This window comes from Marmota monax, unplaced genomic scaffold (genome assembly GCF_021218885.2).
Source record: "Marmota monax isolate L192 unplaced genomic scaffold, Marmota_monax_Labrador192_F-V1.1 WCK01_AAM20220418_F8-fsc00182, whole genome shotgun sequence".
Classification (NCBI taxonomy): Eukaryota; Metazoa; Chordata; class Mammalia; order Rodentia; family Sciuridae; genus Marmota; species Marmota monax.
The window spans coordinates 2,699,771-2,828,906 of record NW_026693043.1 but is presented as its reverse complement, the minus strand read 5'-3'; the positions used below and the strand labels follow the sequence as shown (position 1 = coordinate 2,828,906).

The window sequence follows — 129,136 nt, the reverse complement described above, 5'->3', positions numbered from 1 at the left end:
GAAAAAAAAAATCCCATAGGTTTCTCCATAAGAAAAAGCCAGTTCTCCAAATACCCTGGATCAGAAACTGTTTTTAATCTGTCTTTTCAACCTCCTTGTCTCCTGTGGTACCTGTGCCTTCAGAGTGTTTCCAACAAATAAATAAATAAATTCCTGAACTTTTCATTTTAATTCTGAATTGACAATTCTGCTGTACCTACCTAGCAAACAGAATACTTCCAAGGTCTCTTTTGCAGAAAACTATGATTTTTTTTCCGTATACTAATTTTGGGAGTATCATTGGCCTTATTGACTATATTGTAGTTGAGGCAGTACTAATAGCTGTACTAATAGTTGAGGCAGTACTAATAGTTTCCTTCTTGGGTAGATTGATGGATCTAAAACTGATTCTCAACTGGAGGTGCACATCAGATTGGGGGGCTTTGGAGAGACCATGTATTTTAAGTATTATAACAGGTTGGTAGGAGGATCACAACATCTTCACAGACCTTCTCTGTGAAGGTCTTAACCACAGGCTAAGATACAGGAAGTTTGAAGATACAGGAAGACTTGAAAATCTGGTGTTGAGCCTGTCACAGCTCTGCTGCTCTGTCCTCACCCTCTTTCAGCTGCCCAGCTATAGCCTAGTGGAAAGAAGATGCATAGAAAATGATTTGGAGTCAAAGGAAACAGTGTTGCTCTTTGAAATAACATTAAGCATTAATTCAACAAATTAAAGAGACGTTTCCTAGATCATAGGAACTGCTTGATTCCTGAGTCAAAACATTCTGTGGGTTGCCAGTGGTCCATAAGTTGGTGTGACTCCAAACCTTCCTGTGACAGTGGTGAAGACAAAGTGTATACAGGAGAGAGCAGGCAAAGTCACAGGAATGGGGGTAGGCTACCCCAAATCTCGAGGATTGATAGTAAAGTGTTTTGTGTATCACTCAACTTATTGAGACATCTCAACAGCAGTGACTAATGCTCTAGGGCATCATTAGATCTGACTGAACCACAGTAGAAATGATCTTTCTTACTTCTTTTTGCCTATGGTTTTTCTATGGAGGCATGTACCTAAAAAGAGACATCTTTACTCTGCTAACATTCACCTGCCCTCTTCTCTGCTTTCATTCAAACTTTAACTTTGCTTTTTCCCAATTTCTTAGTGCTGTATTATTACATACCCTTTAAGATCTTGTTTCCTGGACATCTATTTAAAATTATTTTACTTCCTTCTTAACTTTGGGTCCAAATTAAGTAAAATAGATCTTACATCAAAGTAGGGTATTTTTTTCTCAGTCTTCATTTCAATAATGGAGTTACCTTAGTAACCAAAGAATAGTCTAGGAGATTCTGCACTCAAGAGGAATGAGTAGACAACTTACTGAAATATATTAGTGGATTTTTGTTATTGCTTGTTTGTTTCCTGTTAACATTTTTTAAGAACCAAGGAGGACTCATTTCAATTAATTTTTTTTTCTAGTGACAGATCTTAATGATATTTCAGCTTGTGGACTCTAGAAACCAAGCTTCTGTATTAGAAATATCCTGCAATTACCCTAGACTGCTACTTTCTGATGTAATTGGTCTTGTCATTTCTACTGAGACCATGTGATGAGTCACTGACAAGTCATATACTACTCCATCAGGATGACATTTCAGCTTTTGAACCCTAACCCTTTGACCCCTTCTTTCACTTTTTTTTTAAGATCTTTAATCCCTAACATTTCTTCCTTAAGCATTCTGGTCCAATTTCTTCTCCTTAAAAATCCACTTCCCGGGCTGGGGCTGTAGCTCAATGGCAGAGAGCTTGCCTAGCATGTGTGAGGCACTGGGTTCTATCCTTAGCACTGCATAAAAAAAAAAAAAACTAAACAAATAAAGGCATGCTGTTAACCAACAACTATAAATTTTTTATTAAAAAAAATACACTTCCCTGCAAAGCAAAGTGCTGAGTGGAGTTTCACTATTGCTCTTGATTTGACACATCTGTGTCTTACTGCTAGGCTGTTTCATTGCATTATACTTTCTTTCCCCCAACCTTCTATCAGAAACCTTTTAAATACTAGAGTCACCCCAGGATTATAGAAAATCCAAGATAAAATTCTGGAGATTTTTGGTTTGTACAGAGAGGACCACCAGCTATTTTAGAAAAGAATAAGTGCTGCTTCAGACTTTAAGTCCCTAATCTCACCACTGAATCCCTTTTCTCTGGCTTTGTATTGTCTCCTACTTGATCTCCTTTTCTTTGCCTAGTGATACCAAATTCTTAGGTCTTAATTTCACTGGATAAGGCTGGCATTGAATACATAAAATTTATTCTGGAGCTAAGGGCTCCTTGGGGCTGTTGGCCCTTTGGCCTATGTATCCAGATATTTTGTGAGCATTCCAAGGACAAAATTGTCTTCAAATTAACATCTTTTAAAATATTCTCATTAAATGTTCAAACCAAGACATAAATTATGTGTCCTTAAGTATTATAGGCACCTCCTTGCCAAGTCCCTGCATCCTCTGTCCATGTATCTTGAGCCCCCTTCCTTTTAAGAGCTCCATGCTGCAGATACTGCTTAATCAAAGGACAATATAAAAGATGAAGCCTGCCATGGAAAGGAACAATATGGGAACAGGTTTCACAGAGGGAGGCTTGGGAGTTACAGGTCATTCCCATTGGCCATATGTTTTGGAGTCACAAGGTAAGACAGAATGTTGGGTAATCAACTTACTTGATCCACACATCTACCTCCTTCCTAATAGAATCTTTAATTTTTGTTCAGCTCTTCAACCACTACTATGCTTCAGGAAAGGTAGGCTGATCACATCCTCAGTCCAAAAAGGTGCCACTGGTTTAGTCTAAGACAATTGTGGTTAGTCTAAAAATAGCCAAGGGCAATTCCCTAGGGATCAAAAAATCAGTGCTAACATCCTGAAAGGTAAGGAGATAGATCTGAGTGGCATACCATGGTATCCACTGTACAGTTAGCCTTCCATATCCACAAGTTTCACATCCACAGATTCAACCAACTATGGATCAAAACTATTTGGAAAAAAATTGTACCTATACTGAACATATACAGATTTTTTCATTTCCTTTGTCATTGCCTGAGTTTGTTACAAAGTTCTGGTCAATAACCAGAGGGAGAAGTTTTCTTGGGAAGTGGACTGGTACTTGTGGGAAACGGTTTCTCACTTTTAAAAATAGATGAATTAAAATGTGCCATCTTATTCTTCCTGTGGATGTTACAGGCATCTGGACATGACACTTGTAATTGCTATAGCCATCTAACTTTCATATCAAGGATGCAGTCCACACACAGAAATGTCAAGTTCAAAAAAAGTCACGAAGAAACAGAACTGTAACCAAGATGTACTCTGCTTTTAGCAGACCTTCTTATAAAGACTGTCTTTAGATACTATATGCTCATTATTAATTACACGTGTGCTACACAATAACACTTTAGTAAACCACTGGTCATATATAGGATAGTGATCCCATAAGATTATATTACCTAGTAATATAGCCATCTTAGTTTGTATGAGTACACTCTAGGATGTTCACAACAACAAAATTACCTAATAATGCATTTCTCAGAATATATCCATTGTTAATCAACAAATAACTGTATTATCACTATTACCTTTTGTTCAATATGTTATTTATAAGATGTTGCACATAATCTCATTTTATCCTGACATCATTCCCATCACCTCCATTTTATGGATGAGGAGTCTGATTCTGGAAGACGTTGTGAGACAAAGGTCTCATAAATGTAGGAGATGGGCTTCAAAGTCGAATAGGAATTTCTGTAAGTCTGTGAGTATTCGCCTCACTGTCTCTACTCCCTAGGTCAGCCTTAGAAAATCACTTTGCAAAAAAAAAAAAAAAAAGAAAATCACTTTGCCAAATACTTACAACCAGACTTTTCTGAATAACTTGCTCCTACAAAGCTTAGATATTTTATTTTGGGGAGAGATTTTTATTGTTTTTACTCCTAAATCTAGCCCCAATATCTTCTGGATATTGCCTTTTGCCTATTCCATTACATGGCCTAAAAGTGATAGCCATTAAACAACAACTCACCAAATATGTATCGAATGACCACTCTATTTCAGGCATTTTTCTAGGTACTAGGAATATAGTTGTGAACAAAATTGAAGAAAAAATAAAACTCCCTTCCCTCATAGAACTTAAATTCTAATAGATAGTAAATAAGTAAATATACAGTATAATATATACTCTTAGGTGGAAAGAAGCATTAATAAGAAAAAGTAGATAAAGCAAAGGAATACAGAGTGGGATGGTGGGAAGGGATGCTACAGTAGATTGAGTGATCTGGTTAGGCCTTCTTGAAAAAGTGACTTTTAATTAATGGAGACCCAAGTAAAACAAGGAAATAAACCATGATTCTATTTGGAGTAAGAACATTCCAGGCAAAAGAAATAGCATGTGCAAAGCCCAGAGATGAGAGTATGATTGGATTGTTAAAGGGATAGTATTGTGGCTAGTGTGTCAAAAGCAATAGTAACAGAACATTAGTGACAGGAAATGAGATTGGAGACTAGACAGGGGTCAGATCATGCACAAAGTCTTAGGCCAACTGTAAAGGCTTTGGGTTTTTTTTTTTAAGTGCAAAGACAATTTATTGAAAGGGCTCTAGTAGAGCAGTAGGTGGTTTGTCAAATGTTTACAGGAATCACTCTGTAGTGGATACTGTAGTAAGCAGTCTGCATCTCCTTTTCAGAAATGATACAATCATTCTGCCAGCTGCTAGAAGTTGGGAGGCTGAGAGATCATAGAAGAATCAGAGACATGCCCCTTCCTAGGGGGAATTCACTTCTAATGACTGTGCAATGAGGGGTTACAAAGGACTATTCTAGCTTCAGAGCTACAGCTCCCCTATGGGATCAGTGGAAGCTTTTATTAAAATTACTTCAGAGTTCAACTTTACACTCTGCCTAATTTTGCTTCCCTCACTAGGAGTGTTGATCCCAAGAACACCCTCCCATTAACTTTTTGCAAGCATATCTCCATCTGAGTCCATTTCCTGGGAAATCCAGTGTGTGAAACACTATATCATGTGGAAAGCAGACTGTTGGGTGGTAAGTGAGGAAGCAAAAGACTAATTAGGAGGCCAATGCAGTTAGGTGTCCAGGCCAGAGACCCTGGTAGTTTGATGCAGAATAGACCTATTTATTAGATATTCATGGACACCCAGTGGAGATATCCAGTAGGCTATTGACTATGAATGTTGGTGTTCATAAAAAAAGATTGGGGCTGGTGGTAAGATTTGGGGAGCCATGGAATTGGTTATAAATATTGAACATCTTAGGATAAATCCTGAGAAACATTAGATGTGAAATGCCAATATATAGTTAGCTTTCTGTATCTATGGGTTCCATATCCACAGATTCAACGGATTAAAAATATTTTATTGATTGGGTTATTTGGGTTTTTTTTTGGTGCTTAGCTTTTTGAGTTCTTTATATACCCTAGAGAGTAGTGCTCTATCTGATATGTGAGGGGTGAAAATTTGCTCCCAGGATGTAGGCTCTCTGTTCACCTCACAGATTGTTTCTTTTGCTGAGAAGCAACTTTTTAGTTTGAATCCATCCCATTTATTGATTCTTGGTTTTAATTCTTGCACTATAGGAGTCTTGTTAAGGAAGTTGGGGCCTAATCTCACATGATGAAGATTAGGGCCTACTTTTTCTTCTATTAGACACAGAGTCTCTGGTTTAATTCCTAGGTCCTGGATCCATTTTGAGTTAAGTTTTGTGCATGGTGAGAGATAGGGGTTTAATTTCATTTTGTTGCATATGGATTTCCAGTTTTCCCAGCACCATTTGTTGAAGAGGCTATCTTTTCTCCAATGCATGTTTTTGGCGCCTTTGCCTAATATAAGATAATTGTAATTTTGTGGGTTAGTCTCTGTGTCCTCTATTCTGTACTGTTGGTCTACCACTCTGTTTTCGTGCCAATACCATGCTGTTTTTGTTACTATTGCTTGCGGAATGTTTTCTCTGATATAAGGAGGCTGATTCATAGTGGGGTAGGGAGAGGAAGCATTGGAGGAATAGACAAACTCTAGATAAGGCAGAGGGGTGGGAGGGAAAGGGAGGAGGCAGGGGAGTAGCAAGGATGGTGTAATGTGATGGACATCATTATCCAAAGTATATGTATGAAGACATGAATTGGTGTCAACATATTTTATATACAACTAGAGATATAAAACTTTTTGCTGTATATGTGCAATAAGAATTGTAATGCATTCCACTGTCATTTGTTTTTTCTAAATCAATAAAATAAAAAAGAAAAAATATTTTAAATGCATCTCTATTGAACATGCATAGACATTTTGTTCATCATTTTCTAAACAATAGTTATAACCACTATTCACATAGCATTTGCATTGTATCAGGTATTACAAGCAATCTAAAGATAATAGAAAATATACAGGAAGGTATGCATAGGAATATGCAAATACTATGCTATTTTATATAAGGGATTTGAACTTTCATAGATTTTGGTAACCATGGGGGTCCTGAAACTAATCCTCCATGGATACAAAGAGATGACTCCAAATGCTTAATTATAAACAACTAATCCTCAAAAGAAACAGAAATCTGAGAACTATCATCAATTATGTACTCAGACCATCATTCACTATTATTGTTTTTCAGTGATGATGATAGTCTAATGTTAAAAAGTGAGTACTTTTAAAAATATTTTTAAAACATTTCTGTTACATATTTATGGTGATTGAACTCCTGGTTAAACAATCTGCTGCTGTATTTATTTATGTATTTTTTTCTTGTCTGGTATTTCCCAGAGAGTTTGAGACAACATCTAGCAACACATGGGAATACAAAGTTAACAAAGCCAAAGGGGATGGTAGTTGAGCATTAAGTGGATGAGAAGGTGGACAAGCAGGTGGGTACAAAGACAGACAGTTGTTGTCTAGATCGGGAACCTGAGAGACTCCAGCAAGGATCCATTGATCAAGGGCTAAAATTTTCTTACTTCATTTTGTTGTATTCTCTGAAATACTACATCAGAAAGCCTCTTGGAAAGGAGAAGGAAGGGAGGGGAGCAGGTATAGAAATAGAAAAGATAGTAGAAGGAATAAGACATGAATACGTGACCAGTTAAACTCCACATCACGTACAGCCACAAGAATGAGATCCTAATTAGAATAAGTTATATTCCATGTATGTATCATATGTCAAAATACACTCTATTGTCATGTATATCTAAAAAGAACAAATAAAAAATTTAAGAAATGAATGGGTGTTTGTGTCAAATTCTTTTTCTGCATCCATTGAGATAGTCATCTAATTGTTGCCCTTAAGTCTATTTATGCAGTGAATTACATCCATTGATTTGCATGTACAGAACCAGCCTTGGAGTTAGTGTGTTCCACTTTTTCTATGGCTTTGAAGTGTAACATTAAATTATTTATTTGGTATCTATATTTTGATATAGGAGCCTCATGCTATAAATTTTCCTCTTGGAACTGCCTTCATATTGTCTCAGAGATTTTGATAAAAAATAATAAAAGAAAGCCTCTTGGAGTCTCTCCAAATATACATTGGGCTCACTAAGTGGCTTCCTGAAATGTGGCATGTTTCATCCTAGTATGAATGAACATCAAATTGGGGTCAGCCCAGGGAGAAATTCTACCCCAAAGATAGAATTCTGGGCAATGGCAACACAGGGTGATGGGAGGATATTGGGAGACACAGTGATTTCTCCTTCCACAACACCTTCTGGTCTCCTTTTTCTAAACAGTTCCTCAATGTCATCTTTTTCTCATGTCTCTCCTTGGCTTTCTGCTGGAGCACCCTTCTTCAGTGGGTGACCCTCCTTCTTAAGGTCCTGCCAACCTTTGGAAAGTGGATCTCAGATATGCCCAGTGCTTCCCAGGTTTAGCAAGGGCATGCTTAAAATAAAACCACACACATTTACTGGCTTGACTTCAGAAGGCTGGGTTCTCTATTTGCAAGGCTCTATGTGATATTGGATGAGTGAGAAAACTAGAATAAATATCAGAGAAATGGGAAGGCTGTGATGAATTCTATTGACCTTTTGTCCACCCAGAGACTGTGTCCCAAGAATCTTTCCCTGGGACTTGTACCTGCAGATCACGCTACTCCTTTTTATTGTGTATATTTAAGATATAAAATGTGATATATATATATATATATATATATATATATAGTGAAATAATTACTACAGTTAAGCAATTCACATAACCATCATTTTACTTATTTACCTTTTCTCTCTGCTTTTTTCAGTTTTTTATTTGTTCTTTTTGGATATACATGACAGTAGAATGTATTTTGACATATTATACACACACATGGAGTATCACTTCCCATTCTTGTGGTTGTACATGATGTGGAGTTTCACTGGTCGTGTATTCATATATGAACATAGGAAAGTTATGTCCGAGTCATTCTACTGTCTTTCCTATTTCTATCCCCCCTCCCTTCTGTTCATTCCCCTTTGTTTAATCCAATGAACTTGATTCTTCTCTCCACCTCCTTATTGTGTGTTAGTATCTGTATATCAGAGACAACACTTGGCCTTTGGCTTTTGGGGATTGGCTTATTTCACTTAGCATGATACTTTTACCTTGCGTATCCTCCCTGTTGTCAGTCTGAAGAATTTCTACATTTTGTATGTAGCAACTCGGTTCAAGAATTTCCTTCTTTAGGAAATCAAGGAGAGGAGGATCCACTGAGATTCTTCCCCCACCTCAGCCCATTGCAGTTGGCAATGTTAATTACATGTATGCCCATTTGACTTGGTATAGTGACCAGATGGGCAGGCAGGGCAAAGCAGCAGGGTCCACATGGGGTTGACAGGTACTTCCACTGAGAGTCTGCAGAGGTTAATGAGGGTGGATTCAGGAACCTAGCCCTCAGCTGGACTATAAATACTCATATTCAGCCGATGGGGAGAAGACTGGTCACACCTGTATGCTAACCATATCTCTGCCCCAGATGGGGGCTGCGGTGAGAACAGGGAAGTTAAGGTCCCCAGTGCCCATTTTCCCCCAGAGATGGGTCTCCTCAGGAGCAGGACTGAGGCTCCATGCCCAATAGCCTCAGCAGTCACCCCTCCCCCAGACTCTGTTCCTTGTGTGTAGGACTCTCCAGCCTGAGATTGCAAGTGTGTCTTGCCATAAATTTCCTCTTATAACCCTATGCCAATTCCTTGAGACAACCCAGATCTACATGCCTAAAACCCAGACTGAGGATGGCTGGGTCCTGATGTAGCAAGCCCACCTTCCTCCTGAACATACCTGACCACTGAGACTGTTATTTCCTGTTGCTTTCATTCAATCACCCTGGCTACCCCACCACGTTGTCTCTGACCTAGGAGAAGATATTGTGCCATCTATGGGTCCCTTTTCTCTGTCTCAGAGGGACTGTCTATGCAGAACTACTATTTTCCTGGATGCAAAGCCATGGAGGATATTATCTCTTGCATGCTCAAAAGCACCCACCTGATGCCAAACAACTCTCATGTCATTTCAGTATATCTTCTCTCTTTACCTAACCAGAATTTTCTATCATGAATTCATGTGTGTGGGTGGAGGTGAGGAGAAAGTGGGTACAGAAGAAGCCAGAGGCACCCTTTCTGGGTATGCTTAGTGTCAGGACTAGCCTTTGGAGTGAGCTGGAGTGAAACTGGATTTATTGTTTCCTCTCTGTGCTTGTTACTTTTAATTTGTTAACTTTATATTTCAGCCAGATACCCAGCTTCCCTTAGAGACTGGCCATGTCATAAATGATCGAATGAAATAAATAATAAATAAATGCTTCTCTCTTGGATTCCAATTTAAATCCAAGGAGCCCTGGTGAGATCTGAGGACTGGTCCTGTCAATTATTTCTTTCAGAATGACCTCCGGTTACTAATTGGCTCATTTAAATTCCTTCTTTTGAGGGCATGCTACAATGGAAGTAAAATAATTAAAGAGCAGCAAACTTGAATTTGTAGTTGGATATGTTTGAAGCTATGTCATTACCATTATGATACTGGGCACCATGTGAAATTGTGGTCCTGGGAAATGATAGTGTGTTTTAATTTTTCACATGCAAGTGATGTTTCGTAGTAAAACCTGAATATTAATGGTGATCCTTGATCTTTGCTTGCTCATATCTTTGTACCAAAAATACTGGCTTAAGGCAGTACTCACCAAAATATTTTGCATCCTATCACACAGAAAATAAATGATCGCATTTGTGTGGCACACTGGGTAAATGGATAAGATTACTGCATGTCTGAAAATGAGCATCCCAGGGTTGCAGCCACCTAAGACCCTGTGCCTCTGCCTGGAGGGTTGACAGACTCTAGGACTCTGCACACATATAAACTGTGTGTGGTGGGTCTTATCATTCGGGGGTATATTAAACAATCATTGCAACAAATTTGTAATTCCAAATCTTTATTGAGTAAGGGTAATAGCATTTGTAAGAGACCATGATGGAGAATTAATTATGGGGGTAGGGTTGTCATGAATGCATTTCTGAGGAAGTTTTATGTCATCAGTGACCTGAAATTTAGCTAAGTGAAGAATAAAGAAACTTCCAGAGAGGGAAAAAAGAGACAGAAAAGATTGGATATATCTGAAGGGTCCGAGGCAGAGGGGAGTGCCTCAAGGCAAATGTAGGGAAGCAGGTGGGGGATAAAGCATGTAAGACCTTGGTGGCCACAGAGTGCCATCTACAAAATGCTGGGAGGGGCTGGGGTTGTGGCTCAGTGGTAGAGTACTCGCCTACCATGTGCAAGGCCCTGGGTTCGATCCTCAGCACCACATAAAAAAATAAATAAAATAAAGGTACTGTGTCCAACTACAACTAAAAAAAATTAAAAATTTCAGGGAGTAATTATTGAAGAAACTTGAGCTGGACTGATAGGATCAAATCTGTGTTTTTAAAAAGACCACTTGGGCTGTTTGGGTGGCATGATACAAGTAAATCCAGGGCATTTTGTCAAGAAATGAGTCACCAAAGAGATAGTAGAGTGGAGAGAAGTAATTCAAAATGGTTTTTAAAAATAGGAGTGAACCACAAACCTCATTGTGTGTGTGTGTGTGTGTGTGTTGCCAACATTTATTGGCCCCAATAGCTTTACCTTCATTTTATTGAATGTTCAGAACAAATTAACAGCTCCATTTATCAATAAGAAAATGTGTGTTCAATATCAAGATTCAAACTCAGACCTAGCTGACTCTATAAATCTTAACTCTTAACAATTTTGCTGTTCCTCAAAGGAGGCTACTTAACAAAGAATCCCTTTCTAAAGAAACCTCTTTGAGCTAACAAATCAAATGTGCATTTAGGAATAATAAATATTCCCAGTTGTATGTTAAATGCAAGAAACACACCAACATCCTTTTGTTTTTGTTAGGGTCATTCTATCTGGAGCAAGTTGATATCTCATTGTGGATTTGATTTGTATTTACCTGAATGATTAGTGATGTGGAACTTTTTTTTTCATATACTTGTCAGCCATTTGTATGTCTTCTCTTGAGAAATGTGTTTAGGTCTGTTGCCTATTTTTTGAATCAGATTATTTATTCTGGTTTCGAGTTTGGGGAATTTGTTGCTATTGTTGTTATTGAGGTGAGTTTGTTATATAATTCCAATACGAACTCCCATCATATATATGGTTTGCAAATATATTCTTCCATTCTGTATGTTGTGTCTTCATTGATTATTTTCTTTTCCTGGGCAGCTTTTTTAGTTCAATGCAGTTCTGTTTGTCTGGTTTTGCTTTTACTTCCTATGCTTTTGGGGTTTTATCCAAAAAACTCTTGCTTATTCCAATGCCCTAAATAGTTTTATCTATGTTTTTTTCTTGGTTGTTTCATAGTTTCAGGTCTTACATTTAAGTCTCCTGTGTTTATTACATTATTATTCAAAATAACCTGAAAAATGGAAACAACCTAAGTGTCCATCAATTGCTGATGGATAAAGAAAATGTAGAACATACACATTATGGAATACTATTTACCATAAAATGATTCCATCGCTTGCAACAACATGGTTGGAACTGGAGATCATTATGGTTTTCTTTTGTTTTTCTGTTTAATTGACACATAAAATTGCATATATTTATGGGGTACCATGTAATAATTTGAGTACACACATATACATTGTGTAATGTTCAAATGAGGGTAAACATATCTATCTTTTCAAACATATATTGTTTCTTTGTGGTGAAAAGCTTCAAAACCCTTTCTTTTAGCATTTTGGAAATATATAGTACATTATCCTTACTCATAGTCACACTAGTGTGCCATAGCACACCAGAACTAATTTCTCCTATATAACTGTAACAGTACCCATCTATCAACTTTTCTCCATCCTTCCCCCTACTTTACTCTCTCCAGATACTGGAAACCGCTGTTCTAGTCTCAACTTGTACAAGATCAACTTTTTAAAATTCCTCATATGAGTGAAATCATGTGGTGCTTGTCTTTCTGTGCCTGGCTTATTTCACAAACAGCTTAATATAATGACCTCCAGTTCCATCCATGTTCTGTTTGCAGCCTGGGGATATGGCTTAGTATTAAAACAATTGCCAAGCATGTGTGAGGCCCTGGGTTTAATCCCCAGCACCACAAAACACCCAAAAGTTATACTGCTGCTCCACATCTGTGTGCCTGGAATAGTAGGGATTTGAAGGTAGGCCAATGCTAGCATTTAACTTTTGGATTTTACTAACATCAAGGTCCATATGGTAGGATGAATAATGACCATGTCAAAAATGTCCACATCCTAATCCTGGCACCAATGAACATGTTGCTTTATATGGCAAAAGGGACTTTGCAGATGTGATTAAGTTAAGGATATAAAATAGGGAGATTAAAGGGTTCCTACAGGGAGGCAGAAGGTTTTCAGTGAGGAGGGTTGAGACATCTGTGGAAACAAGAGATTGTAATGATGTTACCAGGAGCCAAAGAATTTTGGCAGCCTCAGAAGGATTGTCCCTGCTTACACCTTGATTTTAGTCCTGTAACACTGATTTTAAACATTTTTTTGGGGGGGAGGGATACCTGGGATTGAACCCAGGGGTGCTTAATCACTGAGCCACATCTCCCTAGCCCTTTTTATATTTTATTTTGAGACAGGGTCTCACTAAGTTGCTTAGGGCCTTACTAAATTGCTGAGGTTGGCTTTGAAATTGTGATCCTCCTGCCTCAGCCTCCCCAGCTGCTGGGACTATAGGCGTGCACCACTGTACCTGGCTTGATTTTAAATTTTCAATCTCCAGAACTGTAAGACAATAAGCTTGTGTTGTTTTAAGCCACTAGGTTTGTGGTAATTTGTTACAGAGGCAATAAGATACTAATAAAGCCCATAAAATTAAAGTGGCTACCATAGCAAAGACATTGCACACACTGGGCAAACAGGCCAACTTTGTTCATTTTCTTAATGTAAATCTACTGCACTATCAGACATATGTGTATGTCTGACTGGGGATACACAGTTTACCAGCTGGGATATTGATCTTCCTGAGGGCAAACCTGCTGAATTTCTTTCTATTCCACTGAGAGCTCTTAAATGGAACCCCTGGGATTCAGGCACTGCTCAAGATACCAAGCACCGTTAGCTGGATGCTCTGGGGACTTCTAAGATGGTCCCAGTATAATGCAGTGTCTAAAACAAACATAGTTTGGGCTCCCAAAGCTTGAAGGGTCATGTAGATCTCTATTAGGCCACACATTCCTAGCCAAACTTAGGAAGTGTGGCTTTCTCCTCTCCTGACTTTTCATCTCCCTAGGCTGTCAGTGGAACTCTTGAAAATTCCTTCTGCTCTCCAGGTGCACTTCTCCACAGCCCCAAGATGCCTTTCAGAAATGTTTTCTTCTCCCCAGTCTCCCTCTCTGGCTTTTCCCAGATTATGTTCCTGCCCTTTCTACTGTGAAAGCAATTCCACCTCTCTCAATCAATTTCTCCCGTCAATTTTTTTCTTCATTCGTTACCCAAATGGATACAACAGAGGTCAGGGAACCAAGTAACTCTAACAACAACAACAACAACAACAACAACAACAAAATCTTCTAGGGAGCATAGACCAGAAGAAATATTGTCAATATTAAATACTAATATTTTTGATCCATATCACCACTGACAAGAAAGTAAGTGATCACCAGCAGATGTATTTGGAAGAAATCCTGGGTGAAGGTTGACACCTTTGGCTTTTCACCAAGGACAAGACCGTCTCCAATATTTAGGATTTCCTTTGCGACGAAACAGCAGTGTTTGACCAGAAGATGGCGATCTTTTAAAACAAATTTAGGTGGTTGCCTAGCATGGGGACCTGGGATATAGTGAATCATAGTTGATAAAGATTTCCTGGTGCAGAGAAGGGCTGTGGAGACAGAGGAACAGAGAAAGACTGATGCAGTGAACTATGGTCAATAGGCAAATGAGACTTAACATTCATCACTTATTGATATTTGTTGTGATTTACCCTCTATCCATGCCATCTCTTTTTCCCCTTCCTCTGTTTTATGCAGGATCCTTACTGATTTGCCGTGTACACTGATGTTTATGAAGAACTGAGGCCATATTCTAGTAACCTCCCTTTAAGTCTCACTTTCCCTGTGTCCGTAGTATCCTATGTTCTTCTGTAATAGCATCAACCAGAGGCCCAATTAATATACTGCTTGGTATCTACAATCAACTGTGTGTTCTATGAGGTGGGCTCTGTTTTGTTCACTGCTGAATCACAGCATGGTATACCTTCCTAGCACATAGTAAGTGCTCAATAAGTATATGTTGAATGATTGTAAGAAATTCAAGGTTGTAACTGACTTGAATTTAAAAAGTGCTTTTTGTCTGCTTCCATTCTAAAAGGCCCATGGATGATAGCTGATTCTTACTGAGTGATTGCTGTATTAAACCTTAGCTACATTATCTCACTTTTCCCATGAACTCTATAAGGTTATTCTGAGACAGAGTAGCTAGCTATGGGTATATAAATAGTAAATGACACAAAGTTCAAGGGTACCCTTTTCACTTTGGTGGTACCAACCCACCAAGATTCTCATTAGTGTGCCACTCTGTGGACCTTAAAGCACCTCCTACATTCTCCTCCTCTTTCCTTGTTCTCACTTTACCCTCCCCAATTGACAGAAAATGCCCACACCATTACGCCCCATCCCATTTCAGTCAAGGACCTCAGTGGTTCATGGAAAATATCTGAAGTCTATTAATAGGAAAGCCAGGTTCTTAATGAGGTGATTATAAAGAAATGTAAATAAATAATAGCCTTCAATCAATTGATTACAAGTACATTAAGTGAGGTCTTGCTAGAAGATTCCATGGCCCATCTTGAAGCAATTGTAAGGTTTTTACATGAGGCCTCCAAAATCTACCTTCAGAAACCTGACTCTAGTCCTTACCAGCTGTCACTTTAAGACCTTCCTTCACCTTTGAACTCTGAAGAGAATGGCCTGCTCAAAGAGGGGAACAAAGTCCTGAGTTCTGATCGAAGAAAGACAACTGTAGTTATTAACTAGTATCTTCCTTTGTTTTTGTCCTCTTCTACAATTTCTCAGTTTTTGGACATATGACATGTCTTGTATTTTAAAGGCCACTTTGGTGGAAAGCAGAATATAGTTTTAAAAAGTTAACCCAATGCTGATGTCCTGCTTACTAGAATTATATCATAGTCAGCACAGATGAAATGTTTACAAAAGAGTGGTGATTTGTATCTCATTTTGAGGATTTTTTTCTCTAAAAAAGTCTAGCACTGCCCTCATTAATCATGACATTGATATAGCAGGAGATATGGACAGGGGAAGGGATATTTCTTGAGGGCTTGCCTAAGAGGATTCCCCCCAATTTTTTGTTTTCCTGTCTGTGCCCTTCCAAACCAGGCTTCTCTTACTCTAAATACTTTCATAAAATGGTTGCTGGAGATACTCATTTCTTGGAAAATCAAAGGCATCTGAAAATAATTTGTCATTCAAGTGATTCAAAACCCAACTTTATATTTATCAGGTACTTGAGGACAATTTGGATATGCAAGATAAGCCTTCAAATGTGTTTTGATTGGTCAGCAATCATTTAAAAGGATTTAAATACAAATGCTCTCCAAAGGGCAAATGCTTCCTGGGTCAGCCACAGTCCTCACCATTCCCTAATGTTCCCTGTCTATTTCTGTTCATTTTTAGTTGTCTGACTCAAGACATTGGATTTTGGACTGTTTTTTGTAAATGTATATTTTACCCTTTGATCTTTCTGTTAGTAATCAGTAGGTAAGGCTGCTTTATTGAGATAAAAATGGAATCATTTCCAGGGTTCCTATAATCCTGATATTTTTCTTTCATATAAAGAACAGTGCATCCAGGTGTGGTGGCATGTGCCTGTATCCCCAGCTACTCAAGAAGCCGAAGTGGGAGGATTAATTGCATACAGGAATTCGAGACCAGCCTGGACAACAGAGTCCTGTTTCCAGAAAATCCAATCTAAGAAAACGAGAGAACCAAGATATGCAAAGGCTAAATATCTTGCCCCTGCCATACAAACAGGAAAAAATAGAAATAGTACAAGCAACAAAATGCATAAATCACATTAATGCTGCCATGAAAAGAATCCTTAGAAGTGACGTAGGGCCAGACACAGTGGCACATGCTTGTAATCCCAGAGACTCGGGAGGCTGAGGCAGGAGGATTACAAGGTCAAGGCCAGACTAGGCAACTCAGCAAGACCTTGCTACAAAATAAAAATAAAAAGGGCTGTATATGTAGCTCGGTGGTAAAGCACCACCTGTTTAAATAAGACAAAAAGAAACCACTTAAGCAACTTACCCTTTCTCAAATGGAGAAATTGAGGCACAGAACCAAAGTGATTTGCTCGAGGTATCATAAACTATTAGGTGAGAATCCTTGCTTTAAAATCTATACCTGTGTTCCATTTGGGGAGACTACAGTATTCCAGACAACCTCAATATCACATAAGAGTCAAACCCAATGTTGAAAGTTACAGTCTCACATACCAAGTAGTTCTTTTTTAACTCTACTTTCAGTTAATTTTTTTAAAACAATTGTTCTTTTTAGGTATTTAAGTCTATCCTCCATGGACAACACCTCATCGTGACCTCCTGCTGCAAGAGGCCACCAAACTTTCTAAACAGCTCTTATCAACCAAACACAGGAGTCAGGTCTGAATTGGGGGGTAGTGCACTTTATTCACAAAAAACACAGTACCATACAGGCAAAATCTTACTTCATTGGCAAAACACAGACATATGCATACTCCCAAATGTAGCACTGGGGCAAACTTTAGACACAGAACATTATACACCAAGTTCACAATCAAACATGACATAGTTCACAATCCCTCAATATTTTTTTCTTCAGTGGAGTATGACACCTTATTTAACAGTTAACCATGACAAACAGATGAACTTCTTAAATCTAATTCTCGACCTAACTATGGAGTGAGGCCGACTCAGCCTTCAGAACTGTGTAGAGGATGCCTTAATGGAGCCAAGCTCTTGATTTATGGTATCTTCATGCTGGATGAGCTCATATATAGTAGGTGTTCTCAGCTCCTGTTTCAAATTTAGGCACAACCGGACTGGCATTGATTTTGATACCCAATCTGTAGTTTAACAGGGTTGATGTGATTAGGATAAATTAATTGGTTTTCTAAACCATGGGAGAAGAGGGTAAACTTCACACTCAGGAGGCCTTCGACATGCAAGATTTCAATATGTTAACAATCTGATTACTGTGAAAACTGTTACTGGTTCAGACATTTAAATCAACATTTCCCAAGGTGTGTCAGGACTGAGTTAATCAGTAAGTGAATAGAAACAACTGCAAGAGATTAGGGATGTGATTTCTCACTGCTATTTGATATAATATGCAGCATTTCCTTATGAACTGCAATATATCCAAGACATCAATGAAACTTTTAAGTTAGCAAAAAAAAATGCTTTTGAATTATAAAATAAAGAGTGGCAGAAAAATTTAGCTCTTTGCTCTTAGGATAGGCAAAGCTTTGGAAGACCTTAAGTCCTCATATCGGGATCCAGAAATGTAAGTTTGCTTTTAAGATAAGGTTAATGATGTAATAAACTCGAGTTGGATGAGTTCTTCAGGTATTCTTTAATTTTTCTTAAATAAAAATATATATTTTAACAAGAAGTATTTTATGGTTGAAATGTTTGGGAGGGGTTTCTAAAAACATGACAAGTCTTTCAAATGAGAAAGATAAGAGGCGGGCACTGTTCTGAGCCCACATTGCTCCTAAGATAGAGAACTCAGTCTTCATATGTAAAAATCACTCAATTTCATGTTTGTTATAAAACTTAATTAAAGCAAGGGAGGTTATCTTATAAAGCCCTTTCTGTATTTGACAGTCTCTATAAATAATAATCAGGGATTTTTTCATGTATATTCCAGTACTAGATAGAAATTGACATGCTAATATTTAACCATGTTTAAGACATGTAAGTGAAGGGATCTGTCTAATTCTATGGCCATAAAAACAAAAGGAAAATGTATATGACTCTAGGGGTCTTCAGGTAGTAAAGAACCACATGAAATAATACTGCTTTCCTAAAACTGGTATAGTATGTTATCACTAATAGGGATCAACTGATGTCTAACCATGTTCCAAAGGGAAAAGAAGGTGCCCTTTGTAGTTGGTTTCACATGAAGCTAGTCAGGGAGGCCTCTTGCTGTGATTTTATTCTGCTCATCAAGTTAAACATTTGAACTCGGTAAACACTCTCCTCTGTAAGATGTAAAAGAGAAAAATGTACAAAAAAACCTAGCACTGAGGCTAGATGTCTAGAAAATTCACAGAAATTAGAAGTGGCCAGGAGATTCCTGGGGCATCAGACTGCAAGATGTCCCCATCCTGGTCTGAAGGAACCACATATCCCTGCCCCCACCGGCTTATCTACTTCCTTATGTAAAGTAGGAGCCAGTCACCCCCGGAAGCTGTGAGGCTATGGGCTCTGTACCAACACTTCACCAGTGCCTAAGGACAATTACAGGCTAAGTCTTAACCTACTCCACTTTATTTCTGAAATCAGGTATTTTTTGTTAAAGGTAGGAAGAATGGGACACAAAAATTCTCATAAGCACATTACATTAACTTTTTGAAATTAAGAGAGCAATCACAAGGTTTTATTGTATCCATCAATACAAATTGGTCTACATAGACAAGATGAAGCTTGATCTTACTGAAATTAATTAGGTAATTATTTGGGTTGTTCTTACTTTAATGCAGACAGACTAAACTGAGGAGGGTTAAATCAAGTGCACTTAAATGGCCTAATGACACAGCCTTTAGTTCTTCCACATTTTCCTTTTGATGGTGATGGTGATGGTACTGAGAAGAAGGATACAGAAGGCCAGAAGTTGGAACTTCATGACCGTGGCAGCAGCTTGGATTTGTACAACACAATCCAGAGGGCAGTTACTGAGGTGGAAATCCCGATGAGCTTCAGCAGGCCAGATATGGAAGGCAGGTTTCTCTCTAGGAAGGTGGTGGTGATTTCAACTGATGGAACATCCTAGATAATAAACACAAATCATTAGTAGAAAACTCTTCCACTCATAAAGAGAAAAAATATCTGTAATATCATGCATGGGTATACCTGTGAGTTTTATGACTAGTCTATGGATATGGACTAGCCAAACTTACCTTAGATTCAGGTTCTTGTGCCCATATATCTTTCTTAGCCACCTTCCCCAGAGCATTCAAGACCTGAAAGAAAGTGACCATGGTATTATGAAATGAGGTTGTATAGGTGTGTCAGATTCAAAGTCCTATTTATAGGCTATTAGATAAGCCCTATAAGTGAGGGGCACAGAAATGAATATTTTCTATTAGCAACCCACTTGAATCAAAGTGTGAAATATGATATATCAAGAACTATGTAATGTTTTGAACAACCAACAATAAAAATTTAAAAAAAAAATAACTAGACAAATGAATGGCCAAAGGAAATGGGACACACACACACACACACACACACCATGGAATATTATTCAGTTTTAAAGAAAAATGAAATCCTGCCCTATGTGACAATATAAATGAGCTTAAAGGACATTTTGCTAAAGGATATAATCTAGGCACAGAAAAACAAACATGTTCTCACTCACATGCAGAAGCTGAAAAAGTTTATCTTAGAGAATATGTAACAACAAATCCCACTATTATGTATAATTATAGTACACCAATAAAAATAAAGAAGTAGAGAGTGATACAGAGGCCACCAGAGGCTGAGAAGGGTTGAGGATAGAAGGGATAGTGAGAGAATGGATAGTGGATAGCAAAATACAGTACAACAGGAGGACTAAATTCTAGTGTTTTATAGCACAGTTCGGTGAACATAATGATTTGCTATACATTCCAAAATAGCTAGATGAAAGGATTCTGAATGTTCCAAAGAAATGATGTCTGATGTGAAGGAAATGCTAATAACTCGAATTTGATCACTGCACACTGTATGCACACATAATATCTTACTACCCCCAAATATGTATAATTATGATGTCAATGAAAAAAATGGGCAAATATATAGTTTCATGAAAACATCATTAATCCATCTAAAAAATTTTAAAAGAAGAACCAGGAAGACCAGATGCCAAAAATGCTGCTGAGACTCAGGAGGGAACACTTCAGCTTCCTCCCTTACCTCTCTAGCTGCACGTTCTCCGGCCTCAACAGCTCCTTCCATGTAGCCACTCCAGTGTGTAGCGGTTTCTGTGCCAGCAAAGTAAATCCTGCCCACTGGCTGGCGAATCACCCTATGAGGAAACAAAGAGGCCACACAAAGTTACCTGGGATGCTACTGAGGGGAAATGAGCCAATGACTGCTCTCATTTACTTTGCAGAAGACAGGGAAACTCAAATTATTTACAAAACACAGCCCAAGGTAAAATGTTCCTTAAAGGCTACTCCTTATTTCCTAGGCCTATACATAAGGAGGCTGTCAGATCATCAATCTGTGAAGATGATGTTGACCTTTTTCAAGCTGGCCAGAATTGGAATGTGAGAACATGCATTCAGTCCACAATCGGATTTTTTTGGCTGTGTGTCTCCTATTTTGTAGTTCATTCTGCTTCCCACACTGTTTTTCCAAGGGGGAACATTCTTTTTGAGATCACACATGGCCAAAGTCCAGTCATGCAGGTAGTCCCAGTGTATTAGGAGGGACTGTTGCACCAAGTGGGAAGATAGAAATGGACTGTAAATTGACTAATTCTGATAGAGGAGAGACATGAGGGATTACATACATGAGTTTGTTTCTTTAAATTACAACTTCTGTAAAGTTTCTCTGGACTTTCCTAGGGAATAGCTGAAGGCAGGAAATGGCCCTCCTCTTATAAAGAGGTCCTGCCAATGAAAACCAAGGAAGGGCTAGACCAAATAGGTAACTGTCCCCTCCAGCCTTCTCAGGGTTGAATCCTGCCATTCATGCAGCCACTTTCATAAACACTCTGAAGCTGCACACCCCACCCCACCCCACCCCACCCCAAAGACTTTCATTTCAACCCACTGGCACTTTTTTTCCATTCAGGAACCCTGTGTTTCATCTCTTCCTGACCCTAGTCCCATCTTCTAGACTTCTACATCACAACAGAACTAATCCAATTTATAAACTCTGCTATCACAAACAAAGGCTGTTTGAACAGTTAACAAACAAGACAGGGCTGGGGGTGCAGTTCAGTGGTAGAGCACTTGCCCAGCATGTGTGAGGCCCTGGGTTTGATCCTTAGCACCACAAAAGGAAAAAGGCAAACAAACAAGCTTCCAAAAGGAAATGGTTAACAAATGCTTATTTCTTGTGGACAAACATGACCTAGTGTTAACTTTCTGGCTTTTTTGTCTGGAAACCAGATGAAGGTATAATGCTACATATGTGACCAGGGAATACTGCTTATGCTAAAAATGTTACCTTACCCATTCCCACATTGGTAAACTGCATTCAGGCTGAAAGGATTGGGAATGAACTGTAAATACCTGGAGGGAGACTGTCACTGTGGGCTTCCTTGAGTGTGGTGTCTCTTCTAACTGAGCAAGTGACCCTGGGCTCTATGCCTGTGACACATAGTGATAATGGCTTCTATGGATCAAGGGGCTTCTAAGTCAAAGTGGATCCCTGCACCTCCTGCCTCCACCCCAGTGAATCTCATCTCCTCATCACTTGCTATATACAGCAAGGATGTGTGATAGTCCTCTGTTGGCCAGACAGATATATTGGATTAATGCATTGAAAGTCCTTCTGTATAGACTGGTGTCAAGGAGCCTAGGGTGGTAGTGTGAGACTAAATGTTGATCTGAACTCAAGAAGGCCCCTTGAAGGACAGTGCAGTTTGCTTCATTCTCACAAATATTGCTGACTAATCCCAGCTACTCAGAGACTGGAGCAGAAGGATCACAAGTCTGAGGCCAGCCTGTGCAACTTAGGGTGACCCTGTCTCAAAAACAAAACAAAAAAGCCCAAACAGAAATAAACAAACAAACAAACAAACAAACAAGTACTGTTGACACCTGAAGTTCTTCCCTGTGCTCGGCTATTGTCTATTTGCTGATATCCTTGTTTTTCCAGAGACATTCAGAAAGATACAAACTATCTATCTAGGGCATTAGAAATAGGAATGACAGCTATTTCTAGAATTCTCATTGAATACTGCTTCTGTTAAATGTGATACAGGTCTTATAATAACTGGTGTAGTGCTTGGGCAGTACCTTCCATATTGAGTCATGATCCCAGGGGGGAAGTAGGCAGTGTAGCACCCTCCAGAGTACTGCTCCTCACACCAGTTCTTCTCTTCATAATGCACTGGCTGAAGTTGGTAGGGAGAAAATTCCAAAGAGAAAAATGAAGCTGAAATGCTATAAGTCACAATGAAGGCTCTTACATGTTTTACTTTATCAAAAATTTCACAGAGAAAAAGACAATAACCCTGTTTTTGTAACTTGCTGAAGAAGAAACATGATATTATCAAGTAATAGCCTTTTGTGAGGTACCAAGTTGCAAAACATGGACATTATGACTTTTTTCAATCTCTCAACTAGGGAAGACAAAGTATCTCAACATCTGGGAATGAGGGCATCTTCATGCTGATACTGAAGAATTTAGAGCTAAAACTTTAGGGAAATCCATCAATGATCAGCTTGTGGAAAGATCTGCTTCAATCTCTGGAGTTCAACAACAACAGACTTCACTTCCTTATCTACCCAGGTGTTTCTGCTGCAAAAAAAGTTGTGAGGGAGGAAGTAGAAGACAGTCATAGTATCTAAGAAAGGATTTGGTCAGAATCCCTTCCCAAAGCTAGAAAAATGAATGTTGGAATTCTTGCTAAAAAGGGGAACAATTAAGATGTAAAATGTTCCTAGAGGACATGAGAGAATCTTCTCTGAATTCCATAATACACTATGAAAATGTGTCATTTAATTAATTTACAGATAACCCCTCAAAAGTGCCCCCAGCTATCAGTGGGTTCTTCAAAAGTCATTTCCCTCTCCTGATTGCTTTCAGTGGTAGATTAAAAGCACTGAAATTTCTAAATGAGTTGTGAATTGAGTTGCACATGTAAAACTAAATTATTATGACTTTGACCTAGGCAGAAAGTTTACATTCACTGTTCTGTCTTGTATGTATTACTAATGTATTCACCAACAGAAGATGACATATTTGGGGTTTTCTTTCACATCTGGCAGTTGACACTGACTGACATGAGGGCAGGACCTCTGTTTTGAGAACCAATCTCTCCCATCCTTAACATAATTCCTGCCATGCCAGGCTGTCATCACACTTTGATGATAGTTATTCAGCAAACATTTAAACTGCACAAGAGGATTACAGCTTTGAAATTCCATGCACCTGACACCAATTTTAATGGCCTTTTTTTTTTTAACTGCTAAAGTTCATCTTTCAAGTTAAGAATAATTCTTCTTAACTCTCTTCATAAGACTGTCAGGAATCCAGAATCTGCTTTGCTTTACCAATTCCAGTGAGCAGAGCACAGCCTGTTAGGGACTAAACCTTGGGGTTTTCTTACTTGTAATGCTTCCTCAGATCCCAGCACTTTGGCATACAGCTCACAGATTTTCCTTTTCCTATTAAAAAAAAAAAAAAAAAAAGGAGCCAAAAAGGTTGTTAAGGAAGTAATAACCGATAGGTACAGAGTAAATACAGTGAGGTCCAGGGCATTCACCAATGAACCAGATTTATTACAGAAAAATGAAACTCAATGGCCTCCTGTTACTATACAAAGCAAACAGTTCAATGAATCTCTGTACTCAGATTAACTTTCTCTGCCTCGATAGTCATTTGAAAGAGTCAATAGAATATTCCTTCTTTTTTTTTTTTTACATTTCTGCCTCTTTTACTATCTATTACAATATCTGAGATAAAAATGGGTAAAATAAGATTAAATTTAACTTAATCTTAGGGATTAATTCCATATAACTTTTCTGGAATATATAGAATTCTAGAATGATCCTATTTGTAAATATGTAGTTCATATGATAGCAAGTCCTTTAACTCTCCTATTCTTGTTTTGTAAATATCTGAAAACAAATAATACTCATTTAGTATTTTAAGCATAAAGTATGCTATTCTGAGAGAGACTTACAGTCATTTCAGTCTAGTAATCTGTAACTTGGATAGAATGGTCTGTGGACTAGGACACTGTGTTAAAGGGTATCTGGGGGATGGACACAATACACTACATGATGGTACCTCAAAAAGTCTTTGGCTGGGCTGGAGCTGTAGCTCAGTGGAACAGTGCTTGCCTAGCATGTGTGAGGCACTGGGTTCGATTCTCAGCATCACATACAAATAAATAACATAAAGGTCCATCAACAACTAAAAAATATTTTTAAATGTTTTTAAAAAGTCTTTGGCTATCCTCATAATTCATGACATAGACGAAAAGTATAGAACATGAAATGTATTATGTCTGAAAAATCAGTAGCTATATTTACCTAAAGTTTTCTTAAAAGGAAAAAAAAAACATTTTAAACTCACTACTCCTGCTTAAAAAATTTTTAAAAAGGTCTAATTATTAAACTCACCATTTGTAGAAATTAATGGTTCTATTTCAGGATTTGTTTGAATAGGTTCACACTGAACCAATTACATACTATTTATGTTTCCTTTTTTACTTTTGTAATATAGTTTAAACATGTGAAACTGTCCTTAAAATATTTGTTGAAGACTAACAATCAACTGGAAAATATTCATTAAAAATGGGGCAAAAAGTTTAATTCAAATCTGTAAGATAAGCATAAAATGCATAACTAAAAATAACCAATAAAATCTGACAAGATGAATGGCCAAAAATATTCGGGGGGGGGGGGAGGTCAAGAATATTAGTAATAAAAGAAATAGATTTTAAAAACACTATTTTATCTTGCCAATTACATTAGAAAATATTATTAAAACATGCTCCCAATTTCTCTAAATAATCTGGGAAACAATGTCAACTTATAAATTTATATAAAGCCTTCTATACATTTATACAACTCTTAGAATATCCATCTCATAAGTATAGAGGATTAAATTAGGAGGAATAGATGGAATTCTAAATAGGACTTGCTATGCAGTTTTCCCATGGAAGGTTTTAAGGAAGAGACAAATGCCACTCCTGACATGATGTCACACAGCATGGGGTGAATATTTAAATTCCAGGACACATCGAAAATCATAAAGGTAAGAAGTCTCAAGACTACTGTCCACCTGTCTCTCTCAGTCTAATCTGTGCTATTCATTTCAGAGATTAGGAAGCTGAGACTCAGTGAGCTGCTGAGACTTATTCAGCATCATTCAGCTAATTAATGGCAGGGTGAGGCTCTACATTTCTGAGCATCCTGCTCATAGTAGATGCTCAATAAATGTGTGTGGAGAATCAAAGTCCATGCTTAGCCTAGTGTGAGACCCTCTCCTCAACTCTATGAAGAGATGAATGATTCTTATCTACTACAAAAGAGTGTTACAAGCAATGATTCAGATATTTTAAATCAACTAAAAATTAAGGATATTAATAGTCAGTATTCTAAAATGTTTAATGATGCTTAGCTTATTTTTTGGACACATAATAAAATCTTTATTAAAGCAGAGTGAAACCCAAAATTCAATCAACCTCCTTTCAGTTAATTTTTTAACCATGAATGATAAAACCAGTTATAATAGAAATACAAGCCATTTAGTGTGCTTTACATATATTATTAGATGAGCCAAGGACAGGTCACACAAATACATCAGGGAATTATCATTCTCTTCCCATCTTCCCATTAGAATTCAATTTTTATGGGGGGGAATATATGTAAGGCAAGGATATTAAAACAATGCATTTTTTCCTTTTTCAGTGCTGGGGATAAAACCCAGGGCCTTGCACATGCAGGGCACATGCTCTACCACTAGGCTACCACCCCAGCATGGAGCAATCCATTTATTCAATCAATGCATTTATTTGGCTTAGCTCTAAAATCAATAGAATGTATTTTAAATTAAAGCCTAAAGAAGTCACTGTGCAAATCATCTTGTTGAATTTATCCGCTGGCTTTTATATCTGGATACTCAATCAACTGAAAAGCTTGTTAAAAATACAAATACTCGGGTTCCTTGAACCTTGCACCTACTGGATCATAATCTTATAGGCCTCAGAAAAATATATCTTCTAAACATCTTTTGGAAGATTTTGAGGCAGTCAGTTCTGGAAGCCACTGTTCTCATCAATGATATATTCAGTAAGGTTTTTGCCTCACAAAAACTTTTGAGAAGTTGAGCCACTGTGTAGAATCAAAACCAAATGCCTACCTCCAGGCTGGTATTTATTTTATTATTAATAAGGAGGGAAAGCAGGAAATCCAAAAGAAAATGTCAAGCTCAGAATGATGTAATGAAAAAGAGTATGTGTTATCTGCTATTCCTGTTGCAAGTTAGCCGCTATGGTTTGAATACGTATATTCTCTAAAATTCATGCATGTTGGAACTTAACTTCCAAGGTGATGGGATTAAGAGGTGGGGCTTTTGGGGATGTGATTAAGTCACAAGGGCTTTGTCTAGGTTATAGTTTTTATAATTTTCCTTTATTCATCTTACAGAAAAACTCTACCTCTCAACCATTATAAATAAATACAAATGTGTAAAATTGAGTTAAAATACACATATGGGCAAAGGGGCCATAGCAAAATACAGAAAGGTTGATTTGTTGGGCTGAGAATATTTGTAAAATATTATGTTTTTCCTGATGAAATTCTACTTTGTTAGTGCAATGAACACAATATAAAGCTTGCCTTTTGTCTATTTTCAGATTGTTATGGTTTGGATGTGAGGTGTTCCCCAAAAGCTCATATGTGAGACAATGCAAGAAGGTTTGGAGGAGAAATGATTGGGTTGTGAGAGCCTTCACCCAATAAGTGAATTAATCCCTGATGGGATTAAATGAGTGGTAAACACAGGCAAGTGGGGTGTGGCCAGAGAAAGTGGCTCATTGGAGGCATGGCTTTGGGGTACATATTTTGTTTCTGGAGAGTACAGTCTCTTTCTCTACTTTCTGATCATCATGTGAGCTATTTCCCTCTGCCATACTCTTCTGCCATGATGTCCTGCCTCACCTCGAGACCCAAGGAATGAAGCTGTTCTTCTATGGACTAAGACCTCTGAAACCATGAGCCCTCAAATAAACATTTCCTCCTCGTTAATTGTTCTGGTGGAGACCTTTAGTCACAGAAGAAAAAAAAAAAACTGACTAAAACACAGATATAAATGCTTTACCTTATTTCTTTGTGGAGCTTAGCAAGTCGATCAGCTTTCCGGGCAAGGATGAAGCTGGAGAGAGAGAGGGCATACTTGAATATCAGGTTACAGTCTTTATGCATTGTCCCTTCTCAAGTCTTTTATTACTGCTATCTACTCAATATTAATGAACTTTCCCAGACCCTCCTATATTAGTGCAAATACCATGTTATCTTCAGTCTCCCTCTGTGTCCAAACCCAGATAGGCTTGTTATGGGCCAGGCTATATGGGCAATGACCAAACAGACTCCATTTTACCCTGAGACTCCATATCATGTAAGAAATGCTTCTCCCATGAAAAAGCCCCACCTCTGTACCCATAACAGTTGTTTAGCATAGCATGTTTGGAAACACAAAATGGCAATTCTTATACAATGGAAAATTATTCTCTTAAGTTTCCACTTTTTTTGGGCAATGTACCTTGTTAGAGATTGATTGTCTAGACATTAGTAACCATTCTCTAATGTGTACTGAATTAGGGTCATTTTGACCCACCTCCCTTCTGCTTGCTTACTGCTATGCCAACCTGGAAAGTCCTATGGGAAATACCAATGTACCCATTGCATTGTCTCCCTAACTGCCCAATTCATCTTCTATACCTGCTTGCTTGCAGCTACATCAACCCAGATGTGGTTTTTGCCTTTAAATATCCTAAAATTCTCAGGTTCAGGGCTGTTCCTTGCAGAGACAGTTACGGGTCCTGTGGGGAATAGTCACCAGCAGCCGACTAAATAAAAACTCTTCAATTTGGACAAAACTGGGACTTGTTGTGTTTTCTAAGTCCCACAACAGGCTGAGCTCCTAAATAAAAGGTCAATTCTTACTCAATATTTTGCTTGTAAAATTTATTACATTATTTGGTATACAGTAGGAAATCAAAGGTTGGACGAATTAATGTTGCACTAAATAATTACATTGACAATGATTATTGTCTTCTGTCAAATACTTGGTAAAAGCTGGACAAAGAAATGTTAATATGTGTCTGTAGTGGATTCCAGGAGGGGTATCCCAGGTTCCCCTTTCAGGACTTTTACTTGGTAACCTTAACTCACAGTGGAAACCTTCACCAACAATTATACTCAGCAGGAGAGAACTGCCTCAATCAAGTTTCTGCCCTTCCTCAATGGCCAGCTCTGGGATGGGGTGGGTACCAAGGATCATCCCCACACCTCATTTCGGAACAACTCTGAAGGGCCATCCCAGCTCCAGAATTTTCCATGAGATTGAGGACATCTTTGTTGAGATAAATCTAGAGCCCAACTTCTCCCTCTGCCTGATTCCAATTCCCTCTCTTCCCCCATAGGTAGTAACTCCTAGGGCACTTCCCAATAAATCTCCGGTACCCAAATTTCTATTTTCAAGTTGACTTCCTAAGAAACGGATCTAAAACAGTCCCCCAATAAAGGAACTCAGTAACACCCAGATATAATCTGTCTGCTTTCCTTTAATTGAACAGATTCTATTATACCAATATTACTGATTATATATATATATATAAAATAATTGAATGTGACATGAAATTCTTAATCCCAGTATTATTAGAAAGCTTTCAAAAATCCACATGAAGGCTGTGGATGTAGTTCAGTGGTAGAATGCATGCATAGCATACACAAGGCCCTGTATTTAATCCCAGGAACCACATACATGCACAAATCTAAATGAGCCATAGAGCAATGAAATTATTTCTCCATTTAAAAAAGATTTTATAGGGCTGGGAATGTAACTCAGTGACATAAGGCTTGTCTAGCATGTGAGAGACCCTGGGTTCCATCCTCGGCAGTGCAAAAAAAAAATCTTTAAAAATTATATTTCTTTGGTTCCAAATCTGCCAAAAAATAGATTAGAGCTAAAAACAGTATTTCTTCCTGTCCCCACCTCCAAGTTAAACTGTTCCTCAATTGGATTGGCAATTCCTTTAGGGTTGTGATTTGTGATCATTCTGGGAAGCAAAGACACAAAGTATGTTAACTCACAGAACAATATTTCTGAAGAAGCTGTGGACTATTTAAGAAATTTAAACTACTGAATTTTATGGGATATAGTCATAACTTTATTTGACTTAACCCTTAAGTTATGACTCACTAGCAAAGATTTTAGTTAAATTTTAGGTTTAAGAAAGAATCAGTAAGGTTGGGCCTATAAAATATTTAAAAGAAAACCACCACAAATATCAAATTAAAGTTTAAATGACTTATCTGAAAGCCCTTTAGTCAACTCATCATATGTTTTTATAATCCCTTTCCCAAAGAGCAATTAGTGTTGACTATTTCGATCAAATCTCAAGTCATGCATGAAATAATCTCTTATCTAACTATGCACAAATATTCTTCAACTTTCACTGGTACTTTATTGTGGAAATCATGCATGCTCTCTTTGTGTTGAGGACATTTCACAGTCTAAAGTACAAGTTTGTTTACAGTTTTCCAAAAGGTGATAATTATTTCAGACACAGTGCTAGGCAATTGTCACCTCTGTCTTTGAGGCTTTCTTGGCCAAGTGCAAAGAGCAAGGTGGAGGCAATATATCTTCAATGCTTTAATTATCAAGAACAAAGTTCTGGGTGGAGTAACTGTCCCGATAAGACAAGGGAGAAGCTGGTCAACAGGCATAAAAGAGAATAGACAATTTATCCTCAACCTTATAAATTCATAGTTGGGACAGACTTATGTAACAAAAGATAGATTAACAAGAGAAAAATAAGCAAGTTTATTAACCCTGAAGTACACATCACATGGATCAAGGTAGTGGTTTGAGTCTAGCTTATATAATTATACCTAATGAAGATCAACAAATTTTAGAGACAAAGGAAAGCTTCTAAAGGGAGCATGCCTACAATGGGAAGATAAATATATGGGAAGACACTAATAAAATAAAGTATACTTGCAGATTTCTCTGGTTCTGTCTCTGAATTGATGAAGGATTGTCTCCATTGAAGGATTTATGTCCTATCTATAGGGGGAGGACAGCGAGACCTTTTGTTTTTGTAAATCTCTACCTTGCTCTTAGGCAAACAGAGGAAAGGCAGAGAGCTCTCTTATATCTTAATTGTCTTCAGCTAATGACCCTTCATATTTGGGGGAGATGTATTCTGGTCTCCCACAGATATAAAGTTTCAGATAGACTGGAGGAATAAGGTCTGAATAGTAGGATAATTGTGATTCAGCAGGCTGAGGCAGGAGAATTGCAAGTTCAAGGCCAACCTTGGCAACTTAGACCCTGTCTCAAAATAAAAAATAAAAAGGGCTATGAGTATAGTTCAGTGGTAAAGCACCCTTGGTTGAAGCCCCACTATTACTACTACTACTACTGCTGCTGCTGCTACTACTACTACTACTGTACTACTACTACTACTACTACTACTACTACTACTACTGTATATTTCAAAACACCTGAAAGAGAGGATTTTAAATGTTCTTACCACACAGAAATGATATGTATGAGGTGATGAATATGCTAATTATTCTTTTTTGATAATCCCATATGTATTGAAATATCACATTATACCCTATATATAGCATTATTTTTTGTTAATAAATAAAACCAATAAATAAATAACAGATTAGAATACTACTTTTAAGGAACTGCTTAAATAACCCCATTAACATCTGGAAGGGTCCTGCCACTCATGTCTCAGTTATTACAGCTGAAGCAAACCCAGTAGGGCATGTGTCAGTATATCTAATGCCAAGGGCAAGAAAAATATCAATATTCTTCTATCCATAATTGGATAGGTCTTCAACTGATATTCTCCTGAAACCTGTCTACCAAACTTCTGCTTTCCTCTAGCCTAGCAAAGTGAATGTTAAACTGCCAAATATAACTGTACCCTTTCTTGCTCAATGGGGTTAGGCGATGAAGAGGATATGTTGTTCTTCTGGTCATTATGTTGTAAGTATCTGCCTTTCTCAGGGAATCTGGTGCTATTTTTTATATTTAACAAACAGGGAAGTGATTCCAAAATGTCTTGTTAGCAGCCCAGTAGTGTAGCCTGCCTTCTAAATCCTTCAGGACCTGGATCTGCTCCTTTCGACTCTGTAATTTTTCTAAAATGATCTGATATGCCTGAACTCACTTCTCCCCTCAGGCAGGAGGCATGCATTTCCCAGGAGCAAAGTGGGAAACCACTGGATCATGTCTAAAAGTCACTTGATTGCTACTAAAGCTGTGTTCTTTTGTTTTGGTGGGGTAAAATAATGAGTTTTTTTTTTATTAGTATAGTTTTTTGGAGGGCCAAATGGTAGGTAATCAGGAGTCTGTGGTCCTGCTTAGTGTTTCCTTTGTGGAGGTCCTACTTCTTTGGACCACTAGTCTCTAACAGGCAGGTGGTGCAGAAGAGAAGAGCTCTTTCAATCTCCTCCCAAATGTGCATATAGCTGTACTCTTCTGTGCATAGGACTATACCCTGCACCATCCATTTACTTCCAAGGGCAAGAGAAGTACCACAGGTGAAGGATAACTACAGAGTGACCAAGAAGAAAAAAGTGCCATGCCATTCACTCAAGGCCTGGCTCCACTGTGAACTGTTCCTCCTGATCAACCAGCTGTTTAGTATCCCAGGGAATAGCTTAATAATTGTTCTGTAGCAGGTGTTTGGAATGAATAAAAGGATAAAACCCAGAAACCCTGTATTTGGAAGACTTTATGGGATAAAGCAGTTGTATTTCCAGAATGGTTGTGGAAATTCTGCCTCTAGGCAAGATTGGTTACCATACTGCCTGTCTAGCTGCTTTTCCACTCCATCCTTAACATGCAAGTTTTATAAGAGAAATAAATATATGGGCATCAGTTCAAAATGGTGTCAGTTTTAGTAGTCTCTCAGTGTTCTTGTGCCACATGCAAAACATAACTATGAATATTTTAATACATAGAAACATGATATATTTTTGTTGGGTTTTTTATCATTGCTTGAATTTGATCCCAAAACAATATACTTGCCAGCATCTACATCAACACAATTTGAAAAATAAAGAACACCCAGTTCTAACTTACCCCATGATGGCAGGCAGTGATCCATCTGGTTTGGTGTCATCCAGAGTTATGGAAATTGGAGCTTCCTCATCTTCAATGATCATGCAGCCACAGTAATCTTATCCAGGAGAAAATCAATAAGAGATTGAGATCAACCCATATTACAGAATTAGAGGCACATAAACATAGCATATATGTATACACTTTTGCTAAGAGGAAGATAAATCTTAAAATTATTGGGGGTTTTTTTTGCCCCAACCCTAGAAGTCATTTCCTGTTAAATGCACACACTGACTATACAAGAATATCTCACACAGGGATAATGACACTTCATATAAAGGGCTTATGAGCAATGCATGAGAAAAATGGTAAGATGGCCCTGATGTCTGGAAAAGATGGGGAAAAGAGTTGAGTATATTAAAAGCAATTATCTCTATTAACCCTGGAAGAAGTTGTGAAAAGGCATCCTGTGAGTATGAGCAGAAAGCTAATCAACAGTAGGAACAATATATAGAGAGCTTTCTAAGTCCCTGATTCTGTCTCATTTAATCCTCACACCACCAGGGTAGTATGTATTTTTACAATTTTATGCTTAGAGACTGAGGCTAGTAAGTAACAAAGCCTAGGACTCTCCAACTTCAAAGGATCACTTCTTCCCCAGAGCTCCTGGTCTCACTTTGCCAATAAAGAATAAGTGGAAGGTCAAGTGCCAGGAGCCAGGGCAACCCCCAAGTGGTGTTCTCATGGTGGGCCCTCTTTTCCCCTCCCATTGCCAACAAGTGCTCTTGGGGTCATTTTGTGTTACAGGGCACTACGAAGAAATTGACAGAATTCTGATCCTTTCTCTACCAAATTGAAAACATTTATCTTTTTCTATTCAGTTCCTTCTGTTAAATATTACCAAAAGAATGGTTCCTTCACTTAATACAGTTTAAACATGAATAAGAGCAGCTTACCCTTTTTCTTCCAGAAGGCATCCTTGTAATACATCATGCACTTAATGATAGCCCCCATTGGAAGACGCTGAATTAGCTGGTTTCTCTCTGATGGAAGCTCAGGTTTGAAGTGGATTTTAGCAGTCAGGGTCGGAGGGATGGCACTAATTACGTATCTGCACTAAAATACACATATGCAAAACATCACCTCAAATACAAGCTGTACTCTTTGCAGAGGGTGTGAAACATCTCTAATATTTTGAATGATATTCAGCAGTGACAACATGCAAAATTAGACAATTTGGTGCAACAAAATAGAAGAAGTTGGGTCTACCAACCATGCTGGTAAATTGGGAGAGGAGGCAGAAACACACCAGTATTAACTATACCACAGCTTTGATTATATTTAGTTAGAAACTGCAGAAGACACAAGGCGTATTTACTATAGACTCCTTTTGACTAAAATTACCTCATAGCATTCATGATTCAGTGTCTCTATGGTGATGTTGGCACCAGACTGGTCAATATAGGTGACAGGATGGCTCAGTTTCACCCGGTCCCCAAGGAGTTCCATTATCCGCTCACTCACTTGACCAGAACCTCCTACAAATTTCCGTTCCTACAGACAGAGGTAGACAGGAAAGGAGATACTGTAAAAGCCTAATGGAGGGAAATCTTATTTTCCACTGATTAGGAAACCTCCAGAAAGTCACAGCCAGACCTCCACTCTCCAAACACTCTCCAAACACTAACCATTAGGATAGAGGCAAAGGAAAAACATCACCTCAAACACAATCATAGTCTTTGGAGAGGGTGTGATATATCATCTTTAACATTTTGAATGATACTGAGCACTGACAACATACAAAATAAATTGGATTCTCTGTACAGTTATCCTCTGTATAGTTTCTAGCACTAAAAAGCCATTACTAGTTCATAAAATTACAGGTCAGAAAAACTGTTCCGCTATGCCAGTACTGCCCTGATTGAAAGGAAATAGCAAGTCTGTGGGCTTCAGATACCTAAGAGAGTAGAGCATGGAAGGGTCCTTGGGAAGTGGAGGGAGCTGTGCTTGTCCCAGTGGGTGCATTTTCTAAGAAACAGGGGAATATTATTAGCTTATTGCAGAATATTCATTGGATGGCTAAAAACGCATGTCAGTAGGCTGAGGCACAGTCCACAATTGACAATTAAGTACCTCAATCATGAGTATCCACACAGTAATTTTTTTCACTTTTATAACTGGCTATTATTTTATGGCAGCACTAAAGTTATTTGTAAAACTATCCCCATGGTGGTTCAAACCTAAATTCATAATTTGTCCTTCCTCAAGAAACAGGTACCACTTAATCTACAATCTGACCCATGTTTTCCAAGGGTTGCTCTGAATTTTAGTGTAATGTAAAGATCACAAACTATTACAATATTGTCCACTATCTATCCCTCTATGTTTAGTATTTGTCTAATTACATTGTAAGGGGGGAACTTAATTTCTTTAGGAAGTTATTGTGATAATGGCTTGAGATTCATAATCTGAACTGTAACTTTCCATAAGGTCCTGTAGGGTTTGTTTAGAAATATCCTGACTCTTCTGAATGAATGAACAAATAACATATATGCATAAAGATACCTCACAAAGCAAAATATGGGTTAAGAAGAGTAATGTGGGAATTCTGCCTTTAATTAAAGACACTTAAAAATGCAACAGTCCTGCATTTGCCAAAACTAAGCATTCAATGAACAATAACTCTCAGTGTCACAAGAATAACTTGGGAACTTCTGTAGATCTAAGAAAAATAGTGCACTTGGGGGGAGAGAGACTTTTACACCTTGTAAAATGCACTCAGAATTCTGGGACTCAAAGAACAGAGTATAAATTAGAAATAAACTGCTACTAATTAAACCTCTTCACTCCCAAGCATAATATTCCTAGAAAAGAGATACTCATCCTCTTTGAATATGGAGCTTTAATGTAAAGAATCTCAGAGTCTGAGGAACCAGGAAACTAGAATTCATGGAAGTGGTATGGAAACTGGGCAAATAAAAATGGACAACAGAAATTTGGAATCCAAACTATAGAATTTACTATGAAAAGAATGGCCATAAATCACTGAGTTAATTAGAACAGTCATTTCCATTATGTAACAGTTAATATAAATAAATAACTATGAAAATGGCACCAAAGCCTTATGTTTAGAATAGAGATGATTTTCAGTGCAATAATTTTACAAATACTTAAACTTTTTTGAAGCTAATTTTTTTTTAGTTTTCTAGTTTCTCCTCCATTAATTTGCTTAATTTTTTCTACCTCCAAAAGGAAAGAATGTAATTCCCAGGACCTAATTAATTCAAAATGAAATATTCTTTACTTGGAATAAAAAAAAGGAAATGAGATTTTTTTAGATCATTTTACATCGCTAATTATTCATGACTGGAAATACTGAACCAATTATTATGACACTGCTCTAGGTGAGTGTAAAATAATAAATACAGTTACAATTTTGGAATAGGCATGCCATACCTGGCCTCCATTGGTGACTGAGAATATCCGAGTTGTTCCACCACATTGTTTCACATACCACAAGAACCACAAGGCAGATACCTCATGGGGCTCAGAGGTCACATTGATATTCACAAAAAGAGAAGCAAACTGCCTTGCAGTCCTGTTTACAGAAAGAGAGGAGAATAGGTATATGATTCACAGGAGCACATGTTTTCAAAATGCAAGTAGAACTAGGCGTGGTAGTACACACCTATAATCCTAGTTATTCAAAAAGCTGAGGCAGGTCAATTGAAAGCTCAAGGAAAGCCTTGGCAACTTAGTGAGATCCTATCTCAAAAAAATATTAAAAGGGTTGGGGATGTAGCTCAGTGGTGGAGCACCCCTGGATTCAGCCCCTGGTATCATAAAGAAATGAAATGTAGTATTTTTAGCAAGTACTTCCATTGCTTTTTTGAGAAAAAGAAACCTCATAGGCTCAAGTTCCAAAGGAATGCATTTTTAACTCTTGGAAAAATAAGTTTTCTCCCTCTTTAAGAAATTACGGAGTGCTGGGGTTGTGGCTCAGTGGCAGAGCATTTGCCTCACACATATAAGGCACTGGGTTTGACCCTCAGCACCACATGAAGATAAACAAAATAAAGATTAAAAAAAGAAATTATGGAGCCTGTAATCCCAGGTACTGCAGAGGCTGACAATAAAATCCAAAGTTCAAGACTAGCCTGGACAACTTACCAAGACAGTGTCTCAACAAAATAAAAAAATAAAAAAGGATGGGATGTAGCTTAATAGTAAACACTTGCCTAATATGCACAAGCCTCTGGGTTCAACCCCCAGTTAGTACTGTGTACTGCCCCCCCCCAGAAAAAAAGAAAAGAAGAAGAGGAGGAGGAGGAAGAAATTAATTAACTAATTTTGGGTTAGCTACAAATATGCTAAGCATGGTTATGTCTAAGAATCAATGTTCTTGTTGGGGACCATTAGGGATAGTTTTTCTCATCTATTGTAACAAACATCCTATCTCCTTTGTCTCTGCCCTAGTTCAGGATACTAATGTCTCTCATCTGGCCCACAAAAGTGGGTGCTTCTACATTCCCCATACATTCCCTATGCATTTCCTTTCATATCATTTTCTGTCCTATATGCAATGAGGTCTTTTAAAATTATAAAACTAAAAAACACCCCAAACTTCTGCTTAAAACCCCTCAATAGCCCAAAACAGAGAAAAGTACGATTTCAAATGTAGTCAATACATATTGCACATCAGGCTGCTCAACCAGTACCCAACCTTCCCTTATACCATTTATTTTTATTATCTCTATGATCCAGGCACACTGACCATCCAGTTGCTAAAACCTGCCTATATCTTTCCCATCCCAGGATCCTCACAAAAGTTGTTCCCTGTTCTCCCTACCTAGAAGATATTATCCCCCTACAATATAAAATGTTCTCTGTCTTCCCCTGCCACTGTGGGTCCTTCCTAGAAGATACCCTCCCTACCGCTTCTACCCTCCCCTGTCTCCTCCCACCTTCTTTAGGTCATTTCTGGAATAAACCATTCTTCTTTCCTGTTTCCCCCAATCACTGTGCATCATTCCTGAAAGATACCACCCTGCCACACTATGCAAGGTTCCAGTTTCCCTCCTGTTATTGGCTCTATCCTTGGAGAAACCATAAACCCCACCTGCCAACTTTCATGCTTCTTGCACCCCTCATTCAGTGGATCAATCTTGGAAAATACCAATCTCCCAAAATCCACCCTAACTTCCCCTGCCTCTTGTGGGTGATTCTGGGAATATCTAATCCCACCTATACCAAAACTCCCTATATATCCTACCCTATTCTGTGGCTCACTCCTGACAGATATCATCCACCCAACTCAATACATCCATCCTGTTTACCCTAGACCCCTTGGGTAATGCCTGGAAGATATCATCCCCTATACCCCTCCATCCTTCTATGCCATAGTCCTTGTGTGTAATTCCAGGAACATACCATGTTCCCAAATAACCCAACTTTCCCTATCTCACCCAACATCTATGTGTCAATCCTGGAATATACCATACCCACCAAATCTATCCTTCCATCTCCCCTTATCAATCCCACTGGTGCATTCCTGAAGGATACCATCCCCTCAGTACCCTCCCATCTCTCTTTAAATCTATGGATCCTTCCTGAAATATACCATCCTGCCATACCATTCCTCTCTCCTCAATGACTGGTTCTTTCCTGGAAATATTCACTTTTTCCCCCATCAACCACCCCCTACCCCAGTCTCCCATAGGACCCTAGCAACTTGCTGGAAAATATCATTCTTCCTGACAATTTCCACCCTTTCTGCCCACCTTTCCACTAAGTGGAACATTCCAGGAAGATACCATTGTCCCAACACCATTCATCCATCCTGTCTCCCCCTGCCTCTGTGGATCATTCCTGAAATATACCGTCCTTCCCCAGCAGCTACCTCCCTAACTTTTCCATACCTCTAAGGTTCAATTCTTAGAAAATACCATTTTTTGATTGTTGTTTTATAGTCCTAGGGATTGAACTCAGGGTACCCTACCACTGAGCTAGATCCCCAGCCTTTTTATTTGCAATATCCCACCACATCTATACTTCTCTGTCTTCCCCTCAGCCCCTGTGGTGCACTTGGAGAAGATATTATCCCCAAGACAGATTATCCACCCTTCCATCTACACCCACCCCTTTCATTCCTGGAATATACCATGGTGCCACATCATACACTCTATCTCTCCAGTGATCCTGGTTCTTTCCTAGAAGATAACACATTTTCTCTCACCAAACATCCTTTCTTCTCCCCCATGACCCTGGTTTCTTGCTGGAAGACACCATCTCTCTTCACAACTTCCACCCTTCCTGACAGTCGTCTACCCAGTGAAACACTCCTGGGAGATAGCACTGTTCCATTACCATCCACCTATCCTTTGTTCCCCTGCCTCTGTGGGTAATTCCTGGAATGCCCTTCATATCCTTCCCCAGCAGCCACCCTTACTTTTCTATACCCAAAGAGTCAATTCCTGAAGATACCATCCCCCTACTCCATTCAACTTTTTTTCTTTCTTCCTGTCAAAGTGGCTAATTCCTGGGAAATACCACCCCCCTCAACACACAGAGCAACCGCTGCCCTCCCTCAGACCCTTTGGATCATTCCTGGAATATACCATCACCTCCATAACATCCCTACATCCTGTCTCCCCTTCCTGATACACTGGATCTTTCATAGAATATACTTTTCCCTCCAATATGATCCACTTCACTTGTCTCTTCCTGCCTCTGTGGATCATCCCTGGGAGACACCATTCTGATTATATCTACACTTACCTGATTCCTCAAAGCCCCTGTAAATCATTCCATGAAGATATTACCTCCCGTCCCACAAATTTTTCATGTCATATCCCCAGGCCCCTTTGAACTATTTTGAGAAGATGCCATCCTTCCATACTGGCAGCTCTTTTGTCCCACTATCCCCTGTCGCTTTCTTTTTTTTTTTTTTTTTTTTTTCGCTTTCTTTTTTTTTTAAGTTTATTTTTTAGTTGTAGTTGAACACAATATCCTTATTTTATTTATTTATTTTTATGTGGTGCCAAGGATTGAATCCAAGGCCTCGCATGTGTTAGGCAAGCGCTCTACCGCTGAGCCACAATCTCAGCCCCTATCCCCTCTCTTTCTTACAAGATACCATCTACTCACACCATCTGTACTTCCTATCTCCACCTGTACCTGTGAGTCATTCCTGGAAGATAAATTCCATGCTTCCTTCCTCTACCCAATGGGCCATTCCTGGAAGATATTACAGTTACACCCACTGTTAACCCTCCATCTCCCCCTTGTGCCTGTGGGTCACCCCTGAAAGATACCACCCTGGCATACCATCCACTGTTCTTGGGTATAGCCCCTTACCCTGGCTCATTTTTGGAAGACCATCTCCCAAACATCATCCACCCTTTTTGTCTTCCTCTGCCTCTGTGGGTAATTCCTAGAACATACCATCCTCCTAAATCATCGGACTTTCCCTGTTTTCCCCAGGTCCTCTTATGTCATTACTGGAATATACATCCCCCCACACCACATCTACTCTTCCCTATCTTCCTCATCCCTGCTGTGGAGTACTCCTGAAAGACACTATCCCCCCAACAACTACCCACCATACTAACCTCCCCCCCCCCCAACTCCTATCTCCACTCCTATCCCTGCTGCTATGGAATATACCATTCTGCCCCAACACCAAAATACCATCTTTAGCAATTGTCCTACTTTGCTCATTTCCCTCTAGCCCTTATGGGTCATTCCTAGATGATAACACCCTCCCTAAAACATCTACCTCTCCTGTCTTCCCCTCCACCTATGGGTCATTCCTGGATGATATCATCTACCACACACCACCACATATATCTTTCTCCATACTCTATGGTGTATTCCTAGAAGACACTACGCTTTCCAGGATATGCCCTCTAGTGTCCCTCTGTGGGTCATTCCTTGAATGTACCTTCCTACCCTAATATCCGTTATTTCTTTCTTCTCAATTGATTTTGGCTCATTCATGGGAAATATATCCTCTATCATCCAACTTTCCCTGAGTCTTCTAGCTCCTATGGGTCATTTATGAAACATATATCTGCCGTTTTTCTCTCTCTCTTACACCCATGGATCAATTCTGGAAAATACCACCTCCCCTACATCATCCAACTTTTCTGTGGGTCATTCCTGGAAGACATCATCTTACCAAACTACCTACTCTTTCTGTTTGCTTCCCAGACTCTTAACTCTTTCCTGGGAAATAACACTTCCCCATCCACCTTCCCTTCCATCTCTCTCATGACCTGGGCTCATTCTTAGAATATATCATCAACCCCTGCAAAACATCCATGCTTCCTACCTACCACCCTCCACATGCATTGGATCATTTCAGGAAAATAGCATTCTACAAACAACATCCACCCTTCTTGTTCTCCCTACCCCTATGGACCATCCCTGGGAGACACCATCCTATCCACATCTGTTCTTCTTTTCTTTCCTATACTGTCCAGTGCCTAATTCTTAAAAGATACCAGCCCTTCCACCCCCATCACCATCTACACATCTTGTTTTACTAAGCCCCTTGAGTCACTACTGGAAAATACTATTCACACACTCCACCAGTCTCCCCCTAAGCCCTGACGTGCATTCCTGGGATATAATATCCTCACCATCTAATCTCTCATTTTCCCCTGCCCTCTGGGTTGTTCCTGGGAAGATATCATCCCACTCCTAAAACTTAGACTCTTCCCATTTCCCCCAAGCCTCTTTGTGCATTACTGGAAGATATCAGCCTGCCACAACATCCATCTTTCCTGTCGCATTGAGCCATTCCTGGAAGACAGCATCCCCTTACACCAGCCAACTTTCCCTGACTCTCTGTCACTATAGGTTGTTCCTGGAAGATAGCATTCCCACCATATCTACCCTTCCCAGCCTCTCCCCAGCCCCTAGAACTAATTCCTGGAAGATACTCCCCCTCAACCTTCCCATACCCCTACAGGATCCATAGTCTCTTCTTCCCCCATCTCCTTTGGGTCATTCATGAAAAATGTACCTTCAACATCATATATCCATTCTGTCTCCTCCTGCTCCTGTTGATCATTCCTGGAAGATATCATCCTTACCTGAGGTCCCCAAAGTCCCAGTTAATCAGTCCTTAATGATCCTATCCCCTTCTCCTCACTATCCATTCCCTGTTTCTCTCCTCCCCCAGCCACAATGGTTCACTCCTGGAAAATCCATCACAACTTCCCTGTGTCCTGTCTCCCCACCCTATTCCTCCACCCAGTAAATCATTCTTGGAAAACAATATTGTCCCAATACCATCCACCCTTCCTGCCTCCCCTGTCCCTGGAAGATACTATCACCTACCCTCAACACCCAAGCTTCTTTGTCTTCCCCCCAATCCCTAGGCACAGGCCCAGAGGAAATTATCATTAATGTCACAATCCACTCTCCATCTATCTCCTCTCTGCATCTGTGGGTTGTTCCTGGAAGATACCATCTTGCCACACCATCCATTCTTCCTGAATAGAATCTCTGACCCTGGCTCATTCTTGTAAAATATGAGTGCCCAAACAACACCCATCCTTCCTGTCTCCCAGAAGGCACTCAGTGGATAATTCCTGAAAGGTACCCTCCCCCAACACTATCCTCTATCCTGTCTCTTTCTGCCGCTGGAGGTCATTCCTGGAAGACAGCATCCCCCTACACCATCTAACTTTCCCTGTTCCTCGCTAGAAGCTTTGATTCATTCCTACAATATATATCTCTACCTCATCTACCCTTCTCTGTCTCCCCCAATCCCCTATGAGTCATTCCTGGGAGATATCTTCCTGCCACACCATCCACCATTCCTGTGTTCCCTGTCCTTGTGGGTTATTTCTGGAAAATATCATCCAACCCATACCATTTACCTTTTCTGCTTCCCACCCTGGCCCTGTGGGTCATTCCTAAAAGATACTAACACATACATATCATCCACCCTTCTCAGAATCTGTAACTCATTATTGTGTGATATTTTCCCCCCACATCATACACCATATCACACATTTCTCTCTTCTCCCAAGCCTTATGACTCAATTAATTCACATGACAAAAGATACCATTCTCTTACAACATCCGCAATTTCCTGCCTTCTTCCAGCCTCTTTGGGCCATTCTTAGAAGATACTGTACCCCAATACCACCTACCTCTTCTGTCCTGTGGGCTGCTCCTAGAAGAAACCATCCTCCAAACCATGTATCCTTCCTGTCTCTCCCATTTTCCTGCAATTCATTCTTAATTGACGCACTAATTCCCAAGTTTTAGTTTTAAGAATGCTACACCAAGAAATGCTTTATTTTATCCTCAGACCAGATGAGTTTCTATCTGCTGTAGGCACTCTCTTAGAGTGTATGTTCAGTGTCAGTCTTGCTTGCTAGAATGTAAGCTTCATGACAAGTTCAACACCATTCCTTAGTCAGTGCCTGATACAGTACCCTCATATAGTAGACCCGAAATAACTACATGCTAATAAGTACATAAATATGTATTTTAAAATAAATGTAAAACTAATAGAGTCATGCTCCACATGATGACATTTTGATCCATAGTGGATCACATATATGATGGTGGTCATGTGAGATTATATGCCTATTGATGTAGTAGCCATCTTAAAGTACACTCTAGGATGTTCATACAACCATGAAATTGCCTAAGAACACATTTCTCAGAAGGTATCCCTGACATTGAGTCATAAATGTACTAGTGAACTATAAGAAATGATTAAAGTTTATATTTTCTTAGCTTCCCTCTAGTTTCTATTTATTCTACATCTATAGAATTACTTTTCAAATATCACCACAAATGCTCTTGTAGACAAACTGTATATAATAGAAAAGCATAATTAACTGATTTTATTGAAGACCATAAGACTCCTTTATTAAAATATGTCCTACTCTAGGTACCTAATTAAGTTTTTTATTCATTCTTTGTTCAAACCTGCTCTGAAGTACCTAAAGTGACCTCAAAGTTAATACCAACTGTTAGATTACTAGATTTCCTCTTAACTTTTTTCCTGCAAGTTACTAAGAAAAGTGCTGAAATTTAAGACAGGATGGAAAAGATCAGAAGGGAAGATAAAAAGGAAATTTTGAATAATCAAGTATACTTTGTCCAGCAGATTTTATCGATAAGATCTTTCATGGTCATCTTGTCCCATTCCTCAGCATGAGGGGCCTGCCAGGGAGCATCAGCTGGAATCTGCAAGGAAAGAAGGTCCCACACTCAGGTGTTATGGTAAATGCCACCACAAACCCTCAAAGAGGCCTTTATGAGAACCTCTAAAAATTGATTTATTGGTCTCTGTTGGAATGTGTGATTGGCTTGGAATTCTATGTAGAGGTGGGAAGGCTCTTTACCTTAACGTTGTTGCCAAAATAATAATGATAATGATCATAATTACATATAAGAATATGTATAGGGCTGGGGATGTGGCTCAAGTGGTAACGTGATTGCCTGGCATGCGGCGGGGAGTGGGGGCGCTGGGTTCGATCCTCAGCACCACATAAATATAAAATAAAGATGTTATGTCCACCAAAAACTGAAAAATATATATTAAAAAATTCTCTCTCTCTCTCTCTCTCTCTCTCTCTCTCTCTCTCTTTAAAAAAAGAATATGTATAAACTTATATAATTATGATTAGGATGATCATTAAAAAAATAATAACATTATTATTGAAAGCTAATACCCATTTTAGGTCACCAATTCAAATTTATAGAACCTGAAACTAAGTGAAAAAATCTTGGGGCAGCAAGTTCTTCCTTCCTTTACTTTTTAAAGTGGTATTATAGATGGACAAGATCACTTTAAGTAGAGATATTTGGCAAAAATGTCATATAAAAGTTCAATGGCATAAGATCGAAGGTATACTGGCATTAGTATAAGTAGGAATAAGTCTGAATTCTGGTTCCCTTGCTGTGTGGTCTTTAGTCAATTACATAACCTCTTGGTGCTCATTTTATCCAATTGTTGAGTAGAAAACCTACCACCTTTGGTGAGTTGTTGGGTGCACTGGAAAGCATATGCATTAATGTCCAGAGCAATATTCCCTGACCTATGGAAGGATATTAAACAGGTGACACTACTATTTCACGAATAGCTCATGTGCAAACTGAACACACATTTTACCTCCTTTCCCATATTATCCATTGTCCGCCACAGATTGTTGTAGTCCAGATATGCAATAGGATTCCACACAGGAGGAAATGCTCCCCGAAATGGATAAGTTTTCCCCTGGAACATAAAAGCAAAAGGTATTAATTGAAAAGAATGATATCTTAAGTTAGAATGGCATTCAAAAAATATAAGAACCAACCAATTTAAGTTAGTTGTGTTCAAAGTAACAGGATTCTTTACTGTGTTAGAAGCATTCCCTTTGGTGAAAAATAAATATATTTTACCTATACCAGCCCAATTTTAATAAAATTAGCAAAATTTTCCCAGTGCTGCATAAGCTGTTTTTAACTTGCAGGAAAACACAGCTTTTGATTTATTCCCGCTTATTTGAGTAAATTAATAAATAAATTCATCCTAACCTGAGGAGAGCAAGATGAGGACATATAGGACTATCTTTAGACCACATAAATGACAGTAATAGCAAAGTGGGATATCTCAGACCATGTTTTAAGGTTTACACAGGCTAAATAAAGACTGGGTAGATGATAGACTATGTCTGATGTCAAGAATCAGAATGTTAGCAATGTGGAATAATGGACATTTTCCATTTGGAGCTGCCCAGCATCCATTCTACTTTCATACTAGTACCATGGTTTCTTTTTGGGAAATTGCCCCTCCTCCATCCTAGGAAGGATGGTTCTCAGTACTAACTATCATTACAGAAGAGGATGAGTTAGATTCCTTTTCCTCCTCCCCCACACCTCTTGAACCAGCCCACTTGTGAGTCTGTGATATGACCTTGGCCAATCACACACCCTCAGAATACTCTGATTCTGGAGATCATCACCCATGGATAGAAGAAACAGAGATGTAGGCTCTCTTTCTCTGGGCAGCATGCTGTGCAGATGCTTCGTACTACAAAGGTCATAGCTAGGGTTACTGACCCTAACTTGCCAGAGCTTTCCTGCTCTCTGGCTCATTCTCAAGTGCAGTTCTTCAGCTTCATGTTGATTATGTGTTCCCTCTCATTTCCACTTAGTAAATTTCCTTTGTTACTCCAAGTAGGTTTATATGGCTTGATATCAATATCTCTAACATGAAGACTGCCCATTATTAGCAACAATTTACTTTATTTCATTGTGTGACACACACTGAGCTATGTAAAAGCAAGGGTAAGTGAGGCTGAATCCTTAGGAAAAGAGACCAAGACTAGACAGTTTCTAAGATCTTATTTATAAATTTAATTCCATTTGTAGTCAGCCCTCTGTATTCTTGTATTCTGCAACTGCAGATCCAAACAAACACAGATCAAAAATATTTTTAAAAATTGCATCTGCAACTAAACATGTGCAGACTTTTTTCATTATTCCATAAATGATACATTGTAATTATTTATGTAGCATTTACATTGCAGTAGGCATTATACACAATCCATAGGTGCTTTAAAGTATATGAGAGCAAGTATGTAAGTTGTTTGCAAATGCTATGCCTTTTATTATTATGTCATTTAATATAAGGGACTTGACTATCCTTAGATTTTGGTTTATACAGTAGGTCCTGGAATGGATCTCCTGAAAACACGGAGAGACACTTGTACTTTCAAAATAAATGTCTTCTCACTATTCATAAGATAAAAATCTTTTTTACTAGTAAAATTTTGCAAAAGAATTTGGTTTTAAATATTTGCAGAATGCTTACTGCATGCACTGCACAATATCAAAAGTTGTATTAGATTTTTCACAAAAATGTGTTAGATTTTTCAAGAAAAACTGACTATTAAGGCAGGGACACAAAATATAACACTGTGCATGCATACACGCACACACCCCAGTTGAGTAAGAAGATATGGCATCCAAAGAAGTAAATTTCCCTTCCACATAGCAAATTCAAATAACCTTGCTAGATTATGCGATCTGATTTCTTATCTGAAAATGCTATGTTGAAATGGAGCAATACAACTTTTCAAGACTGAATCCTTTATCACCATCACCACCATCATTACTAACATTTATTGAGATCTTTCTCCATGCCCAGCACTGGCCAGAGCTCTTCATATGCGTTATCTCATGTTATGTTCCCCACAGCCCTGTGAAGGCAAGCACTATTAATATTGCCATTTTATAAATGAGGGAACTAAAGCCCAGTGACAGTAGCTAGTAAATAGTAGAACGGAAATTTCCTGCTCCCAAAGCCTTTGCTCATAAAATGTGCTTTCCTGCCTCCTACATGGTTGATGAAATGTAGAGAAAGGTTTGTTCTAGAGACATTTTAAACTTCCCCACTAAAAGAAAAAGAACTCTGAAATGTGAAACTTATAAATCTTCCACATGCATTTTTTCTGTTTCAAAGTAGTAAAAATAGAGACTAAGAAACCCCAAGGGTGTAACAAGACTGCCAAGAAAACATGGCCAACTTTGGAAAATGCTAACGCATGTTCCGAGAAAAACGGTAAGAGACATTTTACATAGAACACAAAAATAGCTATGGAAAAGAGAGAGTCTGGGGTTAGATTAATATTTTGGGCAGCCTTTAGAACAGCTGGTTCTTTTTATAATTCTCCGCTAAATTGAAATCACGAAAAAAATCTCCATTTTCCTCTGTAAAATGCACTTATACTCAAGGAACAGTCTCATAAGAATCTTATCTGTATTCTAAAAAAGAATATTTTATTTAGAAAATTTAAATATTCTCAATCATCTGGAGATATTAAGCAAAGCATTACAAATATAATTCAACAAAATGTGTTCCATATTCCCATTAAAGTTCTTCATGGGGTGATACCTAAGCATCCCTCAATCTGAGCCTTAATAAACACACAAACATGGCAGGAGAAGTATTTGAGTGTTCAGGGAAAGAGGAGAATCTGGCCTGGCAAGTCCTTAGGAATGGGAACCATGGAATGTTCTAAAAGAAGACCATGAGGACCCTCATACTATAACAAACTTTCATCCTGTTAACACTGTCATTGGTTTCTGGCTTCTCAGTTCTTAAGGCACAGAAAACTAAATCTGCCACAAAGAAATGCACATATGTGGGGAACTGGTAACTACAGGGCACTTCCTCCTTTCTCACCAGTGAATGAAAGGGCTTAGTTCCTCCATGGCCTACTTCTAGACTAGACAACTTGAGACTACTTTCATATGTGTGAATCCATAAAGCAATTCAGTAAGAGCCGGGGATGTCTCTTAGCTGAGTGAGAACTGCCTGAGAGTAGGGACCTTCTCTGTCTCCTAAATGTGATCTTATAGTTTATCACCAAGGCATCAGCAGCCTCTCAATCCTAAACCATTTCTCAGCAAGAAATGTCTTTGTGACCTAAGACTGTGAGGCAGGAGCTCTAGAAATACACTTTCAAATGTCTACCGCTCTTTAAAAATAAAAGGAATTTAAAAATCTAGAGTAATAGTCAGATTTATTTTGTGGATATGTTCTGAAACTTCACTACTTTTCCAAAATGGCCTTTAATCTCAAAAGGACTGACACAGCAGAAATTATTGCTGTGGAGTGGAACAAAATGTCCCTGGCATTGTGCCTCAATACTTAAGTCCCTTTGAGAAATCACATCTTTAATCTACCAATGTTCCTAACAGGAGGCTATTGACAGGAGATAGTTTATGGCTCCCATATTACTCTTTACTGTTGGTCCTATAAGATAAGCCAAGTTTATAGTAAGCAATTAGCATTTACTTATTGGCACGTTGAAAAGTTTCATCTCTCTGTACTTTTATAATTTAGTTAAGCAAATACTGCTATTACAGTATCATAGGTCACTCTGGAAGCTGCCAAATATCTTTCTTTAATCATCTAGAAACTAAACAGTTTCTGGATTGGTTTAGGGACATGCCTGTCCAATTCATATGAATTCCTTGGGACCTGTAGTTTTATTTTGTGACAAAGCCTATAAGAGAAATCTTTTGATAGTTTCTTTCTTGTAGTTCATAAAAAATTATTTAAATAAAGAAATCTATAAAGAGACTCATTAAATAGGAGGGCAGGATTGTGCAGGATTAATTTTCTTCCCCTTTCCAAATGTAGATAGCTAAGGTAGCCAAGCTTTCTTGCAACATATAATAGCTTCCTTCACTCTACCTAGAAAAAGCCTCTATACTCTACAACTCAATATGTAAACACTGAAAACATCTATCTTTTTCAGTTGCCATTCACCTTTTTTTTTTTTTTTTTACTTTTTATTTTTTAGTACTGGGGATCAAACCCAGGGCTTCATGCATACTAAGCATGTGCTCTACCACTGAGCTATACCCCTAACTCTGCATTCTTCTTTCAAAAGTCAAATGCAAATGATGCCTCTGTTTCTTCCATATCCTTTTACTTCCTAAAATCTGACTTGTGTCCTCAAAAATCCACAGGGCCCCTTTTCTCTAAGGTTACCAATGAGCTCCTTATACCCAGATATGAAGGAATATATCTACCGCATTATCACTTGGCTGCATCTGACATTGACCCATCAGATTGTACTGTTTCTCCCTGTTCTTCATCTAGTTCCCCAAGACCCTTCATTTTCTGAGCCACTAAATTCCCTGGGTCCCATCCTCAGCCTTTTCCTTTTCTTTTACCCACCCATTTCCCATTTCCCCAGGGAACTCATATACCATCTGGTTTTATTATTGTATTTGCACAGTGTTATGGTTTGCATTTTTATGGTTTTATTCCTTCTATGTTTATAAGTACCAAATTGCTATCTACAGTCACTGACACAACTTCAAGGTCTGGCAGCATATTCTTGTGTGTTTGCTCATGATCCTATATTTTGTTATATTCTCAGCCTTTTTCTCAAGGCTTGCACAGTGGCCAGCACATCCAGTGGGTCCCTGAGTTTCACAGCCCCATCTCTGGAAAAAGAAAAGCATTACACTCAGGTATAAAAGATGCCCTTGCATCAAGATAGATTTTAAATGAATAATTATGCCATTGTTCTTAAGAAATTCTAGTTATATACAAAAATCTAAAACAAAGCAATTAAGACAGAAGCAACACAATTTCCTCTGGAGGCTCTTGGGTAATTAAAGATCATTAGCAAAGAAGTTTTTACATATATTTCTCTTCTTTCACAAATGACATTAACTCAGGAAAGACAGGCAGTTAGGAAAAGGATGAAAATGTTACACTGTGGGGACAAATGGCTGCTAGTCACTTTTTCTCCACTCCATTTAAAGAATTATTAAATTATTTTTCCCAAATGAATGTACTATTTTATATTCCCACCAGCAATGTATGAGAGTTCCAATGTCTCCCTGTCATCTGCAACACTTATTATGGTCTGTATTTTTTTATTATAGCCATCTTGGAAAGTGTGAAGTGGCATCTCATTATGATTTTTAATTAAATTTCTGTTTTTATCTGCAGTGCTGGGGATAGAATCCAGGGCTTTGTACAAGGTAGGCAAGTGCTCTACCACTGCACTAAATCCCTGGACCTTGATTTTTTTTATTTTTGAGGAAGAATCTCACTATGTTGCCTAGGCTGGCCTCCACCTTTTGGGCTCAAGGAATCTTCCTGCCTTAGCCTCCCAAGTAGCTGGGATTCTAGGATGTGCCACTATGCCTGGCTCTTCATCTGACTCTTCATTCCCCCAGTGATGAACACTGTTAATCATCTGTTCATATGCTTATTGGTCATTTATATATCTTCTTTAGAGAAGTGTCTCTTTAATATTTTCCCTGTTTTTTTTAAATTGGGTAGTCTATCTTTTTTACCATTGTGCTGTAGGAGTTCTTCGCATATTCTGGATATGAGATAATTTGCAAATATTTTCTCTCATTCTATTTTTTTTTCAGTTTCTTGAGGATATCCAGATAATGAAACTTTTAAAAAATATTTTTATAAACTCAAATTGATCTATTTTTTTGTTGCTTGTGCTTTTGGTATTATCAATCAAGTATCGCTTAACCCAGATTTAAAACATTTACTCATTTTCTTCTAAAGTTTTTATAGTCTTAGCCCTTATATTTAGGCATTAAATCTGTTTTGAGTTAATTTTTGTGTATAGTGTGAGGAAGAAGTCTGACTTCATACTTTTGTATTTGGATATCCAGTTATCCCAACACCAGTTGTTGAGTGGATCAAACCCAGGGTCTGGTGCATGCTAAGCTACATCCCCCATCCCACTTGTTGAAAAGACTGTTTTGTCCTCTCTGACTTGTCTTGCCATCCTTGGGAAAGATCATTTCCTTAAATTTAAAGGACTATTTCTGGATCCTCTATTCTGTTCCATTGTTTATATATATATATATATATATATATATATATATATATATATATATATATAATCTTTATGCAAATAGCACATTGTTTTGATTACTGTAGATTTGGAGCAAGTTTTAAAATCAGGAAGTGTGAGTCCTTCAGTTATTTTCATGATCAGCATAGATCCATCACTCAGGCTGTAGCACATGTTACTGATGCCCCACCTTGCATCCTACGTTTGAGTTTACCATATGCTGTAGTAGAACATTCCAAGACCTCTGCTAGCTCCCTGTTTTAACTGAATCAGTCTTTCTACTTCCCTGCCTGAGGGCTTTCTTCTGGGACTTTGTTCAATCTGAGAATAGGACTGCATGAAAATGGTGGGAATTTGATATTCACAAGGGAAACACCAGCCAATGAGGGACATGAATAATATATCTTGGTTTTCTTGTCCTTGGTGGGGCAATTCTCTATCACATTCCACATAGTATCTCAGGGAGTCTCTAAAGGGATTGCGTTTCAGTTGCCCATAGATAAGATGGATCATTAACATACCTTTGTATTCCCCTTCCTGGAGGTAGTTTATTTAGGAACTTATTCCACATCTACTTTAGGGGCATAACCAATGTTTCTCAGGTCTGTTTTTTCCAAAACAAATTAAGACATTAACCCATGTCTCTCTCTCTTGCCCTAGCTGGACAGTAGATGTGCTGCCTGAAGTTCTGCCTTTGGGAGAATATTCCTTCACCATTGACTTAGGGGACTCCCCTAAAAGTGGTGAAATGCAGTAACCACCCACTTATAGTTGAGAACTCTGGAAGGTACAAATCTTTCTGCAATCTAGGCCTTTGTTTTCTCCTCTTCCATCCACTATTCTTAGGGCATTCTCTATGAGGTAATATGTATGGGTTAAAGGATAAGAACCAAAGAAAGAAATGGGCACCTTAGGAACCTAAATAACCCCTGCTCAAATAGTTTGCTTGTGCCTCCTGAACCTGCTCAGCCTGGGCTCAGAGGTATCACTTCCATTTTATAATGGAATGTGATATATGACTAACTTTATAATTCAGTAGAGCACAATTTGAATCTATGAACCATACATATGCACATTTTGGACTTATGATCACTTGTTCAGTTATTCGGTCTATACCAGGACCTGACTACAAGCAATGAACTGCTTTTCCAAATGAAGGGTAGTTGTCAGCAAGAAAAAAAAAAGGTCTTACATAGCTTCATTTTAAAATCCTAAGAGGTCTTTGCACAAATTCTTCTACTAGAGGTTATCAAAACCTGCAGACCATATCTTTGTCTGCCATGACATCTCCATATCACTGCATCTGCTGGATCAATGAACCAAATGGCAAAAGGAGCTCACACTGGTCCTGCTGCATGGCCCTTTCTTATTTTAAAAACTGGTAGCTTTGTGAATTAATGTGAAAATATATTGGAACTGCATGCCCCAGTGTGGTTTTGTTACTTCTAAAACCCAACAAGTGTTTTCCCTATCTCCCCAGGGTATAGAGTAGCTATAGTAGGATGGAGAAGGGTGGAAAGTGGATATGAAGGAGCAAGTTACAAGATGAAAAAAACACTGTTGCCTTAAGTGACACATGATGAAAATTTACAATTCACTTCATTTTTCTCTGTATCTATCATGTTGGCTGTCTAGATTCTATCAAGCTTCATTGATTGGATTATTATTGTTTGAGTCTTATCTTAACTTTAAGATTTGTCCCCCAAGTCAATGTGCTCCTGTCATATCATAAAGACTCAAAATGCATTAGGGATTTCTATAACAATGTCTCCAGGTTCCAAATGAAGGGGGGCAGTAAAGAATTAAACTGTGATCCCTCAGCTATTTTGAGAGATCAAAACTCCTATAAAAGGTTTAAGGTAAAATTTATCTTATACTAAAATCCATATAAATATTGGAGTCTGATGTGTCTAGTACTTGAATGGAACAGCTGAGACATTACAGAATGGATGGATAGGCCATTTCAGGAAGGTTTTCTTTGATCTAGTTTTAGGAAAGATAGCCTTCAGTATTAATAGATTTGATATAAAAAGATCAGTATTCATACTAAAAATAAAGTCAGGTTTCAGGGGCTTTGGTTCCTATAGAGTAGTGTTTTCTCAACCAAGGAGGATTTGGCTCCCCAGGGTATATTCACATATGTCTGCAGATATTTTTGGTTGTCACAACTGGGTAGAAGATGCTACCATACGTTGTACAATGCACAGGGAAGGTCCCTACAATGAAGAATTATCCGGTTCCGAATGTCAATAATACTGAGGTTGAGAAATCAGTCTACAGACTGATATATAAATGTGAGTGAATATCATAAACCCTTTCCATTAGCAGTATTGCTAGATTTGCAGAATCACATGCCTCATAATCACTCAGAGTGCTTGTTTAAACGCAAAGTATAGGAATCATGTCATTAGATCTAATAAATCAGTGGTGTAGGACCAAGAAATCTATATATTTAACAAATGACAGGTTATTCTGATGTGCACTAAAGCTTGTTCATTATTATATTATGGTGTTTGTATAAAATTACTCATTCATTTAGCTATGCATATTGTCAAATTGTTTGAATGATAATCAAAAGAACTAAAATACTTAATCTTGTAAACCATTTCTTTTTGATCATTATGTTCATTAAACTTCAAAAACTTTAAAGGAAATGATATTTCTTGTTGTAGCTGTTCATTTCCTGCATTAATATATATTTTCTCTTAATTTTTTTCTTTAAGAGTCAGTCAATTTATCCTTCTCCCTTATATCCTTGATTTTACTATACCTGGAATTACACATTTGATTTCTCTTGCTTTTTATTGCTCTCAAGTAACAAGGTATGATCATAAATGAGATGCATTGTAAGGTAATAAATTTGGACAGCTGTGGATGAATTTAGTAAGTCTTTGAAGATATCCAGAGATCCACATTATATATATATATATATATATATATATATATATATATATATATATATATATATTATATTTTTAAAATACATGTAGAAGCATGTGCATTTGGATGCATGCATGTGTGTATATGTAATTTGCTTAAACCCAGCTGGTGCATGGCAAAGGCATGTGGTTCATGTCTCCATGCTCTTGGTTCAAACTCCCCCTTTGTCACTCATAACCCCATGTCTTAGATTCCCAGAAATATCAGTTCTGCAATGTCACTGAGCTGGATCCTCCTAGAAGTATATCAAGATATACTTCTAGGCCTGGAGGTTGTAGGTCTGAATGGAATACTGACTGAAGATAGACATAGCTCCAAACATCCTACCTACTTTCCTAAGTCAGAAACCACTTCTATTTCCTCTGTTGGACTACAGCACCTTGTTCATTGCCCCTGGCCCTCGCTAGTCATGACACTGCATTTAACTGATTTATGTACATGTCTCACTTTCCTGACTAATCTCAATGCACCTGTGAAGAAGGACTATGTCTCACATGAATTCATATCTCCCATACTGCTCTGTGCATAGGAGGGTTCCAAAAAATTTATAAATGAAGGAATAACCTGCAACGTGCGAGGCTGAAACATGAGGATCACAAGTTCAAGACAGCTTCAGCAACCTAGCGAGACCCTCAAGAACTTAGCAAGACCCAAAAATGTGAAAAGAGCTAGAGATTTACTTGGTGCTGCAATAGTTAAACTGTGGAGACAACCTAGATGCCCTTCAGTGGATGAATGGATAAAAAAAATGTGGCATACATACACAATGGAATTTTATTCAGCAATAAAAGAGAACAAAATCATGGCATTTGTAGGTAAATGGATGGCATTGGAGAAGATAATGCTAAGTGAAGTTAGCCAATCCCCCAAAAAACAAATGCTGTATGTTTTGTCTGATATAAGGAGGCTGACTCATAGTGGGGTAGGGAGGGGGAGTATGGGAGGAATAGAGGAACTCTAGATAGGGAAGAGGGGTGAGAGGGAAAGGCAGGAGGCACGGGATTAGCAAGGATGGTAGAATGTATTAGACATCATTATCTAAAGTACATGTATGAAGACATGAATTGGTGTCAACATACTTTATATACAAACAGAGATATAAAAAAATGTGCTGTACACGTGTAATAAGAATTGTAATGCAAAAAAAGAGAGATTTACTTGGTGCTGGAGTTCAATCTATAGTATTGCAAGAAAAAAAAGGAATAAAAAGAGGAAAGGAATCATTGATTTTATAGCCCAAATCATATAACATCTAGCTTCTCCAGGCTCCAGAAAGGACCCCATAAATTTCTACAAAAAAAAAAAAAAAAACTTCTCCTTTTCCTCACCTCAAATTAAACCTTCTAGTGAATGTCAACTTAGCACTAATTTTTAAATATCAGTTCCACATATAAACCTTTGCCAAAATGACCAGGATTGACATTACTATCAAATTGACCAGAATTCACTATGTGTAAAATGCTGAAGGGAACAGAAAAAGATGGAAGAGTCAATCCCCTAGAGGACCTGATAAAATCATTTACTTTGTTAGTATTTCTTACTGTGATCTTTACAGATGCTATATGAAAACAGGTTCCATGGTCATAAATCTTGGAAATCTTGGTTTATAAACAGGCTTTTTTACTTCCAGACCTCAAAGGATTTCTAATTTGCTAATGGGCATCTGGAATACTTCCAAAATTTATCTGACCACCAGACCCTCTCTACTTCAAAACATTTTTGAGATTGATGTTGTTTAGAGAACACTCAGGAAATATTTCCCTAGGCATTTTTTTTTCACATTCTGACAGGCCCTGCCAGGAGCCCAAAATATAACACAGAGAAACATGGGATGAAAGAGGAGCTTTGATAACCAGAATACTTATTTTCCATGTGCTACCCATGGGAGGACATTCTCATTTGTATCCATTCTGACCAAAAGACTATATCATCCCATAACACTGAGTCAAATAGGAGAGATGAAATTCCTTGCACATCTAGCTAAAACTGCAAATGCACCACAGGCTCTGTGTTAAGTTTGTGTGCTGAGCCCTTCCCTCTTTGTTACCAGAGAGTGCAGTGAGAAATTATGTCACAGAAAGTGAAAAGGACACAAAGCAAAGCAGAGCTTCTAGCTAGGATGTTAACTGAGGGCGTCCATGTTATGTATCATACAGATGGGGTGGATATTGTAGCCTTGTCCTTCTACTGGATGAAGTCACTTCAATGATGGCTCCAGGATCATGAGAGCAGAGACAAGATGATAGCATGGAGTAGGGCCAGGAGCCATTAGACTCTCAGTAAGTCTTCCTGACATCTGACTTTCAGGGAAGTATTTTTTAAAATCTAAATATTGGGTGAATTTGTTGATATTCAGGACTATTCCAGTGGTGGGTGTTCAAATAATCATGTGGATTAACAACTGTATCCATGCTCTACTTTTACCACCTGTGACAGGTCAGCAAATGTGAGCCAGAGAGATTTCCTCCCATTGTCTCTGAAGCTGATGTTTTTCAGAAACATTTATCTCTTGGATATGGCTGTAGAAATGAGGCCACTAGGTACCTTGGCAAACACACAACATTAAATATCAGCTTGCAGTTCACCAGGTATCATTTCAGTCTGAAAAATTACAGGAGTGCAATGGGAATGAAAGGAAATGGATGAGTTCAGTAATCATTCCCTTTGTTTGAAAAACTTGACATGACATTTTAGTCTTCTATGAAATGAAAAAAACTCACTTCTTTAGCCTTCAGGATCAAACTGTCCATAACACTCAATGGTAATTAACATTCAAAGTTTCTGTGACGTCATTGAGAATTTTCTTCTGATTGCATGAAACCCAAACACAAAGCAAAAAAATAAAATGAAAACAGTACCAGGCTGCTTGAATATCAAATATCCACATTACTATCATGATTGTCTCTTTTCAGTTTTAAGTTCTGGGTTTGCGGAGGTTCGTGATTGACTAAGCTTTCACCTCTGCCTTTCTCTCTCATTTCTGTTAGGACCTTGAGGCAAACAATCATTCTTACAAATTTCTCTCATCTCTAAAGTAGGAATAACTGTCACTTACTAAAACTATGAGACCCATTGGTCTTCAAAAGATATTTATTCTTTGAATTCAACTCAGAAGTGAAAAACCTTTGAGTCCACACCTGAGACAGAGAGCTACATGGCAGCCATCAGTCCTATTGGGTGTAAGGATGTGCAACAACAAAAAAGATTTTCTGTCTGGGTAAATGTGGGCTCATGGAACAACTGAGCTTTCCTTCTTCAGGAAGTGCTCATAATGGACCAGATATGAAATTCCTAGGACGTTGGAGGGTTTTTAAGGTTTTACCTTTTAGAAGGTAACTGCAATTGTTTGAAATTCAGGATCCATGATTGAGCTTTGTGGGTGGGGCAGTGCATATGTGCTGTGGGGAAGGGATAAAGGTTGCAGAGGGGGAATTAGGAATGAAAAAGCAAAAAGGGATAGGGAAGGAAGAGATTTTGATTTCCAATGGGTAACCTACATTCTAACCTGAGAGGTCAGAATCTCTAGGAGTTAGGTTTTATCATGGAGATGAGAACAATTTCTCCTGGGGAAACTGTTTACTTATAAATTTCATTCCATTTATAAAGTTCTTTTGGGCATTTACCTAAAAGAGGAGGTGACTGCAAAATACTGCAGACTGAGTATGAGAGAAATTCTTTGTATCTGATCTACACCATTTTCTGTTAGAGGAGGTCAGGCCAAGGCAGGAGGGTGACTCTAGGACCAGTTCTCAATGAATGGTTAGACAAAATATCTATAGTGAATTAGCCCCTATTAAAATGAATGTAAGAGTTGGGTTCTGTGGTGCATGCCTCTAATCCCAGGTGATCAGGAGGCTGAGGCAGGAGCATCACAAGTTAAAGGCCAACCGGGCAATGTTAGCAAGACCCTGTGTCTCAAAATTTCAAAAATAAAAATAAAAAGGGCTGGGGATGTAGATCAGTTTTAGAGTGCCCCTGGAATAATTCAGTACTGAACAAAAAAAAAAGAGAAAAAAAGGGAAGGAAGTTAGGCATGGTGGTACATGCCTATAATCCCAATTATTTGAGAGGCTGAGACAGGAGGATCCCAAATTTGAGGACAGCCTCAGCTACAACAAAATCCATCTAAAAAAATTAAATAAATGGAAGAAAAAATAAAAGGGTTCTGTGGGGGCTAGGATGTAGCCCAGTGGTAGAGTACTTGCCTAACATATGCAAGGCCCTGAGTTCTATACCCAGCACTGAAAAAAAAAAAAGTTCTGTGGATAAATGGCAGTGATAATAGTTGTACAACAATGTGAATGCATTTAATGCTACTAAACTATACACCTAAAATGATGAAGATGGTAAGTTTAATGTATTGTATTTTGCCTCATTTTTATTTTATTGATTCTTTTTAGTTATACATGACAGTAGAATCCATTTTGATATAAGTATACAAACATAGGATATGTCTTATTCTAATTTAAACCCCAGTACCTCTCCTTCCTCTTCCATTTTCCCACTCCCTCCCCCTCTATGGATCTTTCTGCCATTTACCCATAGTTATTTTTTAATTAATTTCTTGTGGGAAAAAATGAATGGAAGAAAAAATATCTAACAATTAACCTTGTTTCACTATATTGGGCTATTGCTTCTGCTGAGTAGAAACTTCATATTCTAGAAACCAAATAGATTTATCCCTTAAAAGTATAGCCATTTCCTCTCATTTCTTTGCTGTGCTGGAGAACAAACCCAGGGCCTCATGCATGCTAGTCCAGAGCTCTACCACTGAGCTACCTCCAGCCCTAGTGTAAGTTTATAAGAGCAATTCTCATTAAGATCTCTGGTTAACACACAAGCAGCAAATTAGGTATTTTCTAAAGGGGGGTGGTGGAGATTACCAAACACTATTTTTAATAAGCTACCTCCATATATCATTTTTCCACATTTTATTGGTACATTATAGTTGTGCATATTGATGGGATTTGTTGTTACATATTCATACATGTACACAATGTAAAAATATAATTTAGTCCATATCATTCCCCAACACTCCCCCACCTCCTCCCCACTTCCCACCCCTTGGTCCCTTTCCTCTACTGATCTCCCTTTGATTTTTAGGAGACCCACCCCCCTCTTTGTTTTCCTTTTTCCTCTCTAGCTTCCCGATATGAGAGAAAACACATGACCCTTAGCCTTCTGAGTTTAATTTATTTCACTGAACATGATGGTCTCTAGTTCCATCCTGCAAATACTATAATTTCATTTTTTTATAATTAATAAAACTCCATTGTGTATATATACCACATTTTCTTTATCCATACATATTTATATTTGATTTGATAGATAAAACTGAAAATATGTAAATGTTTATAGCTTCTCTTTTTAAAAACTTACTTATAATTGGGAAATTCAAATGACATAAAACATCTATATGTAGGGCTGGGGTTGGGGCTCAGCAGTAGAGTGCTCGCCTAGCATGTGCAAGGCCCTGGGTTCAATCCTCAGTACCACATAAAAATGAATAAAATAGAGGTATTGCATCCAACTACAACTAAAAATAAATATTTTTAAAAAATCTCTATGTAAAGTGCAGATGGAAGGCATTATTAGTATGTATCACGAATTCAAGTATTTGAACGTAGTGATAGGACAAGCAATATCCCTATAAGGGCTTAACATATTCAGCTTCTTAAATTTCTTTCCAAAAGGTGCTGAAAGTGAAAAATATAACTTCATTTGAAGACAAAACAAATACCTTCCATGAGTTAACATAGAAAAGGTGCTAAAAGAAACTTAAAATTAAATGTCCCTTATTCAAAGGAAACAGTCTTAAGAAAGAGGTCCAAAACACAAGTATATAATAAGCATTAAAACAAATTAACACAAAACACAACTTACTTGTTAAAACTAAGTTCATCTCTTAGCAACCAAGAAAATTTATTTAGTATTCCAGGACACACATTGTCTGAAGAGCTTTTGACTTTAGTCATAGGCATAGAAACCAGAAGTAAATGGCTGCAGGCAGAATAGAACCAATACTAGGAAAAATTGCTTGCTGAGCTATTATTATCAGGAAAGCCTTTGTTGTTTTAAATACATCTTTATCATGCCACTCAAAAACAAATGTGTGGTACATGTTTAGAGTCTCTAGTTTTATTTAGAGAGGATGGGAAAAGCAGGGAGAAAGCAAGAATGCAGAAATATGTCAATTTTTCCTGCAAATAAGCTCTGGCAAAAATGCCTTGCTCCATCTCTGGCTGGCTTCTCCCATTCCACACCATTCACTCTACCTGCAATTGTGATCTAGAGAAATCCAAAGAAAGCAAAAAAAGAAACTGGGCATTTCCTCTTTCTTTTATAAGACCTTGCCTGCAAAATTTAATATAAGGTCACCCCAACTTAACAAAACTCGCTAATAGATGTGTAACTGATGTGATTCTGCAATCTGTATTTGGGGTAAAATTGGGAGTTCATAACCAACTTGAATCTAATGTATGAAATATGATATGTCAAGAGCTTTGTAATGTTTTGAACAACCAATAAAAAAAACTCGCTAATAAACAAACTTAATGAGGGAGCATCTTATTTACTGATGCAAGTAATGAATCGATCCAATAGGCATTCAGGGATAGCTGCTTCTCTTACTATCCAAAAGAAAAGAAATGAAAGAAAATGTGTTAAATATATTTAACTGATGCCATTTAAAATCCACCTTTTGGGTTAAAGACAACACAATTAATTTATATTAACTTCACTGGTAGATATAATCTTTCAAATAAAGCCATATGCAATTTATAACATTCATAAAACCTGTTCACTATAGTAATTTCTTTGTTATTTATAGAAAAGAATACACTGTATTAGATTACAGAAGCCAGGGTTGTCACAAGGCTTATAGAGTATCATAAGACAATTTGTATTACTAACCCAATATCCTATCATGCTAGAAAATCAATTTCTCCCCTAGAAGTGGAGAGAACTGATAGTTGTGATGTTTTACAGTTTTAAATAAGTGGAGTTATTAACAATCTTATCTACAATATTGAACTAAATATCTTGCCTTCATACCTTTTCTGTGATACGGGGCTCAGTAAAGAAGAACCATCCTTATCATTACTATGGGAACAAGGCTGACTTTGAGGAATTGACTACTGCAGTGTAGATTTAAACAAGATATTTGCTGTCTAAAGTGCAGCTGAAGCACAAGTCTTAGTGCCAAACCTATCAGATTCTGCATGTTCAATAATTGTGACCTAATATTACCTAATATTACACATTACTATGTTAATGTCCATGGCCATGCAATGGCAATAATCCAAAGGTTATCAATTACATTCTTTTAAAAATAATTACATTCTTGAAAGCATCTTCAGGCTACCAAATTCAAAGCCACAACAAGATTCCTTTTTCTAGTATGTTATATATGTGACAGCCATACTTGTGTTTTTGTGAAATAAAAATATGGTAGGAGTTGAGTAGCTCCCACCTCTAGAAAGGTGAAGCTGTGCTTTTTCTTAGAAGTAGGACTATCAAGGATGGCATAGACTTAAATTTAGAGAAGGACTCAACAGCAGCAACAAAGAAAGCGACCATAGATACTATCCTAACATCTCTCTTTCCTTAAATTAGGCATATGATATAGCAAACAGCATTTCTTTAAGATAGTTCATCCTCTAGTAAAGCTTGAAGCAAAGCCTCTCAAAATGTAAAATGATCATACCTGGATTTCTTGAAACCAGGGTTCCCTATGAAGCCCAGAAAAATTGTAGTCATTGGAAAGCCTGATATTTAACTAATAACACTTAACTCACAGGTTCTGTCAGGAAGGTTGGACAGCATGCTATCATCTATTGATAACCTTCGACAGTCAAAATTCTGAAATAGTACTATCTCATTCTAATTCCACCTTGCCTCCATCAAGAATAATGAGGAGTTGAATAACCAAAGCTGGTTGTGGGAGCCATTTTAAAATCACACCTTACCATCATGTTTTAGAGTGGGTATAGCTGGGAGACTAGTAGGTACTTAGTTTGAGGACACACCTACAAATTTCCAGTTTTTCCCCAGTTTTCAAAATGTACATAAAGGAACATGAGACTGGAAGAAGAGTAAGGAAGTAAAAGAAGAGTGGTCTTTCAGTAACAGCATCTGCTCATCATATAAGTCAAGTTTCAGTGAAATTGGTGGTGAGATACCTTACAATAGATATGTGTTTGGTTAAACAAACATTGGAGGCCCACCCTGCTTCTGTTCAGAACCCTTAGTTTCAATTCTGAGACCATATATGCATTCAAGGATTAATAGAATGCTACTAGGTTTTTAACCTTGACATCACTTTACCTCTTTGAACATCAGTTTTCTCATCTGTAAAATGAGGATAATTATGCAGCCCAGTGGGGTAGATGTAAGATTTTAATTAGTTCATGCATAAAAAGTACTTAGTTGTTTGTTTTATTTTATTCCAAGTAAAATAAAAAATCTCTCAATGCCTGAATCTTAGGGATAAATAGATAATAAGCGTGAATCTGCTTAGATGGCAAGTAATCATCACACTCATTTGCTTCCCAGTTGGAGTTGAGAGTGAATTTCCATGACTGTTTAATTTGTAGTTGATTGCAAAGGGTTAGGCTTCCCTCCTCACATTAAATGCAAGAATGTAAAAAAGCTCAATGACTATTATTCTTTTTAGCTGCTATCATTCTTTTTTGGGGGAGGGTACTAGGGATTGAACTCAGGGGCACTTGACTACTGAACCACATCCAGAGCTCCATTTTTGTATTTTATTTAGAGGCAGAGTCTCACTGAGTTGCTTAGGGCCTCACTTTTGCTGAGGCTTTGAACTCGCAATCCTCCCATCTCAGGCTCCCGAGCCACTGGAATGACAGGTGTGCACCACTGTACTTGGCGCTATTATTCTTTTTTTTTTAGAGAGCGAGAGAGTGAGAGAGAGAGAGAGATAATTTTAACATTTATTTTTTAGTTTTCGGCAGACACAACATCTCTGTTTGTATGTGGTGCTGAGGCCGCACGCATGCCAGGCAAGCGCACTACCACTTGAGCCACATCCCCAGCCCGCGCTATTATTCTTACTATTGTTATTTCTTACTAACTTAAGGAAACTCCACAGTAAGCAGGAAAGATAAAATGGGGAAGCAAAAGGTATTCTCCTTTCTGATGGTGCCCTAGTAAAGCCAACACTGTTAAGCACTTTGCATACATTTTTTATGCCTATTGAGGATTAAATCCAGGGCCTCATGCATGCTAGGCAAGTGTTCTACCACTGAGATATAGCCCAAACTGCCACTTTTTATTATTTTTTAATACTTTATTCCTCCCTTAATCTCTGCACCCACAACTTTTCTAAAAGCTACTGTTTTTGTTGTTGTTGTTGTTGTTTTGCATTTGTTGCCAGATTCTCCCATGCATTGCAAACAACATGACTATCATAGTTTGCCATGATTCCTAATTTCATGCTTGGGCATAATGATGCCCAAGTTTTGGTATGCATATACCACAAGTTTCCTTAATTCCCAGTACGCTCCCTAAGCGCTGTAGCCTCCAGACCCACAGTGACTGCCTGCAGTGGAGTCAGGGGGAGATGTGTCTGCTGATAAGTGATGTGGTTACTGGCATGGGAATCCTGCCATTAGAATGAGTAAATAACCCCTGCCCTTGTGCTGCAAATTCCAAGAAGTGAGCTGCAATGTCAGATGGGAAACTTAATTTCTCAAGGCATATTTCCAGACTCTAGTCATTCCATGTTTGCTTCAATGAGAAAGAATAACAGTGGCAACAGCTGATGTTTCTTAGGTGGATATGAACAGCTCAAGTTTAAACAAACTCTTGTATAAACAGTAGGAAAATGCACTAGACTTCGGGAGCTAGACTTCCTGAGTCAGAGCCAAGTACAAAGGAAATGATCAAGTGCTCAAACAAACATCTAGCTAACACTTTGAACTGGAGGAAGAACCAGTTCAAAGACTAAAGAAGTAATCTCCAACTATTGAGTTCCTTGGGATCTTAGAGATGGCTCCTAAATGATTCAGGAGTTGACTGGGGCTGGGGTAGTGTGTGTGTGTGTGTGTGTGTGTGTGTGTGTGTGTGTGTGTGGTGTATGCATGTAACCATATCTGTTGCAAGCACCCCTAACCCCAGGGCTCTGCAAATATATTAGGAAGGGGAATGGAGGTACAACTTATGAGAGCCATAGTGGGCAACAGGGAAGAGGACCAAGGTGAGACGTGATTTCCCACAGTGCTTCCAGGAGTCCTTAGCAACTTTTTTAAATGAAAAAAGGAAAAGAGCCTAATTTTTATGATTGCTTTGAGACAAATACCAACAAACATACAAACAAAATATTTTCTTAAATAAAATGCTCCCCCATTGGTCACCTGGATAAAAACTCAGACTTACCTTGACATACTGAACAAGACGCTCATTGATGTTCACCTTGTAAGTCTGTAGGCCCAGCTCCTTAGACAAACGTAAGATTCTGTTCTGGGTTGGTCCCACATAGGCTCCACCAACATCTACCCAATTAACATGCTCATTCTGCAGAAAGAAAAAGTGGTCAGAAGGCTTTAGTTAAGACTTGGAAATAAGTCTTTATGTCTCATAAAAAATAACTCCATTTATTTTGCAAAATTAACTGTGCTTTACATCTCCCCTTATAAAGTACAACTGAGAATGGCAATCATTTTTCTTCCTCTCAAGAATTGGGGCATAACACTGTCTGACACTTCACTAAGCACCTTCATTTGCAGAGCTATTGGTGTGGCTGATCAGCAATATAACACATAAGGAATAAAGAACTCTGTAGTAAATCCTACCAGTCTAGATCCTCTGCAACACATTCAAGTTATTATGTATGCTTTTCTCTGGAGTTATTGCTGGAGGAGCCACCCAGAGACTTATTAGAGCTAATTCCCTTATTTCTATCAGGAAAAAAAAATCTTAAATCAGCTTACATTGATGAGCTCTTGATATTTGAAAACACTTCCAGAGAAGAATGCATCATGGGAAATGAATATTAAAAACCATAAAAATATTCATATATCTACTAAATTATTTATAAATATGCAAGCTCTCAAACTGAAATTGTTTTCCTTCCCCCTCCCTCCTAACTGCATTTCTCTACTTTCTTTTACTTATTAACATATTTCCCGATGATTTGATCAATGAATTAAATCTTGGTGAACTATAATTCCTCCATATTTTTTTTAAAATATTTTTTAGAGATGGACACAATACCTTTATTTTATTTATTTATTTTTATGTTGTGCTAAGGATCAAACCCAGTGCCTCACACATGCAAGTAAGTGCTCTACCCCTGAGCCACAACCCCAGTCTTCTCCATGTTTTTGTAATAACCTCTTATGGCTCTATTCAATTTCTATTTTGTTGTTTATACCAGTTCTTATGTGTGAATGCTGCTTTTTTTTCTTGCTTACCTGATTACATTTTTATTGTGTAGCGCTCCATATACTTGAAAAACATGCAGAAATAATTTGAATCCTTGGAGATATCTTTCTCAGAGAGAATTTATGTTTGTTTCTACCCAGTGTCTGAGATACTAACCATAATAAAAAATAACTTTATTCCTCTTCAGTGCTGAAGTGATTTTTAAAAAGCTGGGATGACAGAATGATCAGATTTGGGAGCTTTATAAATTGAGTTTGAGGGGCTGGGGTTGCGGCTCAGTGGTAGAGCACTTGCCTGGCACATGTGAGGCACTGGGTTCAATTCTCAAGCACCACATAAAAATAAACAAAATAAAGATATTGTGTTCATGTATAAATAAAAAAAATATATTTAAAAATATTGAGTTTGGGACCCCTCATAGACCAAAGTCAGGCAGTCATCAAACTAAGCAAGTGATCAAGCTCACAGGAACTGATCAGGAAGTTCACATGGCTTAGGTAAAGTGTCTGGTAAGACAAGAGCAGCAAACATTAAGTCCAGCCTTGGAACTTCTTACATGTTTTCTATAAGGACTGGAATCAGTCCTCAAGGCAGGTTGGATGGGAAGGCAGCCCAGCTGGAGTGGGGATGGTAAGAGCAGAGAAGAGGGCAGGGTCTGCCCTTTTTTGGGGTACTTATCCTAGGCTACACAGTACCAGCTGTTAGGAACCCCAAAGAACCTTGAAATGAAGAGGTTATATACTCAAACATCTATGTGGGCCAGACAGGTGTAAGGTCCAATAATGAGTGGAGACAGTGACTAACTGGAAAGAACATGAACAGAGGGACAGTTGCTACTCAGCTCCATGTGGGAAATGTGATTCATTGTTGCCAGATCTTCTGGTTTTCCAGAGAAGTCAGAAATCTCTTCAGATGAAAGTTTCTGATCTTTAATGCTGTTAATTAATTTTTAAAAATCTTCAGAAACATCTATTGGCCCAACAAAAACATGTTTGTGGCTGATTTGGCCTGTGTGGGGAATCCTTTAGCTATTGCTGTTGTCTAGTACTTGAAAAGGCCAAGTGACTTGGGTGGACATTCCCTGTGAGTTTTTTGATGCCCATGAGGGTGACATTTATCGTCTATAGAAACAATTACTCAGAAATTACTTTGGATTTAAAACTCAATTTTTTAAAATTTACTCAATTTTTCAAAGTTACAAACACTAAATCCTAGTTCTTTTCTAAGTTTTTAAGTTTAGCTTTCAAATCATATTTTATTTAATGTTTGATCAAAGGCAAATTCCTATAAACACTTAAATGGTACTTTAAGTTTTCATTTATTTGACCAAAACAAACATTCCCAAACACTTGAATATTTCTATCCCCAATAAATTGTTTATAAATAAGTAAAAAAAAAAGCTGGGCTGAAATGCACATGTGGCCTAGTACTCTTGCAGTTCACCATTAGTCCTAAGATTAGCCCAACCCAAAGCAAGGAGTTGACCAAAACCTTCCCCATATACACACATACTTTGTTGGGCTCTGGAATTGACATTATATTATCCTAGCTTCAAAAAACTATCAAAAGAACTGCTCAGTCTCCCAGCAATATTTTCAGTAGCCAACAACTCTCCCTAATACCCAGGAAAAGGTAGGTCAATCCTTTTTGGATACTGGCCCCATAATTCTTCACTACATTCTTAGCTCTTTGGCTCTCTAATGCTCTGAAGATATATGAGTGTGTACACATGCACACATATGTGCGTGGTGAAATCTGTCTAGTCTCATTGTGCTTTGGTATAATTTACCCAATCTGTTATTTCCAGAAAAAGAGTACTGCTGGCAGAAGGAAGAGCCAGTGCGAAGATTGTAAGGCAAAAGCATACCTGGTATGTTTAAGAAATACCAAGAGGGCCAATGTAGCTAGAATAGAGTAAGCAAGGAAAAGAGAACTGGAGATAAGGTTAGAGAGTTTATTGGGAAACAGGCCAGGACATTGTATGCACACTGGTTTTTGCTCTAAGTGACAGGAGAGCCTTTGGAAGGTTTTGAGGAGAAAAATGCTAATGTCTGATTTAGATTTTAAAGACTTGCTGCTGCACTAAGAATTGATTATTGGGAGCAAGAGTGACAACAGGGAAATCAGTTAGAAGGCTACTACTGCAGTCATCTACCCTAAAGATGATGGTAGCTCCCGCAAGGAGGTAGCAATGAAAGTCTGGGGGGGAAGTATTGAATTCTCAATATGTTTTTAAAGCAATGCCAAAATAATTTCCTGGAAAAATACAGTAGGTCTGGCAGTGTTAAGCATTACCCCAAGTATTTTCAGAGTTGCCATCTTATTTGGGGAAAGATGCTGGAATAACAGTCTCAGTGAGAAACATAAGAAGTTTAGTTTGGGATGGTTGAATTTGAGATGCCAATTCAATATCGAGGAGGATCTACAATTGTCTAACTTCCCTGTCAGATCTGTACAGTGTATTTTATTCAACATTTTTCTTATTTCAATAGGGGGAGTTATTCAGGGTTACCTTGCTGCCACAATAGCAGAAATAAAATGTTTCTTTAATCTGTCCATCCTAATCCTTATGTTCTCTTTTACTAACCATGAGTACTGTCCTCCAAACTTCTCTAGACTCCAATTTCCATTTTAAGATTGGAGAACAAGTACTCCAGTAAATTTCTAGGATTTAACAAAGACAGCAAGAGGACCCTTGAGAGTTTTCAAATGTCTTTAGAACACTGACAATCTCTTTAAAGTGAATAATCCTAAGTGAAGTAGTAAAAAGAGTGAGGCATTTTACAGAATGCTTTTTACAAAGCAAAAACATTTGGGCTGGGGATGTGGCTCAAGCGGTAGCGCGCTCCCCTGGCATGTGTGCGGCCCGGGTTCGATCCTCAGCACCACATACAAACAAAGATGTTGTGTCCACCGAAAAAACTAAAAAATAAATATTGAAATTCTCATTCTCATTCTCTCTCTCTCTCTCTCTTTAAAAAAAAAAGCAAAAACATTCTATATATGATACTCTGGATTCAGCATGAAGACACTAGAAATGAAATATGGTTTTCTGCTATGTTGCACCTTAGTCTTTAGGGTCCTTATTTAGATCTTATTACTCAGCCTTTAAGGAGGCCACTGAGATGCAACTGTATTAGCAATCAAAGACACCAACCTTTTGGTGGCCCTGCGGGCATTTCAACTTTATTAATTTGACTCTGAAAAATCATGGAGGGATCATATTTAAAAAAATTGGGATGTTCTGAACTAGTTGAAAATCCATACAAATAGTTGTCAGGTGAAAATACCATCTTTGACATTTCAGTACTTAAAGATGTAAAGTAGTTTTTATGACATCTTCTGCCAAAATTATCCTAATTGATAATGCTACTAGAAACAATTTTAACAATATTTGATTCAGTTTCTTATTAAATACCATTTTGTCCTTTTTAAAAGCCTTCTGTTTCTTCCATATGAAATATTAATGCTAAGTGGTAACGTCAGGCATTTCTGAGATTCCTTTCTCATATACCTAAGAGGTACATGATATCATGAATATGCAGTAATAGTTCTGTCTGGTGCTGACATATATAAATGATGCAGCACGGCCAAGCAGCTTAGGCCAATAACATAGATTGGGATAAGCATGTTGTATTTCTCATTTCCCTTATGCAAAGAAACTTGTTCTTAACTGAAAATCTGCAACATGACTGATGCTCCTATTTAATAAGCAAGAGGTTTCAGAGATAAGAAAACCAAGGATAAGGCACAACTTAATAACTACCTACAAAATGAAGGAATATTTTTCAGAAAAAATGACAGAAGAATCATATCTACCAAGAACGTAAGACAGAATATGCAACCATTTTTTTTTACATTACCATACACTGTTTAGAATCTGAAGATGAAGGGAGCTTCCTGGAGGACATTCAGATTGTATCATATCACTCAGATGAGAAAACTGGGATGTGAAGTGCTAACAGGACTTACCCAAGACACCATGTCAGGCCAGTACAGTGGATAGAATCCCAGTTTCCTCACTCCCAGACCCATGGCAGACTGCATCCAAAGGAGTACTCAGAAATTCTCCAAATAAACTTAATCTGGATTAACATTAAATGAAAGCAAGCAAGTGTGTATATACCAGAGAGCCGTGCTTCTTGTAGTCTCTCCTAGTGAGCTTGTCAAAATGCAGATTCAGATTCAGCAGGTCTGGAACATGGCCTAAAATTCTGCATTTTTATCAAGTTCCCAGATGATTTCAAGGCTGCAGGTCCACAGACCCCACTTGGAAAAAGCAAGGCTGTGAAACACTATTAGAATTAATCAAGTAGGAAAAGGCCTCAGATATATCTTCACATATCTAGCAAATATCATATGAATGTGTGTGCATGTGCATATGTGTGTATGTTTGGGGTGTAGAGTCACTTCCAGTCCAGAAAAACTATAACCCTAGCCAAGACACTACATACTTGATGATCTCATCTATAGTTTCAAAATTATGACACTGTATTGAAGTTATTTGTTCATACTTGCTGTCTTCACTAGAATGTGAGGTAACATACCCAAATGATAGAAAGGGCATGGCATGGTGTGACTGAAAGAGTTCAGAGTTCAAATGTCATCAGTTGGCAATTGCAATACTTTCTCTTGCCTGATTACACTCTGTAGTCTGGAAATGTTAGATATCAGTCTTTCTTACAGCTGAAGGGAGCCAGGTGACCTAACTCTGCCCAATGAAACTGAAGCAAATGTCTACCTGAGTCTTCCAGTAAAGATCACTCTCTTTCCTACCTTGAATGAGGACTTGATGCTTAGATGTCAGCATCTACCTTGTTACCAGAAGGCAATATAAATCAACATGCAAAGAATGACAGAGCAGAAGGACAGCAATAGATTAAAGCCTTGAAGATAAAGCTGAACCCCTATCCCAACTAGGACTATGTACCACCAGACTTCTGTGAAATTATTGAATATTTGCTTGGCTTAATTCACTGCTATTATCATTGCCTAGGCCATTCTATTATCTAACTGAAACATCTTCTAGTTAGATATATGCATTCTCTATTTCCAGTCAATTCAACAAGTCTGTATTTTTTCCCTTTTTGCCAATCCTCACTTAAGTCTTTTTTTTTCTCACTTAAGTCTTTACAGTTCTTATTTATTTGTTCTAGCAAAGGGTCTCATTAATGACTTTCTAATTGCCAAATTCAAGGGCCTCTTTACTGCCTTCATTCTTTACCATCTGAGTCTGTTGAGCATCCCTTTCTCTTTCCTCCACTGACTGGCATAGCACTGCTCTAACCTCCTCTGCCTCTACAGCTTCTCTCTGGTTCCTTCTGTATCTGCCCACCCGCCCCCCTTTAACCTACAAGCTCACCAAACATCCATCTTTGGCCCTATTTCTTCCCACCCTGCATACCCCTCTGTGTACTTTCATCAGCTCCCACAGATTTAGTCACATGCAAACACACTAGTAGTAACTATTTTAGTAAATGATATAAGTGTACACTTTTCCAGAATGGTGTAAAAAGGACAGTGGTTTAGCAAGAACTGTGGTTCCTTCTCATATAATCCAGACCTGTCTTGAACAAAAAAGCCAAGGGAAAAGTTGCACAAAAATACATACATTTGCTCCTGCTTACTGTGACCATCAGCTGAGTACTGCTGGATAAATAAACAAGGAACCTACAGTATGTGTGCATTTGGGGTGTATAGTTACTTCCAGTCCAGCAAAACCATAACCCTACTGAGATAATTCATACTTGATGATTTCAGTCTCTAGTTTTGAAATTATGGCACTATATTGAAGTTATTTGTTCATACTTGTTATCTTTACTAGAATGTGAGCAACTGGAGGTCAGAGGTTGTCATTGTTCAGTGAGTGCTTGTTGATGAGAATGACCCTTTACTTCATGAAGTAAATTAGAGCTATGGAGGACAAATGGCTTAAATGCATGAATTCTTAATATTTCTTCCAGTTCTGTGACTTCCAAAGGCTCCAATTCTATTTTTAGGGGGTTACCAGAGATCGAACTCAGGGGCATGCAACTACTGAGCCCCATCCCCAGCCCTATTTTGTATTTTATTTAGAGACAGGGTCTCACTGAGTTGCTTAGCACCTTGCTTTTGGTGAGGCTGGCTTTGAATTCACAATCCTCCCGCCTCAGCCTCCCAAACTGCTGGGATTACAGGCATGAGCCACCATGCCCAGATCACTTACAGTTTTGAGTGAGATAAATCATATGCAAGTATTAAAATCACTTACCCTCACAGTGTATGTTCTTCCTCCAACTCTGTCCCGAGCTTCTAAAACCAAAACATTAACTTCATGTTCAGATAAGAGTTTGGCAGCAGCCAATCCTAAAGGGAAAACAAAAGAGAACTATTAACATCTAAATGCTAGACATACAAGATTTAACCAGGTCTACCCATAAAATGAGTGCAGGGCATTGCACATACTCCATTGATTTTGATGTTTTTTTCTAAGAAATTCTGTCCACACTGATTAACTGAATTTTATTACACAGTTGCTGAATTTTACTAAGTTATTTACTTTATTATCTAACATAAGGGATTCAAAAATCTCCTAATTCAATCATCTTGGTTTACAAAAATGTAATAATTTTGATAATATGTATCTTGTTTTCTGGTAAAAATCAAATTATGTTTAGGGAATTTTCTAAGTCCCATGTCCAGAAATTCTGAACATATAAACAGAAGTGTATACTTTCCTGAAGATTCTCCCTGGTTACCCCAGCTCTCAGTATATCTATGGCTTAACTTAAAATCCCATATGATTATCTCTTCTGGTTTATATCAGGATGACATTCTTCCTAGATCTAGTTTCCCTCACTAGATTCTAAGTTACCAAAAGACAGGAATCATGCTTCATACTTCATTAAATGGATTCAAACAAAACTGAGAACAGGTTTTAATCTGTAAATAAAAGTTTTTAATAAAGATATAATATTTTTGAACTAACATAGTAACATCATAAATGTTGAGCACAATGTAGTAGATTAACATTATATTAAGAGAGCCTGATACCACAAGTTTGGTGGCACCCACCTGTAATCCCAGCTATCTGGAAGACTGAGGCAGGAGGATCACAAGTTTGAGACCAGCCTGGGCAAATAAGTGACACTCTGTGTCAAAATTTTTTAAAAAGAACTGGGGATGTAGCTCAATGGTAGAGTGTGTGCCTAGCATGCTAAGCCTCTGAGTTCAATCCTCAGTGCCATAACTAACATAAATAAGTAAATAAATAAATTATTAATTGATTGATTACTGATGTTGACCTTGATCTGATCACTTAGCTAAGGGACTGCTGTCAGGCCTCTGCCAAAAGTTACTCTTTCACTCCCATTTCCCTACTGTACTTTTTGGAAAGATGGTTATGCATACACTTTATCTAAGGCATGAGCAGTTATGTTCTACATCTTTACAGCTGTCATTAAGAAGGATTTTGGGCATGGAGATAAAAAAATGCAGATGTAAAGAAGATGAGATTAAGTAAAAATATAGTCCTAAGTATGAGTAGGAATTTTTGGTATCATATCTGTATACATTCAATAAAAAATATTTCCTCATCCCATCCAATGAGAAGGGCTAGAAAAAATAACCTACCCAGTAGCAATGAGCATTCCAAACACCCAGCTTTTGATTTCTAAAATTTCACTTATCACTATGGTGACCTATTATATATCTGAGGCAGGAAATGTACAAGATGAGCCTTTAACATTAAATTATACTAGAAAGCAAGAACACTATCAGAGTACTAGAATTATGTCAAAAAGATTCAAGAGCCTGCCTGTATAAACTTCCACTGTCCAAAGATGGAACAATTTGAATATCAAATAAAAATAACTACAGCAACTTAAATCCATGAGTTTACAACAATACCAAACAAAAACTCTCATTGTCTACCTTTGGAGAATTATAAGAAACTAATAACATTTTGAAAAATTATATACAAAAGAATCTAGCATTTATTAGCAGGACCTGTAGTAGTTGTGCCCATGGAAGCATCTCCACAGTAGCCTGCAGATCCATGCTAAATGTCTTCCCTTGTTGCCTGTTACACCCATCCCTCCGAGTATTTTTGATTATTCCTGTATTCCAGATAAGAAAAACAAGTGGCTGATATGACCATAACCAAACTCAAAAAGCAAAGGATCTGATTCTTCATACCCTACACAGAGCCTTAATAAAACCTAATCTAGCATGTTAACTCCAAATGAGCTTGGTAAATGCCTTTCGGTTCCAGCAATAAACAATCACTACTCAGAAGACTAACTCCTTTTTATACTTATTTTGTATATCATTATGCATTCCACCCTCTCCTTTTCACTATAAAATTCAAAGATCACCTGTAGAAAAAAATATCCCAACTGGATTAGTTTAGGGACTTTTGCCATAATCTTTCAAAATGTTTATTTAGGATATTTTGGTAAACAGAATCAAATTGTTGGGAAAGGCTCTTAAGTTTGAAGACAAGTCATCAAATAAAATGTGACTACTATAAAAATAGATTTTATAACCAATGTTTAATTTTTCACATTTATTATTAAACGAGAAAAAAATCCCACCTTGAATCTCATTTTGTTTCTAAGTAAGACAGATTGCTAAAGCAAATCTAAAAGCAATGTGTATTGTAGCTTTTCCTTTCTCTCATTTTTCTATCAATTAATGTCCACATAGAATACAGAGTAAGAAACCTACACCTCCTCAAGGTTAACCTGGGTGGGGGTGGGTAGAAGGCACCTGTTTTGCAGCATTTGGGATTCCATGGTATGTGTATGTGTGTGGATTTCAGACCATGAGTGTGGATTTCAGACCATAAGTGTGATTTCACACTACAACATGATTGTCTATTAAATCAGCAAGTATTTATGACATTCACTATGTTGTAGGAGCCGAGGGGCCAACTTGGAAAGCAGTTCATAGTCAAAAGTGTGTCAAAAGCCTATAATTCTCCCACCTGTGTTTTTGAGGGAAGAGGTCTAAGTGGACATATTAAAATCTATGGAGCCCTCTCTCAAATCATGGCAAACAGAGGTAATTAGGAGTAAAGGTCCCAGGACCCACAAGTGTCCTGTGGTTTTCTTTGAGTGTACAGAGCCCAGAGAAACCACAGTCATAAATGCAAGAGAGAGAGAGAGAGAGAGAGACTACATTTATAGTTTGTTAAAGTCTTATGGTGTGAATAAGGTGATCTGACTTACTTTCAAAAGCAAAAACTTGAAAACTATGGGTCATGGCATAGGTAAAACTTTAATCATATTGCACTATTATATTTTTATCTATTTATTTATCTTTGTGTTACTGGGGAATAAACCCAGGGGTGCTCTACCACAGTGCTACATCCTCAGTCCTTTTTATTTTGAGACAGGGTTTTGCTAAGTTGCAGAGGCTAGCCTCAAACTTGATGATCCTCCTGCTTCAGCCTCCTGAGTGGCTGGGATTATAGGCATGCACTACCATGCCTGGCTTGTTGCAGTATTTTAAATAGGGCTGATGAATTTAAAATGATACAATTCTTCTCCTGATGTCACTCTCTTCAATCATTTGGGTTTTACAGAAACCAAAATATTGAAGAATTTCTTAGAGAGGGTTTTTCTTTTTTAAGGAAGTCTGCTAACAGTACACCTTATTAAGAGTTCAGGCAATGATAGCCCTGGTTATTAGATCAGAAGAGCCTGGGTGAGAGGTTGCTTGCAGCCAGCAGAGGTGTTGTCATGGCAACCTCAAACCAAGCTCCAGCTTCTTAAAGCCACTGTTCATGGAAACTGCTTCCATAGATTCTACAGTGCTTCCAACATCCTGGAATGGCTATTGTTCCCTGATAAATGATATAGGAAGTGATTTTACCTATATGGCACACCTTGGGATTTAATATCTGTGGTGATTCCTTCAGGAAAATTACACTTTTCTCCCTGGGCTATAAATCTCAGGCATCCTTTTAGGATGGAACCTAGCTTCCACACATATCCCTGCCTTCTCTACCTTGCAAGTTTCCTCTGTTTTTTTTCTTATTTCTTTAAGCAAATTCATATTGCCAGAGGAAAAGATGAAATTTCTCCATTGACTCATGCCACTCTTTCCAGTTCCTGTATGCTTTCTGATTTTCTTCTATAACACATGATCTGCTGTCTCCATTTCCTCCATACAACAAATCATGAAATATGAAAAATGCTCATGAAAAATGCTCAGTGGCCCCACTATCATTATAGACAAACAATATAGTCACCTGTCATACTCTGTTTCAACTACCTATATTTTTCTCCTTAGAACACATCATTACCTGGCACCATGCACATGTGTACACACACACACACTTTCTATAATTATTTAATTAAGCCACTGTGAAAATAAGGTCTTTACTTGTTGTGCTTACTGCTATATTTCCAGAGCCTGGCACACAGTGGACCATCAGGAAACAAAATAAATTATTTTGTTGAAATAATTTATTAATGAATGGGACCTTCTTCAGAGATTGCAATTCAAAAACCCTCACAAATTCAATGGTATGCGTTCCTACTGAAGGGCATTCACAGCTAAAAAAATAATAAAACAAAAATCCTATAATAAATTAGTGAAATAAAACATGCCTGGTGCAGGTTCCTATTTGATTCTCTTAATATTTTCAGTATCTTTGAGGGATTGTTTCCAAGATGCTCATGGATACCAAAATATATGGATACTCAAGTCCCCTATATAAAATGATATTCAATTGCATATAACCTATGCACATCTTCCATATACTTTAAATCATCTCTAGATTACTTGTAACACTAATTACAATGCCATGTAAATAGTTATTATGGTATATTGTTTAGGGAATAATTATAAGAAAAAATATGCACATGTTTTGTACAGATGGTATTTTTTTCTCAAATGTTTTTTGGTCCAAGAGAAGTTAAATATGAAAAGGTGGAACCTATGGATACAGAGGGTCAAGTGTATTTTTGGAAGAGTTTCCACTATAGAGTGTGTGATAATCCTAGTAATGTTTCTTCAGCCTTTTTAATCTGTAAAAGGAGATAATAATAATGGCTCTTTCCTGGTGTCTAATATTAGGATTAAACAAGGTAACACATAATTACTCAGTCAAGTGATCGGTATGTAGTAAATGTTATATTATTGTGAGCTGTCATCATCACTATCATCCGTAAGGTCACTGATGACCAGTTTTCTAAGGCTCGTGGTTTTGCTTCAATCCTAAAATTTCTTTATGCTATTCTAGGTAGTGTTGATCACCTTTTGTAATTTCAGGTACTATCTTAAGTACTACTTCCCTGGTCCTGATTACTCTAATTCAGGTTTTCCCAAAGTGTATTCTATGGGAAAGAAATTCCTTGGGATGTACACAGGATTTCTCAGGGTTGTTCTATAAGATAAATACATGAACAAGTTCATTGTGTTCCAGAGTATAATAATGGAATACAAAAGGTGCTATGGAGACACTAAAGCCAGCTTGCTAGGGGTGATTTGGGAAGGCTTCCGGGACTTTTGCCATGATTAGCTTGACACCCATGCTTATGGTGACAACATAGCGGCATTAAGGTCAGAAATGATGTAGTAATTAACATCATATGGAAGGTACTAGCCAATTACTTATTTTAAAACCTTCACCAAGTATAATAAAACTACCTGAATTCATTCCTTCAGCCAACAAATAACACTGTGCTCCTAACTAGTTCCTAATCACTGTCTTAGATGTTGTGATGCAGAGATGAATATAAGCAAGCACTCACAAATCTTATATTCAGGTAAGATAGGCAAATAAACAAATATTAAGTGTTATAAAATATTAATGAAATATTTAGTTCTATGAAGATAAATCAAAGCAAAGGGAAAGAAGTATAACAGGAGTAGGGAGTGCTTCTTTAGATAGGGTCATCACTTAGAAGTGACATTAAAGCAGACTTTAATGAAGTAAGGAAGTGAGCCATGCAAGTATATGGGGGAAGATAAAAACAAGTTTGATGTGCTCAAAGAACAACAAAGAGGCTAGCACAGCCACTCATTCGAGTGAGAAGATGAAACCAGACTAAGAAGATACAAAATGACATCATACCGTGTACATTTTGGCAAAGTCTCTGGGTTTTGGTCTAAGCATGATGGGGGAGCCATTGAAGATTAAAAGTAGAGGGGTGGGGCTGGGGATGTGGCTCAAGTGGTAGCGCGCTTGCCTGGCATGCACGGGGCACTGGGTTCGATCCTAAGCACCACATAAAAAAATAAAATAAAATAAAGATGTTGTGTCCACCGAAAACTAAAAAATAAATATTAAAAAAGTAGAGGGGTGGTTTATCTTATCTTTTTAAAAGACCATCCTGGAAATTATACCCCAATTGATTCAAATGTATGAATTGCCAAGATCATTGTAATGTCATGTGTAACTAAAAAAAAAAAAATACCATCCTGGTTGCTGTGAGGAAAGCAGACAATAAGGAAGAAGAGAGGAGGGGAGGAGGGAGACTAAATAAGAGGCAGATCTCTGGGAAAGGAATCATGGTGGCTTGGACAAGGGCAATAGACCACAATAGTTTGAATGAGAGTGGCTGTGGTTGCAGTGGGGGGAAGTGGTCAGACTAGGGGCATATTTTGAGGCTAACCCAGCGAGGTTTGCCATTTGAATGGCTGTGGTGTATGCCAAAAAGAGAAGTCAAGAATGGCTCCAAGATTTTTGACCTGGGCAACTAGGTAAATGATGGTACCACTTACTAAGTTGGAAACAGCTAAGGTAAAATGAATTATGGGGAAATAGTAATCATCCTGTTTTAGAAGTATCAGTTGAGATGCCTTAAAAGGCTAATTGTGTGTTATAAACTTTTTGAGAACAGAAATGTATTATATAACCTTGTATCCCTAGAATAGAGCCTGCCAAGTTTCATGTATTCAAATACTTGTTGCAACAATAGAAGGACCACATGCTAAAAAATCAAAACAATGCTCATAAGGATGATGAGGGTGACAGGGAAATGTCCAATGCTACTTAGATTGTCTTTATCTCAAGCAACCAAGACAGATTGAAAAGAATAGGGTGTCAGGTCATTTTAACCTTTATGCATTAGTCAGCAGATTTTAAATACCACTAATATAGTTTTTTAATTTATAGTTGTAGATGGACAGCATGCCTTTATTTATTTTTTATTCAGGGCTAAGGATCAAACCCAGTGCCTCACACATGCTAGGAAAACGCTCTGCCACTGAGCTATAGCCCCAGCCCACTAATACAGTTTTAGATCCTTAAAGCAGTATTGTACTTTCTGGCAGAAGAGAACAGAGAATATCAATGTACATATAAACTTGTCTCTGACACATACACCATTCCTATTTATCTACCTATTGAACTATCTAATCTATATCTATATCTATATCCATCTGCATCTTTGATTTTTTTGAGAGAAACCATTCTCTGCTTTTTAAAAGGCCAAAGGAAAGCTCATAATCCTTCACCTTTAATAAACTAAACAGATATGGTTGTCTCAAATGATAAATAGAAGAAAGCTAACAATTAAGTTCAATATGCCCTGAATTCAACAGACTGGCTGTCTAGACAGTCCTAATTTATTTGATTATTGTTCAACATTCATCTTCACTTTAGATAAATGGGTCTCACTCAAGTTAGGGAATGCAATTATCCATTAATTCATTATTTGTCCCCCTTCTTTCATTGAAACTTAAATTTTAAATACCACTAGTACAGTTTTTTTAAAAGTTTATTGTTGTAGATGGACAGCATGCCTTTTTTGTTTAATTTTTTAAGCATGAGCATTCTACCCAGCCAAACTCATATTTTGCATACTAGGATGAGCTGTAGTTTAAAGTCACAGTTCTCAAAATGTTTTTTGGAACACTAGTCCTTAAGCAAGATGCTTCAGGGAAAACTATCAATGAAGTTGGGAGACCTTACACTGTTTCTCCTTCTGAGAAATTCTCAGAGAACACTGGTATATTAAAGGCCCTGAGAAGTCCTACAGGGGAAAAAAGACTAAACTCAATTTTTCCACCTACAAGGGGTGATACCTTTCTGAAAAATGATGCCTCAAAACATACTGACAAATACACCATTGGTAAAAGATAGTTTCATATCTTATATGATTATTCAACAATTATAGTAATAAATTTCATAAGCAGGGCCCTAGGTGAACAATGCCTACAGAACAAGCCAAGAGTATTAGAGCAAAGTTTTGGTGTAGCTATAACTTATGTTCTGCCATATCACATAGTTCTTCTTTATCCCTAAAAGTGACATTTTTTAAACGGTAACATTCATCACCACCCAGGAATGTTTATAGAGTAAATTGCATAATACATTTTTAAATTAAGTCTTTATTACTTGTCCCTGGCCAACAGAATTCTCGCACACTGCACACTGGGACTCTTGGAATGAACACTATAAGGACAATAAAAAATACAGACAAATATCAGCTCACACTTATATTTTCAAGGCAATGTTCCCAAAGCAAGAAAAAAGCAAAACCCACAACTTTTATTCACAGTCCATAATGAGCACTCAATTGATGAATATTGAACAAATAAATGCAGGCAACGCACGGAGAGATCTTTAAGCCACAGCTTACAGCTAACTCATTTAATTTGGAAATAGTCACCTTAAATGTCCATTTAAATACATTTCAGAATCTATTTAAAAATCAATGACACTACCATCAAGCATAACTTTCTCAATGAATTATTTTTCCTATCATTTACTCTATGTATAATTAACTACTCCCTTCTCTTTGCCCCCACAGAACTTCTGATCCAACCTTGGGTACAGGTTGAGTATCCCTTATCCAAAATGCTTGGGCCCAAAGTGTTTTAGATTTTGGATTTTTTTTCAGATAGTGTTATATTTGCATATACATAATGACCTATCTTGGGAATGGGATCAAAGTCTAAACAAAAATTCATTTATGTTTCATATACACCTTATACACAATTGCCTTAAGGTAGTTTTATAAAGTACCTTTCATGTGTCTGCTTTGATTGCAACTTATCACATGAGGTCAGGTACAGGAATTTTCCACCTGCAACATCATGTTAATGCTCAGAAAGTTTCAGATTATGGAGCATTTCAGACACTTTGAAAAAAATCCTCAAAACTCACTTTGGCAAAATATGTTTTGAATTTCCAGATTAGGGATGCTCAACCTGTATCAACAGCACTTCAGGCTCATAGCTATAACCAACCCATGCTGCATAGAGGGACACTGGGTTTCACATGAGTCATGGATAGACAAATGGGCTGACACATGAATTAGAGAATACCCTCTGACCAAAACTTTCCTCTTCCATGTACATCTAAATTTTTTCAAATGCTTTCAATGGCCAACGATATTTGTAAGCAAATACAAATGCATGGTAAATCATAAATGCATATGTAATATCAATGACTTCAATATATAAAAATCTTTAAATACCTATATTGGGAAACTACTAAAAGTAATCAATCACGTCAACCACAACAGTCTTCCATTACCTTTCCATTTCTCCCTAATTTTTTCTTTTCAAAACATGTTAGGTTTTTCTCTATTTGTCATGGGCTTATTTAAATTATAAAACACAGGTGCCTTAGTTTTGGCTTGAATGTTTTGACTGTTTTCATCATGGTCTAATACATTACCATTAACTGTCCCATGATATAATGTTTTTAATTATTTTTACCACTTCTGTGAAATTTCAGTATTGGCCACAAATAATTATACTACAGGGACATTGACAATGAAGAGGTTTCCAGAACATAAGATATTGGGCTGGTATGGGGGAAAATGTCTATGTACAAAAACGTGCTTTTTTTTTTCTTTTTGTGAAAAGGTCTAATAGCTTTCATCAGATTTTCAAAGGTACATTTGCTCCAAAAGGTTAAGAATCACTGATCAAAACTGTTAAACCTCTACATATTAAACATACTAATTTAAAAATTAAATGAGTTTATCACATGAAAATAATTATACCTAATAGGTTGCCCCATATTTTGAAATTTAAATAGTCACAATGTAATAACTTCTGGTGTAATATAGTCTAATGTATAAATTACAGTCAAGCAACAGTTACAACATTTTAGAGCATAAAATCTCAAAGTAAAACATAATAATGTTTAGTGGAGATCTATGAATATGCCTATAGGGCAAATCCAAAGAGGTCGGGAATAGAAAAAACACTATCCTGGTAGCCAGTATTGTAGGGGCCCAAGGCCAATTATGTCATGAAGAATTCTGTAGCATTTGGTAATTCACTTATCCCTCTGAGCTTCCTGTCCAGTCACTTTGATCTCTTATGGGAAGTCATTCTTTGATTCTTGGACATGGTTAATATGTAATTAACTCAACTCTCAAAGCTTATCTATCATCTGGTGTTAAAGTTCTTATTGACACTCTTACTTATTCAATCAATTAAATGTTGTTAATAATTGCAGCTTTGTTTACTTTGGCCTAGCAACAACAGGAAAAGGGATTTTAAATAAAAACTCAAAGAAGCCACCAGGAAGGTGTGAATGAGCACTTGTGCAGAGAGTCAGGCACCCTATTTAAGTTAGTGGAAGATGTCAACATGTGAGATTATTCAAATCCTCTCCATAATGAAGCATGGAAGAAAAAAAAATGTTTAAGACGGGGTCCTAAAAAAAAAAAAAAGCTAAAGATATGGACCTTGATGAAGCTGACTAATTACCAAAAGAGATACTGAAAGATATATCATATATAATTTAATGCAATCTCTTAAATTACAAAACTGCTGGGAGCCATTAGCCAAGTAGGTATGACAATTTCCTTGCCAGCGTACCCCATGTTGCTGACATGTTGCAGTGACATTGAATGTAGGTGACCTTGCTCAAGGACCAAGGCAGATTAGGGTGTTCCAGGTTTTAAGATAATCGTGTTTAGGGCGTTCCCAGTTTAGGTTCCAGGTTTAAGGTTTAAGATTATTCCTGCTGGGAATAGGGCGTATCTTGCTGCCTGAGTTCCCCTTGAGTTCTCACGGGATTCAGACAGTATATTTTGGAGATAGAAGCCCAGTGGAGTGGATTTGGGCAGAGAACGTGGATTTCCCCAGAACGTGATTGTAGACGGCTGGTGTGAGTTCGGGAATAAAGAGTTGCTGTTTGAATCTACAAGCTGTGTGGTGGCTCGTGATTGTGTGCCCAGCCAGACTGCGGCACAAAACGATGAGACAAAGACTTTAAATTTCCCTAATACACAATGATAGATGACAATATAACTGGGAATAAGTCACCCAAAGGAAAATAAAAATTGCTGGTAAAAATGTAAAATAATTTTGACTTTAAATAAAGTGGAAAATTAGTCCTAAAAGTCAAGTTGTCTCCAACACAACATTTAGAAAATATTTTAATGCATTTTATGAAGTTCTAATCACTTAAACCTAAAAAAAAACTTTACATTATGAAATCCATCAATTTCTTATATGCAAGTATAGTCTTTAGATAAGTACTGATAGGGTGTCTATACTTTCTAAATTACAGGGCTGAGAAATCCTGCAAACTCCTGTATGTGATATAAAACTAAAATACAACTCCAGTTTTTCTGGGTATATCTGAGACCAAATACTACAAGATTTTTCATATGTTAAAACATTTCTATGCCATAATTTCACAGATTTTATGAGCCAATATTTGACAATATATTTCTCCATCATTGGTCTCTGTGATTCATGAAATTATACTCTACTTAGATCTACTATTAAAAAGAATTTCTCACATGACCTGAGGATTATGTATAAATTCAAATCAATTAATATTGACTAAATGCTAAAACTGCCCATTAAATGTCAGATTTATTCAAAAACTCATTTGACCATGAAGATTAAAAAAAAAAAATCAGAACCCAAATAAATGTAATTCTTGTATTCGTTGTTCAGCATAGAAAAAATTTACACAGGAAAGTAAAAGTCTCCTAGTTTGTTTTTAATGAGAAATATATAAACTGGGGAAAAGTATCCTAAAAGATGCAAAAGTAATTCTCAGTGAGCACTGAACTTTAGGGTATCCAAATAACTAAGTCATCAAAAATTAGTACCATTTTTAAATGGAAGCTTTTCTTAATCACTGTAATACTACACAGCATGTGCTGCCAAGCTCTGGGTTAAAATGCCTAAAATGGTCCTAGCAGAAATGAGTGATTTATTTCAACAAAAAGGGAAACTGTCATATGTTGTGTACTCAATTTTTGAAACTAAGAACATTAGTCATTCTTCTTGCAAAACGGCTTTTTTGTCTCAGATGATGAGAAAAATCCAATCCTTGCTGGCTTTATACAAACTGAATTCTGGGCAGCTAGTGCTTTCAATTCTTTTAGTAGAGCTCAGCTCGTAAACAAAAAATAAGGGGGGCAATTCTATTGCTTAGACACTGTTTGGACACTAAAAGCTCTTTATACAAGACACTTTTTGCAGAATTTTTAAAACTCCAGTGCTACGACTAAGGTGTTTTCACTGTGCCTTTGTTAAGTATTCACAGTTCACACAGGCACAAAAATCAGGCAGAGTTGGCACACCAGGGTCATCTCAATAGCTATCAGCATCACATCCCTAGGGGCACAGGGGGCAACTCTTTTCCTTCCCTGGCATTTCTGCTGGGGGCTTATATTAAGCCCTGTTCATGTATGACTTACATTCTCCTGACTCCTTACTAGTGCATCTCCAATCCTTCCTGTTTGGTATGTCTTTTTTCCATCCTCCTATTCCTATCCGTTAAAATCCTACTTCTCTTTGAAGGTCCCAGGACGTTGTTCATGTTCATAACATTCATATCTATCTCACTATATTCATGTCAATTATTTGCCCACTTGATTACTTCTTCCAAGAGGATAGGGGAACCTTCTGGGCAGTGATGCTATTTACTCATCTTTATCTACCTCTATCCCTGTGATCTAGCCACTGCATAGCATATGGTAGCGGCTCAAAAATGCCTGAACAAGTTCGGGAGCCAGAGCTACTGCTGCTTGTAATGAGTTGCTTTGAGGAATAGAACATTCACTTTCCCCTAGACGTGTTCAGAGCTATAGTCAGATAATCATTAAGGAGATGCTGTTAGGAGGATTAAAATCTTAGGTGATCAAACTAGATTGCTTTTAAAACCCTTTAGACGCAAGGAGTCTGAAATTCTAAACAGCCCTGTGAAAGATAATATGCATTGTCCCCTAGAGGTGGGTTTTTTTTCTCTTTTCCTTGTTTTTCTCTTTAAAGAAAGACATCTCAGAAATTCCCAGTTAAGAGCAAATATTAAAATCTGTTGGGGCTGGGGTTATAGCTCAGTGGTAGAGTGCTTTCCTGGCATGCGTGAGGCACTGGGTTTGATCCTCAGCACCACATAAAAATAAATAAAGATACTGTGTCCATCTATAACTAAAAAAAATCTGTTGCTGGTCTTCTATCATTTTTTCTATTTGTAGCAGCTTGGCTTATGAGCAAGAAAAATAAAAAACATCTTACATTAGTGGCTCAACCACTATCCTTAAAATAAATCAAGAAATAAGAGGCAGAAATTGAGTGTAAATTGTTAAATGCAGATTATAAGCTCTACAAAGAGGATGGTGGAGTCAATGGGAGCCAGAGTAATCAATGAAAGGATCTTCCTCCAAGTATTGCAGGATGGATAGGATATAAATAAATGAACAGAGAGAAGAATTTCCATGTTAAAAAAGAAAAAAATAGGAAAGTTATGAGGGAAAAAATAAACACAGTGTGGCACTGAGAACAAGAGGCAGCATGACTAAAGTTCAAGTCCAAGTTGGGGTAGAGTAGGAAATGCTACTTGTCTACCAAAGTGGGACCAGATAATTGGGAACATGAAGGGTTCTTGAGAGGCTGGTAATAGGAGACCACTAAAAGTCCTAAACAGATGAGCAAGATAATGAAAGAAGAGGTTAAGGTAAATCAAGTCCTGGAGAATACTGCGTGTAAGTTAGATGCAAAGGGAGAGCTATTACTGTAAAGAGTGACAACTGGGAAGAGTATCATAATCAGGTAGGCTTCAGGGGTCAAAATTCTGCCCTGGAGATGAGGGTAGAGGAATGGTCACAGGGGAAGCAAAAGAGGAATATCCCCAAACAGAATCTAGACCTGCTAAAAGAGTATGGGGGAGTTGGGAATGTAGCTTTGCAGAAGAGTGTGTGCTTAGTGTATGCCAGACTGTGGGTTTGATCCCCAGCATCGCCAAAAATAAGGGGGTGTAGAGGATGAAAGAAAAAAAGTATGTATCAAGAATAATAGAAAAAAATAGTAGTAACTCCTTCTCCCACTAAAAACCAAAAAAAAAAAAAAAAAGGAACTAAGGAAGAGATGCTGAATTGAAAGACATGGTAGCTTTTGGACATGGTCAATCTACAGTATTTCCAAATATCCAGGAAGATAATCTAAAGGATAGAAGTTGAGATAAAGAAAAGAATTCAAATTAGAGATGTGGGAGCCTTCTACAGATAAGAGAATGTTGAAGTTCTCCGTTGTGAAAGAGAGGACAAGTTCTCAAAAGTTCAAAAGTAATGAATCACAGAACCTTGAGATCATTTCAAAACCAGAAGTTCGCAAGAATATCAACTCAGTTAAAGGAAGGGAAAAAAAACAATCAATGTGATATAAAAATTCAGAATTTGAAAGTGTCACAGAAAACATGAAGAGTTTTAAAAATTCTTGGTGATAGATAATGGGTGATGGTGGACAAGGGCCAAAGTAAGTAAAAGAAACCAGTATACTAATAATTAAGTAGGGCTGTTTCCCCTTTCAACTATTAACAGAGTATATAAAATTATTTAACTAGTGGGTGAACATAAAGAAGGGCTTTGTGGCTGTAAGACACACTCCATTTTATTCTATTAATGATAAACGGAGATATAACAAGATGTGCAATTATTTGTACAAAGATAGTTATAATTCTATTATCATATATTGATTTTGAGTAATATTATTGAGAATATGTATCCTCTGGATGTTACATTTAGGAATGACACTGCAAATGCAAAGTATTGGTCATATGTTATAAATGTGCGGGTAACTTAACAAGTGTTCAAGTCTCAACAAAAGTTAAAAGGAACATCCAAATGCATTTAAAACCTAGAGAGACTATTTCATGGTATATGGCCAAGCACATACAAGGAGGATGTGTGTTTTGGAGTTCACAAGAATGTATGGGAAAAAAATGCTGGTTCATGGAATACCCAGTCTATGATGGGACCTAACAGAAACCAGACTTGCATCTACTTTTATTTTAGTTGTGAATCATCTGGAAATATACTGCAGACAGAAAAAAAATGTTTCTGGTCAGGTTGGGTATTAAAATTACTCAGATCTGCCTGATAGAGATGACATTTGAGGAAGCCAAGTGCTTTTCCTACTGTCACTGATGAACAGGAAGCTGGCCTCTGGAATAAAGACATGAACTACTGCTCAAGAAATGCCTTCTATTTGTCCCAAATGGAAATGAACAAATTAATAATTAATAATGACTATGAACAGATCCCAATTTGGTGGGGTCTTATATAATTTCGACATTCTCTTTATAAAATAGAAAGCAAAATTGTGAAAAGAAGATTCAGTATGGAACTTGTTATTTATTTAGCACAAGAAACAGAAGGGACTTCAAGCTGTAAGGCTATAAAGCATAAGGTTCATCAGCTACACGCTAAATCCACATCTGATAATGACCAAGTATTGGGAATCAGGTGGGAGAAAGGAGAAAGATCAATAAATCAGGCAGAGGGAAAAACAAAAGATAAAACTCTTAAAGGAATACTGGAGACAAGCAAAGAAAAAGGTAAGAATAAAATCCCAGAAAGATCCCCAAACTGTGTGATATATAGACAGAAGAGGAGACAGAACCCCTAATCAATTAATCCTACAAATTATCATCATATTAATTTTCCAGTGACCAACAATCATATTGCTTCTAGAATGCTTGCCTAGAAGGACAAGGTGTTTGAAAATACCAGTCAACAAGTGTTTGTTAAAGGAGTGAATAAATAAAGGAATGAAGGTGAAACAATAGAAATGCTCCTTTTTCTTACTCGCCATCAGAATCTGCTATCGTCTGATGCTCCTACCTAAATGCATGTTTTTTCTCAAACTGGCTGGAATTGCAAAGCAACAGTTCATCAGTTCATGTCAACCTCTTCTCTGGTGATCAAGACTGTTTATCCTGAACAGCCTGAGCTATTTGTATCCAAAATTAATATATGAACATGTTCAGCCTCGTCAAAAGATCACACATAAAAAAATGGCTCCTTGTTGGGGTACCTTATTTACTCCCTTCCACCTTTCTTCCCCTTCTTTCTAAATCACATTCTATAGGTATATTTGAAATTACTAACACCTGGGGAGAGGGGACAGGTCAGTGTGGGATTCTAGCTAGGACTGAAACATAACACAATCTCTAAATTTGAAATATTTTTGCCAAATGTAACAATATTAATGGCAATTTAATGTATTAATCATGATGAAGCTTTCAGGAAGATACCCAAAAACCTTATGCACTACTCACTTGATCAACCACAAACTCAAGCCAGAACCAAGGGACAAAATGCAAGTCAGTAAGAGCTCTTAGAAAAAGGACACAAGCTGCCCTCAGCGCCTGCTTCATAAAAACATTCCCTTGGGCAATAAAAGCCCTACACCTTCCTGCAAGTTCAGAAAAAATGGGAGTAGTAATAGGTTGAAACTAAGAGCTCACCTTTCCTTTTAATTTTTAATTTTACCTTTTCCTAAAGGATTCTATCTCCCTGCCCTTCACCTACCAAATTTTCTAAGGAAAAGTGCTTTAGAGAAGAGCAGGACTGGATACTACTACTACTACTACCACCACCACCTCAATACTACAGAAATTCGTAGTTCTGTTTAGAGCAAAGGATGTGAAATCAGTAAGGTAAAGCAGCCACCTCAGGAATTAGGAGTGAGGGTTTTAAATGAGAGAAAATGGTTCAGCCACTTCCCAGCTAGGCTATTTGATCTCCTGACAGTTATTAAACCTGTCTCCTCCCAAGACTTCAGTTGCTTGGTTTTGTGAAATATGGCAAATTTGGCACCCACCATATAGAACTGCTAAGGACTGAGAAAATCTACAAAAAGTGCTAAATGTAACTGCACAGCAAGAGTTAAATATTAGTATTTAATAATAGTAAAATAATTGTGCCTCCCTCCCCCAGTTCACACCACTAGCAAAATGGACCCAACCCCCATTCCCACCTTGTAGGATTTGGAGCCCTGGCACAGTTACACTCTCCCAAGCACATTAGAGACCTCCAAATACCACAGTCACATTGCAAGTCCCCCACCCCAGGCAGGCCAGGGACCCTCAGGCCACCGCTATGGTGCACACTGACCTGAGATGCCGCCTCCTATCACGACTACGTCGAACATGTGGCCTGCGGTACTCGCTTTCTCCCGACTCGCCATGCTTTGGTTGGAACTCTCCGGAGGCGGAGGCGTGGGTATAAGAGTGGGGACCGCCAAGGACCAGGCGGACCCTTTTACCCCCTCTAGCCCGGCGTCCGGGGGCGGAGCCAATCTTTCTAATGATACCCAGGGGTAGGGCAATGAAGGCGGGGCGGACTCTGGTGCTGACACTCGGGGAGCGCCTGGGGGCGGAGCTGATCCTTCCAGAGATACCAGCGGGGAGCCGGGCGCTGAGAACGGGGCGGGCTCTTGTACTGACACTCGGGGGGTGTTATTTGGTACAGGAGGTATTTGTAACGAATTCCGGGGAGTGCTGAGCACTGAGGGCATGGCGGACTCTTGTATTGATATTTGGGAGGCGTTATTGGGCGTCGAAGGTCCTTGAACCGACATTTGAGAAGGGATATAGAGTGTACGAGGTACTGGTATTGGTAACCAAGGATAGCCGGAAAGAGAGGGCGTGATGGATCCGTGTACTGACCCTTGGGGGGAGTTATTGGGTGTAGGAGGTGCTTGTACCGACAGTTGGGAAGAATTATTGGATATAGGAAGTCCTGGTACCAATACCCAGGGATAGCCAGACATTAAGGTTGGGGTGGGCTCTTGTAGCGACCCTCGGGGTGTGCTGTACACTGAAGGTGCGTCTGACGCTACTGACTCTTGATAAGAGCTAGGCATAGAAGTCAGGGAGGACCCTCGTCCTGACAGCTGGGAGGAGCCCAAGGGCAGGGTAGATTCTGCTCCCGATTCCCGGTGAGTGCCAGCGTCTTGGGAGGAGGATGGGGAGGACCTATCTAAGGTGGTTGACAGACTGGCAGGTGTGAGGACATGATCCTTAACTCCTTGGGAGCTTAAGCTCCTGGGGCTAGCCGTGGAGCTGTTATCATTTCTCTGGCCAGAACTAGTGCTGAGGTGGGAAGGCGCACTGGAGCTCCAGGACTCAGTAGGATTCTCAGTGGACAAACTAGATGGGACATCAGAAGTTGGTTGGGATAGGGTCCGCCACTCAGAGTGGATGCTCCACTCAGAGTTGCTCGAGCCTGTACCCGCGCTGGAGTCTAGGTTCTGGACCGCGGCAGGGAGGTCCCGGGCTTTGGAAACCAGCCCCGCCTCACGCCCCCTGCCGCTGCTGCCGACGCCAACGCCGACGCCAACGCCTACGCTGCTGTCTTTGCCTCTGCCTTTGCCGCCTCTGCCGCTGCCGCCGCCGCCGCCGCCCGAGGTGGCCACACTGTATGCGCTCATGGTTCTTGAGTTCGCGGGGCGCTGGCAGAGGCGTCCTGCCACCCCTAGCCTCCCCTACCCGCGCTTGCCTTGCGGGCCCCGCTGTCAGGAGTCTGCGCTCTCAGAAGCCGGGAGGGAGGGCCCAGCCCATTAGGAGGCGGGGAGATGAGGCGCTGGTGTGGCCTAGCTCCGCCTTCCCCGTCTGCGGGCCGCTGCGCGCGCGTGCAGAGCTCTGCAGTTGGTAGTGGCCAAGTGATACCACTGCAGAGGGGAGGACAGTAGCCTGGCGAGAGTAGGGGCGTAGGTGTAGGTGTGGCCACGTGGGTTCTTAACTTGTTGATTTCTTTATTACGCTTCAATTAAGAGGGTTATGGGCGGCAAGGGGCTTGGAAAATCAGATATCTGAAAGAAACAAATGCAGTGGGCAGGGTCGCAAAACCACCGTCCTGGCTGCACTTGGTCTGCCCCCTTTGTGACGTCACTTAGGGCCTGGTGAGGTCTGCGCAGCCGCGAGCTCTCCCTGGAGAGGGGAGGGGTAAGGTGGAAACTGTCACTTGGGGGAGACCTGTTAGTTATTGGTTCTTTATGGGTTTTTTTTTTTCCCCCAAGCTGAAGTGCTTAATTGAAACAGGTAGGCAGGAAAAATAACTCGGTTATCACAGATTAAGCGGGACAGGAATATAAAAGTGAAAGTCAAAGGATGGCTAAGGCACAGAAGCAAATAAAAAAGAAAATGTGTTTCCCCATTCTCCTGAAACAGCTATATGTAGTGCTTACACTTCATTGTGCAGCCACTCTTCTGTCTTGCTAGTTTTATCTCTTTCTTAAAATCCCACATTTTCCTATCCTTCTAAAATGGAATTTGTCATCACTGGAACCCTCAAAATAGATGACAGTATGATATGAATTTAGGGTAAATGATGAGAACTCCAAGAAATTAACTAAATATGTGTTCCTACCTATAAAAGTTTATCCTGCCTGACTAACAAACATCTTTTGAACAAGCTGTGAGGAAATATAGATGTAGTAGTATTTATCTGTATTTAATAGTTTTTACCACCTAGAAAAGGACTTGAAATTGAACTAAATTGGGATCATTTTTATCTTATTAGACTCTGAAGTAGTGAGAGAGGAAATAATAAAGAAGCCAGCTCTTTCTAATGTAATTCTGCCCACTTCTCTCCTTATTCATGTTGCTTTTATTTTGGTTTTTATTCCAAAATGTGATCTCACACTATTGTTAATGCAAGGTATGGGAAATATGCCGGCAACACAAGACATAGGCCATTATCGTTCCAACACAGTCTTGTAGAGGCAGGTTTTGAGAACTCAGACCAAAAATGGAATCTTGGTTTATTGTGGAATCTGACAAGAGTTCATTGAAAAATAGAAGTGAGACAGAGTGAACAACCTGATTGTCTATAACCTACTCAACCAGTCAATTGGTTACAGTTTAACTTGTTTATTTGTTATAGTTTAGTTACTTGGCTACAGGGTCTCCTACAACCAACCAAAATACAGTTACTGTAATTAAACTCTGTATTGGTTTGGTCTGTTGGAAGCAGTGCAGGTGCCCAATCCAAATCCGTGACCTATGCAAGTTTTTATTTAACATGTATTCTTACCACACTGGAAATTACCTTTGTGTGAGGAAACATAGAAATGTTCCCGAAAGAGGAAACAATGTGAGCAAAGGTCCTGTGGTAGAAAGAAGCATGGTTCATTGGGGCAACTAAAAGTCAGCCGGTGGAGCTATGGCAAGGGGGAAGTGCTGGAGACAAAGCTGCTGACGACAGCTGAGCTAAGGTAAGACTGTTGATCTGGACCTGGGAATATAGCTCAGTGGTAGAACTCTTGCCCAATATGCACAAGGTCCTGGATTCTACCCTAACACTGAAAAATGTCCTTTTCCTTTATCCAAAGAACACTGCAAGATTTTTAAGTAAGGCATTATGCCCAGATTGAGTTTTCAAAAGATCTGGCTTCCTGCCATGTGAATAAGGGGCAGAGGGAAGCAAGAAAAATAAATAGATACAGAAAGGGCAAAGTTAGGAATTCTTCATAGAAAGAGGTAAAAGTGTCATAGACTAAGGAGCTTTTTGAAAAGGGCTGCCTAACGCAAGTTGTGCCTTTTAGTTCAGGGTGCACCCAACTTACAGAAAGCTTACAGGGTGGAAGCCAGGAAGATAAATACCCAACCTTCATGTCCTCCCTCCCTCCAGTCTTCTACTGATCCTATCTGTAGACCTAATCCAACCCCCAACTATGTGACAAGGAAGCCTGTTGATGCAGTTCATACAGAACAGCGGGGCAAAGGGAAGTAGTGTTGAAGTGAGAGCTAAATGAGCAAATGGATATAACACTTAGTGTAGTACCTGACATGTAATGATTACTCAGTACATATTCACGTGTTAATTTTTAAAAGCTACATTATATATTCATAGCATGTATTATAATTTATTCAACAATTATATTCTTTTTATTTAAATTTTATTTTCAGACAGGATCTTGCTAAGTTGCCCAGGTTGGCCTCTAACTTGTTATCCTTCCATCTCAGCCTCCTGAGGATCTGAATTACAGAAGTGTGCTACTGTGTGCAGCTTCCAATAGTCTTTGTGTTAATTGGTTTTCCATTGTGACAAAACATCTGAAAAAATCAACTTAAAAGGAGAAAAGATTTATTTTGGCTCACAGTTTCAGAAGTTTCAGTTCATGGTCACTTAGTCCATTGTTTCTGAACCTGTGGTAAGGCAGTACATCATGGGGAAAGGCATGGCAGAGGAAAACGATTCACCTCATGGTAGCCAGGAAGTAGAGGGAGACAAAGGGAATGAAGAAGAGGGACAAAGGAGCCTGGGACAAAATATACCTTTCAAGGGAACAACCCTGGTGACCTACTTCCTCCAACTAAGACCCACCTCCTAAAGTTTCCACTAGTTTCCAGTAGCCCATTTAACAGTTAATCTATTGATGAGGTTGGAGCCCTCATGATCCAATCACCTCCTAAAACTCACACCTCTGAACACTGTTGCACTGGGTGTTCAAGCCTTCAGCACATGAACTTTAGGAGACATTTCAGATTCAAACCATAACAGTTTTGTCTTTTTTAAAATTTTTTTTACAAATTATTTACAATATTCATGCATATTCTTTTCATTAATACAGTCATATACTTAAATGAATTTGAAACTTATTTCATCCATGAAGAATTCTCTTGGTTAATTTAGTTGAGATGATGATGTTTTCTAAACATTAATTTGGGTAATTTATATTTGACAGCCTTATTTAACATCTTTTTAAACAGGTCTTCATCTCCAGTATACTCAAAGGAAATTGTTTTCTTTATCCCTGATACTAAGCAATTTTGTAAGGATAATGTATATGTGTTTGAGCACGCATGTGTGTCTGTGTGTGTGTGTGTGTGTGTGTCTGTACAATCATAAATTCTGTGACTTTTAAATTTTGAGTTTTTTAAGATATGAAAAATTGTACTCTATAGCTGTAATAAAAACTGTAATGCATTCTGCTGTCTTGTATTTAAAATAAAATAAAATCAATAAAATGGAATAAATAAATAAAACCACAAGCACCAATAAATAAATAAATAAATAATTTTTGAGTTTTTTTATTAATCCCTATGATAGAACTTGGTTTATTGCCTCTATTATAAGTGTTTGGTTTCTTCCTGAAAAACACCTATAATTATTGTTAAGGTTTGTATCTTAAGTGTCTGCCATAGGTTCATATCCTAAAGACTTAGTTGCCAGCCTGTGACACTATTAGGAGGTAGAACTTTTACAGGTAGTAGGCCTAGTTGGAGAAAATTGGGCCACTGAGGTGTGCTCATGAAGGGTATATTAGGACCCCCAGACTCTTCTTCTCTCTGTTTGCTTTCTGGCCACCATGAGGTAAATAGATTTCCTCCACTATATGCTTCCACCATAATTAACAGCTTTGGCACAGATGCATACTTACTGAAACCAAACAACCATGAACTGGAACCTCTGAAAGGAGCAAGAGTAGAATGCAAGTAGGGATGGAAATGTTCTTCTGCATGTTCTTCTTAAAATTGTGTATCTCCCATTAGGGAGTCTTTGTGGGCTTAACTAAACCTTCAGACTCACAAAACTACCTATATCTGGCATCAGTTTGCTCAACATGATATAGAACAAAAACCACAACTTGGTAGCAGGCCAGTGTTTAGTGTTTACTTTCCAAAGGAGTCCAGCAGATCATAAAACGATCCACTATGCAGTATTTTGGTAAAGTAGAACAAGATTCACATCAGACAAGTGTGGAGCCTAGATTGTCTTAACAGACTTATACCTCATAGGAGGTAATGAATTTCATAATTCCTCATGTATTGTATCTAGGGATCATATTAAATGCCACTACATTAAAGGAAGCCCAAAGTTATGGCTTTTTAATTATTTATAAATTTTTAACTGTCTATCAGTCCAGAGGCTATTTCCAGTGAGAGGGCACATAAGTAATATGTTGATTAACAAAACAGAAACAACTTGAGCATCAAAAGAAATTATGAGGGCTTGGGCTCAGTGGCAGAGCACTTGCCTCACATGTATGAGGCACTGGGTTTGAGTCTTAGCACAACATAAAAATAAACAAAGAAAATAAAGGCATTCTGTCCATCTACAACTACCAACTTTTTTAAAAAAAGAAAGAAATTATGAAGCCAGGTGTGGTGGTGTATGCCTGTAATCACAACTACTCAGGAGGCTGAGGCAGGAAAATTCTAAGTTTGAGGAGAGACTGGGCAAATTAGTGAGACCCTTTCTCAAAATAGAAAATGAAAAGGGCTGGAGACATAGCCCATAGGTAGAATATCACTGGGTTCAATACTCAGGATTGTTAAAACAAAAACAAAACAAAAGAATTTTGGTGATAATTAATAATGCATTAATAAAATCCATTAGCCAAAATAAGTCATAAAGCATACAAAGAAAGGGATTAAAAATAGAAAGCTCTTATTTACAGAAAAGTATTAGGCAGTGAGTGTGGAGGGAATTATTTTTAAAAAACACTCTTGTAATAATTGATTGGAGCAAGAATAGCAGTAGATACTGAAAACTTTGAAAGACCATTGGGAGACATTTTATTCACAAGTTCTTCAAGTATCACTCCACAGATTATTTTATTAACTATAAGGGAAAACTTACTTTACAAATAAGAGATCTGGCGGTTACCACTTGAACCAAATAATTCAACTTCAGATCACTAGTCATGATTAATCTAATTTGTCCTTTGATGTAATGCAATAAGTCTACAACCTCAATTATGGTGTAATTTTACTAAAAATGTTTAACTTGAATATAATCACAAGGAAACAATCAGACAGAGCTGGAGACAGTATATTTTAAAAAACAACTGGATTTTTAAAAGTTAGTATTGTAAAAAATTAAAAGGCAGAAAAATTGTTAAAGATTAAAAAAAAATAGGGCTGGGAGTTTAACTCAGTTTTAGAATGCTTTCCCAGTATGAGAAGAGCCCTGAGTTCCATCACCAGAAAAAAAAATGAAGAGAATAAATTGATATGGCTAAAGACTATGTGAGACTTGATTGGTTGGATTCTGGAGTGAAAGATGAAAAAGCTATAGACATATGACAATTGAGGAAATTTAAATATGAGCTATATGATATTATTGATTAGTGTTAATTTTCCTAAGTGTCATATTTAGGTACTACTACAGTCATAAAGGAGAATATTCTTATTCTTAGATACAGGTTGAAGTTCTTTGAGGTGAAATATCATAAGTACTTCAATTTATTTTTAAATAATTCTAGAAATATCCAGACAAATAATCGAAGTATGCTCTCCCCCCACACACACACAAGCACAGAATCATAAAACAACTGGTGAATCTATGTGAAGGGTATATTTGTGTTAAACAAAATATTCTTTTAACTCTTCTACAGATTTGAAGGTTTTTTTTTTCAATATTAAGAGTTGGGGGAAATTAGTTCGATGGAAGAAGTATTTCAAACCCAAAATTCTTTACCAAAATAAGTTATTAATTATGAAGGCAAAAGAAAATCACCTTCATACAAGCAAAAAAGAAAGCTTACCTCTTTTTCTGAAAGGTAATTTGAGGATACATTCCAGAAAAATAAAGCTGAAAACTAGAAAGACTGTCTCATGAAAGGAACTGTCTAGAAACCCAATGAAATAATTGGAATGACCACCAGTCAGCAGTCCAGAAAGTAAATAGACCAATTCAATGGGCTCTAAGAATATAGTGAATTCCCCAATGGAGATACAGAATAAGTAAAGTTGAAGACATTAACACTATGGTAAGTAAAAGGATGGGGTTCAGAACACATTACTTTAAAATGCTGCACATTGGCATTTGAGAAAACAGCTGAAGGAGAAAGGCCACTCTCACCTTCCCCTTGTCATATAACTGTGAAGCATACCAGAAGACCTCCATTCAAGTGGTGCTCTCCTTATGCCTGAAGAAAATGCCCTTTTCTACAAGAACATACAGACAGAGGGGAGAATCTGAAGAAGCAGATCTTGCTAACCCCTCCACGTTTATTACCATTACATGACCCTGTCCACTCTTCATCAAATTGAAGCATAAAAATACATTTTACCTATTTATTTAGGTCTTAATTTCTGAAGACTCCTATGTAAAATTTATATTAGATAAATGTGTATGCCTTCTCTTATTAATCTGTCTTTTGTTATAGGGGTCTCAGCCATGGCCCTAAGATGGGAGGAAAAGTATTTCTTTTCTTCTACAGAGGGAAATTATTATCCTCTTAATTAACAACAACAAAAAAAAAAGTCAGGGTTAAGGGTATAGCTCAGTGGTAGAATGCGTGCCTAGCTTGTATGAGGGTTAGCTCTCCAACAATGGGAAAAAGGAAAAGAAAAAACAAAAGAGAGTCAGAGAAGCAAATAAAAATGAAGTATAACTGAGCAATTTGTTACATTTAAGAAAAGTGAATCCACTTCATCTCAGCACTAAGCAAATTCTCCTTTTTGTGGCACAGTGATCATGACTTGAAACCAGAAAGAAAAAGTATTGTATAATTATGCCATGCTATTTGGCTCTACAATGAATAGTTTTCATAGTATCATGAATTGGTATTGTGGTAAAATAAGCACTCCCATATGTTGCTGCAGAAGTATAAATTTCAGTAGTCTCTTTGAGGATAAAATATAATTAAAATCTTAAAAAAATATGCCCTTCCACCTAGTAATTGAACTTGAGGGAATTATCCTAAGGAAATAATTACAAGAAGAAATTTAGCTATAAGCACTTCCATTGTTATATAAGTGACCAAAGGGGATTTGTTAAATTTGTTTTGGTTTACCCATAAAATGATGACTGCAGCCACTAAAAATTATGATATATATTTTATTCAGGAACCATCATGGCTGTCTTAATCTATTGATTTATTTAAGAAATATTTATCAAGTATCTGTTTTATTCTAGGCATTGTTCTGAATATCATGGATATATAGATAGCTAATAAAGCTTATATGGGCGAGGGAGTAGCTGGGGTTTGAACTCAGGGGCTCTTAACCACTGAGCCACATCACCTGCAGTTTTTAATATTTTATTAAGAGACAGGGTCTCACTGGGTTGCTTAAAACCTTGCTAAGCTGCTGAGGCTGGCTTTGAACTCATGATCCTCCTGCCTCAGGTTCCTGAGCCACTGGGATTACAGGTGTGTGCTGCTGTGCCAGGCTAAAGCTTAGATTTTAATGGGAGAGAAGAATGAGCAGAGAAAACAATAACTCAATGAAGAGAGGTAATGTTTCAGATGATAAAATTGCTCTGAAGAAAAATCAAGCAGAGTAAAGAGAAAGAGAATAATAGGATATTGTATAATATTTTGTATAAGATGGCCAGTGAATTGGGGGACAGAGCCAAGAGATATCTAGGGAAAGAGCATTCCAGGAAAACAACAATGACAAAACAGCAAATGCAAAGAAATAATGCTAGAAATATGCTTGCCTTTTTTGAGGAATAGCATAGAGATAATATTGGAGTGGAGTGAGCAATGAGGGAACTGGTGGGAAATGTTGGGGGCAAATTTTATTGGGCCTATGTACTATGCTAAGGAATTATTATTATTTTTCCCTGAGAGACAGGAACCATTTGAAATTTTGAGCAGAGTAAGAAGATAATTTGACTTTAATTTTAGAAAAGTAATACTGGTTGCTTTGTAATGGATAGACTGTGGAGACCTTTATCCTGGAGTCTCATCACTTCTACCAAATTCTATTGTTTTGTAGAAGTGATGCTATGCAACTTCTGAAGCTAAGCCATTGTTATGATCTGAATGTTTGTGTTTCCTCAAAATTTATATATTGAACCTTAACCTTGGAGACAGTATTGTGAAATGGTGCCTGTGGGAAGTGATTGAGGCACATGCCTATAATTATCCCAGCTATTTGAGAGACTGAGGCAGGAGGATCACAAGTTCAAGGCCAGTCTAGGCTGAGGCAGGGGGATCACAAGTTCAAGGCCAGATTTGATAAGACCCTGTCTCAAAATTTAAAAAGGGAGTGTGGTGAAGTGCAACTTAGTAGTAGAGTGCCCCTGAGTTCTATCTCCAGTACTACCAAAAAAATAAAAAAGAAAAGAGGCCGAGGGAGCCCTTTCTGCCATTTCTACCATATGAACACACATAGAAGGAAATGAGAAATGGACCCTTACCAGACACCGAATCTGCTGGTCTTGATCTTAGACTTTCCAGCCACCAGAACTGTGAATAATAGATTTCTGTTGTTTATGTTACCCAGTCTAAGGCATTTGTCAAAACAGCCAGAAAGGATTGACAGTCCTATAAGGTCATGAAGTTTCTACCTGGTTCTCTTGGGATGTTTGCTCTGGTTAATATTCCTCACCACACAGAAGTTTGACTATTTGAGATTTCTGTGCTAAATGGTCTTGTGTTAGGTACTCTGGTCAACAATCCAAGGTCAGTTTGCAGCTGAAATTCATCATAACTATCATGCCCATGAATGTACCATTTAGGATGCCCAGCCCAGATGAGCCTTCAGACAACTAAAGCCCTGGATGACACTGGCTGCAACAGCATTAGTCAAACTTGCTTGAAGTTTTGACCTACAAAATCATGGGCAAAATGAAGTGGTTATTGTTTCATATAACTGAAACCACCAGATGAGAGGTGACTGTGGCTTGAACTTCAGTGGTAGAAGTAGAATTGATCAGATGTAATCATGGCACACAAAAATGACTATGTAAGGTTGAGCAAAAAAAAAGTACTCAGCATAATAAAACATTTAAATCAAGTGTGGTCTCAATTGTGTAAAGCAAAATGTACAGAATGACCACATATGTATAATATGTCAAAATACATTCTACTGTCATGTATTACATAACTAAGAACATAAAATTGTATAGGGTGAGTCAATCCCTGAAACACAAAATAAAAATTTAAATTTTTATTTGGAAACAATTATAAATTCACAGGAACTTGAAAAATATGACAGAGAAACCCCTTTAAATCCTTCATCAGGCTGCCCCCAAAGGTAACATTATATATAACCATAGCACATTATGAAAACCAGGAAATGTGATTATATAGGTTGATACATGCTCACTAGTATCACTAAAGTTATTTCTGAGTGATGGTACACATAAGACACTAGCAATTATACTTAACTTAAATATGTATTACTATTAAAATGCTAATACTTCATCTCTAAAAATCTTGTTATTTGGTAAAGTCTAAGAAAGATTTGTACTCAAATTGCCTGTATTATACCAGTATCAATTTCCTGGTTTGGCCCTCCATTCTCCTCTCCATTCTTCACTCCTCCTACACCAACAATAGTAATACAATGTTTTATTATGTCACCCCTTTGTTGTTTCCTGAGCTTCATTCTCTATATGCTTTTTTTTTTGCTTGGATGTTCCCTATTCATTCCTCTAGACCAAATCATTATCTCCTATGAAGCTATCACAGGTAGGTTCTATGGAAAGCTGAAACAGATCGAACTAGCAATGGGAAAGGTTTATTGGGAAAAGCACTATTGAAAGGAGATGGGGAAGAAGCAGGATTGGGTAGGAGAAGTCATGAGGGATCGATGCAGATCTGAAAAGTTTCTGCCAGCACAGAGGGACCTCTAAGTAAAGGACACACATCAGAGGAACTCTGTGATGGATATTAATGGCTGGTCCAAAGTACTGTGGCCCTGATCAATCATATACTAGGGATTACCCTAAGAAGACTGCTTTGCTTAGTCATTGACTTGTGCTTCCCCAAGAATATTGTGAAGTTAATGATAAAGCTGAAACAGATTCTGAAGAAAATCACAGTTGGAGGCTGTCACTAATTGTACTCTTCACATCTGAATGGAATCTTTTATTGCTTGTTTATTAGAACTGGGAATTGAACCTAAGGGTTCTTTACCACTACTGAGCCACATCTTCAGTCATTCTTATAATTTATTTTTTGAGACAGAGTCTTGCTAATTTGCTGAGATTGGCCTCAAACTTGTGATCCTCTTGCCTCAGCCTCTCAAGTTACAAGTGTGCACCACCGTACCAGGCTGACCAGAGTCCTGTATTGAAGGAGGATATGAATAACACATCCCCAGGGCTAGCTTCACGGATGTGTGACCTGTGCAGTAACATGGGGCCCCATGCTCGGAAGGGCCTTGCCCTTAGTTTGACTCCCTGCTGTCACAGTTTTGAAATTCTTAATAATTTTATCTTTGAACTTACATTTTGTGAATGAAGCCCCTTGAGACTTCATTAGCAAATAGAATATATGTGTGCACTGAGGAGATAAGTGTAACATGCAAGTACTCTGCTCATTGTTATCCCAAGAGTGCATCATTTACATGTAATCTTACCAATGCCCTATTTGAATGACGGTTTTACATCTTTGTTTTGCAATAGGTCATGCAAATTATGTATCTGGCTCTGACTGAACCCTCCTTGATCAGGTTCTAGTTCTAAATTGATATCTATTCCCTGGTCCCACAACAGGCATTTCATCTTGTACTATGTAATATATTACTGCATTTAATATATTAACACAAATACATTAAAATTTCCATTCATATGTCTATTGCCATATGTGGTACTGATTTTATTTAGTATAATTCCACTCTTAAAAAGTATAAATGCCACTTTGAATAGTTTTTTGTACAGGGTGAGAGATAGGAATCTTGTTTAATTCTTCCACATATGGATATCCAGTTTTTAAAGCACCATTTGTTCAAAAGTCTTTTATCAAGGATCAGATTACTGTAGCTATGCAAATCTGTCTCTGTGTCTTCTTTTCTATTCCATTGGTCTTTATGCCTGAGTTTTTTGTTTGATTGTTTGCTTATTTTCAATTTTTTTGTTGTTTTTGTTTTGGTAGTATGGTTTTAACCCAGGGTTGCTTAACCACAGAGAAACATCACCAGACCTTTTTATTTTTTTATTTCAAGACAGGGTCTCACTAAGTTGCACAGGGCCTTGTTAAACTGATTGTTAAACTGAGGAGGCTGGCCTTAAACTTGTGATCCTCCTGCCTCAGCCTCCAGAGTCACAGGAATTAAAGGCATGTGCACTGTTTCCAGCTGCATGTCTGTTTTTATGCCAATACCATTCTATTTTTGTTACTATTGTTCTATAGTATAATTTGAGATCCAATATTGTGATGCCTTCAGCATTATTCTTATTGCTCAGTATTGTTTTGGCTATTCTTGGTCTCTCATTCTTCCATATGAATTTTAGGACCATTTTTTCTAGTTCTGAAAAATGTCATTGGTATGTTGATATGAATTGCATTGAATCTGTAGATCACTTTTGGTAATATAGCCATTTTGACAATATTAATTCTGCCTATCTAATAACATGGGAGGTCGTTCCATCTTCTAAGGTCTTCATCAATTTTTTCTCTTCGGGTTTCTATATAGTTTTTATTGTAGAGTCTTTCACCTCCTTATATTTATCCCTAGATATTTCATTCTTTGAGGCTATTATAGAGGACCAAAGACCTAAGAATTAGACCAGAAACACTACAACTACTAGATGAAAAATATAGGGTCAGTACTCCAGCATATTAAGACTTCTAAAACTCAAGAAATAAAACAAGGAATCAATAAGTGGATGGCATAAAATTAAATAGTTTCTGTACAGCAAGGGAAACAATTAAGAGTGTGAAGAGAAAGCCTACAGAATGGGAGACAATCTTTACCATCTACTTTTCTGACAGGGGATTAATATTAAGAATATAAAAAGAACTAAAAAATACACTTCACATCAAACCCAGCAACAACCACAAATAACCTGATCAATAATGGGCAAATGATCTAAACACACATTTCTTGAAAAAAACAAATGCAAGTGGAGAAGAAATATATGAAAACACATTCATAATCATTATCAATCAGGGGAATGCAAATAAAGACCATACTGAGATTTTATCTCACTTAGTTAGAATGGCAACCATCAAGAATACAAATAACAATAATTGCTAGTGAGGATGTGGGAATAAGATACAATTATACATTGTTTGTGGGATTGCAAATTACTACCATCACTTTGGAAAGCAGTAGGAAAATTCTTTAAACAACTAGGAATGGAGCCACCACATGACCCAGTTATCCCAATCCTTGGTATTTATACAAAAGAACTAAAATCAGCACACTGTAGTGATATAGGCACAACAGTGTTAATAGCAGTACAATTCACAATAGCCAAGTTATGGAACCAGCCTTGGTGTCTGTCAACAGATGAATGAATAAAGAAAATGTAAGCTGGGTGCAGTGGTGCATGCCTGTAATCCTAGCATCTCAGGAGGCTGAGGCAGGAGGATTGCAAGTTCAAAGCCAGCCTCAGAAAAAGTGAAGCACTAAGCAACTCAGTGAAACTCTGTCTCTAAATAAAATACAAAATAGGGCTGGGAATGTGACTCAGTGGTCAAGTGCCCCTGAGTTCAATCCCCGTTATCCCCCCCAAAAAAGAAAATGGGGTATATATGCACAATGGTGTTTTACTCAGCCATAAAGAAGAATGAAATTATGGCATTTGCTAGTAAATGGATGGAATTGGAGAATATCATGCTAACTGAAATAAGCCAGACTTATATGTGAAGGGTTGAATGTTTTTTTTTTTTTTCTCATATGTGGCAGCTAGAGAGGAAAAAAAAAGGACTAAGAAAAGACACCTTGGGGGCTGGAGTTATGGCTTAGTGGTAGAGTGCTTGCCTTAGCATGTGTGAGGCACTGGGTTCAATCTTTAGCACTACATAAAAAAATAAATAAACTAAAGTTATCGTGTTCATCTACAATTAAAATTACTCAGAAAGAGGAAAAGGGATCTCACAAAAATAGAAGGGAGACCAAATGGTCTTTATTTGCATTCTCCTTATTGCTAATGATTTGCTAATGATTAGAATAGAGGAAGGTGATCAAGAGGGAGAGAAGAGGAGAGGGCATGGGAAAGCACTGGGTAATGAAACCTACCAAATTATGCTATGTCCTTGTATGAATACACCACAATTAATTCTGCTTGTATATACAACTGTAATGTAATAATTACTCTAATAATAGTAGAAGGGAGATCAGTAGAATAGAGTAAGAATAACAGGGAGGAAGGGAAGGAAGGAAAGGGGAATGATATTGATCAAATTATGTTATGTTCATATAGAAATATGGCATTTATGAATTCCACTCTTATGTATAACTTGTAATGTACTAATTTAAAAAATAATAAATGCCAAGAATTTATTCATTATTTTCGTTCTTTTATCCTTCTTCCTTTAATCTACCCATCTCCTATTCTATAGTAAATGAAAGATCACAGTGGTTATCAGACACTTACATATCCTCCAATATATATTTTCCCTTTCTTCTTTAGAAATAGAACTCATAGTTTTTACTTCTCTGAGTAAATACTATAATTTCTCTGCTTCCCTTACAGCCAAGTATGACTAAATTCTGTTCAACAGACATAATTGGAAAATTCATGCAAAAGTCTCAGGAATTTTTTTAAAAAGGGAAGAATTGTCCTGTCTTCTTTCCTTCCTTTTTCCTGCTACCTGGAATGTCAACATGAAGGCTAGAACTCATATTGCTATCTCAGACCATAAAAATGGAAGGATGCTTGCTGGCAGAATGATTAGAAAGATTATATGCATTTGCCGATTTCTTTTATATGAAGGATGCACTTCGTTTTGTTTAAGGCACTATTATATGCGGTTTTATGTCACAAGTAGCTAAAGTTAATCCTACTGATATAGTTCTTTTTTTAAGTACAAAATATATTTATTTACTGAACTTTCACCAAGATTGAAAGGGTAAACTTTATGATTCTATCAGGAAAGTTTTATTTATATATATATACTGTTAGGTCGGTGGCTGCGAATTGGTGGCGACTTAGTGGCAACTTAGAACAAAGCAGCCCGCACCGGGAAAAGAACATCAATCAGATACAGGTGGAAATGCCTGTCAATCAGCCAGATCTTCTGACTAATGCCTGTCAATCAACAGGACCCCCCCTGGCCAATCCTGGAGTTCAGCCAACTCCCCTGACCAACTTCAAGGGGGCAAGGGACCCTAGAAACACCTTTTCCTGTCCCAAGCCCTTCCCTTCCTGCTGTAAGCCCCATAAAAGTCCAGTCCGGTGGAGCTTCCATGTAGTTTCTCCTCAGACCCTTCTCCTGTCCCCTCTTGGGTCTGATGGAGTTCTGCCCGGGAGTGATATCTCAATAAAGCCTGTTCAGCAGCCCTTTTAAATCTGCCTCCTTTGGCCATTGCCTGCCCCGACTGATCTGACATATACATTTAAATTTGTTTTGATATAGTTCTTTAAATGAATTTGGAACAATAAGTATATGTCTACTGTTCTGCTCAGGAAGGATACTCCCAGCTGGTCCTATTCAGTTCTGCCTTACCAAGATTGAGGCTCTCCTTTCAAGTTTCTTGTCTCTACCTTTTGGTCAGGGGATAGGGGTTGGGGATTGAATCCAGGGCCTCACACATGCTAGGTAAGTACTCTATCACTGAGCCATATTCCCAGACTTAGTTCAATATTACTGGAAGAGGAATTGTGTATAGGTTATGAGTTGGCAGGGGTAAAGGAAGGAAAATCTGCACTTAAAATAGCCCTTCCTTTGAATCCCTTTTATTCATCTGTCTGGTTATTGTGATAAAAAGTTCACCCTCCCATTTTTCTGTCCTTTCTCTTCCATTTAAGTCTCTCCTTTGCCATCTCTTTTTACTTTGCCCATGCTCTGTCTCATTTAATGTCTAGGAGAAGAAAAGCTGGCATACAGATTTGTGTGACACACTTTAAACACAAATTAGAAGTCTCTTTGAATATTTGTATGTACCTTTATTTGACCTTTTATGTACACTGGAAGAGTGAAATTGTCCTTGTTGTATCAGTGGCAGTGAAGAGGGACAGGGGAAAACATAGAAAACAGCCAGAATAATACTTTGATGTATAACCCATTGTGGCAAGGAGATACACTGGTTATCATAGTGATAACCAGAGTAGTACTATTGAGATATGATATATATGGATCAAGTTAAATTCTCAGAAGAATCTCCCAGGTCCAAGAAGTAAAATGTATATGGTTGAGTTCCTTCATAAATGACAGGTAATGAACTCAGAGTGAGGCACCAGATGTATAGTGATGAGGTGGGAGTTACATCATCCCAGCTGCTCAGAGGTTGAAGGTACTTTCTAGCCTCAAACCACAAGAGCTACTTCCCCTTTAAAAAGTCCTTATGTACAAGGACAGAGAATCAAGGAAAGGTAGAACTTTCAAAGTACATCAACATCAGTTCTATTTCCCAGACTTCTGGTCAGCAGTGATATTGAATCAAGTCCTTTGAATAAGTTTTAAAATGCTGGCTCTGGCTGTCTGCACTGAGAGCCCCTACAGGGGCTATGTCTGACATTTATAAACGTGTTTACTCTTTTCTTCACATACATAGGCAAGAGTCGGAGAATCCTCTGAATCATGTGGCTCTAGGCAATTTTAAGTCCAGGCTATTCTTCAAATCATCCCTTTAACTTTCAATATTACAAGACACAATTTGAACAACAAGAATTACAAAAAAAAAAAAAAGCCAGGCAGTTCCCTCCTTTGAGCAAATAAGCAATTAAGTTCAAATCAGCCTTGCTTAAGAGATTACAGCTCCAGGCATTCCCACTGACTGGGACCAGGAAGGCAAAATAAAGTGGTAAGGTAAACAAACAATTATCTACACAATTTGATCAATATGGAACATTAGGCAAACAAGACCTTTCTTAAAAGCATCATCTTAAGAGGGACTTGAATTATAAACCAGATAACTGTCTTCAATTTCCTCAACCTGTTTTTGTATAAACACTATTCAAAAGGGCTTAGGACCTGTGCTGGTTACTCTCCATTTCTTCCTCCTCCACAGTGATTTTCTGCCCTTCTCTGCCCTGCTCTGACCCCCTGGAATGCACCACCTGGGTGCCCCAGCCTTTAAGCTTCTAGAAGTTTGGGTTGGGCCATGGGAATGGAGGCTGGCAAGAGATTAAAGGCAGGAGAGAAAGGTCAGGATGTTTATTCCATCACTAACATCACCCACCTGCCCCCACTACTTAGCTGAGGTCACAGCCATGGTTGTCTCCCTCTAACTATAGCTGGGATTTCTTAACATCATTTCTACTCCATACCATGTCAGGTCAAGTAGTGGCTAGTCCCTGGGTGCTTCACCATTTCCTGTTGGTTCCTGTAACCTAGCCCATAACTTTGTAAATAAGTCTCCTCTGAATAGACTTAAAAAGTTCAGATTATAATGTCTAAAAATCCCAGGTGACCTTACTCAATGGTCAACTGTGTTAATATGACCTACTATAGCAGCTGAAAAGCCAGACTTTGGAGCTATGTCTATTTTGTATACTGTACTTTGGAATGAGTACCTTAAAATATTTCAAAAATAAGGTTGTAATAACAGTATATAACACTATTCTAAATTTGCTGAGGCACAAAAGAATGTTTAAAAAGAGAAAGTTCAGGATCCTTTTCTTGGGGGTGAAGTTTCTTTAGAATAGTTTACATTGGTATTTATGAGTGTGAGTCAGCTTGTCATTATTTCTAATGGCTTTCAAGTTTGGAATAAAAATTTGGAGCTAATAACTCTTACCACAAGTGTAGAGCACCCATGTTTGTGAGAATCCATCTTGTTTACATCTATGATATGCTAAGATAAATATTTAAGCAAGCTTTTTTTTCTTAGAGGGAACTAATGCTGTAGGGACAAACGAGGTAAGGCACTGAAGATAGCAGGAAACAGTTTTATTAGGCTGCAGCCAGGTTCAGAGGGTACAGACTTTGCTGTAATCAATCAATCCCCTGAACCTCGAGTTCAGGGAGTTTCAGAATTTTATACCCAGCATGTAAGGGGAGGGGCTCAGAAGTTCACAGTCTGCAGAAGTTCACATAAAAGCAGCTTTTTCTTTCACTGTTCTGGGCAAGTTAACCCTTCAAGGACAACACCTGAGAAGGGGAGAGCTTCTTCTCCCCTTTCTTTCCTCCCCCTGCCAGCTGTTACCATGGAGCCCAATTGGTAACTTATCTGAAAAATGTAGACATCTCTGTGAAGCCCAGCTCAAGGCCAGAGGCCTTGTTTGCACATTTCTACCAAGTACTATACTGCATATATTTGTGAAAAACTAGTAAGGGGGTGTCCAGCACCCAGAGTGCTGGTATCTTCCTGGCCAGTGGCCAAGTATAACAGAGTGACAGGAAAATAGGAAGTTTATCTACATTGAACTCTTTTGCAGAGACTCTTTTGCTGACAGTCCTAAAATCAGCCATGGTGAAGATATCTGGAGAAGCCCAGTTAAGATTTTTCTGTGGAGAAAGGGGGTGCCACTTCACTAAAAGTTGAAAAACAAAGCATGATTACTGCAATTAAAAATGAGTGCCTCCAGGACATAGACAGGGAAGTCAGAGAGATTTATGGATAAAAAGATATGAACAGAAAATATGCAAGTAGAGTTGCTCATATCTATACACATTCCAGATTACTTTTCTATGATTTGAGGAGGTAAGGGATCTGGAAATTCTTGGCAGTTGTCTCTGAGCACATAGTTTGGTATGTAAGGGGGTATTTTCTCAGGACACCCTAGCAGACTCTATGTGGGAGGTACATAATAAGACCACAGATTTTGAGGCCAGAGGTTGTTTATTTGCTTTTGGTGCTGTGATCTAACCCAAGGCCTCATGCATGCCAGGTAAGCACTATACCACTAAGTCACTCCCCCAGCTCGGAACCAGAGGTTCTTAACTTGAGGTCAACAAATAGAATTCAGGCAAATTTATTATCCTGAAAAGAAAAAAGTTGCATGTTCATTTTCACTGACTTCTAACTGAAATTAACAATGATCACTGATTGTAGATGATAAAGAACTACAGTATTAGTAGTAGCTATTACTTTGTCGCCAAAAAAAATCTCAGGCATTGTCATATTATATAGCAATTGTTATATATACATTGAAAGTCCCTTATGATAAATGAAATTCTTCAAAAAGCCCATCACTAGACCTTGCTATTTAATGCACAATTAAGAATCACTAATATTATCGTACTATACAATTTTATTACTGGTAAATGTGTTTCAATATAATTGGTTTCCTTTTAAATCTTAGATCTCTTATTTTATTCTTTTAGAAACATTATTATCCGGACTGCTAAAGGATCCATAGCACAAAATTTTGGGGGATCATCTGCCTTAAACAACTCAGAAATTGTTGATATTTTTAGTCCCTATTGATTTTAGATTCCAACGACCACTTCAGGCATTACCCTTTGAACGATCAGAATAGTTGTTTAGCTTCTGTTGATTCCAGTAGGGAATAACTTCCATGGAAAGTGCTCCTAGAAACAATGTCCCCTGTTGCCATTTTAGAAATCTCATTTGCCCATGATTGAGGAACAAAGGACAAAACCTCCAAGTTTCATAGGTCAAAGTTATCGTTTGCTTAATAACTACATGATATCATATCAGAAACAGCAAGCAACCCTTTAAACAATTTTTTTTGATACCAGGGATTGAACCCAGGGGTGATCAACCACTGAGCCACATCCCTAGTTGTTGGTTTTTTTTAATTTTTTTTTTTTTTTTTTTTTTTTTTTTTTTTTTTTTTTTTTTTAGTTTGAGACATGGTCTCGCTAAGTTTTGTATGGCCTCACTAAGTTGCTGAGGTTGGCTTTGAACTTGCAGTCCTCCTGCCTCAGCCTTCTGAGCTGCTGAGATTACAGGTATTTGCCCCCATGCTCACTCCCTTTCAACATTTTGATCTAATTATTTTTATGCCCTATTATCTTTTGGTTACATGGAGTCACCACTGCTAGTGAGTTTCCAGTTGATCCTGCAGAATGGCTTGTACCTCCAACTTTCATTAAGAACCTGAATCATGTATTCATCTCTTATTTGCATTGTCTAGTGTAAGAGACCAGATTATGCCAACCCACAATGTGACTGTGAAAGACCAGAAAATGCCATCCCCAAATATTCCTTTTTAGCATAAGGATTATTTTGAGCCAATTATTTTGAGAAATGGAAGCCACAGAGAATCCCTCAAAACAAAGACATTCCCTACTTGTAAGGGAAATTTATATCTATCAAAAATATCTCCATTCTTATTCTCCACTACTACCAGGGAGAAAAGACTTATCAATGGGGAGAAGCCACCAACTTAAATCTATATAATAAATCTTACCCTCTTCTTGGACATCTATTCATAACTGACCTTTCCCCCATCTCCTTCTTTCTTTGTTTCAGGGAATGAGAGTTTTTAAGCCTGAATTCCAAGTCACCTCCTACAGATTTACTCTTTCCCACATATACATGATATATACATGCTATTAAATACTTGTTTGTTTTTCTCTTATCGATCTTTCTTTTATTAGAGGGCCTGTCTCAACTAAAAACTATAAAGAGTAGAGAGAAAATTATTTTCCTCCCCTGTGCCAACTTCCTAACTGAATTGTGCATGTTTATAAACCAGGGGCTTTCTGGGTCTCATTCAGAAATGTATTTAAATAGCTTGATACATGATTACCAGAATCACTTGCCAGAATCAGCAACTTAGTGAGGCCATACAAAATTTAGCGAGACCATGTCTCAAACTAAAAACAACAACAACTTAAAGAGGACTGGGGATGTGGCTCAGTGGTTGATCACCCTGGGTTCAATCCCTGGTATCAAAAAAATTGTTTAAAGGGTTGCTTGCTGTTTCTGATATGATAGCATGTAGTTATTAAGCAAATGATAACTTTGACCTATGAAACTTGGAGGTTTTGTCCTTTGTTCCTCAATCATGGGCAAATGAGATTTCTAAAATGGCAACAGGGGACATTGTTTCTAGGAGCACTTTCCATGGAAGTTATTCTGTACTGGAAATTATTTCTGAATGATGGTCCACATGAGACATTAGCAATTATACTTGACTTATATATGCATCACTAGTAGGTAACAAACAGAAATGAGGAGTGGGAACATGAGGTTAAGGGGATAATTATTTTTTTATTTCTTACATTCATGACAATAGTGGAGTGCATTACATTCATGATTATCCATTCACAGCACAATTTTTCATAACTCTGTATATAAAGTATGTTCACGTCAAATTATGCCATTATACATGAGCTTTCTTTTTTTTGCATACAATTCTTAATACAACAGATGGTCATCATTATACAAAATACATGTTTAAAGATGTGAATTTGGTGTCAACATACCTTATATACAAACATAGATATTATAAATTGTGGTATAAAGGGATAATTCTATAAACTGGGTCTACTATGCTGTCTCACATATTCTTGCTTTTAAACAGCAATTTACCTACAGCCCTGCCTGGCTTACATCAACAGAATATACTACATTACTCAGCAAATAACCCACTATCTGCAGGAAAAAAGCAGTCCAGAAGAAAGGCTCCTCCCAGCTGATAAGAACATGCATTACCCTAAAGAAGTGGGGAGCTTTTGTGACCTTTACACAGATCAGATTCCAGAACTCAGGGAGATAAGGATAATCCCCCCTAACTATCAAATCTGTAAAAACGAATTCTAATTAGAACTAGTCAGCATGGGTCAAAGTGACCCAGAGTTGCCTTGGATCTTTATCATGTGCAGTGGGGACTGGAAAGTCTGATGCAATTCTGATGTCAATCAGAATTGACTCTCTGGTAATTTCCCTTGTTCTCCCAATAAAACTGGAGAGCAGGAGGGGCATGCCATCACTCTCCTCTCTGAGTGGACATATTGACTCCCTTGAGAGTGTCCCCTTTCTCTCTTTCCTATGTCTTCTAATAAACCCATACCTGCTATTCTGATTGACCATCTGAAATCTTTCCAATGTGATTGCAAGAACTAATAACATTGACCATCTGAAATCTTTCCAATGTGATTGCAAGAACTAATAACATTGACCATCTGAAATCTTTCCAATGTGATTGCAAGAACTAATAACAGAGGAACTGCCTTGGTTCTGTGGTAGGCCATGGCTCTGTAACCTCAGTATTGAAATACTAATCTTTCATTGTAAAGACATTTTAATTTGGTGAAATCTGAGGAACGTTGTAGTCCAGTTAGTTGTATTGTTCCAGTGTCGGTTTCCTGAGTTTGGCTCTTCACATACCCTATCCTCCTCCTCCAGTGTACACACATTTGATACACCAACAAAAGTAGCATGATGTTTTATAATGCTACCCCTTTTTTGTGCTGCTTTCTGGGCTTCATTCTTCCTAAATTTTTACCTGGGTGATCCTTATTCATTCTTCTATACAAAATTAAACATCATCTCCTATTAAGCTGTATCCATCAGTAAATGTTGTGGGGTCCTGGTTATTCTAAGGGTCTGCCTTTCTAAGCAATCAGTTTCTTTTCCTTCCCTGACTCCCAAATAATCATGTTGTGTCTTTCTTCCCTCCTCTAATTTCTTCTTATATTAATTCTTCTCTCATCTTTTTGCCTGTTTCATACCTGTGTTACTTTGGATGCTCACCACTGTCTATGTCAGAACTTTCAGATGGGAGCTTATCATGCTGTTTACATGAAGGTAATTTAAAACAAGACCCAAAGCCATTTTAATTATGTCATCTCAAAGTCATTTGCTAAGAATACCCAGAGAACTTAGGGTGAATCAGCAGTTCCAAAACAGCCCCAGAGGAAAGATATATTCAATAGGATTATTGCCTTGTTTCACAAGGAAGGCAGATCCAATAGTCCTAACTCACTTAAGATATCTGTTCCCTGGCACACAAAATCAGGGATGGCAGACCCTCAGGCTTCTAATCTTTTTTGTCTGTTTTGCCCATTCCCACCCCACGTTTGTCCCTAAGTGAAATGTAGAAACTTTCAATTGGTTTTAAGCTTTAAATATTAATGGATGTTTGGGTAAATTGGCCATGTGTGGAGTTTCATTAAAAGAAGAGATTTTTGCAGGATGTTGTATATCTTTATATGCATTACCAATCAATTTTTTCTAGCCTATGTAATAGCTTATAATTTGTGAGGTGAATGCCCTGTGTGAATTCTATGAGCCTTTAAATTTTTTATATGACTCTCTCTGAGACAGAGCAAATTTACATCATATTTGGACCAGGATTTTATTTTCTCAGTAGTATACTTTGCTCTCCCAAATATCTGATTCTTTAAAACAATTATCACATCATTTTCTTTCCTTTTCCTTCCTTCCTTCCTTCCTTCCTTGCTTCCTTCCTTCCTTGCTTCCTTCCCTTCTTTCTCTCCTCTCCCTCCCCCCCATCTGTGTGTACAAGTCTTTATTTGCATTTATGCTTTCTTTTCTCTTGGATAAATATCTAAAAGTGGAATGGTTACATCATACAATAGCTATTTGTTGTCAGGGAGGAAATACTATTTCATCTAAACCCTCATAAGTTCACAATTGGTACATATTCCTGTAACAAAAGACAGATTTAATAAGTGAAAAATAAGAAAGTTTATTAACACATGTGGTACATACAGCAGGAGAGACATTTCAATGAAAGGCAGCTCAAGGCAATGAGTGATACAGTTTCTTTGACAAAACACAATAAATTTGTGGAGAAATGACAGGATAAGGGAAAAAAGTTTCTAGGTTTCCTTCCCATTGGAAGAAATTAATATGTGAAATGAAACTAATGGAATAAGTATTGATTGTAGATTCCTCTGGTGCTATCTGTGAACAGATAAGAGTGGTATCCAATAAAGGAGAATTCATGTTCTGTCTTTAGGCAGAAAAGGGGGAGAATGGAGAAGGCTTTTCCTTGCCTTCCTGTTTCTTAATTGGCTTTGGCTTTAGTCAAATATAGTTTTTATGTCAAAGAGGCATATTTTATGGTGACATATTATTGTTTCTATCAATATTTAACTTTGAGAGGGTAATGGGGATGAAACCCAGGGTCTTGAACATGCTAGACAAACACTCTACCACAGAGATACAGTCCCAACCCTCTTTAATTCTTTTTTTTATTTCAAGATGGGGTCTTGTCCTTGAACTTTTGGTCTTTCTACCTCAGCATCCCAAGTAACTAGAATTACAGGTGAATATTTAACCTTTTAAGAAACTGACAGACTGTTTTACATGGTGGTAGTACTATTTTACTCCCCCTCCAGCAATCTATGAATGTTCTAGTTCCTCCACATCCTGGCCATATTCTATTGAATATTAAGAGTGTCAGTTTGGGGCTGGGGTTGTGGCTCAGCAGTAGAGTGCTTGCCAGCATGTGCAGGGCCCTGGGTTTGATCCTCAGTACCATATAAAAATAAATAAGTAAAAGGTATTGTGTCCAACCACAACTAAAAAAAGAATATTAAAAAAGAGTGTCACTTGGCAAAGTGAATTTGCTATAATTGCATCTAAAAAGAAAACTTTTTCTTCCTTTTGTAAAGGAGTGCAAGTAAATCATCTGTATTTGGAGAAAATAATAGTACTGTTCTAACAAATGTTACCTGCTCTTAAACTCCAGGTTCTATTAACTTCTTATAAAATATCACATCCTACTGACAAGCAAAGAGATGGCAAAGTTCAAGCAAAAAAATAAGAAAACCATTAACTTCATATTTTTATAGCTAAGATATTTTAGCCCATTAGGAAAAAGTTTTACAGTTACATGGCAATAGGACAACAGATACATTTCTTACTCTATTTTTTGGTTTGAAATGTAAATAAAAACCCAAACATTGATAGTGTTTGAGCATGAACACATTCCTTGGTAGGATATAAGGAATTTTTCATATAATGCTACAGACAGGGAATAGACTTTTATATGTATCAAACTCATCCAGGGCATTGAAGCTAAAGAGGTATGTCAGGTATGTCACAGACCAAGATATTGCATGAGTTTTTTGTAATCAAGAACTGTTCTTCTAGGGCTGGAGGTATACTTCAATGAGAGTTCTTGCTTAGCATGCACTAAGCCCTGGGTTCCATCCTCAGCACTGCAAAAAAAAAAAAAAAAAAAAAAGTTATAGAAATGCAATAGAAGCATTTCTGTGTACCTTATTATGGGTTTTGCTTTAGAATATTTGTACACAACATAAAGCCATTATCTCCACTTCTGGCTGCACACTGCTAAAACAACACGGGAATCAACCAGTTAATGATGAAGCACAGCTTGAAGTGTATAGCTAATGGATAATGCAGTCTCTTGCCAGAAGGTCCTTGAGCTTTACTGTTGATGCCTTTATGGGTCAAATAACCTTGAGGCAAAAATCCCTTAGGTAGATCAGTAGATAAAGTCTTCTTGTTGAATTTTCCAGAGCAAATAGAGTTAGGGCAATGATTCAGGACTTTACACTATTTAAAAGCCCTAAAATTCTGAAAATTATGCACAGAAGGACAGTGTTTTAACCTGAATATTGCATTCCAGATAAATTGATGTGAATTAATGATAATCAACATAAGGATTATCCTAAAACTAAATAAAACTGACAGATACTACCTTTTCAGTATCTTAAATTATTGAGAGAAAAAATAACTTAAATTCAGGATACAATTGTTTATGAATGGTATCAGGTGGAAGAGAAATTTTCTATTCAATTACAGAGAGGAAATACAGAATGTATATATCTTTCTTCTTTCACTTAACATTACATTATGGCATTCTCCAAATTTTATGTTCTCATAATAACATTTTATGATTTCATAACACTTCATCAAATGCATATAATGACTTTTTAAAACAAGTCTCATACTGATGTGTTATCATGTTTTTGCATCTTGAATTAGTGATGTGATAAAATATGTAGAACAGTTTTTTTTCTATATTTAGAATTGTTTCTTTAGGATACATTTTAAGAAATGGAATTGCTTTAACAAAGAATATTATTCTCTTAGTTTTAATATAAAATGTTAAAGTGCTTCCCAAAAAGACCATGCCAATTTGTACCTCACTGGTAGTAAGTTAGAGTGTGTTTCATTGAAACTTCACCAAGTTTAGGCATTTTATAATTTTTTAATGTGTGCTAATTTAACAGGGAAAATATGACAGTGTTTTAATTACTTTTTTATTACTAAAGATTGTTTTTATTTGCTGCTTTTGAGCTATCTACTCACATCATTAAACATTTATATCTTTTGAACTATTCATGTTTTCATTTATTAATGCATATGAGCTTCTTAGTCATTGAAAATATCAACCCTTAGCCTATGCATGCACAATTTACCACAAATGAAAACTCAGCACTTCTGCATGAATTTCCAGTTTTAAAATAACCATAGCCTGAAATATTCCTAAAACTGAATCTTCTTAAAAAATCAGTTTCATATTGACATTAAAGTTTTCCACTTTTCAAACAATATTCTAAGGGAAGTATTTTCTGCTGCATTCATATTTTAACTATAGCTATTTATACTCATTGACTTTCTGTTTCCCTAACTTATAACACCTTCTATGTTTTATAAAGGAATTTTTGAGGTCAGGTTTCTTGTTCCCTAGAAAAGTGACTCTGAGCCAGAGCTTACAAATACAGAAGTGTGTTAACCTACTAAATCTCAAGTCTTCAGTTTTGTGAATGTTGCAACAAAATTGATACGTATGTATTAAAACAGGTTGGAAATCACAATCCAGAGATTATATATTCTTTGTATGTATATATATATATATATATATATATATATATATATATATATATATTATACATATATTTTCAAATGCTCTAATCATTAACCTATTACTTTTTTCAAAAGGATTCTAAAATCTAAATATTTATTTCAAACATTACCAGAAGTGGTACATTTGTTGCTTAATTTACATTTTTATAGGTGTCCTGCACCTGGGATGATAGAACTTAATGGGTTAAGTTAAGGATCATCTTTGTGGTCAACATCTGAAAGAGCTGAAGCAAACATCTGAAGGGTGGAGATACAGGAAGTAGAACCTGGAAGAGCTGAGCTGTGCAAAGATCTCAGCTGATCTTCCAGGGAGTTTTGAAGCTAGAATAGCCCTTCACAGTTGTCCCACCTGGAGATATAGGGACCAGGCTTTCAACTTCAGGTTTTACCAAACATCAGATGAGATTTACTCTTAGACAGGGAGCATGACCTTAAGGCAGTTAGCTCTTTTTGGCTTATAACAACTCCTAGGTGGACTCAGCTGAGGGCTGAACAACATTCTGGAATAATGAATGTCTCAGTTCTGAAAATGGAATCTGGAATGACAGACCACAGACTCTACTACAGGGTTGAAAATACTGGAAAAACTTGCATTCACTGGGAGGAGAGACTCCTGTGTCATAGAGTGTCTGGACTTCCAAAGGCCTCTGTTCATGAGTGTGGCTTTGTTTGCCTTATCTGGAGCGTTATGTTAGATAAAGCTATGTTATGTTTGAATCAAGTTAAGGCTTTCCCTGATAGGTAGAATTGCCCTCTCTGAGGATCATGGGACTCTCTGGCAATGAGAAGTTTTTTTTTTTTTTTTTTTTGATGTATACACACTCGCTATATTGGTTCGTGAAGAGGCCTCCAGCAAGTCCTCCAGATGTGATAGGACTCTGGGAAACCTGATCTTCTCAGAACCACTATATATGAAAGTAGGCTTTATTATCTCCTTTTCCTCTAACAACCCATATTCTACTCAATGTGCATCTGATAATCCTTGATTAGGTCATAAGTCAACCTGATCTTGAACTTGATTGTTGAAGTGTTTATCCATGCATTGGCTTAAATGCTTCTATCTGCTTTGAGACCCCAATAAGAAAAACGGATGGCTCTAATCAGCCCAGCTATAACCATGGTAAGACTCAATGAATACTTGAATATTCACAGTTCTGTTACTCAAATGAATGCCAAGTACCACTTGAAAGAGGTGAGGAGGAGGCATGGGAGATATTTAGGGGAATCTTGAGGATGATGGGGACCATTCAAAGTGTGCATTCATAGCAGACCCTTCTGCCTGGAGTAGCTGGTTTCTTTTTTATGTTTTTTAAAAAAAAATTATTGGTTCCTTTCAATTATACATGACAGTAGAGTCTATTTTTTTCTACAAATTTATTTCTTAATTGAGGATACTATGTAAGAGGAATTCCAAGACCTTGGTGTGAGTTGCCTTTCATTGTGATTTCTCTTAAGTGATGTGAGCTGCATGCATTAACAAAATTGTTTGCTTTTCTTTTGTTAATCTGTCTTTTGGTATAGGGGACCATTCCAAATAAGAGCTAATAAAGATTGAGGAAAAAATTTTTTTCCTGCCTGAAGGTGGGCAGGAGAATGTTCAAATAGGATCCTGCAGCATATGGTTAGGATTTTTTTATTTTATTTCTAGCAGTTGGAAATCTTGGAAAGTTTTAAGTAGGAGACTATAATGATCCATGTTATAGTTGCTGTGTGTAATATGGATGCAAAGGGACAACCATAGATATGAGGAGACCAGTTGTGAGATTACTACAGTGCCAGAGGTCAAAGCTGAGGTAGTGGAGATGAAAATAGAAGTTAAATTCCAGATATGTTTTGGAAGTAGAATAGACAGGGCCTCCTGTTGAATGAGTTGAAGGGATTGTGTGTCTGTGGTGCTAGGGACTGAATTTAGGGCCTTGTGCATGTCAGGCAGGCACTCTACAACTGAGCTATACCATCAGTCCTTCTGCTTTTATTTTTATTTTATTTCAAAAAAGTTTAGGGGCTGGGGTTGTGGCTCAGTGGTAGAGTGCTTGCCTGGCATGTGTGAGGCACTGGGTTTGAGTCTCAGCATCATAAATAAATAAGTAAATAAATAATAAATAAAGGTGCATCAACAACCAAAACAAAAATAACACCTATGCTGTGACTAGTGTGGCCAAATAAGCAGGTTCTGGTGAGGGACGATGGGAGATTGGAAGAAATGACTCACATACTCAGATCTTGAAGATGAAACAACTGTAATTGGGTAGAGCGCTGCTCTGAGAAGCAGGTCTAAAGAACAACACTAGCAATCTTTATTATATATGTCTCATTAATCAAATTAAAGACTATGCAAGCATTATTCTTTGTATTCATGAAAGTTTCAGAGTTACCAACATTATGCAGCTAATTTCCTCAGTTACATTCAACAGTTGCAATGCGTAAATGCAGATGTGTGGAAAAGCATGATACACACTATGATCTCAATCACACAAAATGGGATATTGTGTACATATACATAAGACTTGGAGGGACACGTCCAACTAAGCTGCTTGTGACTAGATGATTTTTTTCTTTGCTTATGTTTTTATTTTTCCTGTAATGCACAATTAACTTTTTTAAAAATAAAAGCTCTTTTAAAAATAAAAACAAACAAAGCAAATGTGCTCATGTTTCTCCCATTAAGACAAAACAAAGAAGAAGGAAAAAAAAAGAAGAGAAAAATCCATTTTGGTCCCATTCTACTTCAACTTTTACTTATTCAATTCAATCTCATCTTCTTGCTCTAACTTTGTAGCTCTCTCAACCCCCTTTCACAGCCAAAGATCTTGAGTGAGTTGTCTATACTGGATGTTTCTCCTAATTCAGCTCCTACTCCTTAGCAATTTGCATTCTGTCTCTGCCATTCTGCTCCAACTGGCTTTGCCAGGTTTATCAATGAGATGCTTTTCACTAATCTAATTAAAATTTCTCAGTTGTCTCATTTTATTTGGCTTTTTTCAGCACTCCCCATTCCCTTTCTACTTGAGCTTCTCCTTTCTCTATACTTTTGGCATACCACACTTGGATTTTTTTCCCCTGCTTTTCTTGCAGCTCTGTCTCCTTTTCTTCTACCTGTTTCTGGATGTTTTTGTCTGTCAGGATTCTGCTCTCTGTGTCCTTCCTTTTCACTCTATATCTCTGACTGGTGAACTTGTTACTCTGACTTCCTTTACCAATGTTGGGCCTCCGAAAATGATATTCCCTGAATTGGCACTTTGATATATTTAAGAGGGCTTAGATGCTGCTCAGACTCAAGGTCCCTCTAACCTTGTCTTGTTTCTCTTCTGCCAAGCACAGAAAGCGGCTGTCTCTGTAATTTTTTTATCTACATTAATATTAGGTTTACAAAAGGGAGCATGATTGCCTTCCATCTCCAACTGGGAGTCACATTATCTATCTCAGAAGACTGAGGACTGTAACCATAACTGCACAGGCATTACAAATCCCTTCTAGCATTATATCTTGTCAGTCTTTTGGGCTCATTCAAATTCCAGAGAATCCCTTTATATATAAGTTAATTTCTGTCTCTGGCTCCATTCATTCCCCTAATAATTATTTAAGATCCCTCAAAATCTAACTACCCCCATGAGGAAGAGTATATAAGCTTCAACTATATAGTTCTTCTTTGAGTCTCATACTTTGTATATGACTCCCATGCTGTGATTTTTTCCCCCAGCCCATTAATAAATGTGTGTTTTTTCTTTTATTTTTCTACTGTCAATTCATTCCAGCAAATCTTCAGAGGGCAGAGGAGAAATTTCTCTTCACCTGTACAGCATCAACAGTGCCAAAGATATATTTGAATGCCACCAGTATATCATCGCTTGTACTTAGGTACCATAAGTTAATTTGACAGATTTAGAGTAAAATTTATCTTTTCTAAGTGGGACTCAAGTATATGCTTCTCCCAAATATGAATTGTTGAGCTAAAGAAAATTATGAGGAAGCCAGTGCAGAGGAGCTGTCCCTCTATTTGCCTAAAAGCAGAACATAGATTTACAAAGACTAACAGTATCCTGTTCTCTTGTCCACCAAGGAGAACAAAGGAAAACCAATAAAGACACCTTGGGACCCTGACTGGCCTAGAAATGGTCTCAGAAGTATATTGATTAATAAACTTAAAAAACTAGCCTTTATCTGTCAGTTATTTGCTTTTCCAAGTTGCTTCCCCTAAAGACTCAAAATCCTTTTCCTTAGTCTTATCACTTTTCTAAAAGTTTATTGTTTTGTCAAAAGTGCTGTATAAAGTAAAATTCAAAGACCCCCCCTTTGAGAACCACTTGGGTGTTGCCTTCACATATGTGAAATATACATGTTAATAAAGTTTTTTTGTAGGCGGAACTGTGACCACTGGCACAACAGGCGCAGCGGCCTGCTGAAGGGCAGAGCCGCCCCCATCCCCGCGCCTGCAAGGTAGGCGGAACTGTGACCACCGACGGAAAAGGCCCAGTGGCCCGAGGAGGGGCAGAGCTGCCAACCACGCCTGCAAGGTAGGCGGGCCTGCGACCCACCTGCAGAACAGGTGCAGCGGCCTGCTGAGGGGCAGAGCCGCCCCCTCCCCCCCTGCAAGGTAGGCGGACCTGTGACCCACCGGCAGCACAGACCCACAATTCCGCGGAGGGGCAGAGCTGCCCCACGCGCCTGCAAGGTAGGCGGACCTGCGACCACCAACAGAACAGGCCAGACCTGCAACCGACAGACAGAACAGGCGCAGCGGCCTGCGGAAGGGTAGAGCCACCCCCCCCGCACCTGCAAGGTAGGCGGACCTGCGACCCACCGGCAGAACAGGCCCAGAGGCCTGCAGAGGGGCAGTGCCGCTGCCTGCGGCTGCAAAGTAGGCAGAACTGCGACCACCGACAGAACAAGCCTAGCGGCCCGCAGAGGAGCAGAGCCGCCGCCCGCGCCTGCGAGGGAGACTTTGCAAATATACAAGACCAATATAAATATATACGGGGAAAATTCAATAGCACAACAGTTTCACCAAGCAGAAAGAAACACGAACAGTATGAAGAGACAAGGAAAGAAAGGACCACAAGCAATGCAGGTCAACACAACGTTAGAAGAGGTAATAGCTGCAGCAGATGGAATGTCAGATAAAGAATTCAGGATATACATGCTTCAGATGATCTGGAGTCTCAAGGAAGACATCAGACAGCAAAATCAGACAATGAAAGATCACTTCAACAATGAATTACATAAACAAATCCAAGAAGCAAAAGATCAACTATACAGGGAGATAGAGGTTATAAAAAACAAACAAACAGAAATCCTAGAAATGCAGGAAGCAATAAACCAACTTAAAAACTCAATTGAGAATACTACCAGCAGAGTAGAACACTTAGAAGATAGAACATCAGACAATGAAGATAAAGTATTTCAACTTGAAAAGAACATAGACAGCTCAGCAAGACTGTTAAGAAACCATGAGCACTCCTCACACTTCAGATAGAGCCCTAATATCCAGAGTATACAAAGAACTCAAAAAATTAGACAATAAGATAACAAACAACCCAATCAACAAATGGGCCAAGGACCTGAACAGACACTTCTCAGAGGAGGACATACAGTCAATCAACAAGTATATGAAAAAATGCTCACCATCTCTAGCTGTCAGAGAAATGCAAATCAAAACCACCCTAAGATACCATCTCACTCCAGTAAGATTGGCAGCCATTATGAAGTCAAACAACAACAAGTGCTGGCGAGGATGTGGGGAAAAGGGTACACTTGTACATTGCTGGTGGGACTGCAGATTGGTGCAGCCAATTTGGAAAGCAGTATGGAGATTTCTTGGAAAGCTGGGAATGGAGCCACCATTTGACCCAGCTATTCCCCTTCTCGGTCTATTCCCTAAAGACCTAAAAAGAGCATGCTACAGGGACACTGCTACATCGATGTTCATAGCAGCACAATTCACAATAGCAAGACTGTGGAACCAACCTAGATGCCCTTCAATAGACAAATGGATAAAAAAAATGTGGCATTTATACACAATGGAGTATTACTCTGCATTAAAAAATGACAAAATCATAGAATTTGCAGGGAAATGGATGGCATTAGAGCAGATTATGCTAAGTGAAGCTAGCCAATCCCTAAAAAAACAAATGCCAAATGTCTTCTTTGATATAAGGAGAGTAACTAAGAACAGAGTAGGGTCGAAGAGCAGGAGAAGAAGATTAACATTAAACAGGGATGAGAGGTGGGAGGGAAAGGGAGAGAGAAGGGAAATTGCATGGAAATGGAAGGAGACCCTCAGGGTTATACAAAAGTACATTCAAGAGGAAGTGAGGGGAAAGGGAAAAATAATACAAGGGGGAGAAATGAATGACAGTAGAGGGGGTAGAGAGAGAAGAGGGGAAGGGAGGGGAGGGGAGGGGGGATAGTAGAGGATAGGAAAGGCAGCAGAACACAACAGACACTAGTATGGCAATATGTAATTCAATGGATGTGTAACTGATGTGATTCTGCAATCTGTATATGGGGTAAAAATGAGAGTTCATAACCCACTTGAATCAAAGTGTGAAATATGATATATCAAGAAATTTGTAATGTTTTGAACAACCAACAATAAAAATTAAAAAAATAAATAAATAAATTTAAAAAAATAAAGTTTTTAAATTTTTCTTTTGCCAATATATTAAAGAGGTCCATTCTAGAATACTAAATTTATATGAGTGTTGAAGAAAAAAATATTTTCTTTTCCCCTATGAAAGCACATGAGAATGTGAATTTGGTGTCAACATACCTTATATATAATCAGAAATATGATAAATTATGGTATAATGGTGTGTTAAGAATTGTAATGCAAAAATAAATTTAAAAAATTAAAAAAGAGGGAATACAAAAAGAAAAAGAAAAATGGAGGCTGACCTCATGGACCAACAATGTTTTTGTTGTTGTTGTTGTTTTTGTTTGTTTTGTTTTTTAGAGAGAGAGAGAATATATAATTTTTTTTTGTATATGGACACAACACAATGCCTTTATTTATTTATTTTTTTAATGTGGTGCTGAGAATTGAACCCGGTTCCCGCCTGTGCTAAGCAAGGGCTCTACCGCTGAGCCACAATCCTAGCCCCCAGCAATGTTTTATTCAGCACTAGAGGGACACAAAGTCAGGGACAAAATGGCCGCAGGCCACCATGATGGTCTGGCCTTAGCAGAGCCAAGCCGTGAGAGGAATTAGTTACTTTTGGTGGGCCTTTTTGGCAGGCAAGGGGCATGTCATGGGAGGAGTTTTGGTGGCAGGATCATTTAGGGCGGGGTAGGAGGACAGGTAGGTAATCATATCCTTCACCCTATACTTATATAAATTCTCCTCTTTCTCTATTACCTTTGTGTGTGGAGGACAAGAGATAGGTGCTGGGTATTAAACTCAAGGCCTCACACTAGTTAAGCACATGCTCTACCTCTGAGCTATACTCTGAAACCTCCTCCAGTATCTTAATTCATGGCATCTTCTTTTCCCCCTGTGGTACTGGGATTGAACCCAGGGCCTGTAAGTAGCTGTGATTACAGGTGTGTGCCACCATGCTCATGGGATCTTCTTCTTAGCTAAACTATTTCTTACAAGAAGACTTCCCTGATTGCCTTCACTAGTTTACATCTCCCTGATAAGTCCACACCCTCAAACTTCATATTAGAAGCTATATGCTCCCTTGATTCTTTGATTCTCTAAAATAATGGTACTTATGATATTTTATTAAGTGATTTATTTAATTACCTATATCTACTGTTCAATCTAAGATTCATGAGGGCAGGAACTGTTTCTGTTTTTCTTGCTGTTATAATCCTAATATATAGGGAGCTAGAGTTCAAAACATATTTGTTTAATGAATGAATGAATTATGTTAGAATCATACATGTATAAACTCAGAATGATGGTTGAAACCAAGGGCCTCAAACATGCTAAGCATATACTATATGGGCAAGCCACATCCCCAGCTGTGCATAAACATTCTTTTAAGTGATTGGAGAGAAGGTGGATAAAAGACATTACCATTTTCTATGTATTTCTAGACATTTCTTCAGCACTCTTCCTCTCATACCCATTCAGGAAAGAAAAAACAGCTCCAGACCTCAAGTAACTAATTTCCTGATAAACCATCATTGCCTACCTAAGTAGTTAAGCATTAAATAGATAACTCATATTTCAGGAAAAACATCTGGGTTCAGTGGTATACACCTGTAATCCCTGCTATTTGGGAGCCTTAGGAGGGTCTTAAATCCAAGGCCAGCCTGGTCAACTAAGCAAGATGTTGTCTCAAAATAAAATTTAAAAGGGCAGGGGAGGTAGGTCAGTGGTAGTGCACTTCCCTAGCATGTGTGTAGGTCCTAGATTCAATCCTTAGCACTGCAGACTTTTTTTTTCTATAGGAAAAACACAATATGCTATTCTTTTCATAAGAATTTTATTAATTATTCTAACCAGTTCTTCCATTTTCCAAACCTATTATCATCGTCAAAAGCGGTAATCCTCCCATGTTTATAGAGTTTTAAATTATTGAAGTCAATTTTTATTATATTTTCCTCTAGTTGTTTACACACATTTTATTTGCTGATTTTCTCTGTCTCAGTAAGGCACAGAATTGAAGCAAGAAGATAAATACTAAAAAAATCAATACTCAGGAGCATTGCATAATATTGGTGGAATGCTGTCTCCAAATATCACATGAATAAGCTTTCTAATCTAAGACTACTAGTTCCTTTGGATTTCAACAATGTAAATTTCATTTCATCCTCTTCATTTTCCCTATCTTCAATATTTAAAAATACGTATGAAAGATTTATTACAACATGAAATCTCTATTTAGAATCTACAAAAGCAGCTCCTTGACACACATTTTCCAAACCAAAATCCTTGAACCATTATCTAAATACCACAGTTGTCACTGCTTTCATAGAATATGTTTCCAAAATATGTGATAATTATTGATTACATGGTGAGTGCACCTTCTATGCAAATGCATTGAAAAGGAAGTCAGATTAACATACATATTTGGCATTATAAATATGTCAAAACTTGGTATATTGACATATTTCTCTAAAAACAGACAGAAAAAAATAATAACCTCAGAATTAAAGTTAATTCTGAAACTGGAGTGACTCGGCCTTTTGCATTGGTTTATAACTCACGGTAAGGCAGTCCTACATACACTCATTTGTAAACACCATTAATAATGACACACTTCACCAAGGGTTAGGTATATTGCTATATTATTGTAAGTGTATATAGTGTAAGTTATTCATTTTTGAAAACTTCCTGGCAGAGCCTAATCATAGACACAGTTTTCCTTTTCTTTGGATTTCAGATTCTAATCTTTGTCAACTTCAAGTGTTAGTCCTGGACCTATGGTCTTTTAAAAAAAAATATTTGTATCATTTTTTTTAGTTGTAGATGGACATGATATCTTTTTATTTATATTTTTTCATGTGGTGCTGAGGATGGAACCCAGTGCCTCACATGTGCATGGCAAATGCTCTACCACTGAGCTACAACCCCAGCACCCCCATGGTCTTTTTCTTCTGAGAATGTCCTGCTGTTCACTGACAAATTACTCCATGGTACTTCTAGGCAGGCAGAGAGAATAGAACAAATTTTACACAATTTATGATAGTGCTAAATTATTAATGCTCTCCACCCAACCTGCTTATATTCTGTTGACATGTATATCAGTAATGAGTGACAATGCTTCACTGTGTCTTCTGAATACAGATCAACTAATTTTAGCTTAATGATCATCCATCATAAGGCATTAGTTGTCTATTGCTGCATAACAAATTACCCTAAAACTTAGCAACTTAAAACAATAAGCATTTATTTATTATCTCAAATTTTCTATGGATCAGGAACCAGAGTGTGGTTCCTCTTAGCTGAGAGTTTTTGCCTCAGGTTCTCACATGAAGCTGCAATCAAAATGTTCACAGAGGCCACAGTCATCTCAAGGCCCTACTGGAGGAAGGAGCCACTTCCAAGCTTACTCATGTGGTTATTAACAGCTCTCAGTTCCTTGTTGCCTGTTGCCTGGAGGCCATTCTCAGCTTCCTATGAAATAGGCCTCTTTATAGAACAGTTCATAACATGGAAGCTGGCTTCATCATAGAAAGCACACAAGCAAGAGCTAGAGAGAAAGTGTGAGTACGTGGGTTTGATTCCCAGCATTGAAAAAAAAAAGATGTAAGGTGGAAGGCATAATATTTTTGTTTTAATTTCAGAGACTTCCTCATCTATATTTTATAAACCTTCTATTAATTAAAAATGTTATCATGTTTTTGAGTTCCATTAAAAGAAAAAAATTAGACAAATTAAATTTAGCAGAAAATATTTGAGCAAAGAAACAATTCATGAATTTTTCAGCACCCCAAACCAGGAAATGTTCCAAGAGCTCTATCCAGCAGTATTAATAGGCAGTATTTATAGAAAAAGAATGTGACACACAGAAATAACTTGATTGGTTATATTTTGGTGTTTGACTTATTTGGACATGTCTGAGCAGTTTTCAGACTGTAATTGGCTGAAAGCTCAGCTGCTATGATTGGTTGAGACTCAGCTACTTGTTATAAGAACATACTGTCAAGTTAAGTTGCAGTTTGTTTTCATATTATGTTAGGTTACAGTTAGAAGTGTGTGGGCCAAATTTAATTTAGTCTAATAATTCTAATATTTTTTTTTGAGACAAGGCCTTGCTATGTTGCTCAGGTTAACCTTGAGCTCATGAGCTCAAGTCATTCTTCTGCCTCAGGCTCCTGAATATCTAGGACTACAGGTGTGCATAACTGTTCCTTGATTTGGGTTGTTTTCTGAATGCCCCATCTGTTATAATATCATAGTCTTGTTTCATGGATGCAGTAGTTTCTTGTAATTTTCTGGAAATGATAATAAAGTATTTATATCCATTTGGTACAATGAAAGAGGCATAACTGACACAGTCAGAGAGCCCATGGAAAACAGGACCCCCTTAGCACTAAGAGATAAAACCTCTCAGGGGAAGAAAGACAGCCAAGCTAGCTCTAAGTCTTATGGGGCTAAGAGGCATAGTAGGAAATTAGGAGTTAAGAGGTGAACTACTTTTCAATGTTATGGGAATGAGATAACATGCCAGGAGATGAGAGAATAGGAAAGTCAGCTCAGCATTCTGAGATTATGTAGCCCACAGATATGCCAGCTAAACCTAGACAAACCAGGGTCTGCACTATTTTGAAAATAATAACATTAAAAACTACCCCAGATGATAAGAACATTTTCACATGGTGAGAGGCAAATGTATGTGTAGTCACTAAAGTAACCCACATTTACTTTTACTTTATTAACATAGTAAAACCCACAAGTGGAGAATTAAGATGGTTTGGGGACATGTGATGCATGAAGATGCATGAAGAATGCAGGTGTGACTGAAGTCCTAACTCTACCTGTAATGGTGTCAAGAGACCAGGTTTCTTCCTATCCAACAAACACAATATAAGTTATTTCCCTTTGTTCTTAGCTTGAGCCAGCCTGGGATCTCTGTCCACCATCTATCTCCCTCCTGGCTGAAGCCGAAGTCCTTAATAAAATCTTGTCTGCATTTAAATTCTTTCCAGATCCATTGTTCATTTTGACAACTCTAGATCTAAGAACCCTAGGTCAGTAATAGAACCATTAAGATATGTGAGTGTGTGCATGAACATGTTTGTGTACTTCTTTCTATCTGATACCAGAATGTGAAATCAACAAGGCAGACTGTCAGAAATGGAAGATAACTATAAAGTGGAGAACAGAAAATGCAGGCTAAAAGCCCCCAAGGACAGTCTAAAATCCATGTTGGTTTTTGTTGCCTCTGACCTTAGTGGTATGGATATTGGGTTTCATCACAGAGTTAGACAAATACTTGCTTCAGGAATTGAAAAAGCTGAAGATTCTAGGGAATGAGGAATTGCAGGTCCGACTGCTATCTGTGAGGCTAAAGTACTCTGAAGAAGCTACATCTGTATTAAAGATCATGCAGACTGACCTCAGCTGAGAACATTATGCTTGTGGAGAGACAGAATGTGGCACGTCCAGAGCCCAACTTATCTTGGGTTAAGTTAGGCTCTGTAGAAAAAGTCATTTGTTTTAACCTTTGTATCTTATCTAACATTCTTGTGACTATGAGGTAAACCTCTCAGAATGTACATTTAAGCTTGACAGACCTCTACCCTTTACCAACCCCAAGGCTAAGGATGTTGTAATATTTGAAACCTACAGAAAATATTTTCTTGCTTTGCTGTAGTCCAACTACCTAATGCCCCATCAATGTACTTGTTGAATGTACTTTCTTTGTTTTTTAAAATACTTTTTTTAGTTGTAGTTGGACACAATACCTTTATTTTATTTATTTATTTTTATGTGGTGCTGAGGATTGAGTGTCTCGCATATGCTAGGTGAGCCCTTTGCTGCTGAGCCACAACCCCAGAACACTTTCTTTGTTTTTGAATATAAAATTTCATATAGACTCTTTCACTTTGGAACACATAATTCAGGATAACTTGAATTTCTGTCCCTGGGCACCAATGAGTAAGTCAGCAGATTAGCAACATGTATGACCCACGAAAATGGCTGCTACTTTCCTTCTGTTCTAACCCCCCCAAGAATCTTTCTTGTGACTGACCCTAACCCCAAATGTGTAAGAGATGGAATTCTGGAAAATGTAGTTAAGCCTAACCAAGCTGATACTTTGTAAAGCCACCACTAACTCTTAAAGATTTCTAATATCATAACAGTTAAAATGCATTTCATAGATTTATTAATTCAACATTTATTGAATCCCAATAGGTAGAAGGGGTATTTCCTGCCTTCAAGGAATTTACAGTTTCATTGGATTAGCAATCAATTGGAGAGAAAGAATATAGAGAGTGCTCTAGCATTCTACATTCTCTGGTTATAATAATCTGTTCCTCAGTCTCCA

General features: G+C 37.9%; 1 protein-coding gene across 1 annotated transcript; it reads right to left on the bottom strand.

Moving 5' to 3' along the window:
• Positions 1 to 17,168: 17,168 nt before the first annotated feature.
• Maoa (monoamine oxidase A) lies at positions 17,169 to 88,989 on the bottom strand. The gene is made up of 15 exons (XM_046453860.2): positions 88,783 to 88,989; positions 71,715 to 71,809; positions 64,457 to 64,594; positions 44,893 to 44,997; positions 43,873 to 43,964; positions 36,204 to 36,345; positions 34,152 to 34,301; positions 33,704 to 33,863; positions 32,769 to 32,865; positions 27,759 to 27,812; positions 24,037 to 24,094; positions 22,721 to 22,818; positions 20,664 to 20,775; positions 19,667 to 19,729; positions 17,169 to 19,535 (listed from the first exon to the last, which is right to left on the bottom strand). The coding sequence occupies exons 1-15, from the start codon at positions 88,853 to 88,855 to the stop codon at positions 19,389 to 19,391; spliced, it is 1,584 nt and encodes a 527-aa protein (XP_046309816.1). The 5' UTR covers positions 88,856 to 88,989; the 3' UTR covers positions 17,169 to 19,388.
• Positions 88,990 to 129,136: the final 40,147 nt, after the last annotated feature.

Bases quoted from the DNA above. Each gene is read 5' to 3' on its own strand.
- Maoa (XM_046453860.2), bottom strand. From the start codon at position 88,855: ATGGCGAGTCGGGAGAAAGCGAGTACCGCAGGCCACATGTTCGACGTA. The intron at 71,810-88,782 runs GTCAGTGTGCAC...TTTTCCCTTTAG, and splicing joins GATAGGAGGCGGCATCTCAG to GATTGGCTGCTGCCAAACTC. The intron at 34,302-36,203 runs GTATGGCATGCC...CTCTGTCTGTAG, and splicing joins CAGTCACCAATGGAGGCCAG to GAACGGAAATTTGTAGGAGG.